This window comes from Prionailurus bengalensis, chromosome D2 (genome assembly GCF_016509475.1).
Source record: "Prionailurus bengalensis isolate Pbe53 chromosome D2, Fcat_Pben_1.1_paternal_pri, whole genome shotgun sequence".
Classification (NCBI taxonomy): Eukaryota; Metazoa; Chordata; class Mammalia; order Carnivora; family Felidae; genus Prionailurus; species Prionailurus bengalensis.
In genome coordinates, this window is record NC_057351.1 from 86,117,849 (window position 1) to 86,257,736 (window position 139,888).

Below are 139,888 nucleotides of genomic sequence, written 5' to 3' on the forward strand. Positions count from 1 at the left end.
CGGCGGCACCCGGGCGTGGAGGTGACCCAGCCAGCCAGCCCAGGTGACAGGGCGTTTTGGGGGCGGGGGTGCTGAGCAGAGAGGAGACCGGCCGTCAGAGTCGGGGGCCGCCGGACCAAAGGGATCCAGAAGCCGCAGACGCAGCCTTGGCCGTCACACCCCAGCACAGCAGACAGTGACGTTACCATCCCTGGGCTTTACCCGCTTCAGGGAACAGTCTGGTGACGAAGGAAAAGTGTCCTGGCCCACGAGGTCGTCACTGAAAGGGTCCTGCGGCCAGGAAGGGGGCCGTTCCTGGAACCCATTTCCCACACCAAGAAAAAAGAGAAATTTCCTCGAAACTCTGGGAACGTGCCAGAGTGTTCGACAAGGAGCCCGAGCACGGACGGGGCTCGTGTGCAGCGATTCTGGACGGCAGACCGGGTCTGCCAGAGAAGTGTCAGCACGGCCGTCCTGAAGCTCCCTCCTTATGGTCCTCTCGGCCATCGAAGGGGAAAGCAGTTCTGACAGGAAGTTCCATCCCGAGAACCTGGCATTCTCCCGGTGCAAGGGGATTTTTTTTTTTTTTAAGCTAAACCAGAGGAGGGAGCCGGTCTCTGCACGTTGGGCCCAACAGCTCCCTCGGATGATCTGACAGAGTCCTCTTTCCATCAGCTGATTTCTCTTGGCTCCGAATTCTCCAGGAAACTCCGGGCAGCACACGCTGCACCTTCCTTCAAAGCGAAGCCGCCTCGGGGTAATTATCAAACGGGCGTTGTTGTCAGAACCTTGACAAATGACACTTTACGTCATGACGCACTCGCGACTGCCCTAAAGAACAAAATACCGTGGGGCCGAAGACGGTAAGACAAACACCGTGTTTGCACAGAGCAGTTCCTGAAGCGGCTTCCCTGCCAGTGCGCCCCGGCCTCCGGGGCTCACCTCCCACCAGCCACTCGTGGGCAGTTCTAGGGAAACAAAATGCAGCTGTCTGCAGGTGACCCCAACTTGGATCGGGTCGGCGTGTCCGGAATTCACCCCCACAAACAACACGAGCCCTGAGCATGCTTGAGTCTCTAAGACATCTTCTTCCCTGATTTAAGTCCCTTTCTTTTCTTTTTTTTTTTTAATTTTTTTTTCAACGTTTATTTATTTTTGGGACAGAGAGAAACAGAGCACGAACGGGCGAGGGGCAGAGAGAGAGAGGGAGACACAGAAACGGAAACAGGCTCCAGGCTCTGAGCCATCAGCCCAGAGCCTGACGTGGGGCTCGAACTCCCGGACCGCGAGATCGTGACCTGGCTGAAGTCGGGCGCTTAACCGACTACGCCACCCAGGCGCCCCAAAGTCCCTTTCTTTTCTTTGGAGAGAGAATTTTTTTTCCTCTTGATGTTTATTTCTTTATTTTGAGGGAGGGAAGGGGCAGAGAGAAAGGAAGAGAGAGAATCCCAAGCAGGCTCTGAGCTGCCAGCACAAAGCCCGACTCGGGGCTTGAACCCGCCAACCGTGAGATCACGTCCTGGGCTGAAATCAAGAGTCGGACAGGTAACCGGCTGAGCCTCCCAGGCGCCCCTGATTTAAGTCCCTTCTGTTGCCAAATTGAAAAGCATTCATGAGATCCTATTTGTTTAATGTTCAATCAACACATTTTCAAAAAAGCAACCTGTGAAAATACGATTTCAAGTCTTTCTTGTCCCAAAGTGTCACCCTGGCTTCACTCTGAGCAGCCGTGTGAGGCACCATTTCAATCTGGTCTCATTTCCCCTGAATCTGAAATAGGGCGACCCTCCTCCACACCATGACGCTCTGCAGGGAAGGAGTCACAGGGGAGGCGAGTCAGAGCCTGGGCGGGGCACTGGCCAGAAGCAAGGGCCTTCCAGAAACGCTGTCACCGGCCGGCAGTAGGCCCTTCCAGCCTGGGCACACCGGGCGGTGCCTCCCGAGCTAGGGTGGGGGGTGTTCTAGGCAAGGGGCTGGAGCCCCACGGCTGGCCCGGCATCAGAACCCCCGGACCCAGGCAGCCGGAGAGGGGGATGCTGTGTGTAGGGGTCACCTCCAGCTTCCTGAGCTCCTGGCCCTCCGCCTGCCCTTCCGGGACCTTCCCGGCTGGTGTCTGCCCCCAGCTAAGAGCATGGACCTCCCTTGTGAACAGCTCGCGTCAGCATATGCTTCCTGGCTGAGGTGACACTAGCACCCAGCCCTGAGCTGTGGTCATAGCTGGGAGCTCACACTGGACCTCAGGCCCGCCTACTGGGCTGTCACCTGAGGCTGAGGCTCTGACGAACAGACAACGTTGCTGTCCCCAGACCCCGAGTGGGGGACCCACGGCCAGCCCTGGCCTGAAAAGGACATGAAAACACAGCCCGGTGAACCCGACTGGTCCCCGGCAGGTGGCCCAGGGACACAGGGGCGGGGGGGAGCCCTGAGAAGAACCCACGGCTCTGCCCCCTCGCTCCAGGGGTGGCCACGCCGGACCCGGCCGCCGGCACGTCACGCTGGGGAGGGGCACCAGGGAGAGAGTGAGGACGCAGCGCTGAGCCGGACCCCCACGCCAGGCCCCGGTCCTGGGCACCTGCCCTGGGCATAGGGAAGGATCCACCAGAACACGTGGACAAGGACTTTGTAACCTGCCAAGAAGTAAATAAACGTTGGGGTTATCACATCACCCTCATCACATCACCCGTGTTCGTGACTGCAAAGCGCGTCTGAGCAGAGCACGTCAGGACACCAGAGCTCGTTAAACACGCCAAGTGATTCCACACCATTTTGCTGACCTTCGCATTAATTCTTGCCTTTTCTCTCCTCATTAAATCCTATTCCTGGAGCTGTTATTAGCTCCCCAGCCTCTCCCCTGATTAAATAATGACCCAGGATCACTCCCGTCAGTGTTTCCCATTTTCATTACACCAGCGGCCCGAGGCACCCCCACTTTGGAGGCGTCTGCGTTTGGTGCCGTTGCTGCTGATGAGCTGGGCCTCGCTCAGTCACCCCCATTAGTGCGCACGGAGTGTGCCTCTCACACCAATTACTGAAAGCTTGGGCTTTTTGGGGGAGGGGGGAAATTCACTTTTACAAATAATTAGGCGGGGATCTGATCTTCCCTGCAGAGAAAGGACAGTGATGGTTCCCACTCTATCTGCCAAATTCCTGTCTTGAAGTTTGAGGGAGAAGGAGCCATTCTTTCTGACAGCAGACAGGAGGTCCCCCTCCCGGTGCCTTCTTTTGATCTGGGTGGAGGCCACCTCGTCGGCCTGTGGGCGAGCATCCAAAGGAGCCTCTGACACCAGCATCGGCCCCCACACAGCCCCCCGCCCACAGCGCCCCTCAAGGACTCACTGGCTCGTGCTGGGAACGCGGGACTTGATTCCTTGCGGGGCGAGTACTGCCTTGCAGGGCTTGGAAGTGGCTTTGGAGTTCCAGGTGGGTCAAGAGCAAAAAAATAAGCAAACCACCTCAAACAAAGGACTCAGACAGACTGTCTCTCCCACGTTGACAGGCAAATGACCAATCAGCACATGAAAAGATGCCCAGTGTCACTGACCCTCAGGGAACCGGCAGATCAAAGCCACGCTGAGACCCAGCACGTTCCTTAGGTGGCCTATTATCTTTTTAAGTTTTGTTTATTTAAGTCATCTCTACACCCCAAACAGGGCTGGAACTCACAACCCAGGGATGAAGCGTCACCGGTTCCTCCGACTGAGCCGGGCGGGCGCCCCTAAGTTGACGATTATTAAAACAACGACAACCAGAAAACACGTGTTGGTGAGGATGTGGAGAGATTGGAACCTTGTGCACTGACGTGGGAACGTCAAACGGTGTAGCCATGTGGACAGCGGTGTGGCGGGTCCTCAAGATTAAACACAGAATCACCGCACCATCAGGCGATCCCACTTCCGGGAGCCCCCCCCCCCGAACTGAAAGCGGGGCCTCAGACAGACACCCCCGTGTCCACAGCAGCAGATTCACAGGAGCCCGCAGGTGGAAGGGACCCGAGTGTCCACCGTGGACGAGCGGGTAAACGCAGCGGTCCGTCCACACGGCACGACGTCCCCCGGCCTCGCGGGAGGGAGACGCCTGCCACGCACGCGCGGAGGAGCCCCGAGGTCGCGATGCCCGGTGACAGAAGCCGGACGCAAAAGGACAGGCCCGGTGTGACCCCACCCTCTCGAGGTCCCCGGAGCCGTCATGTTCACAGAGGGCAGACAGACAGAGGGGGCAGGGGAGGGGACGGGGACCTGGTGTCTGATGGGGACAGACCTTCCAGGATGGGAGAGTTCTGGGGATGGAGGGTGGGGGTGGCTGCCCGCGGGGCGATAACATGCAGATTTCACATTATGTATATTTTAAATAAAAATACGTATAATAAGCAAAAAGCAAAGTAAAAATAAAATGTACCAAAACAAAAAAGGTCAAGGCAGGTCCCTTGGTCAACCCTGGACAGAGCACAGCAGGACTAGTCAGATGAGGTAAATGTATGGGCTCGGGAACCATGGGGGGCACCCGCCCCCGCCGCCCCCACCACAGCCCACACAGTCGGGGGAGAGGCAGCCTGGGGGCACCCGTCATGGCCATCTCTGCCCGAACCCTCTAAGCCCTGAAAGTACTTTATAAGCTGACTAGAGGCAAGAATGAATATTGCTTTACGTTCGAACAATAATAAACTAAAATTTTAAGTTGATTATATTGAACCTGCCCCATGTTTATGATCCCAAGACATTTTGAGATCGCAGCCAAACGGACTGACAGATTTTGGGTCCCTTCGTGCTGCAGAGCAGACCCGGAGCCCCGAACCCCAGGCTGGGCCTGCTTTGCCCCTTTACACAAGAGGGGGTGCGTGTTTCGTGGTCCCCTTCCTTCCGGGGAGGAGCTTCTGCACCCAGCCTGGGAACTAAGGGGGACCCCACTTGGACTCCTGAACTAAGAACGTTTATCACAAACAATGTAACGAATAGACTGAGGGGCGCCTGGGGGACTCAGTGGGTTAGGCCTCTGACTTCGGTCCAGGTCACGATCTCACAGTTCACGAGTTCGAGCCCCACGTCAGGCTCTGTGTTGATAGCTCGGAGCCCGGAGCCTGCTTCGGATTCAGCGTCTGTGTGTCTCTCTTTCTGACCCTTCCCCACTCACACTCTGTCTCTCTCAAAAATAAATAAACATTAAACTTTTTCAAAAAAAAGAATAGACCGATACCAGCAAGTAGCCTTCTGGGCGGCCTTTGGTTCTGAGTCCTGGCAGGCGGGTCGACTTCCCGGTACTTGGCCGCAGAGCAAAGCCACTGCCACAGTGAGGCGAGGGGGAGAAATGACTCAAGGTTTCTTGGGAAGCTGAGGACAAACGGGGATATCAGTCACACACATTCATATGATAATTGCACTGAGTTTTGTCCTAAACCTACATTCGTGGACATGAAAAGACTTAAGGGGAGCAGGGGAGGACATTGGAGAAAGGATGAACTCGCCAACAGGAAGGCAGTGGTCATGCTGTGGCCATCTGACCTCTGGCTGGCCCTTCAAGGTAGCCCAGTTCTCCCAGCATGCACAGCGATGGCCTGCCCCCACATCCTGGGACTCTCCAGCATGCACAGCAGTGACCTGTCCCCCACATCCCTGGACTCTCCCACCATGCACAGCGGTGGCCTGCCCATCTCTTGGGATTCTCCCAGCATGCACAGCAGTGGCCTGTCCTCTCCATCCTGAGATTCCCCCAGCATCCACAGTGGTGGCCTGCCCCCTCTCTTGGGACTCTCCCAGCATGCACAGCAGAGGCCTGCCCTCTCCATCCTGGGATTCTCCCAGCATGCACAGTGGTGACCTGTCCCCCTATCCTGGGATTCTCCCAGCATGCACAGCAGTGACCTGTGCCCCCACATCCTGGGACTCTCCCAGCATGCACAGCGATGGCCTGCCCCCACATCCTGGGACTCTCCCAGCAGGCACAGCAGAGGTTGTACCCTCCCTGGAGGTGGCTATACAGGCCAATTGCCACAGAGGCTCCTTACTTTTCTGCAAAGACGGGGCGAGCCGTAGGCCTGCTGACAGAGCGTGCCACACAAAACTATAGCCACGTGCAGATATGACATCGAAATTCAAATTGGTTCAGGTCAGATAAAACTTCAAATTCGGTTCTTCGGCCACACCAGCCACATTTCAAAAGTTTCATAGCACCATGCGGCTAATGGCCACCATATTGGAGACTGCAAACCTAGAACATTCCATCTTGGCGGGACGTTCTGTTCGCAGAGTCCCCTTAGGGGTAAAACTCCGATTCTGACCTCAGGGCTGCGCTCCCCCAGTCTGGGTGGTGAGGCCACCCAGAGGATCAACTGTTTCACACCCAGTCAGTGGCCCTGAAGCAGCGAGCAAGTCCTGAAGCAGGAGGAGGAACTCAAGAGGACTCCCCTTCCTGCCACATGCCCGGTGGGTGTTTCTGGAATATCTGTCGAGGCCTAAGCAGCCGATGGAGCCACAGCCACGCTGGTGTCCCCGGAAAATGGAGGGCAGGTGGCTCAGGAGAGTGGCGTTGTGGCCCTGCCGGGGAGCACCTCAGAGCCACAAGTCCACGTTTACTAATTAAAGGCGCAGCATCACCCATTTAGGGCGTGGGGTCGACTTTACACCTCCTAAAGCCTCCTCACAGCTTTGGTTACTGTGCCAGAATGTGATCTCCGTTGAAATTTTTCTTTTTGCATTCTATTAAAAGTGTTAATAAGCTATATTTAAGACCCAACCGTGCAATTATGTCGAGCAGACTAAATAAATCAACACTGGCTCTGACTCTGTTCAAGGGAAGAAATTGAACTGCTACCAATTTAACAAATATTTTAAAAGTCAGAGCTGATGAACATTTGCCTTCTGTCCAAAATAAGCATATTTGATTTATGATGATAAACACGTGAGGCCACTACCTGCAAAGCCCTGTGCTGGGGGGTGAGGAAGGCAAGTGGGGGGTGCCATGCTAGACCTGGGGCGGACGTGGGGGCACAGGAGGGTGAAGCAGGGCAAAAGAAAAGCATTTGAGGGGCCCAGGTTTCTCTGACACACGCAAGAGCTCACCTGAGAGCAGCATTTAAAACACGGCCCCCTGGGCGCCTGGGTGGCTCAGTCGGTTAAGCGCCCGACTTCGGCTCAGGTCACGATCTCACAGTCTGTGGGTTCGAGCCCCGTGTCGGGCTCTGTGCTGACGGCTCAGAGCCTGGAGCCTGCTTCGGATTCTGGGTCTCCCTCTCTCTCTGCCCCTCCCATGCTTATGCACGTGTGCTCGCTCCCTCTCTCAAAAACAAACAGTAAAAAAAAATAAATTAATAAAGTTCAGAAATTCAAAGAAAGTTTTAAAAAATGTTGAGCACGAAACGAGCCCCAAATTCAAGAGAAATGAATCTTCAGGCCTAACGGTAGAATTTTCTGGGAAACCTATTTGAAATCCATGTATTTAGCGTATCAGATAATTGGGAGATGTTAGAGAAAGGTAGTGAAAATGAACGAATCGTCACTTCGTGGTCTCCCCAGGAACCCCGCCGACGGCACGGAGTGCTCTCGAGCCTCGCATGTCCGTGGCACCAGAGGTTCAGTCCTGCAGCCACAGGCTCACCACTCCTCACCTGCCACATGCAAACTAGGGAGCCGGGTGGGCTGGCCGGAGAGCAGCTCGCAGGGAGCAGGGTGCACGCAGGGACTGTTCCCGCCCGGCACAGCGTCCCGACACCTCCTGTGCGCCCTTAACCGGGGACACTTGGGGGCCCCAGGGTTCGCAGGCAGGGGCTTACTTAGGGGGTCTCCCACACTGACCACAGTGGAAGGGGGAAGCACGGACCCAGCCCGGCCCTCAGGTTGTTCACGGTCTGGAGGAAAACAAGACCGTAGTTGTCCAAACGTCTTCCCCGAAGCCCAGCGTCTCCACCTGGGGCCCCCTGACCCCCACCCTCAAGCTGACCCCTGGGGAGCCTCAGAGGCCGTGTCCCTCATCTGTGGACGTGAGCCCCCCAGGTCTTCTCCAGCCCTTCGTGCAGACTGCCGTGGCCCTGGCCGTGAGAATCTCATCAACCAGGAAGGAGGTGAACAGGCCACCAGTCCCTCATGCAGCTCACCGACAAGAAGCCCACCAGCCCACACAAAGGATTACACGGGTCCAGTCCCGGGAGCTTAGGTGGTGGGCCATCCCTGCGGGGGACCTTTATCCTGAGCAAAGGATGGCCCAGGCGTGGCGGGACATGGTGACAGACAGCCCTAGCAACTGGTTGGAAAGCAGGGCTTGGCCCCTAGTGGTTCCAGTGATGCCCTCGGGCCTGGGCCCCTGGCTGCTCTGAGAAGAGGTCCTGAGGGCCTGTCCCAACCATAACCCCCTGCCCCTGACCCTTCCTGCCCCCCGCCCACCTCCCATCCCCCACTTCACCCCTGACCCCCTCCCCCTCCTGCTACCTGGACCACTCCCCCCCCCTCACTGACCATCCCTTCCAACTGCTCCCGGACCCCGTCTCTGTCCAGGAAGACCTGGGCCGAGGGTAAGAACAAGGAGCCCAAGGCTGGGCCCAGTTTGGCGGCAGCGAGGCTCTGACCCCCCCTCCAGGTGAAAGCAGAGCAGCACGAGGCCCGACCCCCCAACCACGTGTCTCCCCAGAAGGACATTCCTCACCGGCTACCCCTGCCTGTTCCTTCAGGGTCTCCTCTGTCCTGGAAAGGGGTTTCGTTCCCTCCAGGGCTGCAAATCTAACTGAAACTCCAACCGAATGCAATTTTTCCTAGAAAATGGTGTTTGGACGGTCCCCAGGACCACCCCGCCCAGAGCTCCTCGTTCACAGGGATGTGGCCGGGCCCCTGCGGCAATGCTGCAAACCTGGGGGCACAGCATGTTTTCTCTCTCTGGGGGGCAGCCCCAGCCTCGATGACAGATGTGAGGCTTTGTCTCTTATCCTGGGCTGTTGGCTTGACCCCGACCCCGGTCCTCCAGACCTGCACGGCCGCCTCCCACATCCGGCGGCTGCTTCGTCCTGCAGCACTGGGCCGTCTGGCCGTCTGCAGAGGTTCTGTGGCTGGTTCCACCTGGGCCCTCGGTTCATGGCACTGTCCCCTCCCCACCCAGCCCTAGGCTCAGTGACAGGTGATCCCCCCCCCCCCCGGGGTGACTTTGCAGACTCAGGAAAGGAGGTGGCAAAACCTTCAGGGAGGGGTTGCTGTCCAGGAGCAGGGGTGCGGGGGCCCCCTCATGCCGGGCTCTGGGCTGGGGTCCTGGCCCCGCCCCTGAGGGTGGCGCTGAGGGAGCTAGAAGTGGGTCCCCTGCCTGTGGCGGGGAGGCCTGGTGCTCCCTGCTCCCCTCTTTCTTCTTTGTGGTCCCCGAGGCTGGAGAAGGAGGGGCCTGCAGACCCCGCCACATCCTGCCTCCCCACTGACCCGCCCTCCCCTGGAGGGGGCGGGGTTCAGCCTGGAGTGGGGAAGGGGGCCGGCAGGTCTCATCAGCATCCCGTTTTCCCTGTGACGATGTTGGGAAAGACACTTCCTACCCCGCCTGGTGCCATCACTTCACCTATGAGGGGATCACAGGAGTCCTCCTAAAAAAGTGTGTTTGAAAGGATACACATGTGGCCCCAGATGTAGAACTCTAGAATGATCTAGACTAGGTATGTTTAATTTTTAACATTACGCTTGGTGGTTTTAGGTCACATGCGGTTTGATATGCAAGCATTTATTTTGCTGAACTTGCATGTGTGGCTGCGTCCTTAATAAACAGCCTGGCCTTGATGTTATGCTGAGACCGAATCCTGGCCAGGACCCCCAGGCCACCACACTGGCTTCACGGGCCACTGGGCCTGGAGCTTGATTTCCAAGGAAGTCAACAACATGCCCCCCAGGGCGTCCCTGCAGCGTGTCCCTTCCCCGCCTTCCCCGCTGCTTCGGGGACTCAAGGAGGGCAGAGGACTCTTCCCAGGGGAGGGGTCTCCAGTGCAGAGCTGGGCTCCGAGCGCACAGGCACTGAGCTGGTGTTTGAGCTCCGAATCCCACCATCGCTCGTTCGCAAGGGGGTCACAGAGCCCCCAGGGACGGCCCCACGTCTGTTCCGCCCAGTGGACCCCTCTGGGGCGAGGAGAAGCCTCGGCTGGAAGGACAGCCCACGAGGACATGGATGTGAGCAGCCCTGAGGGAGACAGAGGGGTGGCCGCAAGTGGGGCTGGCGCTCCGCTGGGGAAACCGTCCAGGAAGCTGGAGGCCCTTCACTCCCGGCCACCTCGGAGGGTGGCGATGCCCCTCCCCGGTCCTCCACACCCTCCCACCATCCCAAGGCCCCCCTGCTGAGGCCAGATGGAGGGTGTGAAATGTCACAAGTGGACACCACGCAGAGGTGCCCCCCCCATCCTCCCTGGAGACCAGCTCAGCACGGGGGGGTGGGCACCCTGGGCCCAGCCAGCCCTGCTTCCGTGCTTGGGCCCCGTGAGACGGTCAGCAACTCCTTTCCCGGCCCGCTGGCAGGGAGCCTTGCGCACGGACGGCGCTGGCCAGGGCACGCCTGCAGGCCAGCCACAGGGCTGGCGCTCGCCCCGTGACACTGCCTGTACACTTCTGGCCTCCAGAACTCTGAGAGATTCCATTTCTGTTGCTTTAAGCCTCCAAGTTTGCGTAATTAATTATTAGAGTAGCCACAGGACAGCAATGCACAAACCCATCTCCTTTTTCTGCCTCTTTGTATGTTTTTGGATGCAAGTCCCTTCTCAAATGTTTCTTTTGCACGTATTTTCTAGCAGTCTGTGACTTATCTTTTTCTTCTCCCAAGGCGCTTTTCACAGAGCACTGGTTTTTTAATTGTTATGAAATCCAACGTACACATTTTTTCTTCCCAGGTTGTGCCTTTGGTGCTGCATCTAAAACCTCACCTGTGGGGGTACCTGGCTGGCCCAGTCAGTGGCGCATGTGACTCTTGGTGGGGTTGTGAGTTCAAGCCCCACATTGAGTATAAAAATAAAAAACTCCCCACCAACCCAAAGTCACCCACATTTTCTATGTCATTTTCTACAAGTTTTATAGTTTTGCATTTTACATTTAATTCTGTGACCCACTTTCATTTCACTTTCGGGGAGGTGTAAGGTCTGGGTCTAGATTCGCTATTTTGCACGTGGACGCCCAGCGGTTCCAACACCATCTGTTGAAGACGCCATCTTTGCTCCACTGCGTTACCTTCTCTCCTTTGTCGGATATCAGTCGACTGTACTTATGTGGGTCTTCCTCTGATCCACTGACCCATCTGTCTATGTTCCACCAACCCCACGCCATCTTGATTACTGTGACTTTACCGTGAGTCTTCAGGGCGGGTAGTATCAGTCCTACAACCTTGTTCTCCTTCAGTGTTGCGTGGGCGATTCTGGGCCTTTGTCTCCTCTCCATATAAGCGTTAGCAGCAGGTTTTCGATATCCACAAAATAACTTGCTGGGATTTTGATTGGGATTCTGCTGAATGTCTTCATCAACTTGGGAAGAACCGCCATCCTGACGATATTGAGCCTTCCCATCCATGAACATGGGATTCCTCTCCATCCATTTAGTTCTTGTTTGAGTTGACTCATCAGTTTTGTTGTTTTCCTCATATAGATCTTGTACATATTTTGTTAGATTTGTACCTAAGTGCTTCTTTTCTTTTTTCTTTTCTTTTCTTTTTTCTTTCTTTCTTTCTTTCTTCCTTCCTTTCTTTTTTTTTTTTTTTGTGCTAATGTAAATAGTGTATGTCTTTAATCTCAAATACTACTTGTTCACTGAATGGACAACAATGGACTTTTGTACTTAACCTTGTATCCTGCAACGTTCCCAAAATGTCTGATTAGTTCCATGAGTTTTGTGTCAATTATTTTGGATTCTCTACATAGACAATCTTGCCATCTGTGAACAAAGACAATTGTGTTTCTTCCTTCCCAAACTGTATGCCTTTGTCTCCTTTTCTTGACTTACTGCAACCTCAAAGACTCCCAGTATCATGTCAAAAGGGGGTGGTGAGGGGGGACATCCTTGCTTCTTCCTGACCTGGGGAAAGCATCAAGTTTCTCACAATTGTTGTCACGCAGATGTCCTTTATCAAGCTGGGAAGTTCCACTTATTACACATTTACTGTTATACTAAAAGTCCTTGTCTTTTAAACTGATTTAAAAGTTATTTTCCAGAGTTAGTGGTGGAACAATCTTCAGCAAGCATCGCTCCCCAGTTCTTGCCCTGAAGATGCCCCCTTTCCTATCAATCTGCTCCAGACTTGCCTCACTCCAGGCAGGCCCCACAGCTCTGGCCTTAGAGGACCCCCCTAGGCCACTCCATCCACCCAGGTCCCTCGCCAATGCCGTGATCACTGCCCCCAAACCTCGGTGCTCCTCTACCCCCCATCCCCCCTCACCCCCGCACCCGTGCACCCCCAGTGCCCCGACTCCAGTCCCCTCTGCCACTTGAGCCTTTCCTTTCATCTGGAAAAGTCACCAGGCCATTGAGGAAACAATTTGGATTTACTCAAACCAACTTTTATTTAAAGGAAAAACTGCCTTTTAAAAGTAGATTTTTTAAATAAGTTCTGTACTATCTGCTAGGCGTTGTAATACTTCACTAGGCTTATGCTATTTTGGGGGCCCCTTCAACTACAACTAAGGACCTGTGTCCGGCCAGGACTCAGGGCCAGCTCTGCCCTAAGGGAGCCCCACGTTCACCAGGGGTCTCAGGAGGCAATGGAAGGTGGGCCTCCTGGCAGCCCCTGTAGTTCTTTGGGGTCCCCGGAACACCCCCATCCCAGATTCCCCTGACCTGCTTCCTTCCGGTGTGGCTGGCATTCATGTAGATGGCAGGTTGGCACCAGCCTATGTCTCTGGCAGGGGATCTGGGGTCCTCGGACACTTGGCCTCTGTCTTCATTGTTTTATGGCCTCCCCTCATATTTTCTCCACCCCAGATTTGGAGGAGTCCTTCTCCCTTTTACTGGGGACTATTATTTAGAAACCAAAATTCAGGCACAGAGATGCCATTCAGGAGTCTTTGCTTCCGGGTCATTCTGTGGACAGAGCCAGGGAATGTGTGTGTGTATGTGTGTGTGTGTAAGACCACAGGCTTAATGATATAATTTGATTTACAGGATTCCATTTAACTTCTTTGGTTTATATTTGTATCTCTCATATCAAAAACCTTCATTGTTATCATCACCCCCAAATGGCTCATTTGCTTTGTCCCGTGGGGAGGGGCTGAGTTCCCGCTGTTCTCCCTGCAGGGGGGTCAGGAGCAGGGCTGATGTCCCAGCCACATGGGAAGGGGCCAGCCAGCACTACTGGCTTCTGGGGGGTTGGGGCAGACCATCCCCAGTGGCCCTCCAGGAAGACATTCCCTGCCCGTGGTTTGCCCTGGTGGCCTGGGCCAGACCGGGTCTCTGGGCAGACAATGCCGCCTGTCTCAGAACTGGGCCCGGTTCAGTTCCAACCTTCTCAGCCTCAGCCCCAGGCTTCAGACCAGGCAAGACAGCTCGTGCCTTCTCCTCTTGGAGTCTAGGCTTGATTTTTAAAATTCAAGTAAGAATAAAGGGTGTCTTTCCTCTTAAAAGGCCTTTCCTTTGAGAATGTGGATCACATTTATCAAAACATCAAATGACAAACACTTTACCAGACATTGGCCACGGGGCCAGCCAGAGGTCTCTGAGCAGAGGCTGTATTTCAAGAGCCACACCCTTGAAACCAGTGGCCAGAGGACGAGCTATGTCTCCCAAAAGGCCAGCCACAAGCCCTGTCCACAGAGACCCATGACGAAGGAGGAGCTGATGGTGGGGGCACAGAGCAGCTCTCAGAGATGCACAGATGACCTGTCCTCACCTCCACCAGGGCCAAGGTCCAAGGATTCTAGAACAACTCTGGTTTGCACTCATCTGCTGGTCGTCTCTCCTCCAGCTCCGAGGCGGAGACAAAGGGCTCTGCGTTGGATGGTGCCCCACCATCGCCCCAAGGTTCCCGGGGGTCCCCATAAACACACACGTCCGCCCGGTGCTGGGAGCTCGGGGCATGAACTGCAAAGGGCTTCCCATTTCGAGTGACAACCACCTCCCTGGAGCCCCCCTGGCGGGTTCCCCGCAGCGCCCTCCTGCTTGTCCCAGCTTTGCCAGCAGAGGGCAGCAGCTGCGAGGGAACGGGGGCTGGGCCAGGCTCGCCCGCCCGTGACAGCTACCGCCAGGACAGCTGGCCCCCCTGACACCCTAGCCCATCCTCCTTGGTCTTCCATTCAGACTCCCACCCTGACGGGGAGGGCTGGCCCAGAATGTGATTTCCCAGCTCTCCAAAGCTCAGTGATAAAAACAGGTCACATACATGTAGACACATGTGACAACACAGAGCTTTCGTCCCTCTAGTGTCCTCCTAATCCCTGGTGGCAGGCAGAGCTGGGACGGTGGCTCCTATCTCAGGGATGAAGAGACAAACTCAGGCTGGGAACCGGGTGCGGTCCTGAGGCTGGGGGAGCAGAGGGGGGATTTGGAACCTTGTGACGGGGGTCTGAGTGCACCTGCTCGCACAGAGCCCTCTGGCCACCAAGCCCCCAAAACAGGAACCGCCTGGGGCACGCGTTCACCCCAACTGTGTGACCCGAGGAGCTGCCATAACACATATGCCCCCCCCCCCCCACGTGCATGACCACACACTGGGACGTGTTTTTACAGCTCGGACCTGAACCCCCTCCCGTGAACTAGCAGGGGTCAGTCTTGGGTCGGGGGGACGGGCACCTTCTTGCATTTTGCGTTTGTGTTGACTCTGGAACACTCCACGTGTTTGACTTTTTCGACGTGAGACCCACAACACGCCCCTGCCATGATCCGCTCCGTTTGGCACGGTCCGGTGGCTTGTCTGCCACCGACCCTCCGTAGGCCCAGGGTGCTCACAACAAAGGGCTCGTCAAAACAGACCTGAGCTGACGACAGGACAAAGGACAAAGGCGCACATTCTGAGCGAGGTTCTGGGGTGGGGGGCCCTTCCTTCCTGTCGCTGCAGCATCTAAAAGTCATCGGATCAATCAAGCTGACACCTCCTCCCACGGGAGGTAAGAGACTCACGCTGTCAAGGAGGCTTTGAAGCACAAAGATCTTTTTTCAATGTACAGAATCCCTAAGTTACTAAGATAAATGGGGGAAGATTTGACATTTATTGCGCATAATTTAAATTCAAATCGGCTCCCAGTAAAGGAAAATTACAAGATATTCTGAACAATGTGCCTTCAGTTCTGATCCTTTCGCTGACGTGAGAGTGCTAAACTGCTTTGGAGCTGCCTTAATTTTTATAATTTAGAGAAAAAAAACATATTGTGGAATATCGTGAGACGAACGTTTTTATTTTTGAAATGCAGTTATACCCATCTGTGAATTATTTCTTAAAAAAAAACCAACTTAAATCGGGCAAGTATTTTCCCACTTTTAAATACCTGATTTAGGGGGCGACTGGGTGGCTCAGTGGGTTAAGCGTCCGACTTTGGCTCAGGTCATGATCTCGCGGTCCATGAGTTCAAGCCCCACGTTCGGCTCTGTACTGACAGCTGGGAGCCTGGACCCTGCTCTGGATTCTGTGTCTCCCTCTCTCTCTGCCCCTCCCCTGCTTGCTCTCTCTCTCAAAAAAAAAAAAATAATAAATAAGCATTTTAAAAAATATTTTGAACACCTGACTTAGAGGCACCTGGGTGGCTGAGTCAGTTGGGCACCTGACTCTTGATCTCAGCTCGGGTCTTGATCTCAGGGTCATGAGTTTCAGACCCACGTTGGGTCTCCATGTGGAGCCTACTTTAAAGGAAAAAAAAAAAAGAAAAGAGAGAAAGAAACTTCAAATGATCCAAAAAAACCAAGAAATGCATAGGTGTGGGTGAATGTTGATTTAGAAAGGAAAGATCTTCCCCAAGGGTGTGTGTGGGTTTCCTCCAGGCACCGGCACAGAGATGTGGGGTCTGGTCACCTGGAGGCCCGCGCTGTCACTCTGTTGCCGCAAGAACGCAAAGGGCACAGAAGTCCGAGTGGTGGGAAGTCCCTCTGCCGCCTCTGAGCCTGGATGGAGGCATGGCGGGGCCACACGGGACCTGTGGGTAGCACCGGGTCGGGGGGGACCCCGCTCCCCGCTCACCTCCTCCCTCTCCCACATCAGAAATGAGGCGAGGTGGCCGCAGGAGCAGAAGTGAGTCCCCGGAGCCCAGGAGGACGTGCTGGGTGGCACCATGGCCGTGAGAGTCAGTGGCCCATCGCACGGCCTCACAGGGAGGTTGGTGGGTCGGGTACCTAGGACTAGAGATGAGCTGCTCAGATCCCCCCCAGGATTGCTCCCTAGGGCCCGGCAGACACACCCACCCTATTCCCATCATCTCTTCCCAAGGGCCACCTCTCAAGAATCTCCTGCACTTCAGCCCCAACTCAGGACCTTGGCCTTGGCTTCGCAGAGACCCTGACCTGCCCCCGCCTCCCCTGTCTATAGCACTGTTGCTCACTATATTCAGGTCCAAAGGTGTCAGCCTGACAGCAAAAGGGGCGAGTGTAAGCAGCCCGGGCTGGCTCGGTGCAGCTGGGAAGGAGAAATGAGCCGGCTGCTCTCAGAGATCTGTGTCACGGAGCACGATATGGCAGAAAGAGGGACAGGGACATCCTAGGGAACCACCAGAAACATCTGTGCTCCGCTGTCAACCCTCACGGGAACACCAATCGGCCCCCAGTAGAGCTTAGGGCCTGGGTGGGGCCGCCGGGACTGGAGTGCCCTTCACAGTGACCACCGGCCCCAGTTTGGTCATAGGGACTGTGTGCCTGATGCTCTGTGTCACGGGCAGCCTGCGACCGGTCGGAGGCCGGGGACTTGGTGTGAGCCCTTGGGAGGGGCCCCTGGCCTCCCACAGCACCTCTGTGACGGGGCCAGTTTCCACCAGCAGTCCAAATCCCAAGGTGCTCGGGTCCGAGGTCTCTGAGGAGGACAGACCTCTGGGCGAGGCTCCGACACAGCTCAGAACAGGGCCCGGTGACACAGTGCGGTGGTCAAGCAGCCCTAATGTCAGCCGGGGGCCCCATTCCCTCGGGGGTCTTGTTACATTTGGCCCAGTCCCCAGTTCCAAGACTGGCAGCCGAGAGGCCCTGTGACTACAGAGTCAGGCCCTCCCGGGTGAGCTTGAGGGTGGGCCTTGAGGAGCCCGGGGCGCAGGGTCCCCTGGCACACCGTCCTCCCGCCACCCGCTGTCCCCATCCAGAAGGCCAGGCCAGTGTCATGCAGGAGGCTCCAGCCTCATCCAGGCCCTGAGAGTCCCCTTCGCCTCCCCACACTTGTCACTGCCCCCAGAGACACAAACAGCATCCTTGGAGGGTACGTGGCACCAGCTGTTAGGGGAAGGTGCCACCGACTGACGACAACGCACGGCTCTCTCCAACGACTTTCTCAATCTAGGCTCCTAACATAGCGATTCTCAAGGTGGACAACCTCTCCACTGGACATGGCTGAAACTCGGGCAGGGTGAAGTCCCTTGTGCTCTGCAGACTTTCTAAATCATGTTGGGGGACCCGAGAGCTGCCCACAGAGAGTTCTAGAAGGTTCCCGGCCACTGGTACAAGGCCCGTGGCTGCTGTGACACACTGGGGCTGGCTGGGGTGGGGGCTCGTGGCCACAGTCCCGCACCCACCCGCCTGCTCCGATTGGAGCCTGAGCGCCGCACACGTGCCATCACCATCAGGGAGACCACAGACTCGGGGCGCAGGGGGCCGGGAGGAGGACGGGCGAGCGAAGGAAACAGCAAGCCTGAGCACTGGTCACTGCCCGCAGGCGCTTGCGATCGGGACACACTGGCAGCGCCGGAGACGGGAGATGGGTTCTGGCAGGTGCTGCCCGTGGGAGCGCGGTCGGTCCCCCCACCTCCCCGAGTGGTGGCTTCGAAAACACCTTCCGCACAGACAAGCCTGTCGTGTTGGCACGTGCTCACCTTTGTGTCACGATGATGTGACACAAATACAAGTGGCGGCGTCACGGGTGAGAATCGCTCACCCCTGCCACTCGCACGCGTCCGCGTGACCCAGCGTTTGAGCAAAACGCCTGGGCTCGCAGGCTCGAGGCACCGCAGGAGGGGCAGTGGGTGGTAGTTTCCTTTTGCGGCCACAACAAATTGCCACGAACCACCTGGTGGCTCCCACCTCTGGAGGCTGAGAGTCCCTCCCCCACACAAACTCCCTTCTCCCCACCCCCCCCCCCCACCCCCGCAAAGCTGGAGGCTCTCCGAGGAATACAACTACTTCCAAGGCCTTTCGAGCAGCTGAAGTCAGTTCCCGGTGGTTGATTGTAGGACGAAGGTCCCATTTTCTTGCGGGCTCCGAGCCGGGACTGGTCTTTGCTCCCACAGGCTGCTTGCATTCCTTCTAGCACTTTCCACGCGGCCCCTGCCAGCAAGGCAGGTCAAGTCCTCACACACTCGGAAGCCCACTCTATTCCCTGCTCTATCGCTCTGCCTCCAGCTGGAGCCAAGCCCTCTGCTGTTTCTGCAGCGTTCATGTGATTGATCGGACCCACACGGGTAATCTCGGATGACCTTCCTGTGGCAAAGTCTGTAACATTAATTACATCCGCAAAGTCCCTTTTGCCCCATCATGTAACGTAGTCCTTTGTTTTTTTCCTTCCTTCCCTTCCGTCATCACCTGGAGAAAAATCCAGGGAAGAGTCAAGAAAAACGGTGGGATATAGCTCAATGCCTTGCCGAGCTGCTGTAGTGATGGGGGCGTCAGGTCATAGGGTCAGGGATGTGTCTAGCGGCTTTATTCATAATTTCCCAGACTTGGAAGCAAGTAAGATATCTTTGGGTAGGTGAGTGGGCAAATACATTGCGGTCCCTCCGGACCATGGGCCACTATTAGCGGTATAAAGAAGTTATTTATGAAGCCATGGAAACACATGGGGAACCTTAAATGCATGCTACCTAAGTGAAAAAAGCCAATCGTAAAACATTCTGGAAAAGGTAAACTATGGAAACAGTAAAAGGAACAGTGGTTGCAGGGATGGGGGCGGGGGGAAATCGGCAGAGCCCAGAGGATTTTTAGGGCAGTGAACCTACTCTGCACAATAGTGTCACGGTGGATATAGGTCGTTACACATCTGCCCAAGCCCAGGAACACACAACATGAAGAGTGAACCCTTAAGGACTTTGGGTAATAATGACATGCCAGTGCAGGGTCATCGTTGGGAAAATACGCACCATTCCTTCCGATGCACGATGGTGACAGTGGGGGTGTCGTGCAGGTGCTGGGGCAGGGGACACATGGAAAGTCTCTGGACCTTCCTTTCAATATTATTTGTAAACCCAAACAAACTGCCCTCCAAAATTAAATATCTTATTTTTATTTATTTACTTTTTATTTATTTTTTGAGAGAGAGAGAGAGAGAGAGAGAGAGAGAACGCAAGTGCTGGAGAGGAGCAGAGAGAGAATCTTAAGCAGGCTCCATGTTCAGTTCAGCCCAACGAGGGGCTGGATCCCACGAGACCCTGAGATCATGACCTGAGTCGAAATCAAGAGTCAGACACTCGACTGACTGAGCCATCCGGGCGCCCCAAGTCTTTTAAAAAAAAGAATCAGACATGCGATTCCAGCCACTGTGCTCGGACAACGACAGAGCTGCGTGTGGCGCCTGGCATCGAATGGTAGGATGAACAGCCCCTGGGACACACACACACATGGGGGCTTCCCATGGCCACTCCCTCCAGCCCGGCTGGCCGCCCTGAGCAGCCCAGGGAGACCAGAACACCCTGCACTTGAACAAGTCTCTAAATCTGATGCAATTTAGACCGGAAGACTGTGCTCCCTGCCAACAGGGCAGGTCTGTGATAACTCTGAGCTAGCCACTAAAGCTGAACTTGAAAACGATCCACAGTCAATGTTGTAAATGGTATTTAGTCGCGGAAATCTAAATAAATCAAAGAAATTTAAAAAAAATAAATGTATTCGGGTAAGAACAGTTAACAGGTAACTTCCTCTGTGATTTCTTGCAAACTTTTGAGACATATAGTCTTCTTTAGACTTGGTGGAATATTAGATATATATTAAACTAGACTAAAGATCAATTTATTGGTGCATAACTCACGCAAAATAAACTGGACCCACTTGCAGTGCACAGTGGACACGGAGTTCCCGGGGCTCGCGCTGCGTCTGAGGACTGTGATCAGCAGTCCCGCGGGTAGGCGGGCGGGGAATAAGTGCGCAGGTGCGGTGCGCCCCAGGTGCAGCTCCCAGGTGCTCCGCCCACCGGCCGCAGAGCGCGACCTCCATTGGCTGCTCCGCCCGAGGACCGAACTCCCATTGGCCGAGGTGGATCCGACTCGCGCCGGGGGCGACGGCAGCTTGGGGCCCTTCGCGTGACCCGGCGAGAGAGGAGTGAGGCTAGTGGCGGCCTAGCGGCTGGTCTTCAGGGACGCGCCGGCCCCGGCACCCGCCCCACCGCCCTGGAGCGCCCCGCTCCGATTCAGGGCGGGGCCCAGCCCCGGCCGGGGTGCGTGGTGGGCCCCGAGGCGGCTCGCGCAAGCGCAGTAGGCGCGCCCCATAGCCCCCGGCAGCCCTCGCGGCCGCACGCCCCGCCCCGCCCCTCCCCAGCGGGGGAGCCTCCCGGCGGCCCCGCCCCCACCCGGGCCCGCGGAGGAGGCGGTGAAGGATGACGTCATCCAGCGGGGCGACGGGCATTGGGCGCCATTTTGAAAAGGGAAAAAAAAAAAATCCCTCCCCGGCGGCCGCGGCGGCGGCGGCGGCGGCGGCGGCGGCCGGGCTGAGGTGCTCGGCAGGCAGCGGCGCGGCGGCCGCCTCCTTCGTGCGCCGCCGCCTCGGCGCCCGCCCGCCCGCCCGCCGGCAGGCCGGCCATGGCAGGTGAGGGGCGCGCGCGGGGCGGGGCGGGGCGGGCGCGGGGCTCCGGGCGGGGGTCCTGGGCGGGGGCGCGGGGCGGGAGCGGGCCCCTGACGCGCCCGGTGTGTCCGCAGGAGCCGGAGGCGGCGGCTGCCCCGCGGGCGGCAATGACTTGCAGTGGTGCTTCTCGCAGGTCAAGGGGGCCATCGACGAGGACGTGGCGGAAGGTAAGGCCGCGCACCTGGCGCGGGGGCGGGCGCGGCTCCTTGGGGGCAGCCGCGTCTCCGGCCCCGGGGACCCCGTTCTGGCGGCCGCGCCGGGCCGGGGGCGCCGAGGGCACCGCTCGGAGCGCGGAGGTCCGGCCCCCGGACAGGGAGGCGGCCCCGAGGGGTTATGTAAGGAAGCCAAGGTCACAGAGCCTCGCGAGGACTCGGGTCTCCGGGGTGGCGTGTGGGTGCCTCCCGGCGCCGGGGGCTGCGGAGGTGCCTGCGGGAGCCGGGTCGCGGCAGCGGCTGGGACGCGGCGCTGGGAGGGTCGGGAGGCCGCCGCTCGGGAGCCACCTGCGCGGGCACCACCTGGGCGAGCCGTGGTGCCTCGTTTTCTTCGTCTTGGAAACCGGTCGGCTGGGCTGCCTGATCCTCGCGGTCGTTCTGTAAGGTTCTAGCGTCGTGGGCTCGTCGCCGGTTCCTTTGCTCCGGCGGTGTCCTAAAGCCCCCTGCGTTCTGCGTGGTTGTTTCCTGCATCGAAGCCTGAGATGAGCCGGGGGGCACAGCGCTCGGGTGGCGGGCGGCGGGCCGCGAGCGCTGCACGGCTCCCGCCCCCGCCCCCCACCACGCCGCCCGGGCTCTTCCAGTAGGGACGGCCGTTCTTTCCCGGACGTGATGTGTGGGGACTCGGAAACTGGACATCCCAGGTTTACAGGCTTCGTTTTAGGGGACGTCGTGAACCTTTCGTCTGGTGGGGTGGCAAGGCCTTGTCTTTGCCTGAAATACACCCCCCTTGCCCCAAGCGTGTGTGCGGTCGCGTGTGTGCTCGCGCGTGTGCTCACCTGTCCCGATCTTGGGCCCCTCCCACGACCCTCTGCTCCTTCTCCCCTCCCTGGTGGTGTGACACCGGGAGATGTGTGGCCCCGAGACTGACAGAGTCCAGACTGTTAGGCAAAACTGCACTCGAAGAAATTGGTGAAGATGTGTACGATTTGAGGATGGAAAGTTGGTGGTTTTATGGAACTTAAATAACTCACCGGTTGTGCCTTTTATATTCACTTAAGATATATTTTTATTTTACTTGGGCCAAGTGGGTGACAGTTAAACTTAAAATTTTTTAGCAGGAGCAAAGCAAAACGTGTTTGTTTTGGGGGGGGGGGAGCCTAATGCCTGTTTTAATTTCTGATTTTCCTTTTCTGAAGAAGTTCTGACAAACGGAATGAGTTTGTCAAATTCCGACTGAAATGGTGTCTTTTAAGTGTGACGTTACACTTTGAGAATGGTGGCCTTAAAAAACTTGGCAGAGGGGCGCCTGGGTGGCGCAGTCAGTTAAGCGTCCGACTTGGGCCAGGTCACGATCTCGCGGTCTGTGAGTTCGAGCCCCGCGTCAGGCTCTGGGCTGATGGCTCGGAGCCTGGAGCCTGTTTCCGATTCTGTGTCTCCCTCTCTCTCTGCTCCTCCCCCCTTCATGCTCTGTCTCTCTCTGTCCCAAAATAAATAAAAAACGTTGAAAAAAAATTTTTTTAATAAAAAAAAAAAAACTTCGCAGAGATAATTTTGCTGGTTGAACGGAATCGGGACTTTTTTGCAGTTTTAAATCCCTACTTTAAAATTTGGAACGTACCTGGAAGTTTTGCGTGGCACGTTATCTTTTTCTGGTGAGATTTCTTTGTGGTAATCACTCGGGAATTTTTCGGTCCGCGTAGGTGTTGGGAGCTTTTTCCTGTGACCCACACAAGCTTTGGCCGGGTAATCGGTCAGCGCGAACACTCTTAGAAGTCTCCTTTCTGTCGCAGAGTGGGGACGGTGTCTGTCGAATTGTATCCCTTGCGCACAGTCCGTGGTGTAGGAAACGGCATGGCTTCCAGCTAGTGGTTGTGCAGCGCGAAGAACCGAGCTTGTTGTGTCCGGACTCAACCAGCACGAAGAAGGTGCCGAGAGGAGGTCACTGAGGACGGGTAATTTGCAGGAGGCCGTCGTGCGCGGAGGCTTGGGTTCGAGAACTCCAGGGCGGTAACCTTTATGCGTTGAGATTTGTGGCTCGCGCCGTTTGTCCTGGTCCGGGCTCTACCTGGAAGCGCCTCCGTGACCCTGCACTTGTGCATCTTTGGTTGAGGTGGATGGAGGCCGGGGCCTCGCCTCACTTGCGTGAGAAGGTTCGGGGCTAAACACTCGAGTGAGTACGGGGGAGAGAGGCTTTTGCCTTCCATTTCGCTTTTTTTTTTTTTTTCTTCAACGTTTATTTATTTTTGGGACAGAGAGAGACAGAGCACGAATGGGGGAGGAGCAGAGAGAGAGGGAGACACAGAATCGGAAACAGGCTCCAGGCCCCGAGCCATCAGCCCAGAGCCCGACGCGGGGCTCGAACTCGTGGACCGTGAGATCGTGACCTGGCTGAAGTCGGACGCTCAACCGACTGAGCCACCCAGGCGCCCCTTAACACTTTATTTTTTAATTTTTTTTTCAACGTTTATTTATTTTTGGGACAGAGAGAGACAGAGCATGAACGGGGGAGGGGCAGAGAGAGAGGGAGACACAGAATCGGACGCAGGCTCCAGGCCCCGAGCCATCAGCCCAGAGCCCGACGCGGGGCTCGAACTCACGGACCGCGAGATGGTGACCTGAGCTGAAGTCGGACGCTTTAACCGACTGAGCCACCCAGGCTTTTTTTAAAGATTATCTTTAGGTAGTCTTCACACCCGCTGAGGGGCTTGAACTCCAAACTGCGAGATCAGGAGTAGCCTGCTGCGCCAAGTAAGCCAGCCGGGCGCCCGTCTTGGTTTTTCAAACTAGTCGTGTGTGGGACTCGAGTCACCACCCCTGAAGAAAGTATCGTACTGTGTACAATGCAGCGGCTTTTTCTTTTCAAAGCATGGGGTTCTGCTCACGCGCTCAGCTCCCGGGAGCAGGAGTAGAGCTGGGCTCGAAAGGAAATTGGCAGTTCTCCTACTGGTGACAGGATGTGGGAGTGACAGTCACTGCTCCTTCCCCTGCAGCAAGCTGACGTCTTGCAGGGAAGCCGTCACCCCCTGCGGTGGAATTCTCGAACTTTAGGCCCAGATGAGCGGGAGTCAAAGAAGTAAAACCCAGGGGGAGTTGCCAGAGGAAGGGAGAAGAGACTGCAAAGCTTGATGCTCTAGGCAGTGGCTGCTGTGCGGAAGCTGTTGGGTATTTGTCACGTTTCCGCGTGTGGTGTTTGGTCACCATGGCCCAGTCCCTGGGCCCTACAGCCCCTCTTGCACGACCTCACTGGACGGATGCCTTTGGCAGATGTCACGCGACATCACGGTCGTTGGCCGGCCCGTCTCCTCAAGCTCGAAGGCCGGCTGGCCCCACACACGCCCCTCGTGGAGGACCCGGTCTGCGGTGACGACAGCTACCAGACATCGAACGCCGGTCACGCACGTTCCTGAGACTGCGCCGAGCTCCCTGGGTCCGCGAGTCCAGTCTCCACACCGCCCTTGTTCTTCCCGGTTTCGGATGCAGAAGCCAAGGCACGGGGAGGAGGGGGGCACCGACCTTGGTCAGCAGCCACCGTGACCGCAGCCAGGGTTTGAAGCCAGGCCGACTGGCTCCAGAGCCCACACACGCAGGGCTGCTTCGGTGACCATTAGTGGCGGTGCCGATGCAGTCCTCGAGTGGGGTGTGGCTGCCAGCCTCGGGATTGCTCCTCCTAGAGCTCAGGGGAGAGCTCTCTGGCAGGAATTGTAGGGAATTGCTTCTGAAAGCAAATGAAAACGAGATGCCTTTAAAGGAGGCGCCTGTCAAAATGTCGGAAGCTTAGTAACCTTGGTTAGAAAACGGCCATTAAAGAATAGATGTCACAGAGATGATACGCTGGTCAGTGACTGAAGCACCTGCGCACCCAGCCAACGATGTGGTCATTTTGCCTGCCAGGTCACCTCGACGGGATTGGAGCTGCCTTCTTGCAGGGAAGGTTTGGGTCTTGCTGCCTTTGCCTGTTGCTTTTCTAGACAGACGGGGGGAGGGCTGGAGGGGGGCTTTGTGATGAACTGTTATCTGGTGTTATGTGTAGCTTTTTTCATCATGGGTGATTTTACAGGTTTTCTTAACATTTATTTTTTGAGAGACAGCATGAGCAGGGGAGGGGCAGAGAGAGAGGGAGACACAGAATCTGAAGCAGGCTCCAGGCTCCGAGCTGTCAGCACAGAGCCCGACGCGGGGCTCGAACTCACGGACCGTGAGATCATGACCTGAGCCGAAGTCGGGCGCTTAACTCACTGAGCCACCCAGTGCCCCTCACGTGTCTTGCCTTTTTACTTGATGATTTTGTTTTAATCCATGATCTGGTCTGTGGTCTTGAATTGGACGTTAATCTTTTTCTGAAAAAATAATATTAAAAAATACTAAAAGATTTATCTTTAACTCAAGTCTGGGGAGTTACATAAATCTTGTGGGTATTTGGGTGGTGTGGTAGGGCCTTTCTAAAGGTGTTTATGTGGCTATATTGTGAGACAGAAAGAAACCTTTAAGTTGGGGAAGGGAAACAAAAATTAAGGGCACTAGAACATCAGTATAAGATGTTAGTGTGTTTTCTTGAATATAAGATACATCTGATTTCAAAGATGTTAACTTGTGGTAAACTGCTCCCTGGAATCAGTGAAATCCAGTATTTGTGAATGCACAACGTTTCAGTTATATTCATTATTTTTAGAGTATTGTGGGTTTTGTTTTTCCTATGTGCAGAAAATGAGCATTAAGTATATCTATGTCATTGAGAAAGGCCTTCAGGAAAGCACCTTCTGGGGGAAAGCCATCAAACAAGAAAACGATCTAGTAGCATTCTTGCTGTTTAATTTAGTAGAGAGCTTCATGGGGAGATTCTGCTATTAGGAAATCAGATGTGTGTGGTTTTCTTAAAATTAAGGCATTTAATATGTTTATGAGTACAGCTACATTGTAATGCTTCTTAAATCAGGCTGCATGTTCAGGAAGCTGGACTGATCTTAGTTATAATCAGATAGATGTAAGTGCATAAGATTTACAGTAATATGAAATCATACGCCTCGATTTTTTTATTCCTTGATTTTAAAAGTCTTGTTTTGATGAGTTCTGGGTTTAGCTCACGTCTGCCATTTGTCAGGTGTGAAGGCACTTTCTGAACCTCAGCTCCCTTGTCTAGAAATTACAGGAGAAGGTTTTTGTCAAAGTCAAACGGTATGCAGTGCTTTTGTTACCTGTAAAGTGTTGCTTGAATGTTAAGTACGACTGTTAATTAACTCATTTATTTTAAGGTCTTTGGGTTGGTTGTAGCTAAATTTAGACATAAAATAATAACAGTTTCTTGTTTTTTCCTGACCTCTCCCCCATCTGTTCATCCACCCTGGATCCCTTCGGTTGGGTCTAACCTGGGTTTTTCCATTATTATTCAGTCCTCCTTTCTTGATCGTATTTTTTTTTTAAGTTTATTTATTTATTTTGAGACAGAGAGCACAGGCAGGGGAGGGGCAGAGAGAGGGGGATATAGGATCTGAAGCAGGCTCTGTGCTGACAGCAGAGAGCGTGACGTGGGGCTCGAAGTCACGAACCGCAAGATCATGATCTGAGACGAAGTCAGATGCTTAACCGACTGAGCCACCCAGGCATATTTCTTGTTTATGTTCTGTGTCCCTTGCTGAGGTTTCTTGCCCAGCTTAGGATATACTTTCTGTTTCCTGTCTACTTTCACACCCTACCAATCCTTACCACATTCCACTTTCTTTATGAATCACAGCTCAACCACTTTTTTTTTTGTAGAATTTATTTTTTATTTAGTGAGAGAGAACAAGCATGAGCAGGGGAGGGGCAGAGAGAGAGAATCCCAAGTTGGCTCTGCACTGTCAGTGCAGACCCCAACATGGGGCTCGAACTCACAAACTGCGAGAACATGACCTGAGCTGAAATCAAGAGTCAGACGCTTAAGTGACTGAGCCGTCCAGGTGCCCACCTGCTCAGCCACCCTAACACCTGGTATTGTGTCTTAGGATGTGACCTTTCTTTTTACTTAGCATGTAGTGGTGTTTGGCATTTAGCAGTGTCCTCTTGTTCTCCGGTTTTATCATGTGTTGGGCTTGTCTCTCCAACTTGTGACTCGGTGTGGAAAGGCATTGGTACAAATCCCTTTTCAGCCCTCCTACTAGCTTTGTGTTTACTTACCTTCTTTCTGGCTTTTCATCTGTAAAACAGAGGTGGTATACCCTGTGGCCATTACAATTTGTTAGGAAGATTCCACATAAATGCGGGGAAAGCTCTGGCAAACAAGCACACAGTAACTAATAACTGTGGAAACGTTCTCTTACGAGACACTCCTGCAAAGGAGAGTAAGTTGCTCCATATTGCCCCAGGGAGCCCATGTAAGAAGGGTGTTGGAGGGCTGGCTTTGGGCTGTCTTCATCTGACACTTGACCAGTGCCCTGGAGGGCTGCTTCTGCTGCTGCATATTGGAGTAGAGAAACCCACTTCCTGCCTCGAGAAGCCCTGTGTTGAGACAGACTAGCCCTCACACCATCCCGAGAGCAGAGCCGGGACGGGGATGGGGACGTGCCGGAAGTGCCCAGTGGTCCTTGGGTGGGGAGTGACGGGGAAGAAGTCGGGGGGTGTTGGGGGGGGGGCGGGAGGGCGGTGGAGAGGAGATTGGAGAGAGCCTGGTGCCTTCTGGGAAACCTGAGCACTTGTCCAGGGGCAGAATGGGAGGGCCAAAGATTGCTGGATAGCAGCCTCAAGCACCGTGCTGAGAACTTGGAATTGTATTTTGAAGTGATCGTGATCACAAGCCTTTAAGACTGTAAGCTGAAGAGTGACATCAGCTTTACCTTTTTTAGGAAGGTCACTCTGGCCTTGGGAGAATGGTTGGTGATGGGGTAAGAACAGAGGCCAGTAGGAAGTTGCTGCGATAATAAAGGCTGGAAACGTGGGCTTACTCTAAATCAGAGGTCTGCAAATTTGTTTTTTGCAAAGGGCCAAAAAGTAAATATTTTGGACTTTGCAGGCCCGTCTGCTCCTGCTGCAACCACTGAGCCCAGTCTGTCTGCCTGTGTAGCTGGAAAGTAACTGCAGACCCCACAGAACAAGGGGGTAAGGTGGTGGGCCAACATCTCTGTTGAAGCAGCGGAGGCTGGACTTCATGTGAACCTCAGGTTGTAGTTTGTCAGCCTCTGTGCTAACATCAGTGGTCCTCAGTCTTTGGTCCCAGGGAGATCAGAGAGCTTTTCTTTGTGTGGGTTTATGTGTCAGTACTTACCAAATTTGAATTAAAACAGAAGAACTTAAAATACTTAGTTCACTTTAAAATGGTAATGATCTATTACATGTGAGCATAACATTTTTAATGAAAAACAACTTTCTTAAAAGAAACAAGATTTAGTGAGAAGAGTGGCCTCTAAGTATAGGGGTTAAAACAGGACTGCTGGATTTTCAGATTCTCTGCTTCTGTGTTCAATCTGTTGAAATTGTTTTGTGGAAATACAGGAAGAAAATGTGGCCTCACACTTGAAATTAGAAAAGGAAAGAATGACTTAACAGCCTTTCCATGTAATTCTGGATATTCTCTAATACTGTGGCAGAACTGGACACGTGATGATTTCTTCAAGTTCAGTTGTGCTTTGGAACCTGAAACCATATCATTGAACTTGTATTTCCTGTTACATTAAAATCCCTTACTCCTACCTTGTACTTTGAGTGGCTCTCTCACTCCGTGTGTGATTTGGTAACATCATGTCTTGGCCGTTTGGACCAGTTATACCAAATACTGGTACACTGGGTTATTCAGACCTTCAAAATGTCAATACATTTCATTATAAAAGATCAAAGAAAATCACATTTGTTAATGTCACAACTGATCTCCTTAGAAAAGTCTTGAAGCGGGAAGCTGTCACAGTGATGTGAATATTAACATTGGCAGCAAATGCTGTCGGTTGTTCTCTGTGAAATGAGAGGCTCCCTTTGTTCATTTTCAGGAGACTTTCCTGAAAAACCATAGTTGGTGAGTTGTTCTTTCAGATAAAAACGGCGTTCCGTCAAATAAGTGCCTAGTTCGGCCTGCAACAGTCAGCCATGCATGTGCTTCTTGAGACGGTCACTGTGCTTGGAGATGCAGCAGACGTGATTTTTGCGTAGTGCCCACTTCGCCACAGAGAATAGCGAAAGGACTCCTACCGGAGGGTTGGGATTGGGCAAAATTAGTTTGATCAAGGTTGTTCCCAACCTGTGGGACTAGCTTGCTGGCTCTCACGTGCGTGTGTGAGCCGAGCGGCTCTCTCCGTACGGCGTGGCTCCGCAGCCGCGATGCACATGGAGGCACCGACAGTTTCAATCACCGTGGCTTTGGTTCATCCACGCAGGTGTCACAAAACCAGTTCTGTGCTCGGGGACCCCTGGGATCCACAGACCACGCCTTGAGAACTGCTGCTTTAAAGTAAGGTGTTAGCAGCAGGAATGGCGGGGCACGTGTCGAGAACTGCCCTTGCTCATCTTCACTGGATTTTATTGTTTTTGGCTCAAAATGCAAAAGCAGAACGTTCATTTTTTAAAGAAAATCAAATGATACGGATGTGTAAAGAGTAAAAGTGAAGTTTCCTCCTACTCTGCACCGCTGTCCAGGAATCCTCCCCGGAGGTAACTACCCTTAACAGTGTGTGTGTTTTTAGACCATTTCCAATGCCTTTATCTATTATTTTCTACTTTAAAACTTAGTTTACGTATAGGCAGTTTTTCGTTTCGTTTTGTACAAAATGCGGATCCTGTCATAAATACTGTTTTGCAGTTTTTTGGCTGTCACTGGTGTGCAATTGAAGGTCTTACGCTGACCCAGCTCGTGCTGAGCCGTGTATGTGCTTGAGCTCATTTGACCCTTGCAGCAGCCCCTTGAGATCTAAGTGCTACTGTTGCCTTTGTTTTATAAATGAGAAAATTGACTCTCAGGGAAGTTGGTTCGCTTTGCCCCAGGTCCCAGAGCTAGTGGGTGCTAGAGTCAGGATTCAGAGCCCATACTCAGTATTTTTAACCATGCCGCCTCGCGGTATAGCTCTGTTTGGTCCCTTCTGATGACTGCACACCATCTCGTCACACAGATTCTCTTGTTTATTGAACTAGTCTCGTTGGTGGTCTCCGTGTTCGCTGTTTACTGCTAAAGATGCGACAGCACATTGTCTGGGCCCCCACCTGCCTGGGCGAGCATTTCTGTGGCTGGATTCCTAGGAACGGGCACACTGGGGAAGGCTCCTTGTTTACGTTTTGAGGCCGCCAAAGCACTCTCCGAAAGATGCATCTTATACCTCCCCCCAGACTTCTCCTTCCTCCTTTCATGCTGAGAACATCAGTCTTTTTAATGTCAGCTATTTTTTAAAAACTGTGTTTTAGAGAGTGTGCGTATGCATATGTGAGCGGGAGAGAGGGAGACGGAGAAAGAGAAGCTCAGGCAGGCTCCGTGCCCGGTGCGAGCCCGAAGCTCGACCCAACCCCATAACCATGACATCGTGACCTGAGCCAAAATCAAGAGTCGGATACTGAACCAAATGAGCCACCCAGGCGTTCCTGATGTTAGCTATTTTAATGGCAAATCTAATTTGCATCTCCTTACCAGTTATGCAATTAAGATTTTTTTTTAAATGTTTCATTTTTGAGAGCATGAGTTGGTGGGGGGGGGGGGGTGGGCAGAAGATCCAGAGAGGGCTCTGAGCTGACAATAGCGAGACTAGAACTTACGAACTGTGAGATGACCTGAGCCAAAGCCACCCAGGCAGTTGAGATTTAGGTTGGGTTTAGGGTTAGGGTTGCAGTTGAGATTTTTTTTTACTGGTGATTTCTGTTTCTCCTGTGAGTCATTAGATCACATTATTCATCCATGTTTCTACTGAGGTCTTTGAAAATCAATTTTTTTTTAAGTTTTTTTTTTTTTTAATGTTTATTTTTGAGAGAGACAGAGCATGAGCCGGGCAGGGGCAGAGAGGGAGGGAGACACAGAATCAGAAGCAGGTTCCAGGCTCTGAGCTGTCAGCACACAGCCCGACCCGGGGCTCGAACTCATGGACTGTGAGATCATAACCTGAGCCGAAGTCAGACGCCCAACTGACTGAGCCACCCAGGCTCCATGAAAATCAATTTTTAAAAGCTCTTTATACGTTATGAATATTAATCTCTAAATATTTATTGTAAACATTGATTTTTTTAATGTTTAAAATTTTGTTTATCCATTTTGAGAGAGAAAGTGCAATCAGGGGAGGAACAGAGAGAGAGGGGGAGAGAGAATCCCAAGCAGGCTCCATGCTGTCAGTGCAGAGCCAGACACAGGGCTCATACCCATGAACCGCGAGACGATCTGAGCTGAAACTAAGAGCTGGGTGCTTAACCAGTCAAGCCACCCAGATGCCCCAAACCTTGAATTTTAATTCTTCTGTCCCCCCAGTTCGTATACGTTCTACCTCGAGTTCATTTAAGGATGCTGACATTTGTCTTTTACAAGGGGGATTTTTTTTGCTTTTGGAAATTAAGGAAAGTCAGACCTGTGTGTGGGTCAGTCTCGGTTTAGGAGAGGAATGGTAAGTGGGACAGGAAGAGTGACTCATAAATTGAACTTGAATAGAAGCTGGAGTCCAGAGCCCAGCTGCAGGGACAACCTTGAAAACAGAAATCCCGATAAGGTTTTTGGACTTGCTCAGAGCGTGGGACAGAGTTTAGTCTATTTCATCTACACCTTCGTCGATCAGAAAACCACAACTAGGGGCGCCCGGGTGGCTCAGTCCGTTAAGCATCCAGCTCTTGATTTCTGCTTCAATCATAACCTCACGGTCCGCGGGATCAGGCCCAGCGTCCGGCTCTTCCTGGGTGTGGAGGTGCCTGAGATTCTCTTTCTCTCTGCCCCTCCCCTGTGCTCTCTCAAAATAAACATTTAAGAAATAAATAAAAGGAGTAAGGAAAAGAATTAAAGTAGTGATGAGGTTTTACTTTTGCTTTACATTTCTAGAAAGATTATCCCCACACTCATACTTTGGAGGGCAGTGTGGCACGTACATCTGTTAAAGCTGGGTTGCGACCCCCATGATTCTACTTGCGGGAGTCCCACAGGAGTGTGCCAGCACTGCGGGACCAGGTGTTTATAGAATTGTGCATCGCAGCGGTCAAACATCCGGGAAAACTGAAATGCCCCAAAGTAGTGAAGGGATTAAAAGCATCCTGGTACACCCATATTGTGGATTAAAGGGGTCTGTGCCCGTTGGAAAGCGGTCTGTGACCCAGGAGATTAAAAACAGCCACCGGCAGAACAGCGCTCCCCTATAAAAACGGAGTGTGGTTGTAAATAACCTGGGTGTGGACCTTGCCACCCCCACCGTTCAGAGTGGGTGCCTGCGGAGAGTGAGGGTTTGGATCGGCACTGAAGAAGGATGTCTGCTTTTATGCTGGACGCTTCTGTACGGTTGTGTTTCGCACCAAGGAAGGGTGCCTTGTGTTTTGTAACGATAGACCAGGAAAAGACTAGCTTTCTACGAACTGAACACAGGAGAGTTTCCCTTGCTGCTGCTTGTGATTGGGGCCGCCTCCGGCTGTTTGCAAGCTCCCTAAACATTGTTGCTAGCTTTTCATTTTCTCCCAGTATCTCCAACGACAAAACATAGCCATAAAAGTATACCGGTTAAAAAGCAGGAGTTTCCTTAATTAGATTTAAAACAAGGCAAAATGGTAACTCAGCGAATAATCATTGAAAGGGGGGGCTTCAGTGCCTTATGTGCATCAGTGCATTTATAATCATACCTAACTTCATAAATTGTCAGGGGCTACATCCGGCTTTGTTTCTGTGGGGTAACTATGTACCTGCACGTTCTAAAGAAGTGTCACGATGTCATGATTTTTTTGGCACACCTTTCGTACAGGAGAAATATTTTAATTCTTCAGACTAAACTGTTTGCCACCTCACATTTTGATAAACTCTAAGTGGCTTTTAAACAAGATAATAATCTAGCTGTATGTTATTAACATGATACATTAACAATACTCATGTTTTCAATACTTGATCTTATTTGTTCCAGAGTTTTTTAAGAAGTAAAAGTTACAGTTCAAGTTGAAGTTCTTTTTTGTAACTCTCAGTTCCATTTCTTTTTTTTTTTTAATTTTTTTTTAATGTTTATTTATTTTTGACAGAGAGAGAGGGAGACAGCATGAGTGGGGAAGGAGCCGTGAGAGAGAGGGAGGCACAGAATCCGATGCAGGCTCCAGGCTCTGAGCTGTCAGCGCAGAACCCGACACGGGGCTCGAACTCAGGAACCGCGAGATCGTGATCTGAGCCGAAGTCGGATGCTCAGCCGACTGAGCCACCCAGGCGCCCCTCTCAGTTCCATTTCTTTTTTTTTAATTTTTTTTTCAACGTTTATTTATTTTTGGGACAGAGAGAGACAGAGCATGAACGGGGGAGGGGCAGAGAGAGAGGGAGACACAGAATCGGAAACAGGCTCCAGGCTCCGAGCCATCAGCCCAGAGCCCGATGCGGGGCTCAAACTCACGCGAGATCACGCGAGATCTCGCGAGATCGTAAACTCACGGACCGCGAGATCGTGACCTGGCTGAAGTCGGACGCTTGACCGACTGCGCCACCCAGGCGCCCCTCTCAGTTCCATTTCTAACCCCTCCTCTCTGCTGCCTGGTGAACCAGGGAGACCCCAGCCCGGCCTGTCCCAGAGGAGTTGCCAAAGGTTCTCGGTCTTGTCCCGGAAGGAAGGAATTCAAGGACAGACTGAGCAGACGACACCAGCGGGAAAGTCGATGATGAAAAGGGGTGCACTGTCCCCGTGACAGGCAGCAGCTCCAGGGAGAGACGGGGGGCTCTGTGCCTTGGGGCTTGGGCTTCTAACTTTTATGCACAGTTGTTAACCAGGGGGAGAAATATTCATCACTGGGGGCTGTGGTTCCTTGGAAACAGGTTCATGCCTTTTCCTCCTTGGTTGGTCAGGGGTCCGGTCATGGCACCCACCGTCTTGGGCCTGTCTGATTTGGTCCAGCTTCTTGTGGAACCTTCCAGGACAGGCCTCCCACCTTCCCGTTGCTGGGCTCCAGGTACGCTGTTAGAACCTAACTAACTGCCTAGTCTCCTGCCCTCACCAGTGGCAGCTTCTGCCGCGACGCGACGTATAGACTGTCCCTGCTCACCTTCTTCAACTTCTCTTCAGGCAGATGAATGTGTCCACTTTGCCCCAACTGCTGGTGCTGTCTCTCTGCCTCTCACACCCTCATGATCTCAGGGAGTGTTTAGAAGTCACATCTCTTGGTTTTGACTTCATGGTACCAAAGGTCTGTCCCTTGCTGAAGTCATCGGAAAAGTCAGATAGTCTTGATAGGAGTCGTAGTTACCAGAAACGTTCTTACTCTGCTTTGCCAGAGCCCCGGTTAAGTTCAGGGATGTAGTCAATTTCAATAGGCAATTCAAGAGAACCAGAACATTCCCTTTCCCATCCTGTTCACTTCATGGTCACTGAGGAACCGGGGAGCTCGGTAGGATTGTGCGCTCTTTAAAGTGCGTTGGGGGAAGGTGTGTGCACAGGTAAAATAGTCCTATAAATTGTCGCTTTAGGAATCCACCCACAGTTACCTTTGGGTTGCTGGCCATGAGGGCCGCCTGGAGAGGGTTCACACCACCGCCTCGAGAACTGGCTCTGAGTCGGGGGGGGGGGGGTAGTCTTTTCGATTCATTTGATCCTACAGAAAAATACAGAACATTTGGGCTAATGTGGATTTGGGCTTTTTTTGTTTTTGAGGTCTAGGCATTTTTTTTTTTAATTGAAATCTGTATTAGATTCCTGTGTTCTGTCCTGTTGATGTTTCTTTAATCCCATCACCTGTTTGACCCGTCCCTCCCTGTGCCACCTCCCCTCTGGTAATCGTGAGTTCTCTATAGTTAAGAATCTGTTTCTTGGTTTGCCTCTCTCTATTTCTGGTTCTTAAACTCTGTCTGAGTGAGATTATATGATATTTGTCTTTCTGACTGACCTCACCTAGCATTATACTCTCTAGCTCTATGCAGGTTGTTGCACATGGCAAGATTTCATTTTTTTTTTATGCTGAATAATATTCCCTTGTGTACACACACCACATTATCCATTCATCTGTTGGTGGGTGCTTGGGCTGTTTCCATAATTTGGTTATTATAAATAATGCTGCAATAAACGTAGGGGTGCATATATCCCTTTGAATTAGTGTGGGGTTTTTTGTTTTATTTTGTTTTGTTTTTGCATTTTGGGTTTAAATATCCAGTGATGTGATTGCTGGATTGTAGGGTATTTCTATTTAAAAAAAAATTTTTTTTTAAGTTTATTTATTTTGAGAGAGAGCAAGCAGGGGAGGGGCAAAGAGAGAGGAAGAAAGAGAACCCCAAGCAAGCTCCATGCTGTCAGCACAGAGCCCCACGCAGGGCTCAGTCCCACAAATTGTGAGATCATGACCTGGGCTGAAACCAAGAGTACGATGCTCAATGGACTGAACCACCCAGGTGCCCCCCCCCTTTTATAATGTTCCCCATTTTTTAATTGGATTGTTTGTTTTTTGGGGTGTTGAGTTGTATAAGTTCTCTATTTGGGGTACAAACCCCTTATCAGATACATCGTCTGTAATTCTTTAAGTTTATTTTGAGAGACAGAGATAGCATGCACACACGTATGATAAGGGCAGAGAGTGGGAATCCCAAGCAGGCTCTGCACAGGGCTCCTGGGTGGCTCAGACTCCTGATTTTGGCTCAGGCCACGATCTCACAGTTCATGAGATTGAGCCCAAAAACTTTTATTTTGATGTAATCCCAGTAGGGTTTTTTTTTTCCTTTGTTTTCCCTTGCCTCAGGAGACACATCTAGATAAATACCACTACTGATCATGTCACAGACATTACTGCCTGTACTGTCTTCTAGGATTTTTATGGTTTCAGTTTTTCACATTCAGGCCTTTAATCCATTTTGACTTTATTTTTGTATGGTGTAAGAAAGTGGTCCACTTTCGTTCTTTGCCATGTAGCTGCCTGTTTTCCCAACACCATTTGTTGAAGAGACTGTCTTTTTCCCACTGCGTATTCATTCCTCCTCTGTCGAGGATTAATTGACCATATAATTGTGGGTTTGTGTCTGGGTTTTCTGTTCTGTTCCATTGATCTATGTGTCTGTTTTTATGCCAGTTCCATACTGTTTCGATTACTGCCTCTTTGTAATTTAACTTGAAGTCTGGGATTGTGATCCCTCCGGTTTTGTCTTTCTCTCTTTGGCTATATTCAGGGTCTTCTGTGGTACACATTTTAGGGCTGTTTGTTCTAGCTCTGAAAAATGCTGTTGGTATTTTGGTAGGAATTGCATTGAACATGTAGATTGCTTTGGGTAGTGTAGACATTTTATCAATGTTTGATTTTCCAACCCATGAGCATGGAATGTCTTTCCGTTTCTTTGTGCTGTCTTTGATTTCTTTCATCAGTGTTTTACAGTTTTCAGAGTACAGTCTTTCACCTTATTAGATTTATTCCTAGGTATCTTATTGTTTTTGATGCAATTGTAAATGGGATTGTTTTCTTAATTTCTCTTTCTGCTGCTTCATTATTAGTGTGTATGGGGCTGCAACAGATTCTGTACCTTGACTTTTGTAGCCTGTGACTTTACTGAATCCATTTATCAGTTGTAGTTTTTTGGTGGATTCTTTAGGATTTTTTATATATAGTGTTATCCTGTCATCTGCAAATAGTGACAGTTTTACTTCATTCTTACTAGTTTGGATGCCTTTTATTTCTTTATGTTGTCCGATTGCTGTGCCTAGGACTTCAGTAAGTACCCTGTTGACTAAAAGTGGTGAGAGTGGACATTCTTGAGAAGCTGGATTTTTTTCTTCATTGTGGTAAGCTATACATAGTTGAGTATTGATCGTTTTTACCGTTTGTAAGCATACAGTTCTGTGGCATCGATTACGTCCACAGTGTGGTGTGACCATCACTGCCATCTATATCCAAAACTTTTTAATTGTCCCAAAGAAAAACTGTGTCCATATGAAATAACAGTTCCCCCCAGCCCCCAATAATCTCTACTCTGCTTTCTGTTTCTGTGAAAATTCATATGCCTGTTGTAGGGACCCCATGTAAGTGGAATTATACAACACTTGTTCGTCTGTATCTGGTTTATTTCACTATGCATAATGTTTTTAATTTGTTAAGGTCTATCTGCCTTGTAGCACTTATCAGAATTTTTTTTTTAAGTCTTTATTTTTTTTAGAGTGGTTTTAGGGTCACTGTAACATTAAGGGGAAGCCACAAAGATTTTCCATATAACCCCCTGCTCTCCCCGTCCCCCACACGCTCCCCCATTATCAACACCCCCCACCAGATGGTGCATTTGTTACAATGAAAGAACGAGAACACTGACACGTTATTGCCCCAAGTCCCATTATCAACCTGCTCTGTGTTACTGTTCTGTCTTGGTGTCACACGTTCCGTGGGTTTGGGCAAATATATAATGGTACACGTCCATCATTATGGTATCACACAGTCATTTCTCAGCCCAACAAATCTGTGTTCTGCCTGCTCATCTCTGCTCACCCCTGGCAACCACTGATCTTTTGACTGTCTCCATGGTTTTACCTTTTCCAGGATCTCGTATACTTAGGATCCCATAGTGTGCAGCCTTTTCATGCTGGCTCCTTGCACTTCATTACATGTATTTAAGGTTCTTTAATGCCTTTCAGGACTGGATGGTTCATTTCATTTTAGGACTGAACAATATTCCATGGTCTGCATGGACCAGTTTATCCGTTCAATGACTAAAGAACATCTTGGTTGTTTCCATGTGTTAAGAATGATGAATAAAGTTGCTGTAAACATTTATGTGCAGGTTTTTGTGTGGACGTAAGTTCTCACCTCCTTTGGGTAAGTACCACAGAGCACAACTGCTGAATCGTATGGGAAGAGAATGTTGGGTTTTCTAAGAAATGACCAGGCTTTCACGCAAAGCGCCTGCACCATTGTGCATCCCCACGGCTGCAAAGGAGACTTCCTGTGACTCGCCGTCCTCGCCAGAATCTGGTGTCGTCCGCCATTTCCACTTTTGCCCCTCTAATAGGTGTGTATGTAGCGGGGTCCTGTTGTCATTTGCATTTCCCTGAGGAGGTGATGGGGAGCATCTTTTCCGGTGCTTCTTTGCCGTCTGAAGATCTTGTGTTAGGGTTTTTGCCCATTTTGTGATTGGGTTTTCTTACTGTCGGTTTGAAGAGTTCTTGTATTTTGGGTAGCAGTCCTTTATCCGCTGTGTCTTTTGCCAATATTTTCTACCGGTACGTGGCTGGTCTTCTCATTCTCTTGAATATATCAGAATTTTATTCCATTAAAAAAAATTTTTTTTAATGTTTATTTTTGACAGAGAGAGAGACAGAGCATGAGTGGGGGAGGGGCCGAAAGAGAGGGAGACCCAGAATCCAAAGCAGGCTCCAGGCTCTGAGCTGTCAGCACAGAGCCTGACGCGGGGCTCGAACTCACAGACCACGAGACCATGACTGAGCCGAAGTCAGACACTCAGCCAAGCGGCTGAGCCACCCAGGTGCCCCAAATTTTATTCCATTTTATGGTAGAATTAAATGTGGATTTTTTGAAGCAGGAAATCATACATTTCTAATCTATCGTTTTAATCATTGAGTGCACTCTTAAAATGTTTATTCTCAAAGAATAAATACATTCCTGAAAAGCTACTTAGAAATTGAATTTATACGCACTGAACGAACTTACTGGTCAAAAATAACTTACACTTTTTCTAAAATCACAAACTGGGGATGAGTAATTATTGTTTGCTTATTTAAAGTGTGATAAAACTTTGACTTGTGGGGCTCCTGGGTGGCTCAGTCAGTTAAGCATCCGACTCTTGATTTTGGCTCAGGTCACGACCTCAGGGTTCATGGGGTCACCCTGTGTCGGGCTCAGTGCTGACGGTGCAGAGCCTGCTTGGGATTCTCTCTGCCCTTCCCCCGTATGCACGTGCTCTCTTGCTCGCTCTCTCTCTCTCAAAATAAATAAGCTTAAAAAAAAAAACAAAACAACTTTGACTTGTTTTATCAGTTACCTGGTAAACTCACTTATTTGATAATCTTGCCTATTTGGGGATTTCTCTGAGAAACACCTGTGAGTTTTTTCACATGTATTTAAGTCTAACTGAACTGTTTATTTGGTATAAGGAACAGTCTCAAGGCTGTGTGTGTTCCTAACAGATAGTAATAAAAAATCACATATAAGAGGGTGCCTGGCTGCCTCTGTTGGTGGAGCACGTGACTCTTGATCTCAGGGTTGTGAGTTCAAGCCCCACGGGGCATAGAGCTTACTTTACGGGGGGAGAAAAGGTGGCATACAAGGAGAGAAATGATAGCAGCCTGTTTTTCTAATACGACAGACTAGATTAGGTCATTTCCCAAATTTAGAGAGAGAGTCTTCCCCTTTTGGGACCAATTTCTCAGATGAGTGGCCCCTTTTACGTAGACGACAAAAATGCTCGTCTCTGTCCTCTTGCCAGTGTGAGTGTGAAATACCAAGGACCGGTTGTGCGGCCGCCTGTCTGGGCTTGCAGCAGGAGGGCAGTTTGGCTGATGCATAGCGAGTGACCAGGGTTAGCAGGTGAACTCTCAGCTCTTCCTTTTGCTTCTTGGTGCATCCATTCTGCAGGTGCGCACCCACGCTTCAGATGCGCCGTGAGCAGAAGCACTGCTCTGCGACCCACGTGGTCCTGAGACGTAGCAAGGAAGTTGTCAAGGTGCTTCCCTGGGCAATGGAACCTTGGGCTGTGGTGTGAAGGACAGATAGATGACAGGGTTGGGGGGGGGTGGGAGGAGCTGTCCTGGCAGAGTAGAGAGCCTGGAGGAGGGCTTGAAACAGCAAGAATTATAACCAGTTTGAGAAACCAAGGCCTCGGTCATCAGACCATAGAAGGCAAAGGGGAGAACAGAGCGAGGATTGTGATCTTTATCGTAAGGGCAGTGAGAATCATCGTAAGGGCAAGATGTTCAGTTGGAGAGTGCGTAGCTTTAATTTTCTTCTAAACAGTCTAGTGCGTGCTTTGATGATTGTGCCAGGGTGCTGTTACTGGTCTTGGCTCAGACTTCTGCTGTGGCAGAACTTAATTACCAGCACTTAATTACTCAGAGTCACTAGGTAGGCGATACAGCATAGAGCGTCCCTGGAAATTGTTCAGGTGACTTAACATGTCTGCAGAAAAGGGTAATGTATGCTGTCAGATAGCCTTTGGGATAAAAACTTGTCATTTTTTAGGATGGGGTGGAGGAGGTAGCATGGAATACTCCGTATGAGTCAGATTCTCCTTGAAGAGTTTGGTTAAATCTCTGCTGGGCTTTAACGACAGAAGTGAAACGTGGTTTCCTAAGTCTTGAAGTCTACCGGAATTGATCTGACAAGACTTTTGATTGGGGAATGATGTGCACACACTGAATTTCCTGATCTCCTGCTGCCTTCACCTAACGTACATGCTTGTGAGAAGTAGCCAAAAAGAAACAGAGGCTCCTTCAGTTTAAATGAAACGGGATTAGGGGCGCCTGGGTGGCTCAGTCAGTTGAGTGTCCAGCTTCAGCTCAGGTCATGATCTCACAGTCTGTGAGTTCGAGCCCCGCGTCAGGCTCTGTGCTGACAGCTCAGAGCCTGGAGTCTGCTTTGGATTCTGTGTCTCCTCTCTCTCTGCCCCTTACCCCCCCCTCAAAAATAAGCATTAAAAAGTTAAGAAATAATAATAGACTTACTGAGATACAATTCACTTGACATAAAACTCATACTTTCAAAGACTATAGTTGGGTATTTTTTAGTATGTTCACTGACTTGTGCAGCCGTCACCACTGTCTAATTCTAGAACATTTTCATCACCCCCTGAAGAAACCCATCAGCAAGTACTGTTCATCCCTTCCTCCCCTACCTCCTGGCAACCACTAGCCTACTTTCTGTTTCTGTGGATTTCCCTATTCTGGACGTTGCATATAACTGAAATCATATAATAGGTCTGGCTTTGTGTCTGGCTTTTTCCATGTAGTGTAATGTTTTCAAGTTTCATCCATCTAGCAGGTGTCAGTATTTCATTCTTTGTTTGGCTGAATGATACTCCATTGGGTGAATATGGACCACATTTTGTTTTTGAGCTCATTTCATGAATAGTTTGGATTATTTCCAGTATTTGGCTGAATTTAAATAATGTTGCTATGAATATTCTTGAAAAAGTTTTAACGTAGACCTGTGTTTCCAGTTTTGTCAGCCGTGATACCTAAGAGTTGGATCGACAGTCGTGTGCTAACTTTACGTTGACCTTTTTGAGGAGATGCCAAACCGTTTTGCGAAGTGGTTGCATCATGTTACAGTCCCACTAGCAGTGTTATGAGGGTTTCGGTTTGTCTGCATCCTCCCCAACAGTTCTTGTTTTTGTTTTTACCTGAGCCATCCTTCTGTATGGGTGCAGTGCTGTCCCATTGTGCTTCCGTTTCCCTAGCGACAGGTGATATGGAGCATCTTTTCCTGTGCTTATTCCACATTTGTGTATTCTCTTTGGGAAAAAAAAATGTCTGTTCAAGCCCTTTGCCCATTTTTTAGTTGGTTTTGTTTTTTGGTTTTTGGTTTTTATCTATTGGGTTATTTATATATTCCAGAGACTAGAGTCTTACCTGATACATGATTTGCAAATATTTCCTCTCATTCTGTGCATTGTCTTTTCACTGTCAGTGCCCTTAGATGCACAAGAATTCTTAATTTAGATGATGTCCAATTTATCTGGGTTTTTTTTTCTTTTGTCTGCAGTGCTTTTGGTATCTTCTAAGAAACCATTGCCTAATCGAGATCATGAAAATGTGCTCCTGTGTTCTGAGAGTTTTATAGATTTAGTTCTTATATTCAGGTCTTTGGCCCATTTTGCATTAATTTGGTATATGGTGTTAGATATGGGTCCAGTGTCTTAATTTTGCATGTGGATATTGAGTTGTCTCCATACAGAAAATACTGGGTTTTTTCCCACCTTGAGTTGTCTTGGCACCTGTGTTGAAAATGAATTGGCCATAGATGTGAGGGTATCTTTCTAGACTCTGAATTCTATTCCCTTGGTCTGTATGTCCGTCTTTACGCCAGTACCGCACTGTCTTAATTATTGTACTTTTGCAGTGCGTTTTGAGATCAAGAAGTGTGAGCCCTTCAGCTTTGTTCTTTTTAAAAATCGTTTTGGCTCTTCTGGGAGCCTTGCAGTGCCATATGCATTTTAAGAGTTAGCTTGTCAGTTTCCGCTGGGGGCGGGGGCATGGGGGAGACTGCTGGGAGTTTATAGGGGTGTTGCCTGGGTTCTGTAGATCCATCTGAAGAATACTGCCGTCTTCTCGCTCAGTCTTCTAATCCATGAATGAAATCGTAACAGTTTTTAGGTTTTCTTTAATTTCTTGGAACAGTATTTTGCAGCTTGTAGCTTGTAAATCTTGCAATTCTTTAAGTTTATTCCTAAGTACCTTATTACTTTTGATGATACTATAAAGTGAATCATTTCCTTACGTCATTTTTTTTTTTTTTTTTTTTTTTAAATTTTTTTTTTTTTTTTCAACGTTTATTTATTTTTGGGACAGAGAGAGACAGAGCATGAACGGGGGAGGGGCAGAGAGAGAGGGAGACACAGAATCGGAAACAGGCTCCAGGCTCTGAGCCATCAGCCCAGAGCCCGACGCGGGGCTCGAACTCACGGACCGCGAGATCGTGACCTGGCTGAAGTCGGACGCTTAACCGACTGCGCCACCCAGGCGCCCCATTTTTTGACTGTTCATTGCTAGAGTAGAGAAGTACAGTCGATCTTTGTTTTTGTATCCCCTACCCTTGCTGCACTGATACTTATTTATCAGCTGATTTATTTACCCATTTATCAGCTCTGATAGTTTTGTGTAGATTCCTTAGTACTTTCTATGGACAAGATAATGTCTCCTGGGAGCAGAGGAAGCTTGACTTTATTCCTCGTTAATCTGGATGCCTTTTGTTTTCCTTGCCTAATTACCCTGGCTGGAGACTTCAGGAGAAAGCTTACTGGAAAGGTCAGCACGAACACCTTTTCTTGTTCCTGCTCTTATGGGAGGAAGCATCCACATTTTCACCATTGAGTATGATGTTAGCTGTGGATTTTTTTTTTTTTTTTTGTAGGTGCTCTTTATCAAGTTGAAGAAGGTCCCTTCTATTCTTAGTGTATTGAGTGCTTTTATTATGATCAGGTCTTGGATTATCCTTGTCAAATGCTTTGCGCAGGAGATAAGCATGCAGTTTTTGTTAGAATAGTTAATTCTATTAAAATGGTGTATCCATGTTGGTTCATTTTCATAAGGTAGATCATCCTCGTGTTCCTAAGATACGGTTTACTTTTCCTGTTATTAAAATAGTATTTATTGTAGGAGTAGAGAAATTGAATTTCAGTTGTCCCTTCTGACTTTTCCAGTTTAGATAACTTGCCACAAACTTTTTTAGCGATTGACTAGAAGATGATATTCAGATTTTTCTGTTTTGTCACATTTTATCCAGTCTACTCATAATTGGGAGGAACCTAATTTGGGGTGCTCTTAAGATTATAGTGTCTCGGGCGCCTGGGTGGCGCAGTCGGTTAAGCGTCCGACTTCAGCCAGGTCACGATCTCGCGGCCCGTGAGTTCGAGCCCCGCGTCAGGCTCTGGGCTGATGGCTCAGAGCCTGGAGCCCGCTTCCGATTCTGTGTCTCCCTCTCTCTCTGCCCCTCCCCCGTTCATGCTCTGTCTCTCTCTGTCCCAAAAATAAATAAATGTTGAAAAAAAAATTAAAAAAAAAAAGATTATAGTGTCTCTAGTTTAGAACCTTACTATATCTCTTACAGGGGGGTTTCCATTTTTTATATTCACTGCCAGTTCGTGTCTGCTTTCTGAAAGAAAACTTTTGCCTTTGGTGACTGCTTTAAAAAGACATAGCTAGAAATGTAACATATGTACACACATGCACATTCATTCGTGTCTGCCCGTAAGAGATTTTCCATTCTTTAGTATAAACACGGAAGGTTTCAGAGTGCTCTTTGTCTTTGGAGAGTAGATGGTACTCCTCAATCTGAATATACAGTAAAGTGTTCTTCAGGATTTTTGAGTGTGATTTTCAAAAGGCCTCTTTGTCATAGGGGTTAACGTTCTTACTGTCGGAGTTCCTACAGTGTGAATGCACACCACCCACTCAGACCAGTGCTCCAGAGGGCGGGAGCTAAACGATGTGGCCAGTGCCCCAGATACCCCTCTTCTGAGTTCATAGATGGGGCAGAGAATGGGTTTGGTAATGGTGACAAAGGACCTGGTGAGTTGAAACAGGTGAACTTGCTGAGTGGTGGAAGCACACACTCCTCAAAGTGAGCTCCAGAGAGAATCAGGAGAGGCAGTGAGGACAGAGCACTGTCCAGCTTTGCTTTAAGGGGACAGAAATTGCAGCAGTGGCCGGTGTGGAATGTGGAGGTCAGCTTTTTTTTTTTTTTTTTTTTTTTTATAAATATGATAGACTTCAGCATTTCTGTTTGAAATTAGGACTAATCTGTTAGAGGAGAGAAAACTGATGGGGCTCCAGAGAGCGGGAATATTGTCATCGGAGCAGAGTCCTCGAGGAGACTAGGTGGGACGGACCCTCTCTTGGTGGTGGAACAATCTGCTCTGGGCACTTGTGGGTTTTATTTATTTATTTTTTTATGTTTATTTTTGAGAGAGGGAGAGAGAGACAAAGTGTGAGTGGGGAAGGGGCAGAGAGAGAGGGAGACACAGAATCCGAAGCAGGCTCCAGGGTCTGAGCTGTCAGCCCAGAGCCCAACATGGGGCTCGAACCCACGGACCGCGAGATCATGACCTGAGCCAAAGTTAGCCGTTCATCCCACTGGGCCACCCAGTTGTCCCTGGACACTTGGGTTTCTAAGAGGAATAAGCAGAATCCTCAGCAGAGAGGGAGGCGGGTGACTGGCAAGCCAGAGCTGGGGCATGGGACCAGGTGTGGAGAGGTGGTCGCCAGGTGGTCGGGGGCCTGTGGAGGTCTGTCCATGTGAGTGGCACGCGGGGGCCTGCCAGCACTGGACCCACGGATGAGGATCCGGGAGAAGGTGGACACCTGTAACCGGGACGCAGGGGAGACATGGTGCAGTTGGCTGGCTGCAGGGTCCCAGGCGCCAGGGAGCGCAGCCCGCTCAGGAGAGCACTTTGCGGGTACCTCGGGCGCTCCTACCCCTGGAGGGACTTAACGTCATGGATTAGATTCACCTGGCTTTGAACTTGATATAAATAGGATCCAACAGTAAGTACTCCTTAGTATTTTCTTCCTGAGACTAATCCACTTTGCTAGGTGTAGCTGTAATCCGTGCGCTCTCATTGCCACGGGAGGCACCGCGGGAGCGCTCCGCCGTGGAGGCATCTTCCTACGTTACTGGATGTCTGAATTGTCTGTTCTGTGAAGGTGCCGCTGGTAAGGCCGTGGTAACACCACAGCTGTGTGGTGCCGGCGGCCGTGTGCCTGGAGCGGGGTCTCTGGGTCGCGGGATGGCGGCTGCCTGGCTTTGGTGGACAGCGCCCAGCAGTCTTCCAAGGGCTTGTGCGCTTTGTGTCCCGCACGCGGCCCGTGAGAGTTCCTGTCGTTCCCGTCTTTGTGACTCTTGGAGCAGCGATTTGGGTGTGTGTGTAATGGTTTTCACCCGTCTTCCTGATGGGCGAAGGGGACGAACACCGCTTGAGATGCTTCCCGGCCCAGGACCAGCTTTGATGACATCTTAAGGAAAGCAGATGCTTGTCTTTAATGGTGACCACTTCCCGGGACTGTGTTTCACACGGTCCTGCTCACAAGGGGGTATCAGGGCGGGGACAGTGGTCTCTGGAGGAGCGTGCACAACTCTGGGTCTCCCCTGCATCCTGCTCGCTGGCCGGGAGGTGGTGGTGAAATAATCCTCTGCGTCTTTAACCACCGGGAGAGAGGAGAGAAAAAACCGAACCGCTGCAAACCGTACCTCCCTTCTAATTGCTGTGGTTTCGTTTTCTGTGGCAGTGACTCAGCAGTTTTAGGTGGTGAGTTCTGAGTAAGTGCTGCTTAATTTGGTGAGCACACAAGCCGTGATAGTTGGGTGTTGATCGGGTTTGAGGCACGGTGGTGATGTTATTCGTGCCTTTGGGAAGACTCTCCGTCCGCTCTGTGGACACAACTCTGAGCAGCGGAGGCAGGGAGCGGGCCGCTGGGGGGGCCGTCTCAGTCGTTCAGCCTGAGACGACAGACTAGGGCAGCGGCAGGAAAGGTTGACAGAAGGAGAGGAGATGACGTGTTCTTCCTTGTTGGTGTTTTGAAAAACTTAAAAGTTCCGGGAAGTGCAAGAATCGTCTAGCAAACCCCTGTATACTCGCGCGCACCCCCGAACCCACCGCTAGAGCCGTCTTTCCCGACCCGTCCGCTGGACCCCGGGGCCTGACACCGTGTCACCCCTCGCTCACTCTTAGCCCCCTCGTCTCTCGCAGCCCCCGTTCTCACTCCTGCCGGAACCCAGACCTGGTCTAACCCTCTGCCTGCGCCGCGTGGCTGCGGAAGCGCCACCGGGTGGGCTTGTTCAGAGTCCCTTCCTCCACTCAGATGTCAGGGGCAGGGACACTGCGTGTGCTGTGTCCCCAGGGCAGTGCGTGGCTTACGGTAGTCACTCGCTAGGCTTGCTGGTTTTTAAAAACAAGCTGCTGACCTCAGATCTCACGTGGGCACTGGCACAGAGACCATCCCGCGTTCTGTAGTGTGGCCTCACGCCCGAGAACGCTTCCTTCACACGCCCCGCACCTCGCCCGCACCCCCTCCCTTCCGCTCTCAGCAGATGAATCTTCTCTCATACCTCGTGGAAAAAAGCTGTGGTCTGACGAGACCGCCTCCAGAGCCCAGCTCCGCCCTGCCTCCTGTGCCACGCGCTCCCTGACCCCGCCCGTCTGCTCACCCTGCTCCCCTGGGCCCGGGCTCCCCCTGTGCTGCGCCAGGCGCCGGGGCACACGAACGTGGCTTCGCTTCCCCGTCTTCTAAAACTTCGTCGCATGCTCTCCCTCTGGGCCCCTCTCCCCGCTCCGCATTTCTTGTTCCTGCTTCTTCCTTGTGTCACCATAATGTGCAGCGCCTCTTTCCTCGACACCTGCCGGGAAGTATCCTTAGCAGCCCCTGAATAACGTCTTCACTGCTGACTTTTGACTTCCTGGCTTTGAAGAGGGAGTCCTGACTTCCCGACGGTACCTGATGAGGGTGCTTTTTCACTAGCATCGCCTTCCACCCACGTGCACTCCCCCACCTTCCCTGGGGAAGAAAAAAAGGAGAGAGCCGAGGGAATTCTCTTACACGTTTTGGTTCCCTCAGAATCAGGCAAATCCTGCTCATTGCTGAATTAAAGTACATATGCGTTTTCTCTTTCGTACCGATATATTTTTTCCTAGAGCTAACGATCGCCTAATTTTTTCACATGCTTGCTTCTTTGTCTTCAGTGCAGTTTAAGCAGACATGGTCAGACACACAGCAGTGACGTTCCCAGACACGGCACAGGTGACCGCTAGCCCTTCTCTTCCCAGGACGTCTCCTGGCCAGCCTCCTCCGGCCGGGACTGCTGCTCTCCGGGGTCCTTGACTCCTACCTCGGCACTGTCCTCACCATTGTGGGCATGTCAGTTCCCCCCATCTTCTTTGCCCTTGGTTTATTCCCATTTTGCCAAACATCTTCCAGTAGTTTTCTGAGAAAGGCGTTTTTACTCTTTGCGTGTTTGAAAACATCTTTACTCCTCCCTGAAACCCGATTGAACATTTGACTGGGTGTAGAATTATGGGTTGAAAGTTACGTTTTCTCAGAATTTTGAGGGTGGTTGGTATTCCATCCACCATTTTCCTGTCTGGTTCCTTTTGTCTGTGATCTGTTTTCTCTGGGGAATTTTAGCATTTCCCTTTTATCCTGGGTGTTTTAGTTTTCAGGGTGAGGCACCTTGGGCTAGGGGTTTTTTTAGGCTTGGCGCTCACCAGACCTTGTCAGGAGACTCTTGACTTCGTCCTTTGATATTTTTTTTTTTTCTTTCACTCCCTTCTCTCTGTCGTCTTTCTGGAGCTTAACTGGCTAATGAGCCACCTAACCTGATCCTGTGATGGTGATTGTCCTTTTCTTTGTCTTCGTGCTCCAGGCTTTGGAAGAGGTGTTGAGCTTTAAAATTGTTATTCGCGTTTGAATTTCAAAACACACTTGCTGGTTCTCCTTTCTCGAGGTAGCACGCAGCTCATCCTCTAACCTCTAACCCCCATTCTCTAACCTCTAACCTCATCCTCTAGGGACCCTGCCGGACGTAGGGCCACCCTGCTGCCCCCCGATTAGTGGCTGGGGCTGCCAGTGTGGGTGAGCTGCATACAGCATCCAGCGCCCACTTCTCTCCATCACGGGGCTGATGGGAGCCCCGCTTCATAGGTGTGGGAGGTTCACTGGCTAAATGCAGGGCTGTGCTCAGTTAGAATACCACCTGGCACCTCGCAGGCACTCAGCTGGCATTGGTGATGTCACTCCTGTTAGCAGGCATTAACTGTTAACTCCCCGAGGACGTAAAGTGTCGTTTCCTTGAGGTTTTGTTGGTTTTGTTGAAGCGCTGTCCCCCTTTCCCCCAGCCCCCTTGTTTTGGCCACTTTCTCCCCCGTCTGCAGGTCCCGAGCCGTCGGTTCATGTTTAATCTGGAGCCGCTTGCAGAGCCAGCAGCTAGTCCTGTGCGAGGTGGGCTTTCCAGCCGGAGGGCTTCCTGGGGCTGATCTTTCTCTTGAGCCCTGTGGGCGTTTGAAGCTTCAGGACTTTGTCCCTTGATTTGTCACTTTGGAGAGGAGGCCCAGGGAGGGTGGGGACTTTACTCCTGGCAGCTAGCGTTTGGAGATCAGGAAGGGGGCGGGAGTCACCACCTGACGGGATGGGCACAAGCTTGGGGACCCAGCGGTTCAGTACAAGACCTTCTGCCATCTCTGTGCCCAGGGTCCGGTGTGGAGCCTGGCTGAGGCTCTCAGCACATTGGGACCTTGGCCTCCTGTGCACACTTAGACCGTCCCCACCAAAGTGTAAGAGACTCGTCAATACAGAGAACAAACTGAGCGTTGCTAGAAAGGTGTTGGGTGGGTGGAGGATGGGCTAAATGGGTGATGGGCATTGAGGAGTGCACTTGTTGGGATGAGCACTGGGCGCCATATGTAAGTGATGAATCACTAAATTCTACTGAGACCATTATTACACTACGTGTTCACTAACTTGGATCTAAAAAACAAAAAAAAAAAAAAAAGACTGTCGGGGTGCCTGGGCGGCTCAGTCAGTTAAGCGTCCCACTTCGGCTCGGGTCGTGATCTCACAGCTCATGAGTTGGAGCCCCGCGGCAGGCTCTGTGCTGACAGCTTGGAGTCTAGAGCCTGCTTCCGATCCTGTGTCTCCCTTTCTCTCTGCCTCTCCCCCTGCTTGCGCTCTGTCTCTCTCCCTCTCTGGAAAAAAAAGGAAAAGAAAAAAAAAAAGACTGTCACCACCACGCCTGCCACCCCTCGCCATCATCTGTCTGTCAGAGCCTGCTCACCACCATTGCCTTGTGGACGGACGCCTTTCCAGTTCCTCTCTGGCCCCTTAGTGGCAGCGGGAGAGATGTAAGCGTGTTGCAGACAGAGAGTCCGAGGTGGGCTCTTCGGGGCTGCGAAGCATGTGTCATAGTTTCCGAGTTTGATCTGAACATTTACTAAGTAAGTTCTGCATCGGCCAGATGACCCCCTCCTGGCAAAGTGCCTCCGTGCGGACTGTGCCAGTGCGCGGGGTCCTTGCTGCGGCCGTGTGGAGCCGCGGCGCCACAGAGGTGGCCAGCAGGTGCTAGCGTTGCCCGTATGACACTGAGCCATCGTGCGGGGCATGACAGGTTTAAGGGCGCCGCTCGGTGCCCTTAGTGCCGTGTTTATGCTTTTAGCATCACACCAGTTCTGTAAAGTAACAGCCATCACATTAGATTCATGTTGGTAGTTTAAATGTTATTGGTTTTGTAATCTTCTTGGTGTTTAGTTTGTATATTTATATACGTTTTGATTTTAGAGCTCTTCTAAACTCTGCAGACAGCATTTTCTAAATTTAGATTCATGCATATTTACGTAGCTTAATGAAAGTCATTTCTCACCAGTGGCAGTCATGGGAGTTTCTCTTTTAAAAGATTCAGTCCATTTTAATTAAGTTTAAAAATCACTGACAGAGCTAGAATACCATTAATTATATAATATTGTACACCCCCTGGGTATGAATGACAGAGATTTAGTGCCATTTAGTCCAATACAGAATATTTTAATTTCATTTAAGCAAATTGGGTTATTTTGAGTAATTTAATTTAAAAAGTGGCACTTCTAACAAGCCTAATTCTTTTCCAGATCTAACTGGTTTTGTTTTTGTTTTTGTTTTGTTTTTGTTTTTGTTTTTTTAAAGGAAAGCAAGAAATCCCAGGCAGAAAATTCAGTGTGTGTTTAAAAGTCAGCGCACAGGGGTTCTGGGTGGTTCAATGGGTTGAGCTTGATCTCAGCTCAGGTCTTGATCTTGGGGTCTTGAGTTTGAGCCCCACATTGGGCTCCTGGGGTGGAGCCTCTTTAGAAACAGTAGAGTGAGAGCTCGTTTCCCAGGAAGTCCTATAATAACTACTATCTAACTAAAATGTTTGCTCACACCTTTAAGATTTGTATTGCATTATGACAACCTCAGGGGGAGGGTCTGTTTTTTTTTTTTATTGTTTTATTTTGTACTTTTTAAAATTTACATCCAAATTAGTTAGCATGTAGTGCAACAATGATTTCAGGAGTAGATTCCTTAGCTCCCCGTACCCATTTAGCCCATTCCCCCTCCCACAGCCCCTCCAGTAACCCTCTGTTTGTTCTCCATATTTAAGAGTCTCTTATGTTTTGTCCCCCTCCCTGTTATTATATTGTTTTTGCTTCCCTTCCCTTATGTTCATCTGTTTTGTCTCTTAAAGTCCTCATATGAGTGAAGTTGTATGATTTTTGTCTTTCTCTAACTTCACTTAGCATAATACCCTCCAGTTCCATCCACATAGTTGCAAATGGCAAGATTTCATTATTTTTTGATTGTTGCGTAATACTCCATTGTATGTGTATACCACATCTTCTTTATCCATTTATCCATCGATGGACATTTGGGCTCTTTCCATATTTTGGCTATTGTTGATAGCGCTGCTATAAACATGGGGGTGCCTGTGTCCCTTCGAAACAGCACACCTGTATCCTGTGGATAAATGCCTAGTAGTGCAATTGCTGGGTCAAAGGGTAGTTCTATTTTTAGTTTTTTGAAGAATCCATAATGTTTTCCAGAGTGGCTGCACCAGCTTGCACTGCCACCAACAGTGCAAAAGAGGTCCTCTTTCTCCGCGTCTTCACCAACATCTGTTGTTGCCTGCGTTGTTAATGTTAGCCATTCTGACAGGTGTGAGGTGGTATCTCATTGTGGTTTTGATTTGCATTTCCCTGATGATGAGTGATGTTGAACTTTTTTTCATGTGTTGGTTGGCCATCTGGATGTCTTCCTTGGAGAAGTGTCTGTTCATGTCTTTTGCCCATGTCTTCACTGGATTATTTGTTTTTTGGGTGTGAGTTTAATAAGTTCTTTATAGACTTTGGTTGTGCAGCAGTATTTGGGTTTAAGCCCCTTGGCCTCGGCGGAGCTGTAGCCCCGCAGGTGGAGAGCACACACTCATCTGCCAGGCACACAGGCCTTTCGTGTTGGTGCCCCAGCAGCGGGGGGAGGTTCTGATCCAGCCCTTCCAGCCCTTCCACGGAGCCTCTGGAGAGGAGATTGTCTGGGGCAGGTGAAGAGTCCCGGTGGTAGAGGAGCAGGCTGACAGTGGCCTGTGCAGGACCAAAGCCGTCTTTGTCCTGATTCAGTCTGCACTCAGCACCCCTGGGCTGAAGACAACCAGGTTTTCTATTTTTTTGCTCCAGGAGTCCATTTCATGAGTTGAGATCTGTTGTTTCTAGGCCTTAGCCTTAGGTACCTAAGGACTTTCCCAGCACTTGGCTTTGTTCTTTGTACCCTTTGCCTGTAGTGAGCTGATGACCAAGATCCTTGTCAGAAATTCCGTACCCAACCGGCAGTGTCTGACTAGATAATGATGGCGTCATTCTTGTCATTATCGATGCTAGTGACTGTATCCAGTCGGTGAAATAGAGTTTGTGCTGTTTGTAGGGATATTGTGTACAGAAGGCAGCAAAAGTTACTGCAAAGAATATTAAAAACATTCTGTCAATATCATGTAAGAATCAGATTTACTTTAAAAGTTCATATTAGGCATGCATTATAAAATTAGAGCCAGTCTTCTAGGACCAGTTCTTTTCTGTTTTTCTTTTCAAAATTAATTTTCTAAATTTTTACTCTATATCCTTCTCTCAAGACATCACAGTCTAGATAAATCCTGGTGCCCTAGGGACCAGGTGTTCAATCCGTTGAGCAAAACCCATAAGCCCATATGTGTTCTTGGGCTCTGGGCACCAGAATCAGAATTGGGTGCTTGGTAATTACAAGTTTCCCATGAAAATTTTGCTTTATCCAATAGGGAGAAAGTTGTATATGTTTTTATTTTTCTTTTGAACCTTTACTGATTTTTGGTATTGATTATGCCTCCTTTCAAAATCATAATCTGATAAATTGCTTCTGTATTTTATTGACAGCTGACATCATCTCAACTGTTGAATTTAATTACTCTGGAGATCTGCTTGCAACGGGAGACAAGGGCGGCAGAGTCGTTATTTTTCAGCGGGAACAAGAGGTCAGTAATTCACTGTACACAAACCAAATGAATTGCAGCCTTTCTCACGTCACTGGGAAGGAAAGCAGCACAGCACGTTCTCAGTCTCTAAGTTCACTTGGATTCGGTTACATCACATTAACCATATAGAATCTTCTTATCTCAGGGCTGAGCAAGATCTGTGTTTCAGCTCACTGACGTCCACCCTCTGAGCTCCGAATTAGTCCCTTGTGCCCTTACGTTCGGGGAGGAGAGTCCTCACCCTACCCACAGGCTGTCGTGAGGACCAGATGAAGGATTGGGTGGTGGGGTTCTGCATTCGTTTGCTTTTATCCTGTAATTAATTCAAGTGACTGTCGGTGAAAACCACTTCACGAGCCAGTGGAGGTGGCGGCTCCCAGCCGTGCTGTCCAGCAGTAAGTATGCTCTGAACGGCTCCTGCGGCACTAGCCGCGGGGAAGGTTCTGTGTGTGTTGGGGGGCCGTGAATTCTGTGTCCCTCCTCAGAGGTGAGCAGCAGTCTTGCACCCCCCGAGGCCCCACCATCAGTGCTGGGAGGAAGGAGTCGTCACTGGGGCCTGAAGGACCCCACAGGTGAATCTCAATCACGAGCACTGCCTTTTCGGTCACTCCCGCTTTGCGGGGGGAAAGGGCAGAGAAACCCATGTTTTTCAGTTATGAGTAAGAGGAGAATGGGAGGCAGAACCAGGCCTTGCAGCCCCCCCCCCCTTTTATTTCTGCGGAGCCTCGTCAGAGCTCATGATGAGTTCTGATGAAGGAAGCAAGATGGCCTGGTGCCCTGCTCGTCTGCTGTGCACACGGTCCGGGGCAGAACCACCGGGAAGCCAGGCTTGGGTTTGTGGAAAGCCATCTGTCTTTTCTCTTGACAGAGTCACACACAGGCCCTCGTCTGTGTCCAGGCAGGTCAGTGTGCGGTTACTTTCTCATCTGCAGATTCTGGTGTCTACGTTTTTGTGGCAAAACTGGTGTGGCAGCTAGTGGGCCCTGGAATCTAGCAGATCTGTGAGGCAGTGAATGCTGGCCCTGCCACCAGAGAGGAGGCACGTAGGGGCATCTGTAGGAGAGGGAGCCCTGGGTGCCCCAGTCAGTGGAGGATGGCTTCTATAAGTGAGGCGAGGTGTGCCCGCATCTCATTGGAATATACATGTTGCAGCTCTAATTTTGCTATGTCTGTATAGATTACAAAATTTTTTGTCATATTTTTTAAATGTTTATTTATTGTTGAGAGAGAGACAGAGCGTGAGCAGGGGAAGAGCAGGGGTGGGGGTGGGGACACAGAATCCGAAGCAAGCTCCAGGCTCCGAGCTGTCAGCACAGAGCCCGACGTGGGGATCGAACTCACAGACCGTGAGATCATGACCTGAGCAGATGTCAGACACTTACCCAACTGAGCCAGGTGCCCCTAAAAAATATTTTTTTAATGTTTATTTTTGAGAGCGAGTGTGAGTGGGGGAGGGGCAGAGAGAAAGGGAGACACAGAATCAGAATCAGGCTCCAGGCTCTAAACTGTCTGCACAGAGCCCCACGTGGGGCTCAAACTCATGAACCGTGAGATCATGACCTGAGCCAAAGTTGGACGCTTACCCGACTGAGCCACCCCATGTGTCCCAATTAAAAAATTTTTTTTAATCTTATTTTTTCTGATTTGGAATGGTGAGAATTCTTGTGAATAATATTTACTGTCATTAGTCTTTGAAAATCTTCACAGATGATTCGGCAAGTTCATAGTCTTGCATTCTTTCCCCAGAGGTAGATTAGGACATGGCACTCCTTAAGTAGAACTGTGTACCTGATCCTTTTCGGCAGAAGTAAAAGTAGTTGGTGGTGTTTATTACTTTTAGCAGAAGGATTATTTTTAGTGGATTGCTGAGCCATAGCTGTCCTAAATGTAAGAATTGACCTCAGCTCCTTAAGGTTTGCCATTTTAATGATATCCTTATAGAAAACTTTCCTCATTTTTGTGGGTCATCATTGAAATCTAAAAACTGTCTACTTCAACTGTGAAATAGATTGTGGTAAAACTCAAGCATCTTGTTACAAAATATGTTAACGCTTTTGAGAACCTGTAGTATAAAGTGTTTAGTTAAGATGGATTAAATCATTATTAATAAAGTGCAGCAGCAGATTTATACAGCAAACAGGTGGTCAGAGTTGTTTAAGTTTGATAAACCCAACCACCTGCAACTCACTAATCCCTGGGCGATGTGTTTCCCCATCCTTTTCTCGATACTTTGGTTAGCATAAAAAGAGCTTTCATGTTCCATCTGCTTTTAAAATATTTTAGTGGTTGCTGTATGTAACCCTCACTGTAGACTTGGATTTTTCCAGCGCTGTCCGTTAAACGGCCCAGCCGTTTCTGCAGAGCCGCGGAGCCCGGGGGCTGCGGGGACACAGCAGGGCCCTGCCCGATGGCGGGGGGGGGGGTGGGGGGGGGTGCGGCATGAGTGTCAGGCTGAGCGATCGGGGAGATAGGGAGCCCTCCAGATATCCGGGGGTAGGGAGCACGGTTCGAAGTATTGATCTTGGAGCTTTTTCCCCTCTCAGCAGCAGAGCCCTGTTTCGGGAAGCCCGGTGTGGCAGTCTCCAGGGAGCAGAGCTTGGGGACGTGGCTGTGCAGCCCTCGTCCTCAGAGCACAGCTTTGCACCTGACCGCGCGAACTGCTGTGTTTGCGTCGAGTCCGCTGACGCCGGCGCTCGGCACGTCTGCCAACAAGATAGGCCTCCTGCCGCCTGCGGATCACAGCTCCCAGCAGCTCGGGCCGTCGGCCTGGGCTCCGGCTCTGCCCCCTCCTCCAGGCCCTCGCTGTCTCCTCTGTTCTGCCTCTCCTAGGACAGGACGGGGCGTGGAGACCGCTCACTGCCCCTCGGGGTCTCAGCCTATTGCGGGGGCGGGCGGGGGGGGGGGGGGTCTGGTCGGGCAGTTACAGCAGGAAGACGGCCCAGCAGTGTCAGGAGCATCCATTCTGGTTCTTGCACACGGTGGCCCGGGAAGGAGAGCAGCGCTTGGGTGCGGGCACCTCATAGATTGGTTCAGATTCTGCTGTTTCTCGAAGTGGATTATGGTCCTGAGCCCTGGGACTGAGGACTCTACAGATTTTTCTTTCCTAAATCGTCCCATTTCATTTTTCTCGTCAGCAAGTTAGAAGCATCTGCTGGCAAATGCTGCTTTTCTCGTGGACGTTAGCCCACCGAGCACAGCGCACGCGTGGAGGCCACGTGCTAGATCCCAGGGTCCGTGTGTGGCTTCTGGGAGTGTGCAGCAGTGGAGAGATCAAGACAGCTTTGGGGGTGTTTCCTCATAATGCTTGATCTTAGCTCAGATATAAAGAAATCTAGACAGGGGCGCCTGGGTGGCGCAGTCGGTTAAGCGTCCGACTTCAGCCAGGTCACGATCTCGCGGTCCGTGAGTTCGAGCCCCGCGTCAGGCTCTGGGCTGATGGCTCAGAGCCTGGAGCCTGCTTCCGATTCTGTGTCTCCCTCTCTCTCTGCCCCTCCCCCGTTCATGCTCTGTCTCTCTCTGTCCCAAAAATAAATAAATGTTGAAAAAAAAAAAATTAAAAAAAAAAAAAAAAGAAATCTAGACATAAAGCTCCCTCTGTTTCATTCAGTTTCTCTGACACGCTTCCTAAAGTGTTAAAAAATGTAAGACTAAAGATGCTGATTAAATAGCAAGAATTAAACAAAATTTTAAAATTAAAAAAAATTAAAACAATTATATTAATTACGTATTCTTACTGTTTTATAGAAAATGTCATTTGAGACATACAGAAGATTTTAGGTATTAATATAAGTATATTATGAACCCACCCCCCAGGTTCTACTCTTTCGTAAAAGAAAACCAAGCCCTTGGCAGGTGGGTGAGGCTCCCGTGTACCCTCCCCGTGCCGTCTTCCAGCTTCATCCCCAAGTCTTACCTTACTCTCCCTCGGCCTTCCCAGAGTTGGTTATGACTTTGAAGACGGCCTGTATTTTTCCGAGCGTGTGTTTATACTTCTACTGCAACATGTAGAATTGTTTTATGTGTGTTAAAAATCCACATAACAGCTATCCTCTACCGGTGGTGGTCACCGCATAAGTGCCATTCGATGGCCCTCTTCCCGGTGGGCACGAGTGCGGTCTGGGCCGGCTGCCCCAGGGCCCAGGGGGTGCACTCACCTGCTGTGGGCCCTCGGCCTCTCTCCAGAAGTGCACGCACGGCAGGGCCTGCTCACGTTTGCGGAACCCTGGCTCACGTGCACCTGGAGCGCGTGCCTAGGACAGAGACGGAAGGTCTGGGAAATCTCTGTTACTTGTTTTTTCCACGTAAATTAATTTGGAGTGTCATCTGTTTAATAATTTTTGACCTGGGATTTTGTTTAACTTTTTAAAAATGTGTGTGGTCATTTTATAGTCATATTGGTAGTACGGAGTTTTTCTTTGCACTGTGCTTTGTTCATTAAAACAGCCTCCTGTTTCCTTGCAGAATAAAAGCCGCCCTCACTCTAGGGGAGAATATAATGTTTACAGTACCTTTCAAAGTCATGAACCAGAGTTTGACTATTTGAAAAGTCTAGAAATTGAGGAAAAAATCAATAAAATTAGGTGGTTACCACAACAGAATGCTGCTCATTTTCTACTCTCTACAAATGGTAAGAGCTTTTTTGTTTTTGTAACTGGTTATTTGATGTAGGATTTTATTTTTAATTTTCTGGGTATAGGTTCCTTTTTTACTTTAACCCATTCTAGAAAATGTTTCTGTTTAAACTTTGGGGAGAGGGTCAATTATTAGCTAGGCAGCAGGTGGTAGGCTGAGGACTTAAAGAACACAGAGGTGAGCACGCACACGCTCCCCATATGGCGCTGCCCTGCGGCACACACCCCCCTTCTTTACTTACTGTGCCAACAGAATGTCCAGGTTTATCCGTAACCGGAAGCTAAGGTTCAGAGGCTCGTAGCTTAGAAATCCACATAGAACCACACAGTTTTCTGATGTAATACTCGACTAACAGTGGTGCGTGCTAAGGTTTTTCTTTTAATACGGAGGCTAAGATTTTTATTTTCAGATAAAACTATTAAATTATGGAAAATAAGCGAGCGGGACAAAAGAGCAGAAGGTTACAACTTGAAAGATGAAGACGGACGGCTTCGAGACCCATTCCGAATTACGGCGCTGAGGGTATGCGCTGCGTCTCCTCACACTACTCGGTTCTCTTGCTAGTTAATCGGGGACAGTGCGTGCATCTGCATAGAGGAGAGCGCTGAGTGGGGCCCCTGTGGGGTCCGCCTTTTCCGGCCCGTGGAGGCTATCTGCGATCACAGTCGCCGCCATTTGTATGTGTTACGGTCGGGTTTCCTTGTGCGTCACGTAAGCAGGAAGTCACACGGCGTCTTCAGAAAGCACGATGACACTAAAGAGACTCAGATCTAACTCCACAACAAATCTCTCTAAGCGTGTCGACCCCCTTCACTGCAAAGGTCCTGAGTGGCGCGTGGGTCGTGGTGACGTCCACGTGGGATTCGGAACGTTGCCCTGGGTGGAGCCGCGTGGGCCGCAGACGCTGGCTTTCACGGAGTTCCCTGGGTTAGCTGGGGCATGTTCTCAGGTTTCCGAATCATCACTTCTTTTTCTAACTGTGAAATTAAAAAAAATCCTTCCCTCCCTTTTTTGCTGACCCTGAGCCCAGTATGAAGTGACCGTCACTTCTGGTACCTAGATTTTTTTTTTTTACTTTTTAACGTCTATGACGTTGAGTAAAACTAACTGAACAGGCTCTCAGGGTCTTGTAATTGGCCCCCCGGTGCGCGCCCTGGCCGGCGCGTACAGCGAGATGGGATGTGGCGAAGGCAGTGGGGCGTTAGTTCGGAGGCCTGTCCTAAAACCGCTGCCTGGTACACGGGAAAATTGTCGGCTGGCTGGTTTCTTTTCTAATGAGGTTTAAAAACTTTGCTGAATACTGTTCACCAAGTGAAGACCTAGTTAGTGCATACGTTCCAGGTTAGTAGGAAGGTGTGACAGGGAAGGACACCGTCCCGCAGAGACCCTTCCCCGCACCACACCCCACCGCAGTGACGCTGGGCGCGCACAGCATGCTGGGATGGCGGGCACACGGGTCAGAGCCACAGCCCGGCAGCGGAGGCGGCGCTCCCCATGGTTCAGGAAACAGCAGCGTGCGGCTGAGTAGCATTGCCCAGGAGGAGAGCGGGCTGGGTCAGCTTCTTCCAAGGCTCTCGGGTCCCAAGTGTTGCCGTGTGTCCAGGGGCTGATTCCGAGAAGTGACGTAATATACTCGGGTGGAGTTTATAAAACTGATTTGAACCAAGATGTGTCGATCTGAACATTGGTGATTTCTGCTGCCCCGGTTACCGCTTTCACATCCACGTGGCAGCGAGAAACCACTCGGAGTGACGGTGGCACTGGTGTCAGCTGCCAACACCTGAAGCGCCTCTAAGTGGGATGGGCTGGAGAAGGCATTGGGCGCCCTGCTCTGGCCTCCTGTCGGTCCCCGGCCGCCCTCACGGCCTCCCGCCCGCCCGCCGGCTGGCACACTCTCCCCGCTGCTGGAAACCTGCTTCCCCCTGAGCGCACCGCACGCTCACGTGCCTCTACCGTAAAAACCATAGGTCTTATTTGGGTAAATAAAAACCAGTGCTGGTTTTATTCAGAGGCTCTTTTATGTGTTCAGCCCAAATAAAATTGGTCTAATTGGTGGCCAGAGTGCGATTTCCTCAGAAACTGCTTTTGTTAATCCCAGTGGGGTTTAAGACATCACAGGCTGTAAATAGACTGGTCTTTGTGAGTTTAAGCCCATATTTGATTTCTTAACTGCCTCTCTAATAGCTAAAAATAGAGTATTTGTCTAAACTTAGCTGAGTGGGAGTCAAATACTGCTTTTTTTTTTTTTTTAACGTTTATTCATTTTTGATAGAGCATGAGTGGGGGAAGGGGGGAGTACACAGAATTGAAAGCAGGCTCCAGGCTCTGAGCTGTCATCACAGAGCCCGACGCGGGGCTCGAACTCATGGGCTGTGAGATCATGACCTGAGCTGAAGTTGGATGCTTAACTGACTGAGCCACCCAGGCACCCCAAATACTGCTCTATTTAAATTTTGTTTTCCTCTTAAATTATTTTAGCGCCAAAAAAGGAATTTAATTAGGAGGAAGAGGCTTTCAGGCCTGGCATTAAAGTTGCCACGTGTCTTGATCAGTTAAAAGACTGGTTGAGGGCTGTGGCCACCCTCCCTGTGCCCCGCAGGGCAGAGAGGCCAGCGTGTGGTCGGCACCTGTCTGACTGAGGTGCAGGAAGCAGTGTTGATGAATGTTTCTCCAGGCAGTTTGCAGACTTTTGGTCAGAGAAGACGAAACGAGAGGTGCTCCCTTTGGCTTTTAATCAGAAAAATAACGAGTTACTACTGTTCATTTTTTATTGTGATTTTAAAGCTTCTGCCTTCTTTTCCATTGGATGTCAGTGATGTTGGGACTTTGTTCTTTTTCTCACGCGTGGACACGATGACGCACGATGGCGCCCCTGCCGCTCGTGTGGGCATGTGTGTGTTTGGGCCGGCCCCGTCCCTCCCGCTTTGCCTGGCTGACTCCACGTCTCCATGGTGGCATAGGTGTCCTGTCCCCTGACCACAGCGCACAGCACAGAGATGGGGTTTTTGTGCCCCCTTTTTAAAAGTTTCTTGTTGAAGCATAATCTGTGTACCAAAAACTGCCTCTGCCGTATAAGTGAACGGCTCCATGGGTATTTCCAGGCTGACTTGCCCGCGGAGCCAGCAGCAGATCAGGCGTGGTACCTCAGCTCCCTGGGGGGCCCCCGTGCGCTCTCCTGTCCCCGCACCCCCTCCGAGGTGCGTGGCATCTGCACCGAGCAGACCAGCTGTGTAGTGTCCCTTTTAAAGGCAGTGGCTGCAAGGGAGAGAAAGGGATGGGGGTTCTTGACGGAGTCTCCCATGGAGACTTTGCTGTCCTTGTGGCTGCGGGGACACACGGGAAGGAGAAGCCAAGCATTAGGCATCGGTGCGCTGGAAGCACTTTGTCAGGTGCCAGTTCAGTGTGCCCTTCGACGAACGTGACCGGCCCTGGCGGTGGCCGCAGGGAGGGACAGGACCCCATTTGTAGCCTGTTTTCATAGCTCTGGTAATTGCTTATTTGGGGTATTGTCTGTACGAAACCGTTAGCTCACTGTGAACTCGGATTTGTTCCTTTTTGTTTTCTGCTGTCTTGAAGTGTTGTAATTTTATGCTGCGGTGATCTTTGTTTTGAATTCCTGTCTCCTTCCGTTTTTAGGTTCCAATATTGAAGCCCATGGATCTTATGGTAGAAGCAAGTCCACGACGAATTTTTGCCAATGCTCATACATACCATATAAATTCCATTTCAGTAAATAGTGATCATGAAACGTATCTTTCTGCAGATGACCTGAGAATTAACCTATGGCATTTAGAAATCACAGATAGGAGCTTCAGTATCCTTCGTCAGATGGCGGTCTCGGCATTTTTCCACGTTTGTCCTTCAGAGACGTGGCTCTCCGTGCGCGTCTCTTCCTGCGTCTGAGTCTCCTCTACTACGCGCTCGCTGCCCGGTAGCCCGTGGTGGAGGTTCCCTGGGATTCGGAGCATCCCTAAAAATGGAAACTACTTTCTGCCTCTGGGGAGGGTTCTCTATGTAATGAGAATGACCAAGTCTGTTGCCCCCGGGTTAATGAGAGGCTGTTTCAAATAGCGTCTGTTGGCGGCTCCGTTGTTGCCTGCCCGCCCCCCCCCCCCGCCCCCAAATCTGCTAGTAGATGACAGACTGGAAAACACTGGCTGTGGTTCGAGTGATGTTTAATCATCCAACCCAAGAAGTGACACGTAAGAATTGTGTCTTAAAAGATTTGTTTAAGGAGTATTCAAAAGAGTGGTGCAGTGGCACTGTTACGAAGGTGAAAGTCTGCCAATTATTGGTTAGGCAAGTTCTTGATTTCTCCAGAAATGAGAGTCCTGTCACATGTGCACGTCAGGGGGCTTCAGTCAGGATTTCCCATGTTCTGGAGCGATGTCGGGCCGGCCGGAGCGGGACGGGCGTCCGCAGGGTCGCCTGGGCTGCGTGTGACGCCTCCACTCAGGACAGTCCACGAAATCAAGCGTATATACCTTTCAGATTCGAGCATGTCACCGTGATTTTTATTATCTGTTGTCCTTTTACTTGATTCGGTTATTTCCTGACCGTGGTAACTCGTTTCCCGAAGAGCGTGCGGGTCTGGCCGCGGGAGGAGGCCTGAGCGAGGGGCCGCTGTGGCCGCCGCACTTTCTGTGTCTCTTCCTCTGCAACCTTGCAAAACGTCCCAGCTTAGGAGGCTCATGCCTGTGGTCCCTGCCTTCTCTTTATTCTCCCTAAATTGTTCTCTTTTAAATCAGTGTTTCTCCCATTAGTACATGACTGTTTGGAACAAACTTCCAGTAAGCGGAGAAGTTCTTCCCCCTCCGTCGTTCCAGACAGCCATGGTAGGTGGCGGTGTGCACGCCTGCAGCCTTTTCCCGGCAGCGCACGGACGCGTGTGTTCGGAAGCGCTGGGCTCATCCTCTGCTTGGTGGTAGTGACGTGACGTTCCAAGCGCTCGGGAATGTCAGCGGCCGAGTTCAGCTCTGGGACCTTAATTAGCATCGAGTCCCTCAGGCCGTCCAGGCCTTTCTCCTCCTCCGGAAACCTGCACTCCTGGGGGGCCGCCTGGGGCTTTGCAAAACCCCAAAGCCAGTGGGCACGGAGCCGCGTGCACGGGGCCTGGTGCACGACAGTGAGCCTCTGCCGTCGGCCTCGTTTTTTCCACCGCGTCCTGACCGCCTTTTTCGTATCCGTGAGACTCCAGGTGTGTAACTGCAGGGTTTGGAGCTCTTGAGGGTTTGCGGCTCCGCGCCGTGCTCTGTGTGCCCCTCGAGCCCGAGGACTGGCGCCGGGGCGCAGGCCGTGTGTGGTACCACTTCCGTGCGGGCTTTGGGACGGGCGCCCCCGCCCCCTCGGCGTGCTTGTTTTCAGCAGAGCATTGGATCTTCTGAAAAATAACTTTTCACGTTAGTGAAACCAAACAGACCATTTTTAATTTCCTCGATTATAGGTGAGTTAAAGTATTTGCTGTTGATTTGCCGTCCATTAGTGTGAAGTTTTTTTGGTGTCCCTTGTCATTTTTCTCCTGTCGGAAGCTCCTGTTTTTCCTTCATGATTGGCGAGCGCTCTCAATTCATAAACGATTTGTGTACGCACTCACAGTTTTCGTCGCCTTTATAAAATTTTGTCTCCCCATTGTGTTCCGAACGCCCTTCCTTGTGACCTAGATTTTGAGACACATACGCTTTGACATACTTTTTTGCATCTGTTAACACTATCTTATTTTTCCTAACACGATTACTTTAAAAATACCTTTGATTCATTCACACGAGACCTCCGGCAGCGAATTGTGCTCTTTCCGGACACTCAGCCCCCGCCCTGTGCCCTTGGACCTCTGCGCCCGTCCGCTCGCCGACGGCCGGCCCTCCTCTCACCCTGGTCAACGTTGCAGATCACGCCCTGTGCGTGAGGGGAGCGCGGCTCGCTCTGTTCGGGTGCCTCCCCACCTGCCTGGGCGGTTTCCTCACGGGCTGGCACGGACTCCAGCTCCTTGAACTTAACCGGGAACTCCGCCCTGGCGCTTGGCGCCGGGGTGCCCTGTGAGCTTCCCTGGACTCCCAGCAGCCCCTGGGCGTGGCCCAGGTCTCCACCCTACGTAGCAGTGCACAGGGTCGGCTGCAGGGCTGTAGTCCCTCCAGGATCGCTGCCCACACTGGGTGCTGTCCAGTGACACGCTGTGGTGTCACCTAGTTGTCAGTGGAAGGGTTCATCTGGCCCCCGTCGTTCCATCCCGGCCCGGAGCCAGATTCCACTCTCCTCTTGTGTTTTTCAGTTAAGTGATTTCCGTATTTGGCGAGCTATGCTGTTCTAACTACTTAGAACGAGCTCTTGATGGCAGATGAAAAGATTCCTAGAAAAGCAGAATCTTGGAATTTGGCAGGTCTCGTGTGTGTGTGTGTGTGTGTGACGTATGGATAGAAGTATGGGATTTTCGCATGGGTCTCACACCATCAAGCACCTATGATCTTGCCCTGAACGTCTTGTGGAACGTTAGTGGCAGCAGTGGTCCGGGCCTGCTGAGCCGCGGCCCTGTGGTCTGAGCGGCGCTTAGGTGACACAGGCCCTCTTCCCGGCGTGTTCCCCGGCACGCCGTCTGTGTGGTCACCTCCTTTACCTGGCCACTCTTAACGCTCACGGTGGGTTTTTCCCGCCTGCCGTTCGCATGGACGTGGTCGAAGCTGCCGAGCACCTGCCTTAACCGTGTGCCTCCAGACATCGTGGACATCAAGCCCGTAAACATGGAGGAGCTGACAGAGGTGATCACCGCGGCCGAGTTCCACCCGCACCAGTGCAACGTGTTCGTCTACAGCAGCAGCAAAGGGACCATCAGGCTGTGCGACATGCGCTCCTCAGCCCTGTGCGACAGACACTCTAAGTGTAAGTGCCTGGAGGGCTCAGCTTGCCTCGTCTAAATCCGCCTGTTCTCCAGGCGCAAGACCGTCTCCAGAGACTTAGGGTTCCTTCCGTTCCGCTCCCACCCGCGCAGGCTTAGGACCTGCTGTCGATCACCAGTCCCGGGGGGCTCTCGCGTGGGCCGTTGCTGGCGCCACGTGGACGCTGAGGGCAGGGTCCCGTAGACTTTCCGTTAGATGTGCCTCGGAGGGGCGGCCTGTAGTGGTACTCCCGTCACAGTCTCAGGGCTACGTCTGAGGGCTCCCGGGCCGGGGCCGGCCGAGAACCGTGTGTTGCCTCCACCTCCGTGCGCTAGGACCTCGTGCAGCTGCTAGAGCACATTTCGCTCGTGGTCGTTCTCGGCTGTCGCGATGGGCTCTGTTCACAAGTGAGCTTTGCTGCCCTGGAAGGCACTTCCCTCAGGTGACGCTCTAGCACTTTAATCCGCTGAGCCTTGAAGTTTCTTCTAGGTGAGGAGAGTTTTATCTTGTTTTCAGTTTTAGCCATAAAGAGTAGGCCCGGCTTTATAGAAGAGCAGAAGCATGTGTGTGTCCTCCCTTGTGTCCCATGGTGGGGACTGGACTGCACAGCAAGCTTTGCCGGCGCGTCCCCAGAGCCCGCGAGGGTGCCTCGATTCCCGTGTCCTGGGACGCGCTCTCCTTCGGGGGAGTCAGTCCATTGACCGTTCTGTTTGCGGTGGCTCCCCTGCCGAGCACGGCCACACAGCAGCGCCTCACGTCAGATGTGCTTGCCGACTGGTTCACGGGAACCTTTTTGCCTTATTCTCTTTTTTCTGAGGCTAAAGTGTGTTTTCAAGAATTCTGTCCTCTTTATAGGAGTCCTGCAGTGAAGAGTCAGCTTCGTATGATGTTGACCTGTGTCTCTCAAGATTAATGGTCTTTTTTTCTTTTTTTAGTTTATTTAAGTGATCTCTAGACCTAATGTGGGACTTGAACTCATAACCCCAAGATCAAGAGTCGCACACTGTTACCGACTGAGCCAGCCAGGCGCCCCTCACCATGACATTCTTGAAGAGACCATTTTGCAAAGATGCCAGGAGTAGTTCTTGTCGGCAGTTTCTCTGAGGAAGCACTCGGCATTGCCAGTAGCTAGCTTGCTTAAAATTCATTCCACGTGCAGAGCCAAGAAACATACAGGTTCCCGTGTTTAAAAAGAAACAAAAGGCTAAAGCGGCTTAAAGTGAAGTGCAGAGACCCTCACTCGAAGCTTCCTGAGCCGAGGGTGTGATGGCACCCTGGGGGACTGGGGGGCTCACGGAGCCTCTGGGGCCGCTGTGGCCGCGCAGGTAGGGGGCTGTTGAGTTTCTGCTGAAACCGCAAAACCTGTAGGAGAAAGGAATGTCTGCCGAGGAAGCATCTGGAATCTTTCTGAAAGTAATTGGGTCTTGTTAATGGAACTTGGCTCCCAGACAGCAGAGACTGACACGGGCTTTGGCGGGTGGGACCATCCGGAGGTTACAGTCTGGACCCAGGGTGCCCAGGCGGCGCCACCTCTGTCTCCCTGTGACACGGGACAGGGCTGCTTGGGCACCCGGGTGTGTGTGGTCGCGACCTGTGGTTAGCATGGCGGTTCTTGACCGCAGTCCACGCCGGCATGTCGGGGGCGGATTCCCCAGGCCGCAGCCCTGGGCCTCAGCCGTGGGCGTGCTGCTCCCGGGTCTGGGCGGGATCGGGGGGTTTCTGATGCTGTCCCCTGTCAGTGACTGGCCCCGGGCCACCTCCTCGAAGTCTCTGAAGCACAGAAGGTGAAGGCCAGAAAACTCACAGACTGGAAAGGTCAGGAGCTTGAGTGGCGTGCGGGCTGTGCCCCCCTCTGGGGTCCCCGGGAAGGGCCCGGAGCCCGGAGCATGGTTCGTCCTCCGGCTTTTAAACAGAAGCCGAACACGTTGTGTTTTCCAGTTTTTGAAGAACCCGAAGATCCCAGCAGCAGGTCCTTCTTCTCCGAAATCATCTCCTCCATCTCCGACGTGAGGTTCAGTCACAGCGGCCGGTACATGATGACCCGAGACTACCTGTCGGTGAAGGTGTGGGACCTCAACATGGAGAGCCGGCCCGTCGAGACCCACCAGGTGAGGCCGCCGCACCGGGGCGGCGCCGCGTCTGCCCGCATGCCCGCGGCGCCGTCTAACCTTCCTGTGGTTTCGTTCAGGTGCACGAGTACCTGCGCAGCAAGCTGTGCTCTCTGTACGAGAACGACTGCATCTTCGACAAGTTCGAGTGCTGCTGGGGCGGCTCGGACAGGTGAGGCCGCGGGCAGGCCCGCACGGGAGGCGGGGGGCGCCGGCGCCGGGGGTGCCGAGCCGTGCTTTGAGGGCTGGTTCTCAGGCTCCCGACGGTTTGTTTTTATTTACTTAATGTTTTGTTCTGAGAGCGAGCGAGCGAGCGTGAGCATGCGCACACACGGGGGAGGGGGCAGAGAGAGAGTCCCAGGCAGCCTCCGCGCTGTCGGCACGGAGCCCGACGTGGGGCTCGATCCCACAAACCCTGAGATCGTGATCTGAACCGAAAGCCGGAGTCGGATGCTTAATGGACCGAGCCACCCAGGTGCCTCCCCCCTCCAACCCCAGCCCGCTGCCCCCACCAGACGGTTTCCGTGGAGAGAAGGTGCTCAGGAGCAAGTTCTCCCCGTGCTTGTGGTGCTTACAGTACCTGTGGTACTAAGGTTCTCTGGGGCTGTTTTTTAAATGCTTTTAAAGTAACGTGTCATGTCTTGCTGCCAAGAGGACTGTGACGGAAGGGACTGGGGCGGCGGTTTCCCCCTCAGCATGTGACCGTCCGCATTCCAGTGGCCTTTCCTGCGGGAGAGGAGCGGGGAGCGCCCTCCCGGCTCACTGCTGGCGGCGCTCCGGCGGCAGGGCCTGGTGGCCTCTGCAGTGTGGTAGTTCTGGTGCCTCGGGAATGTGTCTTGTGCCCGTTCGTCAGAGAGGACGACGCCAGTAGTGCCGAGGATCATGTCATTGCCGTCAAACGACACGTTGCGTTTGTGGTGCTGGGAAGGGCCGGTCCCACGTGACCGAAGGAAACTGCACAGCAGCCAGGATGAAGCGGGGGTTGGAAGTAGAAGGTCAAGGGAACCCTGGGTGCCGGGCTGGCCCGCGGGCATCCGGTCCCAGGACCCAGGTCTTCACAGCTGAGGTCTGGTGCAGTTACAGCCTGGGGCCCACGCACTGCACAGTGATGGGAGACCCTCGAGGGTTCTGGAAGAGGCATCATCCATCTACATTCAGAGTCCCAAGGGACATCTGTCTGAGACTTTGAGCATAAAAGTCCCCTGAGATTTGTAACCATCAGCCTGTCCCCCCTCACGGGATGTGGAGTATGTGTACTGGCGGCCTGATCTGGAAAAGCTACTGCGGGCCTGGGTGCTACGTAGCAGGCCGGGCTCTGGGCATCAGGAGGAACAGACCTTTTCGGGCCTAGGCTTTTACCTGATTTACGTGCCGACCCTCCACCTCTTGGTGTTTTGTGGATGCTGCTGGAGACACGAGTCCCCCAGGGCAGACTCCGGGCTCCAGACCCCTGGCCTTGCAGGGTAGCATGAGCTCCGTGCAGGCACCGGTTTTCCAAGGCTCCCGCGCCGCACAGGAGTGACACAAGGGGCCCAGGCCGGGCCGCACAAGCAGCGGGGTTGGTGTCACATCCAGTGTGACTGGGCTTCTCAGAAAATGGTGAGCCCGCCTGCCCATGGACGCTGCGGAGCCCAGACTCGGGGCCCAGGGAGAGAGCACTCGAGAATCACATTCTTGGCACGGCCACGAAGACGCGGAGGGGCACCCCGCACCCATGGTGGATTGCCTCTCCTGGTACACCCAGGGCTCGAGATTTCCCCAGATGTATAGGTAAAAACTACCAAGTACGTGAAGGAAAGCTACTGTGAACAAGTCCGAAACAGCAGCAAAACTGAACCTCTGCGGATTCAGATACTGGAACTATAAGCTGCAGAGTATAAGGTAAGAGGGCTGAAAATGTTTCCAGACTGAAGGAAGGAACCAAAACCTGAGCAGGGAACCGTGAGCAAAACCACTAGAAATGACCCGAGAGATTTATAAACGGAGCAAACAGAACTTCTGGGAAGGAACTACTCAGTGGTTGAAAATGACCATGGGTTCAGTAGGAGATCCCAGGCAGTTAGAGAACAGGAGAAGCCGTTGTCTGGGGCCCAGCGCGGAGCTCCAGGGGTAGGATCTGCAGAAGGGCACGAGCATGGAGGCTGGGGGAGGGGCACCCGGTGAAACACGTGTTAGAGGCGTGCCCAGGAGTAGAGAACTATGGAGAAGTGATGTCCGATGCGATGATGGCCAGGAACTTCCTGTAGACTTGAGGAACAGGTTCAGGAAGCACAGAATTCCATGTCTGTGTCCTATGAAATCCCAGGGCACCGCAGGCAGAGAGAGGTTAAAAGCAGCCATGGGGAAAAAAGACGCGCTACCTGGAGAAGGGACAGTCAGGCTGGGAGCGGCCTTCTCAGCACAGCAGGTACACGGGATGGTGTGACGCAGCGTGTTGTCCTTCCTTGTGACCGCAGTCACTGCCCGCCGAGATAAATGATCGGTCGCTCAGAACAGTGTGCAGTAAAGCGCATTCAGATGGGGGACGGTTCACCCTGACCAGAAGCTTACAGGATAGATCTCAGGGGTGTACTTCCAGGAAAGGACGTGACCCCAGAAGGCGGCTCTGAGAGCTCAGGCAGGCGCACGGCCACCACCAGCCCTGGCCCTGTGAGCAGAGCTGAGGAATATTGACTCTGAGCTCTGCTGATGTAAGCTGGTTGCCTGTGGGGACAGGTTACAGCTGTCCCTCAGCCATCTAGTACACGAGCTGGGTGTGACTGAGAGACGGGGCCAGAGCCCTGAAGGAGCAGCACCCACATGGAAGAGACCGAAGGACTTCTGGTACAAGCCCCAGCCCCAGACAGTGAAGAAAAACTTAGGGAACTTCACCCACTTTAACGTTGTGAACTTGTTTTGTATCAAAACGCGACAGTGAAAACCCATGAAAGCAGATATGGCTAGCCAAGAGCGGAGTGTCCAGAACCAGTGAAAGAATCGGAGAGTGAGAGCTCACAAGCGGGAACGAACAGAAACGGAAAGAAGACGAGAGCGCTGGGTGTCAGTAGTCGGCACGTTAAAGGGACAAGGACACCTTCTCACAGCCTTTACAACGGTGGGCTGAGGGCGGAGCCCGACGGCCTTGACCCTGGCCCTCCTTTTGAGACTGGCAGCGGCCCACATGGGTCAGGCACCTGGTGCGTGTGCAGGCAAGAAACATGCCGAGAAACCGGAGCTAGCAAACCCCTGAGGGGCCCCTGAGTTCGCCATCGGGTGAGCGGACAGGAACACTGTTGTCTGTCTGTGACGTTTGCCACTAAAAACGAGTGAAAACCGATGAATTAAAACTACACATATCACATGGGTGATCTCACAAGGATAGTAAGCAAAGAAAGCATACTGTGGAAGAATACGTATGATTTGATGATTTCCGTGTTCTCCAGAACACGCAAGAAGGTATTGATTTTAAGAATACATAACTACTCCAAACGGAAACACTTACAGGAATGCTACTCCTCTTCTGTAATGGTTCCCAGCAGGGGCTCCGGGTGGGAGATCTGTCTGTCTAGAGAGGTACACAGTGGGATTTGACCATGTTAGCAGTGGCTTATGGGTAGGAGGATAGTCGTGTTTTTCTTTATGCCTTTTGGTATATCGGGAATACTGAAAACTGCCTTCAAATTACCGGTTCCCAGGAATACTCAGGGGCTTCCCAGTAAGGTTTCCCTGTTCTCCCGCCCTTGCAGCGCTCCCCCACCTTCTTGCAGGAAGCGTCTCCCGTGGGATGGTGTGACGTGGGGGGGGCACCCACACCCTGCCCGAGACCGTGCTGTCCCGTGACACCTCTTGGCTGTGCTCAGGTTGTCTGGCAAAAATGGACATAGCCACTTACCCCTGAGTCCACTCGGCCACCTGGGGAACAGGAGGACATCTGTCCAGGTGCTCAGGAGGGTTGTCACTCACGTGGTCTGGGTAGTGGGCACACCCACCTCCCCTGCAGGCTTGTGGGTCAGACATTTTAAAGAAATACCGAATCTGTATCAGAGTTGGTCTGCTTTCATTTCTGCCGCATGCCAGTTCTCATCGGTGTCGAGGACAAAACCGCATCCTCCTGAAGAGCTCTTCCTGGTCTCCGTTCCAAGGAATCGCGGCAGACACGCTTGACTTTGAGCAGCGTGGACGGAAGGGCTGCGTCAGCACACTCCCGGCCCAGCCTTCCTTGGACGTGGTCTTGGACACGAGGCTGACCTGGGGAGCGCCCTGGTCTGAGCGGCGCTGGGCCTCTCCCGAGCGCCGCGTGCTCCTGGGCTTAGACCGCGCAGGCTGAGTACGGGTAGTGGAAGGAGCCCTTCTCTGGCCGTCCTGTTTTCCGGGTGCGGCTTTAGATGAGGTGAGGCAGACACTGAGGGATTTGCCTGTGTCGGGGTCAGCCGCTAGCCGTGTCCGAGCCGGGAGACCGCGGGGTCCTCGGAAGAGACTGGGGAGCCACGGGGACCGGGCCGGGTCTGCGGGATCCGCGGGGCGAGGTCTGAACACCCTCCTCATCTGGAGCAGGGCTCGTTCTAAAGCCACGGGCGAAATCCTGGCCACGCTTGTCAGCCATTTTTCTCAGTTTTGTTAAAAAACGGACCAGCAGTTTCTACCAGTATAGCAGGAACATTTTTGACTTCAGAGACCACGGAGGCCTTAGGTATTAATCCCGGAGAGAGAAGAATGTGGGCAGAGCCGCAGCATCTGAGATTCACCCCGAGGTCTTCCCCTTTGTACGCCTGTCGCTTCGCGTGAACGAGCTTCTTGGCGTTAAATGAATTAAAAAGTATTCTTTGATGAGGTGTGTGTGCAGGGACACTGATAGGTCTAGTGTCTACTGAACACAAGTCAGTTTTGTATCACTGACAAAGTGCAGATGTTTGAGACTTGAAAATACCCCGTTGTCCGTAGCTGGGACAGGTGGCCGTGTCGGGTTTTTTTTCCTTTTCTCTTAAAAACGCAGTAACGTGGGGTGTTGGCTGGCTCGGTCGGAGGAGCGTGAGACTCTTGATCTGAGAGTCGTGAACTCAAACCCCACTCCGGGTGAGGAGCTCACTTCAAACAGAACACATCAATGTAATCAAGTGTGGCTGTTTCTTTTCTATTCTGTAACATTTCTTGTCGCGGACGTGATTACGTACGTGAAGTTCAGTAGGCGATTTTCACTGTTTTTCTCTGCCAACCGTTATTTTCACGTCTTGCTTCTGAAACGATCTTGTCAGGTAGGGGAGGGGTGAGGGCAGGTGACCCTCGCCGGGCGTCCAGGGCGCTGGGCCCCCACGTGTGGTAAGGTATCCGTGCCTCGTGCCTGACCAGCACTGCTCTCTCTCGTTGTGCACAGCGCCATCATGACCGGTTCCTACAACAACTTCTTCCGAATGTTCGATCGAAATACACGGAGGGATGTCACGCTGGAAGCTTCCAGGGAGAACAGCAAGCCCCGAGCCAGCTTAAAGCCTCGGAAAGTGTGTACAGGCGGGAAGAGAAAGAAGGACGAGATCAGTGTGGACAGTCTGGACTTCAACAAGAAGATTCTGCACACGGCCTGGCACCCAGCGGAGAACATCATCGCCGTGGCCGCTACCAACAACCTGTACATCTTCCAGGACAAGGTCAACTAGGGAGGCCGGCGCGGGGACTGAGCCTGGCCATTGCCCCAGAGGAGGGACGCCGTCGTCCTCTCCGCGAGGAGCAGTGTGGGCCCCGCTCCCCTCGCGGGCTGGAGGGGCTGCCCGCCTGCGGGGCAAGCCGTGGGCGCCGCTCACGCCCGAAACCTGCCCGGCGCCGCATCGGCGGGCCGTGCTCGATAAAGGCCATTACTCACAATAAATGTATTTATTTAAGTCTGAGCCTTCCTTTCCAGTTTATAGACCAAAAAGTTAACACCGGGAGAAAAGTCTCTCCACGAGCCCCCCCTCCCCCGCCCCCCTCCCTTCACTCTGGGGGACCGCTCCCCACCCGCAGTCCCCTGAGGCCTGGTGGCCCGGCCACGGGCTGGATTCGGCGAGCAGGCTCCGGCCGCTCTCCTCACCCACGCACCTGTGTCTGCCGCCACACCCTCCGGTGTGGCCAGTGAATAAAAGTGACACATTCCGAGAAGTGTTTTTAAGTCTAAGACAAGTATCGGCTTTTTATTTGCTTTCATTGCATATAACGGAATTACGCTCTGGAACGGTTTCGAACCCTCGTCCTTCACTGGCAGGGGGGTGGCACGTGCAGTACCTCAAACTCGGACCTGCCCGGCCCCGAACTTGTGTTCGTTTTCTTTCGTTTCTGTAGAGGTCGGCCAGGTGACGCGCCAGGGGAGGCTGGGGGAGCCCCTCAGAAAGCATTCGAGGGTAGACCGGTGCTGCCGTGCCCACCACACCGGTGTCCAGTGAGCCGCCCCGCCCACGCCGGGGAATGTGACGAGTCCCGGGGGTGGTCCCTTTAGAAGGCGCCGAAACCCTATGCATGCGGGGTCTCAGGGTGCGTTTCGAGCCAGCAGAACGAACAGTTTTAATTCCCACGTGCTGCCACCGCTGCCTGGCTGTATTTTGAAAGTAGGATCTTTGACGCCAGAAATCAGGATTTCCCAGGACAGAAACTATAGAGGGGGGATTGGAACTTACTGGGATTTCACACACGGGCCCAAACCGCAGCATCCTCTGTGCGCCGGGGCGCCGGGTGCACACGCCGCTGTTGAGGGCGTGAGAGCGAATGTTTTGTTAATGAACGTTCTGTTCGTTACCCTGATTTAACGTAACAGCTCCGCTTTAGTTCCCATTCAGTTAGAAGTGGAGAGTTTAAAACAATTCTTACTTGTACATGCGTCGTGGCACAAGTTCCAGACCTGAGACCCAGAGCAGAGTTCTCCAAGTGTTCGTCCGCCACGGTCCTTCGCAAAAAAAAAGCAGTTCTAACAGAATTGTATATATTTGTTCAACTATTTTGACCAAAAAGTTTAATAAATTTTAAATGTTTAACTGGATTTGCATTGTGTGTTCAGACGGCTTTTCCCATTGAGTAGAAATTGAGCCTCTGCGTCGCGGGGGACCCAGCAGAGGGGAAACGCCGGGGCGCGGACCCCGGTGGCGCCCTCTCCGACTCCGGGGTTCCCCGCTTGCTCTCAGGAGCTGGGACCTGTGCGGGATGCACGCTCGAGAGGCGGGCATGTCTCCCCTGCACTGCTTCCTCCTCGACGTGCATTTCCAGGTGAGCCTTTTGTCCCCCCGACGAGGGAAAATCCCTAGTTTTCAGACTTCATTTATTTCGCTCATTTATGTTCTTCATGAAATACGTATTTTCTAAAACGTTCCCCTTTTCTCGTTTACAAATCCAGAAATTGTCTCTGTTCCTCAAAGTCAGTTGTGTGAATTGTTTTCATTCTCAGGGTCCCGTGCTGCTGTTTTCCTAGAAGTTTTCGTGCTCTCCGCAGGCCAGTGACCTGGGTCGGGATGGATAATCTTTATTCATGAGAAATGGAGCTTCTGAAAGTCAGTGTGAGACTCGGCCTGGTTGTCCTGTGTCTGCAGATCACTGGCACTGGTGACGGGACAGCAAGACAAATGCCACGTTTCCACCTGCTGTCCTGAGGAGCTGAGCGGCCCCGCTTCCCCGAACCAGAGGCCCATCCCCAGAGCATCCCTGGTCAGCGCGAGTGGACCGCTCTGACCAGGCTGAGCCGGGCTCTGTTGCTACGTTGCTTTAAGGAGGAAATGTCTGCAAGTCTTGCTCAAGGGGGTCGAGCAGTTTTTTTCTCCCAAACGTGTGCCGTGTCCATAGACCAGCAGCCATTGGCCTCTCCGGGGGAGTGTCCGGGACAGGGTCAGAGCAGTGGGAGCCCCGAGTGAGCAGCTCCCTGGCTCTGCAGGAGAAGGGACAGCAGGTGTCTGTTGTCCGGAGGATGCTGCTCTGCACGGAACCCAGGTCTGAGGCGGGGCCTGGCCCTGGGATCGTGTCGGGGATGTTGAGCGGGGATGGAACGCGCACTTCCGTTAGGACAGGGCTCGGGTGCTCTGCCGGGAGAGTGGAGGGCTTCGGGGAAAGTCTCGTATGAGCCGGTGGGATACCTGACCGGGACCCCGGTCCTTCGGTGTCCGGCGCAGAGAGGGCAGTACTTGTGCCCCGTGGGGGGTCTCCACGCGGCAAGTGCTCGGGGCCAAGTACGGGTGGGGCAGCCCCTGCCCCCACACGCACACCCAGGGCTGTCTCAGGGAGGAGTGGGGTATGGCGCGTGGGCGCTCACCCTGACGGTGGCGGCCCCGTCTTTCTAGGTGCTTGCTGCACACGGGCCCTGCGAACTGGCGGCAGGGGACAGGTGGCCGCCCTGTGGCACGCGGTCACAGGTGGCGGGCTCAGGCGTGTGCGCACTGCCCCTGGGCCCACCCCGCACCCCCGCAGGGCTGGTGACGGCGGGTGAGCGCAGCACACAGGGAACTTTCACACCCGAGCGTGGCCTTGACCTAGGAGCTGTGGCCCTGAGAGAAGGGACTCCCCGGCAGGAGAACGTGCGGAGGGGTCATCTGGGCCCGGGGCTTGTTGGAGTCGTCGGCACCTCATCTGACAGTGCATCCCTCCACTTGGGGTGTGCGCGAAGGTGGGGTCCCACCATTCAGGGTCTAGGGCGGGCAGCGGCCCCAGCGGGTGGGAGGCTGGGTGGCCGCCATCCAGGATCACCTGGCCTGTCCTTCCTGTCCTGCTTCATGCAGCACGGTCCCCGGAACACGGGCCTGCCAGCCGCCAGGATGCCAGCGCTGGGCTAGGACAGCTGCTGTCGACCTCGACCCCCGCGCAGTTGAGGACGTCGTGAGCAACAAACCTGGGATTCCTCTGATAACCAGAGTGTCCGGTAAGTCACGGGAGACCAGTCCGTTCAGAGTGGGCTTTGCAGGTGTGCTCGGTGGGGACAGACCTTCCCAGGCTGCGGATGAACCTCTTAGGCTCTGCAGCCTTTTACCGACACCCTCGGGGCACCACTGACGCTTCTCGCGGGCTCCGCTCCTGGGCCCAGACGTCGCCCGGAGACTGGGAGCCTCGCACACGTGCAGGGGGTGACGTTGAGCATCTCGCGTGCCCGGATGTCTTCTTCGGAGAAATAACCCGTCGTGTTTTCTATCTAACCCGACTGGTGTTACTTAGAGTGTCGGTTCCGCGTCACAGATCTTGGCTCCCGTGTGCTTGGTTTCTGCTCCGTGTTGGCGGCTCCCGTCGGTGTGCACAAGGTTTTTAGTGCAGCCCCACTGGTTTATTTTTGCTTCTGTTGCTTTTGCGAATGGTGTCAAATCCAAAAACCTGTCGCCAAGACCAACGTCAGGGAGCTCACGGCCTGTTTTTGTCTGGCTTCTGGTTTCTGGTCCTAAATCCATTGTTGAGATTTAAGATCTTATTTTTAAATCATCTCTACACCCGGCGTGGGGCTCGAACTCACAACCGTGAGACAGTCAGGCCCCCTGCATCACGTTGTCCGCGGCGGCCCGGGGCGAGTCCTGCCGGCGCTGTCTGCTGGACACGCGGCCCTTTCTCCGGGGTGCGCTGGCGGCCGACCTCGCAGGCGGACGGCCCGTGTGGGGGTTCACCCCGGCTGCAAGGCGTCTTCACGACGCCTTGGTCTCTGTGACCACCGTGGGGGGGGGGGGGGGGGTAGTGGGGCTGTCCCCCACGCCCACTCTGCGGCGTCCGTGGGTCCCGCGGGTGCCTGACCGGGACCCGCAACTCGCAGACCCGTATTTTCCTCCCACCTGTTTGCTGCCGGCGTGGACGAGGGCGCCTGCCCGTCACCGCGCCACCATGCTTGTTTCTTGTCCCGCTTTGGGCCACTGGCACTTCCTTCACCTTGTCTCCCGTGTCCTTTGCCTGTGCCGGCTTCTGAGCCCACTCTCCGGTGTGTGTGTGTTCCGGACCCCACTGCCCCAGAGCCCACTTCTCCCTCGAGCCGTGCTTCACCCCCGTGGCCATTTCAGTTCAGCTCGGGTCATGACCTCACGGCCTCACTTTACCTGTGGCCTGAGGGACCGGATCCGGACCCACCAGCTCGGACCCGCCAGCTGGCAGTGCTCACCGGAGGCCCCGAGCTCGGCTGGAGCTGGGAGACCCCTCCCCCGCATCTATTAGACCTTGAGTTCCATTCACTCTCCGGCCCGCCCTCTTCCTCCGGATCCGTGTCCTCCTCGTTCGCAGCTCCCAACACCTGCCCCACCGCCAGCGTGGCCTCAGGAATCGTCCCATTTCCTGGTTTGCATTCGATTTTGAATCATCTCGGAAACGTTTCCGATGATTGATTTTGGCTTCGCGAGGCACCATGGAGGTGCTGAGTCCGTCCCAGAAAAGGCCTGCACCTTCCTTCCCCTCCACCCCCCCCCATACCTGCTGCCCCCACCTGCTCCTCTGGTGTGGTCACGGGTTTCTTCATAAGGAGCAGGGGCCTCCTTGGCTCATTTTTGCACGAATGATAGCACACCATCGGTTACGCTCTTTTTTCAAATACGTCTTTATTTTGTTCATCAGCCTGCAGTTTGGGCCGTAGTGGGTCCAGCTCTGAACAGGGTCGCCTGGGGCAGCTCGCCCGATGCCCGAGGGCCCGTGTGGTGTCCAAGCCGATCGCCCACACGGCTGGCGCACCCTCTGCGGGGGGGCCTCTCCCGAGACGCGCTGCTAGAAACGGACTTTTACAGGGTGATCCTCAGGGAGGATTCCTAGAACGGGTCGTAGGTCACAGCAACGCGCAGGTGGTTGTCAAGGTGCTGATGGGTTTCCTCCCCGCCCCGCCCCCAAGTGCCCCACCCAGTCTGCAGGTGTCTGGACCAGAAAACTCAGTTAAAAGTGGCAACTGCAGGCTTCTCTCTTTAGACCCAAGACTGTTGGCAGCACGTTAAGTCACCCAGACGCGTAAACTCACTCTTCAGCGAGTAAAGTGAACAGTAACAAGGGCTATTAGCAAAAGCTGTTACTGTGTGCTGCTATCACACCAGAAAGGGAGGACAAGAGAGAGACACCTGCCAATACACACACTCTGGGGAGGGGCCTCCAGAAAGCCCGGTCTCATTCCCGGTGTCACTCAGGGGAAAGCACTTTCCTGACCGCCCTCGGGGGCCTCCAGCCAGATTTGCCCAGGGCTCAGCTAGTGCCACCAAGAGCGGGGCAAAAGTGATGACCCAGAGGGCGACAGGGGAGTCAGCCGTGCTCAAGGGGCACCAACCCTGGAGACGCAGGACCCCGCTCAGCCACGCTGAGTGCAGCCCCCTGGATCAGGCCATTGGCCGCTCGGGACAGAAGCCGCAGAGGGACCAGCCCGTTTCTCCTGACAGACGGGCACCCCCTGCTGTCTGTCACGGGAGTTCGCTCGGCCGGAGCATTTCCACGTGACCGAACCTATCTTCCAGAAGTCGAGCGCCGGGAAGGTTTCCGACCCCGTTCAAGCAGCAGCAATTTCTGCAAATGAGATGGCTGTGAGCTGCTGTACCTGAGGTAATCGTTTAAATATCAACGGAAATTTTAAAAACTCAAAATGTTATTTATTTTTAACACAACAGAACGTAGTGTACGGGTGCAGAACAGATACAGGAGGATCTGTACGGTGCGTCCGAGAGGCCGCCGCCATGCCGTAGGAAAGGTAAAGGGGACAAGGGGACGTACGCCTGGTTCACCCACAAAGCTTTTAGAACACTTTTAAACCACGTGACTACAGTCATCTCGAGGATTTGGCAAAGATTTATTTTTTCTCTATTTCCAGTCTTTTGAAGTAGACACAGGTTTGCTTAGGATGGAGCAGATTCTAAGACACACGAAACCCCAACACCACGGGGAGGAGCAGATCCAGCAATCCAGAGTGAGTGGAGAGGAGGACACGGACAGGGTCCCTGGGCAGGAGGCGAGCGTCCAAGGTGGCCACCCAGACGGAAGTCCCCCCCCACCCCCGCAGGGACGCACGGCTTCGTGTCCCAACAGTACAGCGGAACCTGCATTTGTTCCGGGATTCTACGGCGTGATAAAGAACTCTGCGTTAAGAGAGTTAAATGTCTTTAGGAGACAACCTGCATCCACTTGAATGTAGTCTTTCCTATAATAGTGCGAATATAAGGCCACAATATTTACTCGGGATAAACCCCTCATGTAGTCATTTTAATAAACGTTCATTCTTTGCAAATATAAAGTATTTTAACTGAATAACTGGTTACAGATAATCTGCCAGAATACTACATACATCGTATCTAGCATGTTAAAATTATTTACTTACTTATAATATCCAAAGAGAATTTACTACCAAATTATTACAGCAGATGTTAACCAACACGACATGCGCACTAACTGATCCCACGGATACGATTACGGGTTAGCCTGGTTCTTCTCTCTTTTCTTTCATCTCACTAAAGGCGGAAACGCAGCGTTTACAGAACCAAGTGGTGCAGCTTCCTGGGGTCGGGACAGGCCTCCGTCGGTGCTGCCGCGGCCCCCACGGCGATCCGGCCGCGGGGAAAAGCCGGGCTCTGATTCTTCATCAGAAGGTGCTGGTGGAGGTGGTCAGACGCCTTCCGATGTAGATCCTTCAGAGAGAGCAACGAGCAGTGAGGCGGGCGCACCGCTCACGGCCTGGCAGGGGCAGCGGATGCAAGGGGACAGCCTATTTGCCACCCAGTCCTAAGAACTTTGTGAGGAGCATCTGCAACCTTATCAAACGCGTAGTGATTTGTCATAGTATTTTGTAATCGCGTTTAGAGATCCAGCTGTGTTCTAAGTACAGAGGAGGCCACAAAGCAAGCAGAGATGCTCTCACGACACAACGGCCATGGCGCTTCTTTCGAAGCGGACCCGGCGGCTTCGCCGTGGGTTCGCGTCCGCCAGCCTCACCAGGGTGGTCCCCGAGCAACAAAGCGCTGCCCTCAGGCGGTCCAGGCCGGGGGCGAGAGCGGGGCCCGGACAGCAGCACGCGGGTCAGGCTCGGACTGACCGAGAGGGGGGCAGAAATAAAGGGGCCGGCGGGCCCAGCAGAAGAGCTCAGGCGCGAGCCCACCCATCCTCAGGGGAGCCGCCTCGGGGGGACCAGAGACGGACTTAGTCCCGAGGGCCAGCAAGCTCTGCCCGTTGGGCGCCAGCTGCAGACATCAGCCCTGAAATGGAGGCCCAGACCAGGCGTTTAAGCAGCGGCCATCTGACTCGCTAGCTGTGGAGAACAGTCCAGAGCTGGACTCGGGGGAAGCTCTGGCCAGAACACAGCCGTGCCGGAGACCGAGCCCCGGGCAGCGAGGGGGACGGGGTCCGGCCCCTGGGGAAGCCACTTCCCAGGCGGAAGTAGGGTCTGAGCCTCGGAAGGGAGGGCGGGGCGGGCAGCTCTGCCCTCCCCCCCCCCCCAACCTCCACGGCTGCTGGGCCGGCCAGAAAGCTCCCACCTGCCCCCAAACTTGGAAGGGCCCGAGGCTCGGGTTCCCCGTCCACGGGGCTCAGGAAGCCGAGGGTGCTGTGCGTCAGCGGCTCGGTCATCCTGGCTTCCTCTCCCCGGACCCGAGCCCTCCGGCCAGGGGGTGCCGGCCTCAATCAGAAGCCCATCTTGACCACGCGGACCGTCCCACAAGCTACAACCGCAGCGGGATGAGGCGCGCCCGGGCTCGTGAGACCACCACCCACCCGCACAGAGGCTGGGACCACACCGGGCAAGCGGCACCAGACGACAGGGGGCGCGAAGGCCCGTTTCCCTGGCTCTGCCAAGCCAGGCCGCCACACGCCTGCGCGTGGGAGGCATGGCCCGGGACGACACAGGACACGGGGCCATCCGTGCTGACGAGCCAGACGCCACGAAAGCACCGGGCGGGACGAGCCTCTGCTGTCAGGGCTCAGTCGGGGGGCCATCCCCGCGGTGGGGCCGGGAGGTGAGGCAGGGGCACCTCCAGGGTCTCAGACCAGGGTCCGAGTCCCGTGCCTGGCCACACGCAGGTCGCGTGAGCTGACTGGGACCCGGTTCCCCGGGGGCAGCCTCGCGCGGCCTCACTCACCCCAGCCCGATGGCCAGCAGGTGCGAGAGCAGCAGGGACGGGAGAAAGACCTTCAGGAACTCCGCCGAGAAGAGGCCCCCCTTCTTCATCACGCTCGTGTTCCGCATGCTGAGCGTGGCCGTGCGCTTCGGGTGCTTGAAGAGGAGCTCCCTGGGGGGACACACGCGAGTTGAGCGGCCGCGCTCCGGGTCCACCGAGACCCCCGCGACACCGAGGACACTCACTTGGGGGGGATGTTCTCCGGCCGACTGGACCAGTCCCATATCCAGTCGGAGTTTTTCTTCAAGATGCTCTCGACTTCTTTCCTCCTCTCGATATAATCTTCCTCGGACTGCGACAGAGTCGACATGAACAGTGTGTCAGCCCCTCACGGCCCCGCCACGGAATGCCGCCGTCCACCCACGCGCCGTCACGCAGGCCGGGCTTGGAGGCCCACGGCCGGGTGGTGGGTGGACGGCAGGTTGGGGGGCTCGCTTCTGGGACAGACGCCGAGGCTGCAAACACTGTCCCAAGGAAGCCACGTGAAGTGAGGACAGAGGACAAAGGGGCCGCACAAAGATGCCGACCACGGGGCTGGTTGTGAGACAAGCAAATAAAAACCATCTAAAACCCAAAACAAGCTCTGAAGGGCACAGCGCCCCTTGATCAAGTTTAAAAGAACGATTTTGTGTTCAGTGGGAGTGAAAAACCCAAAAACATACCTGCACCTGTGATTTCAAGCTACATCTTAAAATCCGTAAGACAAGACACTGATCACAGGGGACTAGAGAGCAGGACCACAGAGAGTTTTCTTTTTTGCATTTCAGAAGCTCTACTTGGGGCACCTGGGGGGGCTCAGTTGGCTAAGCGTAAAGCTCTTGATTTTGGCTCAGGTCATGATCTCACGGTTCGGTTCGTGAATTTGAGCCCTGAGTCGGACTCCCTGCTGACAGTGTGGAGCCTGTTTGGGATTCTCTCTCTCTCTCTCTCTCTCTCTCTCTCTCTCTCTCTTAGCCCCTCCCTGGCATGCTCCCTCTCATCAAAATAAATAAAACTTAAAAAAAATAAAAATAAAACCTCTGTCTATACCTTAGTATATCCTGTAATTCCTCCTTTAAAATCTGAAAAACCACTAAAAACTTTGGAAATACTGTAGAATGCATCAGCAAAACAAACCAGCTGCCTGGGGGCACCGTCAGGATTCCCCGGGGGACCAGGGACAGTCCTGGAAGAGCCTAGGTGGGAGGGAGGCCCTGAGGGGAGACCCCACAGGATCAAGTGACTCAGTGGTACTTCCAAGACCTTGCTTCCTAAGAGACTTTGAAATAAATATGGGAAAGGAAGTCAATTGTTCGTGTTTTGTAATTACCGAGAACACCCAAAGAAAACACTTCCTGGAGGGGCGCCTGGGTGGCTCCGTCGGTTATGCATCCGACTGCGGCTCAGGTCATGATCTCGTGGTTCGAGAATTCAAGTCCTGTGTCAGGCTCTGTGCTGTCAGCTCGGAGCCTGGAGCCCGCTTTGGATTCTGCGTCTCCCTCTCTCTGCCCCCTCCCTGCTCATGCTGTCTCTCCCTCTCTCAAAAAGAAGATAAAACGTTAAAAAAAAACAAAACACTTTCTGCGCATTCCAACATACGCAGGTGCAGCACAGGAGAGGGAGTGGGGGGTTGGGGGGGACTGGAGAAGCCCCACAGCACGAGGGCCTGACGCTCTCAGACTGGAGCCCCCACGACACAACCGAAGCACCTGGCGAGTAAGACCCATTAACTACTTGAGCAAATGTTAAAAAAGTGAGCTCAGACGGAAGTAACTGGCCTGTGTGCTCCTCCCATGAATTATGCCAACAACAGTCAGCACGGCCTAAGGCATCGTTTCTGGAAGGGTCTACAGCATCCATTGAGGAAGGGGTGTCAGCGTCACGATGGTAGGGGGCCACAAAAGGCTCTGTGGATAACGCCGGGCTCTCCCAAAGAGCGGACCCTGGCACACGCGCTCACCATCCGACGACAGCCAAGGCCACCCGCTCCCCGGCTCCCAGCCACCCTTCCAACTGGCCACACAGGCCCCTGTCCAGGCTGCAGGCCCAGGACAACCCACCTCCCTCCCGCGTGTCCTCAGGACAGCACGGGAGGGCAGCAGAGGCCCCCTACCTGACCTGAGCCGCACTTCTCTGGCCCGCTGGGTGTGAGGCCCGAGCGGTGGCTGTCGCTGCCCCCACCCCTGGCTTTACAAAAAGGCAAGAGACCCCCTAAGAACACCAGAGCCTCCCCTCCTCAGCTCCACTGGACAGGCTTACCATACAAACGTCAAAACGGCACCCGGCGCGCAGCCCGCTCCGGCCTACCTGAGAGCTGTTCTTTTCTCCCACGCTGTGGGCGTCTATCTCCGAAGCTCGGTTCGTATCTTGCGGAGTCTGTGAGCGAGGCGGGCTTGGTAGTGACGCACGCGAGAATGGGGAAAGAGCGAGGCGGGCACGTTATTCCCGTCCCGACAAACGAAGCACCCGGCGGCCCGGGGCCACCTCCCGAGACAGGAAGCGCTGGCACCAGGCCAGCGCCAGACCGTGCGGCCTCCTCGTCAGTGGAGCGGCGCAGGCAGCGGGGAGCCAGGCCCGGGGGTGGACCCGACGCGGCCCGCAGGCTCGCTCTGCGTGGCTTGGTGCTCTGCTACAGGCCTGCGAGCACCTGAGCTTTGGTTTCTGACCAGGCTACGCTGCCCCAACTCACCGGCAGTGCTGACGCCCAGCAGCTCGTGGTGACCCAGATGACAAAGCCGGGACCCACGGGGAGCAGAGGCCGGGGGACCAGGTGTGGACCCCTTTACTGTGGTCCCTCCACGGACCAGGCCCCATCCCTCCTGCCAGAGGGCGAGGGTCCCTCTAAGGAGGGACGGAGAGGGGGAGGGCCGCTCCTGAACGTGCGCCGAGCTCAGGTTCAAGCAGCACTTACCACCGTGACCGCTCGAGCACTGGGCCGTCAGCACCGGATGCGCGTGCGTACTTACACCCACCTGTCACAGTGAGAACTCTTGGAGCTACTCCGTCCAGATTCGTGCTGGGCGTCCAGCAGGATTTTTTCCAGGTCGCCGTTATAAATGGAAGCAGAGGCTGGAATGCTGCTCCCATTCCCATTATTGCTGAAATGCAATTCCACCCAGGAGCCTGCCGGAGACAAAAAAGGACACAGCTTGGATTTTCTACCTACGGTGGAGGCAGCCACCCTCCCAGCCCTGACTCTTGGGACACGCAGCCATCTCCTTGAAGCTACAAATACCCGCCCGGTGGCACCTGCACAGGTGTCCGGTGACCTGCTGGGCCAGCAGGGACCACCGACTGGGATGCTTTCAACTCAGTTTTCAGAAAAGGGTATCAACAGCATCTGAAGAGATTTCAATTGTTTTGAAGGTTTAAACTCTCTCGCGTGCTTATTTCCACACCAGCTGCACATTCTGGCCCTGACGCCTCCCGACACTGGCTCCTGACCGCTGCTCTATGCTCCCGTCTGTCAGAAGCCGGATGAACGTGTCTAGGACGAAGGTAATTTCTCACTAAACGTGATTAACCAGAGCAAAGCATCCCATGGATTCAAGCTACCCAAGCTGTTACCAGAAGGAAGTCTACATCCTTAAACTTACTAAAAATTGACATCCGTTACATACATCCCAAGCTGCTTCTAGCCAGATTTTGTGGCTTCAGAGAGCTGTCTCAGCACCGGACCCTCCGCACCGAATACCCCCGGCAGCCACAGCCTGCAGGGCAAGGCACTACCTTCTGCCAGGCTTGCTCTCCCACGGGCCCACCGGCTGAGTTCCTGGGATAAACTCAGTCCAATCTAAACCCCTGCACGGGCTGTGGGCAAAGGACCAGATGGAGCCCCCACCCCCAGAGGGAGCCTGCCTGTCGGAAGAGGCGTCTCCACGGACACGGCGTCCACCCTGCAGCCTCGTGCTGGGCAGGGACAGGCTGGGGCGGGGCTGTGGGTGGTGCACGTGCACGTCTGGGGAATCAAGCAGGCGGGAGAGCTCGAGAACAGTCCCGGCCCATCCCACAACGGGGGACGTGACCCCCAGTCGTCCTGAGCGCACTGCAAGCAGCGGGCTCGGCGCAGGCTTGGGGGGGGGGGGGGGGCGCCGGGCCAGGGCCCAATGGCACCACCTGGGGGCTGGACGCGGGGGCCACTAAGTGCTGGTGGACACGTGCACGTGCTTGGGCCCGCCGCTGCGGCTGCGCCACAGGCTGGGGGTTCTGTTGGATCCGTGGCCCGTTCGGGTGGGGGACGGCAGCCATCGGTGCTTCCGGAACTGCCCATCGCTCACGGAGTCCCCGCTCTCGCGTCCATCGGATGCAGACCTACGAGCGGACGGCTGGCGAGGAGCGCGTGCGCCATCAGGGTTATCGGGAGACACCTGCCCCGACACAGCTGCGCCAACACGCAGTCCTCCCGAGAAAGCAGAGCATCTGCTGCTGCCCGCTTGGCGCAGCCAGTCTTCCCAGGTGGCCCTTCTGTGATGGCGTCGTCTCACGTGGTTTTACATTTCTCGGATTTCTTTTTTTTTAACATTTATTTTTGAGAGACAGAGACAGAGCATGAGCAGGGGAGGGGCAGAGAGGGAGACACAGAATCCGAAGCGGGCTCTCTGAGCTGTCAGCACAGAGCCCGACACCGGGCTCGAACTCACAGACCGTGAGATGGTGACCTCAGCTGAAGTCGGACACTCAACTGACTGAGCCACCCAGGTGCCCCCGCTTTTTTTTTTTTAAGCGTTTATTCTGAGAGAGCACGAGCACGCGCAGGGGAGAAGCAGAGAGGAGGAGACAGAGAATCCCCAGCAGGCTCCACGCTATAGGCACAGAGGCCAACGTGGGGCTGGAACTCACGAATCGTGAGATCATGACCTGAGCCAAAATCAAGCGTCGGCTGATGTTCAACCGGCAGAGCCACCCAGGAGCCCGTGTTTCTCTCATCTCTAACGAAATCGGCCGGATTTTCACGTTCGCCGGCCACGGATGACACCCTTTTACATCGGCTGTTCAAAAATCTCTTCCTCTGCCTGTAAGAGTTCCACATTCAAGACACAAGCCTTTCTTATCGGAACGTGTGACAAGGAACTTCCCTGTGGCTTGCCTTCTTGCGCTAACGTCTTGTTCTGACGGATACAAGTTTTTTATCTTAATTCAGCCAAATAGTCAATCTCTTCCTACTCTGAGGTCCTGAAGATCTGTGTCCTGGGGACTGTCGTGCAGACGTGGGTTTCCTGAGCCTGGCTGGAATCTGTGCACACGCTCAGTCTGGTGCAGACATTCAGCCGCCCGCGCTCCCCACTGCCGGGCTGCCTCCTGTCAGAGATCAAGCTGGCAATGTGCACAGGTCTGTTTCCGAGCCCGACAGGCTCTCTATTCTGTGTCACGGGTCCGTGTATCTCAGGCGCCAGCTACTTGTCAAGGCTGCCCCGGCAGCACGCGGAGGACGGGGGCTGGGACAGGGTGGAGGCAGGCTGCAAAAGACAACGTGCGGGTACCAGAAAGACACCGGGGGCCGTGTCATACCTCCTCTAACTGCACTACGAGGACCATCGCCCCACGTGGCCCCACACCGTGCAGTCGGGGGGACGGTGGACCGGAGGCACCAGCAGACGGCCAGCCGTCCGGCCAGCTGGCATCTCTGAGTCCTAGCCTACCCTCAGTAAGCTGCTTGTACCACAGGTCACATTCATCAGAAAAAAGCAAATCAAAGACGCTGCCACAAAGCTCACAGCCTCCCAGTCTGCTAACACGATCGTCACACACGTTTCCCAGTGACTGTCTCCAGCTGCAGGAGCGCATCATGAATGCACAAGCCAGCGTCCGGCTAGGAGCCCAGGCCACGGGCCACCACGTGTCAGCAGAAGCTACAGTGACTTCAGAGCATCCTACACACCTCCCATCCCAAGACCGCACATCTGACGTTTCCATCTGGGCTGCCGACCGGGTTTCCAAGAGCTCTGGTGCCTGAGTCTAAGGGGTGTGGGGTCTCTTCATGATGTCACTTCCAACTTGGAATGTGTTGGGGGGGGGGTCTCCAATTGGCTGTCCGATGACTCATTTCCAGTGTGACCCCCTGGAGCCAGCGAGGCCCCACACGGTCCGCCTCACAAGACTGCCTGCGGCTGACAGCGGCTGCAAACAGGGCATCCAGGCTGCTCGCGCTTCTGCCCGCAGACGACAAATGCAGGGGCTCCTACAAGACCTGCCCCGGGTCCAGTCCTTCCCTAGAACTCACAGGACCTAGGAAAACACCTTACTTACCCGCTTATTACAAAGGACACAACTCAGGGACAGCCAAGTACATACACACACACACACACACACACACACACACACACACACACACACAGGACAGGGTACGAGGACCAGGGGCGGGGGGGGGGGGGAGCTCCTGCACCTCAGCATGTGCGCCAGTGAAACTCCCTGAAGCTCGTCGTATGAAGGTTTCCTAACCAACCTCCAGCCACTCCTGTCCCCGGAAGGGGGCAGGCGCTGAGAGCCTGCCCTCTAGTCTCAGGTTTGTCTCTCCCCTCACTCCCCCATGCAAAGGCCACTTAGGTCCCTGCTAAGTCACCTCATTAGCAGACTCCGTGTGTCCCAACAGGGCTCCTCAATACACTACTGTCACTCAAGAAATCCCAAGGGCTTTTGGAGCTCAGTGCCAAGATGCAAGGAAAAAGACCCCAAACATATGCTTTCTTAAACAGATATTACTGGGCTGCCTGGCTGGCTCAGCCTGAAGAGCGTGTGGCTTGATCTTGGGGTCACAAGTTCAAACCCCATGTTGGGTACAGAGATTACTTAAAAATAAAATCTTAAAAAATAATAAAAATAAAAAATAAACGGAGACAAAACTGACATGTAACACTATTAAATGTAAGTGTATATCTATTTTTTTGTTACATTACAAGGATCAACTCAAGACCCAATGAGACCAGCCCATGCTTTTTAAAATCATGTCATAAAAAAAAATCCTAAGCATCCCGAGGGAAAAAAAAAAAATCCCATTCTGGATTCTCTACAGCAAAAGCTTTGGGTCCAAAAGCTGTTTTCCAAGAATGATTTACTAGGAAGAGAGTTTTATTATTAACCTGCGCAACTGGGCAGGAAGCACACTTCCTGGCAAGGGAAAACCGGGCTTGCTATCCGCCCACCCACGTCACGCACCCGCTAAGGTCCCTCATCTTTTCCAGCAGGAAAGATGGGGATAACGTGTCTTCACCACCTCAGAAAGCTTCCTCAATCACAAACAACAAACCAAGTCACCAGCCACAGTTAGCCCTCACGAGGAAACAGGCGGGGGTGCTGCTGGTCCAAGGCAGGCCCCCCACTCCCCGCCACATATGCTCCACACTAACGGGGACACAGCCCAGCTCACACCTCGGAACAAGCCAGAGATGAAGCACCAGCCACACCTCCTGCCTCCACTGTGCCATGTGACAGCCCACAGGGAACCCCCAGCACATCCCGTTTCCCTCCGGCCCTGATCTGGGCAGCAGGTCTCAGCCCTAGAGACGGAGAGGCCGTGTTCTCTCCCGCTCTCCAGAAGCCTCGCTGGCGCTCTGCAAACTCCGAGCTGGAATGCGGAGGCAGAACCCCAGCATGGATGTATTTTGGAAAAGCTGTAACAGGATTTGGGCAGCCAGGGTTGAGAAGGACTGGTCAGGGGGGTGGCAGGCGTCCTAATAACCTGTGAGACGGCAGGACAGACAGAAAACAGAACCAAGGACGTTTGAGAAGGCGCACCTCCCAGAGGGAGAGCGGCCACTAAGCCTCGAGGAACTCGCTCCCTCCTCAGAGGGCTTCCTCCCTGGGAAAACTGCACGTTCTAAAAACTTCTGTAAGCACAGCCATTTTTGTGAGTGAGTAAACAGAACAGTAAGTAAATAAATGCATGCACGCCTCTCAAGTTAGGTGGGCAGAATGAGAGACTTGATTTGACCTAGGACTCCTGAAAACTCGGGATCCTGTCTGCACTGTCCCCCCGGGCTCCCAGCAGCCCCCGGGTCACTTCACCGGGAGCCTGACTCTTCCTATACTTGTGCTCACCTGCCTGATTTTCTGCCCCGCCTCGGGCCTCTCAGTGACCATCTGTGAGTTGGGCGAGAACCTACACGTCTGAAACCTGCACTCTCAAACCTGCACAATTCCGGGGCGCCTGGGTGGCTCAGTCGGTTGAGCGTCCGACTTCGGCCCAGGTCATGATCTCGCCGTCCGTGGGTTCGAGCCCCGCATCAGGCTCTGTGCTGACAGCTCGGAGCCTGGAGCCTGTTTCAGGTTCTGTGTCTCCCTCTCTCTCTGACCCTCCCCTGTTCATGCTCTGTCTGTCTCAAAAACAAATAAACGTTAAAAAAAATTTTTTTTTTTAATTAAAAAAAACTGCACAATTCTACTAGAATTTCCATGCCAAAGAAACCCCATTTTTCTCTTCGGACACCTCTGCCCAGAGCGGGCTGGCTGTGACAGCAGCGTCATCTGACTGGCTGCAGGAAGCAAGTGGGGGGGAGCATCTCAGAGCAAACTGGTGAGCACCTTACTAAACCCATGCACTCGTCAACAGTCGGCCTGGGATTCAGGGGTCCTCGTGGGAAGTCAGCCATGCCACCGCCTCCCATCCTACTACCCACCGCCCTCCCGCACGGTAGCACTTGCACATCTAAGTGGGGACAAGAAAGGCAGATCGGGATCTTGCTGAAACTAGAATGGACCAGGGGGCACCAGGGAACAACCAATCAGCTCTCAAGGAAAGCGCTGCCTCTGTCTGTAGGGCGGGCTGAAGGAGGCTGGCTCCGCTCGCTCGGGCTCAGAGAGAAACAAGAGGTCATCAGCCCAGAACCCAGAGGGGCACGCGCCGCCTCAGACGGGAGCCGTGCCCGGATTCACATTTCCCAGGGCAGCCGGGCAGCACCACGTGATGTGACGCAAGTAACCCCACCCACACCCGGCAGATAGTGAGCGAGTGCCCAGCAGCACGTACACGCAAGAGAACCGCCCAAAGAGTCCTAAACGTGAATTTCCACTCAGTGTGTAAACATCTTTTTATAGAATAAGCAAAACAGAAAAACAAAGCTTTTAACTCAGAAGCTGGCAATTTTGCACTGCCAATGACTCAGCACTTTGGGGTCAGTCGACGGAGGGCCATCTGAGCCCCCTTGGAACACTCAGAACAAGGCCCATAAGAAAGACACACGATGTTGCAAAGTAAGTAGCTTGACAATGAGAAAAAGGATGATCCCAAGGCAGAGAATTTATAACTTACAGGAGAAAAGGCAGAGAACCTTTAAACCCTTAATCCCTTTGTCGATTTCAAAGAACTAGTCAATGTCGAATTTTAAAGAGATTACAGGATTTTAAAAATGGCTTGCAGTTTTTAAGTGCACGTTACACGTGGTATTAGACTCAGTCTCGCCTAGTCAGATCCTGTTGTAAGGGACAAGAATTAGCTCACCAGATTTCTCTGAACGTGAGGATTTCGACAATCTTAACGAAGCTTAAACATTCATTCTCGAAGGTTTGAACAGCCCTCCCCAAAGCTTATTTACAGGCTCACTCAGATTAGTGAACTTTCGCTTCAGAGAACACAAAGGTCAGGGCCACCGGGTTTCTCCTGGGCCCCCAGGGGCCCAGAGAACAAGGGCTGCACCGCAGCTCTACTGAGGCAAGACCCAGGAGGCGGCTCTCAAGGCTGCCTTTCACTTAGCTGTGTGGGTGGGCAATGCCCAGCAACCCTGGGAGCCCTGGCTCCCCAAAATGCAAAAGGACAGTCAGTGGAGACCCAGAAACAACAGGCACACCAGCAAGGCTGGAGGCACGTGTCTGCCCCGGAGCACTGCCTGGTCTGGAACCGCGTGCTGGCCGGGAACAGTGATTTTTTTTGTCCCACAAATCAATCCTGAGCTTTGGTTTGCAATGAACCTTCTAGTACAAATGGAACCCCAACTTAAAAAGCAAAAAACACTTACATGCTTATACCATTTATTAAGCTGTTTATCTTACACTAAGAAGAGTGGCCGGTGGACCTGAGCCCTGTATCAACAGTAACCCCTTCGTCCTCTCCTGCCTCCCGAGTAAGTCCCAACAGTCACCACGGGCAGAACTAGTAATGCCTTAAGTCTAAAGCCCACAATCCAACTAGAACCACCTTGGGCATCTGCTCGCTAAAATCAACGCCGGAGTAGGGAATACGTGATAAAACGCGCCTTTACCAAGCTATGCGGACTCAGGGAGCTGTGACTTCAGGGCGGGATTCCCAGTCGCCTGAGCGGTGTTTAAGCTTGTTAGGGGTATCCAATCTGTCCCCTGTCCCGCCAGTGCCCCGCCAGCCCCCCGTCCTGGCCCCGCCAGTCCCGAGCCGCCCCCAGCCCCTGCCCCGCCAATCCCCGGCCCCGCCAGCCTCCGGCCGTCCTCTGCCCCGCCAGTCCCCCGCCACCCCTGGCCTCGTCCCCGGCCCCGCCAGCCCCCGGCCGCCCTCGGCCCGCCAGTCCTCCGCCAGCTCCCTGTCCCGGCCCCGCCAGTCCCCGGCCGCCGCCGGCCTCTGCCCCACCAATCCCCCGCCAGCCCCCTGTCCCGGCCCCGCCAGTCCCCGGCCGCCGCCGGCCTCTGCCCCACCAATCCCCCGCCAGCCCCCTGTCCCGGCCCCGCCAGTCCCCGGCCGCCGCCGGCCTCTGCCCCACCAATCCCCCGCCAGCCCCCTGTCCCGGCCCCGCCAGTCCCCGGCCGCCCCCGGCCGCTGCCCCACCAATCCCCCGCCAGCCCCCTGTCCCGGCCCCGCCAGTCCCCGGCCCCGCCAGCCCCCGGCCGTCCTCTGCCCCGCCAGCCCCCCGCCACCCCCGGCTCCTTCCCCGCCAGTCCCCGGCCCCGTCAGCCCCCCGCCAGCCCCGGCCCCTTCCCCGCCAGGCCCCACCACCCCCGGCCCCTGCCCCGCCAGCCCCCCGCCACCCCCGGCCCCTTCCCCGCCAGTCCCCTGCCGCCCGTCCCCCGCCGCCCTCTGTCCTGGCCCCGCCAGTCCCCCGCCCCAGCCCCGCCAGCCCCCGGTCGCCCCCTGAACTACCCCAACCCGCGCCCGGCCCTGCCAGCCCCGCACCCACCAGTCCCCGGCGCGGGTCGTGCCCGGCTCCCACGGCCTCACCCTGCAAGTTCTCCTCCTGCAGTCCGGGAGTCCCGCTCTGAGACATGGCGCCTAAGCGACGGCGCTGCGACCGCGAGTCGGGGTCGGGGCCGGGTGGGCGCCGGACGCTCCGAGGAGAGCGGGCAGGGGACCGATACTCGTGTGCGAGGCCCAGCAGAGCGCGTAGCCTCGACCCCGGACCCCGACCAACTGACGCGCGCCGGCCGACGCACAACAGATAAGCGCCGGATAAGCCGCGGCGACGCCAATTGGCCGCGGGGAGGGGCCTGCGCGTGCGCGAGAACGCGGGACGCGTGCGGCGCGTGCGACGCGTGCGCGGGGCGGGTTGCGGCCGCGCCTAAGCAGCTCAGCGCGCGTGCGCGGAACGGGTACTGAAGGGCGGGGCGCGCGCGCGTGAGGCGGGGGTTCCGAGGCCCGGGACACGCGTGCGCAGGCGCGGCGAGGGACGGGACTGACGCTGCGTGGTGGTCGCGGGCGGGGCGCCGGCTGGGAAACCGCGATCCCCTCTGCTAAGACCCGCCACCGAGGGATCTGCGGGAAGGCAGATGCGCTGGTCACCACCGTCGGGGCGGAGCTGGCCCGCCCTCACCTGAACGACCACCCACACCCAGACCCTCACCTGCAGAGACCCTCACCTGCAGAGACCCCCACATCCGACCCTCCCCCGAGCCGTCAGTCAGAAAGCCAGGCTGCCACAAGTGACACTTCTAGGAAGTCGAACCAGTAACTGTAGCAACTGGTCCAGGAGGCCGCACAGCAACCCCTGTAACGATGACCCGGAAGGGCCAGCACCTGATCAGTCACCGAGGGCCTCCCCACTTCCTGTCCCTGCCTCCGACTCAGGACTCACCAGGGCAAGCCCGAGTGCTCCCCAGCCATCGACGGCGACCCCGGCCCTGGTTCTCCACGTCTGCGCCCCACAGGGCACACCAGAGCCACCCCGTCCACGGTGAGGCCTGTCACTCCCTTCCGCACCTTTGGGGCTCTGCCACACGTGCGTGCCTGGGAGCTACAGCGCCCTCGGGGGACCCAGCCCTCTGCTCCCATCCCTGCGACTTCATTCCGTTCTAGAGAAGGGTGCTCCCGCGAGGAGCGCAAGTCCTCCTGGCTTCCCCTTCAGTCTAGCTATTCTCATTTATCCAACAGGCATTTCCCACGCGCGGTCCCTGTCCCAGCGGCGCCAGTGCGGGACAGCGTCCCCGCGGAGACACAAATGGCAAAGCCCCTCACACCGTGTTCGCGCCCCACACCGGTGGTGCTGCGGCCCCCGCTCCGGCCCCCACCCAGCGGGCCTCGCCCTGGCTCGCTCGGCGCTCCCTGCTCTCTCCTGGCGACGGGGTGTAGCTTCCGGACTGCAGGGCTCGCACATCTTGTTGGATCCCTAAATAGTCGTGCGTTTAATGTTACTATCATTGCCATCGAATTTCATCTGACTGCTTATTACTAGAATAGAAATAGAACTATATGGGGACGCCTGGGTGGCTCAGTCAGTTCCGACTCGTGATTTCGGATCAGGTCATGGTCTCACCGGTCGTGGTTTCGAGCCCTTCATTGGGCTCTGTGGGGACAGTGTGGAGCCTGCTTGGGACTCTCTCCCCCTCTGTCTCTCTGCCCCTCCCCCATTCTCGCTCTTTTTCCTCTCTCTCCTCCCCCTCCCCCCACTCTCTCTCTGTCTCAAAATAAATAAACATAACAAAAAAGAAAGGGGGTCGGTTAGGCATCCGACTTCGCCTGAGGTCATGATCTCAGGGTTCGTGGGTTCGGGCCCGGTCCGCTCTGTGCTGACAGCTGGGAACCTGGAGCCTGCTTGGGATTCTGTCTCCCTCTCTCTCCGCCCCTCCCCCACTCGTGGTCTGTCCCTCTTGCCCTCCAAAATAAATATAAATAAATAAATTAATATAAATAAAAATAAAATAAATAACTTTTTAAGAAAGAAATGATATAACAGTGTTTGTGTGTGGGCACATCCTGCGATGTCACCCACACACACAGATTTTATGAGCCTTCTGAACTCTCTCCAGGCGATTACAACCCGGTGTTCCCTGTCCGCGGGGGACCTCCCACAGAGGGCAAGGGCCACACTTGGAGGACCCCTTTCCGCCCCCACGTGTGAGCAGCCTGAGGCCGACCTGTAAACTGTCCCTGCGAAGGTCCTAGCAGACATGGGGGCGGCCTGCCCGGGGAGCCTGAGGAGCCCCGAAGCAGAGACGCAGGGCGGGGGTCCAAGGACAGCCCAGCAGGAAAGGGAAAGGGACTCAGCGACTCGAAGATCTGCGGCCCGAGCCCTGCTCTCCCCCTCCCTGCACAGACAGCAGGGCTGTTTTTCAGGCAGTGGTCATCAAACTTCTATGCTCCCATTTCCCCTGTAAGAACTTTGACAAATTCAGGGCGCCTGGGGGCTCAGTGGGCGAAGTGTCTGACTCTCGATTTCGGCTCAGGTCACGATCTCACAGTTCTGAGGTGGCCTAGGGCCCTGTGCGGACAGCGCGGAGCCTGTCTGGGATCCTCTCTCTCTCTCTCTCTCTCTCTGTCCCTCCCCCCTGCCTCTCAAAATAAAAGAAACTTAAAAAAATAATAAAGAATTTTGAAAAATTCACCTTCCACACGCCACATAGACGTTTAAGTTCTGCATCATAAATGTACACAGTTGCCAAGGATATTGTTTCTGACATACCGTGATCATTCTTGTTTTAATCAAAGTTTTCCTACATTTCTATATTTCTTAAGTTCCTTTAATGTTTATATTATTTTAGAGAGCGCACACACGAGCAAGGGAGGGGCAGAGAGAGAGAGAGAGAGAGAGAATAAAGCAGGCTCCGTGGTGCCAGCACAGAGCCCGACGCGGGGCTCGGTCCCAGGAACCATGAGATCGCGACCTGAGCCACAGTCGGACGCTCAATTGACCGAGCCACCCAGGCGCCCCTCATAATGCTTCTAAATGTATACGCGAAAGTCAAAGTTGTTTTACCAACGAGAAATGGGTTTATTTGGGAATAACAAAATTGGGATTGGGGACAAATCCAATAGGCGAAACCACAGGCAATTCCAGCAAACAAAAGAGAGGAATGCTTTTTAACGGAGAAGAAGGAGAGGCTGGGAGGGTTGTTGTGAAGGAAAGTCCACGGGAGGAAAGGGGAGGTCAGGGTGATGAGGGTCTCGGCGGGGGTGGCCCATCTCTGGCAGGAGGCGCATGGTGTGGGGCTCTGACACTTGTTCCTGTGACGGCCGCTGAGCGGGGTCTCCCCTCACTGCCCCCCTTCTAGCCTCCCAGTCCGCTTCAGTGAGGCCCCCGCATTGATTTTCCCATGTGCACTGGCGGCTGAGTACCAAAGCCCTTGGAGAGTCTCGCGTCCAGTTAAAATGCACGTTAATAGTTTTCCTTCTTTAATGGGAAATTTTGCATCTTTCATTTTTTCTTCTTGAACCTATATTTCAATGTCGTTTTCTTCTTGTACATTTCTCCTAATGTAATACCTTTTTATTTTCAAGGATTTGTATTGATTACCTTATCATGTCTCTCAAATGGCTATAGGTGCACATTTAAAGGATTAAAAAATATTTCCTAAGGTCCTAAGCTCTTTAAAAACGTCTCCTCAGGGGCGCCTGGACAGCTCAGTTGGTTAAGTGTCCAACTCTCGATTTCAGCTCAGGTCATGATCTCAGGGTTCGTGAGTTCGAGCCCTGAGTCGGGCTCTGTGCTGACAGTGCGGAGCCTGCTTGGGATTCTCTCTCTCTGCCCCTCTCCTGCTCGCTCTCTCTCTCTCTCTCTCTCTCTCTCAAAAATAAAAAACTTTAAAAGAAATGTCTTATCACTGTTTTTTTTTAAAGATTATTTTTAATGGTTATTTATTTTTGAGAGAGAGAGAGAGAGAGAGAGAGAGAGTGCAAGCAGGGGAGGGACAAAGAGAGAGAGTAAGAGAGAGAGGATCCCAAGCAGGCTCCATGCCTACAGCAGAGCCCAACGCAGGGCTCCAACACACAAACTGTGAGATCATGACCTGAGCCGGAGCCAAGAGTCAAACACTTAACCTACTGAGACACCCAGGCGCCCCACCCAGCTTGATTTTATAATCTTAAAGTTACCAGAAACCTGTACTCAGATTTTTCTTTCATGAGTCTCCCTGGAGATGAAGCACGTTTACAGGACGCTCTAACAGACGAAGCATCTGAGTAAAAGTGTGACCATCCGTCATTGATGGAAGGCTTTGAAACAGCCGTGGTGGCAGAGCCGATTGGAGCACGTGACGATGCAATTAAGGACATTTGGTTATTTCTGTGCCATACAACACATCAAGATGATCACCTTCCGGGACATCGGATTTCTGGAGCTCTTGTACAATTCTTGGAACACTTGTTTTAATAATGTACCTGCATAACTAAGGTCGCAGAGGCTCTAACATCACCTGTCTGCTAATGCCTCCGTGTGTTTTCACATACCTAATACGCTTTATTACTTTAATTTCTCAAAGAACCCTTGAAATGTTCCAGGAGGTCTCTGGGAGATTTCAGTTCGCTTGGGGTCAAAATACTTCATTTTATTTTATCTTTAAACTGTAGTGAGTTGTAACTTCGCTTATTTATCTCTATTAAGTAAGCTCTCTGCCCAACGTGGGGCTCAGACTCACAACCCTGAGATGAAGAATCCCACACACCTCAGGCTGGACCAGCCAGGAGCCCCCAAAAGGCTTTATTTTAGAATTTGAGTTTAGGAAGTATTTCCCAGAAAACAATACGGAAAGTTTCAAACACTTGATTCAACAGGATCCCAGGTCACCATGAACCCATGTCAGGTGCTCATCACATCACAGTGACAAATAAAACGTCAAAGCCAAATGCAAGGTGTGTACCTTGTTGTGAGCAAAACGTAGCTCTTTTAAATATTGACTCCGTTTTGGCAGAACAGAATCTTTTGTGTGGGGGGAGGGGGATAACTTTAAAGGTAAAGAAAAACCTCCCTTTATAATTTTTCATCAACAGCAGAACGATAGCTCAAGAAAACTTTGGGGTTTTTTGTTTTTTGTGCGAAGACAATGTTGCACCAGTGTTAATTCTGACACTGAAGCTCATTTACTTACTTAAACTTCCCTTCAGTTGAGGAGCCCCTGGGGGGCTCAGTCAGTTAAGCACCCACTCTGGCTCAGGTCACGATCTTGCGGTTCTCAAGTTCGAGCCCGGTGTCGGGCTCTCTGCTGTCAGCTCAGAGACTGGAGCCTGCTTCGGATTCTGTGTGCCCCTCTCTCTGCACTGCTCCCCCTCAAAATTAAATACACATTTAAAAAAAAGTTGTCTTCGTTTGAGCCACTTACCGACCCCGCGTGAACTCCTCTCCAAAGATGCCGTTTTTCCACAAACTTTTCACAACCTCACTATTTACGTGCAGATACTGTCTTAAAAGTTTTTCCCCCCAAACAACCAGCTTCACTTAGGGCACAACCACGTTCTTCTCCCTAAACAACAAACACGTTCCACTCCTCCTACCTTTTTTTTCTTTCTTCCTGACAAATTTTTCAAGAAAGAACGGGTACTTGTTTGACTTCTGGCCAACACACGCAGGAGAAAAGTCTTCTATCTAGTGCTGATAGTTCTAAAGACGTGTCTGTTTCAATGAAACTAACAGTCCTAAATTAGCTTTAGGACCAAGTAGTTCCCAGATCAGGTGAACTTGGAAAGCTCTGTTAGTTTCTGTCTGAGCTTTGGTGGGGGGGGCAGTTTTCAAATACCTCCTTTTATTTGTTTGCCCTGAGGATCTGTTCAAGCTTTCTATTTCCTCCTGATTGAGTTTTGGAAGAGTGTGGGTGTTTAGGAATTTGTCCATTTCTTCCAGGTTGTCCAATTTGTTGGCATATAAGTTTTCATAGTATTCCCTGATAATTGTTTGTATCTCTGAGGGATTGGTTGTAATAATTCCATTTTCATTCATGATTTTATCTATTTGGGTCATCTCCCTTTTCTTTTTGAGAAGCCTGGCTAGAGGTTTGTCAATTTTGTTTATTTTTTCAAAAAACCAGCGAAGAAATTGAATCAGTTATCAAAAATCTCCCAACAAATGAGAGTCCAGGACCAGATGGCTTCCCAGGGGAGTTCTACCAGACGTTTAAAGCAGAGATAATACCTATCCTTCTCAAGCTATTCCAAGAACTAGAAAGGGAAGGAAAACTTCCAGACTCATTCTATGAAGCCAGTATTACTTTGATTCCTAAACCAGACAGAGACCCAGTAAAAAAAGAGAACTACAGGCCAATATCCCTGATGAAAATGGATGCAAAAATTCTCAATAAGATACTAGCAAATCGAATTCAACAGCATATAAAAAGAATTATTCACATGATCAAGTGGGATTCATTCCCGGGATGCAGGGCTGGTTCAACATTTGCAAATCAATCAACGTGATACATCACATTAATAAAAGAAAAGATAAGAACCATATGATCCTGTCAATCGATGCAGAAAAGGCCTTTGACAAAATTCAGCACCCTTTCTTAACAAAAACCCTTCAGAAAGTCAGGATAGAAGGAACATACTTAAAGATCATAAAAGCCATTTATGAAAAGCCCACAGCTAACATCATCCTCAATGGGGAAAAACAGAGCTTTTTCCCTGAGATCAGGAACACGACAGGGATGCCCACTCTCACCTCTGTTGTTTAACATAGTGCTGGAAGTTCTAGCATCAGCAATCAGACAACAAAAGGAAATCAAAGGCATCAAAATTGGCAAAGATGAAGTCAAGCTTTCACTTTTTGCAGATGACATGATACTATACATGGAAAATCCAATAGACTCCACCAAAAGTCTACTAGAAATGATACATGAATTCAGCAAAGTCGCAGGATACAAAATCAATGTACAGAAATCAGTTGCATTCTTATACACTAACAATGAAGCAACAGAAAGACAAATAAAGAAACTGATCCCATTCACAATTGCACCAAGAAGCATAAAATACCTAGGAATAAATCTAACCAAAGATGTAAAGGATCTGTATGCTGAAAACTATAGAAAGCTTATGAAGGTAATTGAAGAAGATATAAAGAAATGGAAAGACATTCCCTGCTCATGGATTGGCAAAATAAATATTGTCAAAATGTCAATACTACGCAAAGCTATCTACACACTCAATGCAATCCCAATCAAAATTGTTTGCCCTGAGGAGACACTGTTCCCTAGGTTTGCGCATTTCTTTTCTTTCTTTCTTTCTTTCTTTTTCTTTCTTTCTTTCTTTCTTTCTTTCTTTCTTTCTTTCTTTCTTCTTTTATCTTCTTAACCATTTAAAAAAATATATAACTTATCGTCAAGTTGGCTAACACACAGCGTGTACAATGTGCTCTTGGTTTTGGGGGTAGATTCCCGCGGTTCATCGCTTACCTAGGACACCCTTACCTAGGAAGGACACCTAGGCACCTTCTCCCAACAAGGTGCCCTCCTCCATGCCCATCCCCCATTTTCCCCTCTCTCCCATCCCCCCATCCCCCCTCAGTTTTTTCTCTGCATTTAAGAGTCTCTTGGGTCTGCCTTCCTCTCTGTTTTGCTCCCCCTTCCCTTCTCCCACCGAGGTTTGCATTTCAGAGAATGGCTCTCGGTCAGGGAGGAGCCAGAGGCAGGACGTTTGTGTCACAAAGCAGACAGAGCATCTTAGGGGGAGGCCAGGTGCATCTCTGTTCCCCGGGGCCTTTCAGCAGATGGCTGTTTAAAAAGGCCTCGTCCTTTTTTCCTTCAGTCTCAGGTGATTCTGGTCTGTGTTCACATCTCAAACGTTTATAATTTTAAGGGACAGAGAAAGAATGTAAAAACATTTTTTTTCCCTAGAGTTGTAGAGTAATTGCTATTTAAAATGTCGGGGTACCTGGGTGGCTCAGTCGGTTAAGCGTCCGACTGAGTCGGTTAAGCGTTCGAGCCTCGCGTCGGGCTCTGTGCTGACAGCTCGGAGCCTGGAGCCGCTTCGGATTCTGTGTCTCCCTCCCTGTCTGCCCCTCCCCCGCTCAAGCTCTTTCTCTCTCTCTAAATAAACATCTCTTTAAATAAACATTTAAAACAATTTTTTAAGGGGCGCCTGGGTGGCGCAGTCGGTTAAGCGTCCGACTTCAGCCAGGTCACGATCTCGCGGTCCGGGAGTTCGAGCCCCGCGTCAGGCTCTGGGCTGATGGCTCAGAGCCTGGAGCCTGTGTCTCCCTTTCTCTCTGCTCCTCCCCCGCTTGTGCACTCTCTTTCTAAAAACCAAACAAACATTAAAAAGCAAAAAAAAAGGGGCACCTGGGTGGCTTAGTTGGTTAAGTGTCCGACTTCAGCTCAGGTCACAATCTCGCGGTCCGTGAGTTCGAGCCCCGCGTCAGGCTCTGGGCTGATGGCTCAGAGCCTGGAGCCCGCTTCCGATTCTGTGTCTCCCTCTCTCTCTGCCCCTCCCCCGTTCATGCTCTGTCTCTCTCTGTCCCAAAAATAAATAAACGTTGAAAAAAAAATTAAAAAAAACAACAACAATTTTTTAAAAAGCAAGAATAACTCAGTGAAGCATATGTGACTTAAAACACACACGCTCGCCAAAAACAAACTTAGTAGGTAGAAAGGGGCAAAGTCCTTGGTTTATGAGCAGTATGTGGAACACCTTTCTTCATTTTCCTCAGCTGCTCACCCCTGAATCCCAGCCCCTTGTCTGGAGAAATGTGGGATCGGAGCCTCCTGGCCTGCCAGGGCGGTGGGACAGGGGTGTCGCCTCTTGTGGCGTTCCCTTCCCGCACCGCCGAGCAGGGTGGCTCGTAGCTGCCCGGTTCCTGCGTGTTTTCAAGGTCGGTGCTCCGGCCTTTCCAGCAATTCCACGCACCCTCCAAGTTCCTTCCGGAATTCCCCTTTCCACTTGCGTCAGCCAGGGCTGGCTTCTGCTGGCTGCAACTGAGAGCCTTCCAGGTAGAGGAAGTTCTCCAGAAACCCGCAGGAAACCCCGCTCTTGTCTGTGAAACACTAGCGCGTCCCCTTATGTCGCCGACGAGACCGCCATCAGCCCCACTCTCGAGATGGGAGAAAAATCACAGGCAAGGACAAAGGAAAACCGTTAAATGCCAAAAAGGAAGACACAGAACTGTCACGACGGATCCCCCTCGTGGGCACCCCAGGAAAGTCCCGTGGGGGCGGGACCTTTTGCCTTTTCGGCTCATGACGGGTGTTGAACCGGGGCTCGCATTTGGTGGGTGTTAGGTTCGACTTTGCTAATTAAATCAATGGATTAACCAAGAATAACAAAATTCAAGACAATGCACGGAGAAAGTCCGAACAAATAAGAATTCGGTAAAATACGTGCTGTAGGGTAAGCTTAGGAAAATCGGTGTTTCTGGGGGCGGCTCCTGGGGGACTCAGTGGGTTGAGCATCAGACTCTTGGTTTCGGCTCAACTCACATTTCACAGTTCTTAGGTTCAAGCCCTGAGCGGAGCGTGCTTGGGATTCTCTCTCTCCCTCTCTCTCTGCCCCTCGCCTGCTCGCTCTCTCTCTCTCTCTCCAAATAAATAAATAAACTTAGGGGCACCTGGGTGGCTCAGTTAGCTAAGCGTCCAACTCTTGGTTTCTGCTCAGGTCATGACCTGATCTCACGGTTGGGGCTCACGTCGGGCTCTGCTCTGAGTGTGGCGCCTGCTTGGGGTTCTCTCTCTCTCTGTCCCTCCCCCACTCGCGCTCTCTCTGTCTCTCTCAAAATAAATAAATAAACGTTAAAAATAATCGGTGTGTTTGTTAAATATTAGCAGTAGCCAGTTTGGAAATGGAAGACTTCTCACTCATAGGAGCAGCAAGGACAAAATACCTAAGAATAAATTTCATAAGAATTGCTCACGACACAGAGAAACGTTTACCGTTTAGCAGGGAGGTGCAAGAAGACGTGACTCATCCCGTAAGGGCGACACTGATGGGGGCTTCTGGTCTGCAGAGTCGGTGGCCTCGTCTCGGCCCCTGACCAACCCTCGCGGCCACCGGGGCACGTGGACAGCACTGACGACCTTCTGTTTTACCGGACAGGGAACATGTTACCGAACTTTGCTTGGAACGACTCACACAGGAGGAAGGTACCAGCGTTCCGGACGCAGGCAGGGGACCAGCATTCGGAACAGTAAGTGGTCCCAGTAAAGCTCGAGGACACAAACATCCCAGTGGTGAGTGGACCAAGCCGCGCCTCCAAGAGACGGAGCTCGAATGGCGCCTAAACCAAGAAGAGGCTTCAGGGAATCGAGTTGAAGTGAGCGCCCCTCCCCCAGTGCAGTGACTGTGCCCCACCGGCTCCCCCCGTTCCAGCAGCCCCTCGTGGTACCCCCACTGCCCCTCCTTTCCTTGGCCACCGATCACTGCCCGCATGAGCCCCCCTATCCTCAGCCCGTCTCCCTGCAGGGTCCCCACCTGAGCGGCCGCTGGGCCCCGTCCACGCAGTTGGGAGGGAGTGCCCGAGAGCTTTTGTTGCAAGCTCACGTCCCCTCCCCGCTGCAGGTGGACGTGGGGCCTGGGAGCCCGCCTCCCACCCGGCCCCACGCCCAGGGCGTCCTTCCCCATCACAGCCCTCAGAGCTGGGCACTGCTGCGGGCCGGGCTCCAGGGAAAGAGGCTGAGCCAGACAGGGACGGGCAGGCCATCCTACCAGGCCGCTGGAGCTCTGGGGGACAGAGGTGAGTCACCCGGGAAAGGCAGGCGGGAGGCCGGAGGCCTCTGAGTCAGCAGCACAGCACAGGGGACCCCACGAGAGACGCTTGGCGGTTCCCAAAGCTTCCAGAGACCCCGAAGGAGCATCTGGAGGGGGCAGTCCGCTGGGAGGGCCTCCCCCCAGGCAGTGCGCACACGGCTTTCCTGGGCCACGGCTGCGTTGGGGGAGGGCCACGCTGGGCACAATATCCCGAAGGCCAAGGCGGGTGTGTCTGTAGGATCTGGGGGTGACCAGGAAAGCCCTGGGCTTGGTTCCCCCGGGGCAGGAAAAGTTGTCCTGGGGAAAAGATTAATACGAGGCATCTGTTTCCCCAGCGGCCTGGGGGCAGCCCGTGACCTCTGTGTATCTCGGGGCCGCTGAGGGACAGAGGGCTGACCTGACCTGACCGGTCTGTTTCCTCCCTCCTCCAGCAGAACACAGACTCTTCCGAGAGTTCCCGGGAGAGTCCGTGCCGTGCGGGCTATTTTTGGGAGTCGGCGTGACGAAACGCTTAGAACTGTAAACAGCGTGCCGTCGTCACTCTCTGTCCCCAGTCCGCACTTGCTCCACGTCCCTGGCGGTCTAGGAGCAGAGGCTCCTTCCAAAGGAAAGGGCGTTATTTGGTAAGAGCCCGGCCGGCACCTGCCTGGCAACGTCCAAAGCAGGAAGGAGTTCCTGGAGCAGACACCGTCCCGCCAAGGGCGGCCTCCGGAGGGCTGGGCGGGCTCTGTTTGTTTGCTCCCGGACGGTGAGGCGACAGTTCAGCTGTTCCTTCGGGGAGAGACGGCCGAGCGCCAACTGTGCAGCAGCCAGCGAGGGGCGCGGGAGCCACGCGCGGGGCAAACACGGTCACGCGGCCCCGGCACGTGGTGGCCACGGGGGAGGCCGGAGGGGCGCACGCGTGGGGCGGCAGCCGCGCTGAGAGGCTCAGGCTTCAGGCCCGGGAGCTCGGAACTTGAACGTGCCCGTGACCCAGGGCCGCCCTCGGCCCAGCTTCTCTGTGAGGGGCACCCCCGGGTCCGGCGGCCGCTCGGGCGGGCAGTGCCGGGCGCTGCACTGGTGGGACAGGCCGCAGGGCCCCCGGGCAGCGGGGGGACGTGGAAGGCTCCCCCATTTTACAAGGAGACACGCAGGTGCCGTGACGAGCTGGCTCTCGGCGAATGTCGGCTCCCCAAGAAGACAGGGCCAGTGACGAGCCCGGGGGGTGGGGGGGGGGGCCAGTGGTAACTAAGGCGGTGCCGGTGGCTTTGTCCCTCCACGGAAGCCCCCCAACCACACACACACAGCCACAACCAGAGTGGCAGAGTTCTGAGCCCTTAGCCCTGAGACATGGCCCCCAGAGCCCGGGCCCTGTCCCCCCGCATCCAGGAGAACAGGGGGGAGCTTTCTGGGATAGCCCGGGGTGGGGGGCCAAGGCTGGGCTCGGCAGGGAAGGCCGTGACCTGCCCGACAGAGGGAGAGGGACCAGCCAAAGCTGTGGGGATGCGCTGGCTCAGGTGGCTGCAGATGGGGAGGTCACGCTCTCTGCCACGTGTGGGACGGAGAAGAGGAGCCGCCGAGCGGGTGTCTGTGGGATGACGGCAGGTGCAGCTGGGCGCAGACCTGGGGACCACAGCGGCTGGTCCGGGACTGACCGCCGGGGAGCGGCCTGCCGGGGAAGGGTGCGAGGACGGGAGCCCGCGGGCCCGGGATGGAACGGGGCTGCACATGGGGGGGGGCACCCAGGATGCCTGCAAGGGCCACCTTCTTGAGCTCAAGGCCGGGCACAGCCCCTTAGAAGGATAATGATTAGCCGCCAGTGGTTTACATCTTTGTCCAGACGCTTTCCCGGGACTGGGATGGGTGGAGCTGGTCGGAAAAGACGCCGCCTGCCCTCGGGAGCCAGGGCCACCTGCGCGGGAGCACTGACGGCGTCACTCCAGACACAAATGAACGCTGGGCTCAGACAATCTCTGAAGTTTCTCCCGAGCCCGCCTCGGGCTCTCCGCCTCACCCGGGACACCCCGGTGCCCCGCGCCTGCTGGGGGTCAACGACCCGGGGTCCTTCTCTCCTGCTCCCTCCTGCTGGCTCGGGAGGTGACCAGCTGGTGACGGACGTGCACGTGTCCGTGTTGGCTGTGCCCCTCCTTCCGTGTCCACCTCCCCGGTCAAGAGTTTTATGTTTCCTTCTTTGGTTTTCCCTTCGTGCCTCCAACCACTTCAAGCCCACTGCCGGGCAGCCCAGAGTCTAGGAATTAAATCGAGCGCCCAGCCCCCACTCAAGGCCGTGAGAGCACCGTCCACACCGGCCCGTCCACGGCCACACCGGCCACACTGTCCCGTCCACGGCCACACCATCCATCCCGTCCCGTCCACAGACACACCGGCCACGGCCACGCTGGCCACGCTGGCCATGGCCACGCCGTCCACGGACGCCCCCTTGGCACCGCCCTCACTGCCCCACCTGTGCCCAGCTGGAGCCAGCGTGCCCCTTGGGTGCCGTCCCTCCTCGTCCGGCGTCATTTTTGCTCCTTAACCTTATCCCTCAAAGGAAAGAAAAGAAGAGCCGCCGGTGAGGGCTTCCCATCCTGTGCACACACACCACTCAGAGTTTCTGTCCTTTCTTCCGACGGCCTGCCTCCTCCGGACGTCCCTGGACCGGTCTCTGCATGTTCCCAACGCCCGCCATCCCGCCAGGTGCGTGGCCCCATCACTCTCGTCCACAGCACCCGGATCTCCTCCCGAGCCCCCCGAGCATCAGCGGCTGGAGAGAAGGTGACCCCGGTCCTCCCGGGGAATCCCTCCTGGGTGTGTCGGTCTGTGCTCCTCCTCGGGGAGGGAGCCGGCCGCTGGCCCACGGAGCTTGCTGGCCGACATCCTCTGTCCCCGCCACCCAGGGGCCCTCCGTGTCCCCCGGGACCCTGTTGTGGTGCCTTGCAGGAAATGCGGTCGGCCACACAGGCTGCCGGGCGGCCCGCCTGCCTGGAGGCAGCACGCAGTCGGTGGCCCCGGGGGGAAGCTGGCTGGAGGATTGCCCCTCATGGGACTTTCTGCCCCTCATGGGACGGCTCCAAGGGCTGGACACCTGCCTGAAGGCGATGAAGGGAAACAGACAGACGAGGGCATCCCTAGGCCAGCCCCCTCTTTCCCCCCATCAGCTGCAGGTGGTGGTAATCCCGTTACGCCCCCAGAGCTCTGGGACCGGACCCTCGCTGGGAACTGGGGACACGACGCGCGCTGGTGAGGAGGGAGGGCGGGGCCGGGGCCGTCCGGAGCGCTTGGGCTGCTAAGGGCCAGCCTGTCCCACGGGACGGATCCTGCCTTGGGGGGTCGGACACTGGCTTTTTGAAGAGGTGCGTGGGCGCCACCTTCCCCGCGTGGCCTCCTGGACGAGGTGCGGGGATCCTGACCGGCCTCCCCCTGGCTCAGGCCTCCCGTGAGGCATCCCATTAGCCGGAGATGGTCTTGTGCAGCCTCTTTTGTGTTTCAAATATCTAAGAGACCAAGTCAAGGTGTCTGGGACGCTGTCACTGTCGTGACTCCCGAGGGCCGCGGTGCAGGTGGTCACAGGGGACATACCTGCCCGTGTCACCTGCGTCCACGTGACGTCCGTGGGAAGGTGCCCGCTGGAGTCTCCTGGCAGCACAGGTGAGGCGGGAGGAGCCCTCCCACACGCGGGTAACCCGCTCACTGATCACTAAGATGTGTCCTTCTGACCCCGGCACGGATGTGTCGTATGACGACTGTCTTCCTACAATCGGTCTGGAGGTGGAGCGAAGACAAGCGTGGACAGGCCGTGGACAGGCCGTGGACAGGCTCGTCCCTGCTGAGCGCGCCTGCCTGCCCGTCCCCTGGCTCTCGGCCTCCCCCAGCTGCCCAGGACGCAGGAAACTGAGTGCGCCCCAAGGGGAAGCCGTGGGCCGGAAGGTGGGGGGCAGATTGGAATCTGGGAGGCGGGGGGACCAGCATACGACACAAGGACGTCGGCGGTCCGTGGGCGCGAACTCCCGGTACCCACAGCCGATAGGACGCCTCACACAGTGTCCACTACACGAGCTCCCGGGTGAAAGAGGCCAGGACCGCGGCCGTGCGGTCCTGGGGCAGGGCCGGCCGGGGACGCTCCGGGGAGGTGGTCGCGTTTTGTGTCCTGATGGGGTCTGCGTCACACGGATGGACCCCACGGGCAGAACTCACCAGCCGGTCTGGAGGTGAAGTCTGGCCAGACGCGCCCTCCGGGGCGACCTCTGCAGGATCTCAACCCCCCTGGGCACCCAGGTCCCGGCGGAGCTGCCCCAGGCCGGCCTCGTGACCCCGGCCCGGACTCCGTCGCCTCCGGACTTTTGCCACCATGCCGTGCCGGAGCCCCTGCGCGCAAGCCCCTCGGCGAGCGTTAGCCCCTCGGGTGAACCCCTCCCCGGGTTTGCTGTTCGGGGAGACGCGGCTTTGGGCAGGATCCCGCGTTCTCGTCACTTGCTGCAAACAAAACCCTTCCTCCTCCCGTTCTCTGGCCTGGTTGTGTCTTTTGTGTCCTCGACGCCCCAAGAGGGACCCCGGTCTCGGTGACAGCCGTGGCCTCGTGGGGGTGGGTCGCCCTTGAGTGGAGCGTACACAGCGTTTACGTGCAGCGTGGGAAGTGCACACGGTGCACAGGTGGGTGCGGGGCGCCACGAGCTGGCTCGGAGAGGGGTCCAGAGCTGGCTGAGCAGGCGTTCGGGGGCTCAGGGCCGGGGGTGCCTCCTCGGTGGACGTGCGTGCACGCGTACAGGCGTGGCAGGTGGCAGGTGGCAGGTGCTCCCTGGTGATTGCAGACTGAACCGAGTGAAAGGCACACACCTGCACACGACCACAGAAGGGAGGCGTCTCGGTCAGCCCGGGCACCGTAACAAATCATCGCAGACCAGGCGGGGTCCGAACAACTTGCTTCCCGGAGCTCTGGAGGCTGGAAGTCCAGTCGGGTCCTGGCGGGAGCCCCCTGCTGGCTGCAGAGGGCTGACTTCTCCCGGAGTCCGGAGTCCCGAGCACTGGAGAGACGGGATGCTTATGCGGGGGAGGGGGGGGGGAGACTCTAATCCCATCATGGGCCCCACCCTCGTGACCTCATCTACCTCTAATGACCTCCCCAAAGCCCCACCCCCTAATGCCATCACCAGGGGAGGTATGGTTTCAATATACGAATTCGGGACGGTGGTGACGTGAGCTTCCTTCCGAAACAAGATGCTGGAAGGGTAGGCTTGGCCTTGTAACAACGGGACAACACACACAGCGTGCGTGCGGCTGCCTTTCCGTGAGACGGTTGAGCTCCAGTCTGTGGGTGAGGAATCTGTCGCGCTAGGGAGGTAAACGTCTCAGTGGCCAAGAGGGAACAGCAGAGCAGGAGTTTGAACCTCGGTCACGTGCTCCCGAGCTTACGCTTGTAACCATCAAGCCAGTGTGGCAGCGCCTGCCGAATAGGACCCAGGGACCGTGGAGGGGACGGTCAGCAGTGACCTCAGAGAGGATACTGGCAGGGGCAAGGTTGTGACAAGCATGTCTGGGCTACTGTGGACTCTACTGGTTACCCGACTTCCATCCAGAGTGTGCGTGTCTTCCCAAGAAACCTGATCCAGAAGCAATGCCCACATTTATGAGAAACTGAATGCAATTAAGCGTGGCTTCATTCATTCATTCATCTGCCCATCCGTCTTTCTATTCCTTCCTCCTTCCTCCCATCCCTCCATCCTTCCATCCTCCATTGATCTATCTATCCATCCACCCTTCCGTGTCTCCAACCTTCCGAAGTTCCTTGAGGAAGTAACATGAAGTTGAGTCAGAAACAGGAGAAAACGTGTTTCTCTCAACACATTCAATGGTCCCGAGGCACAGAAAGCAGGAGGATTTGAGGAAAAGAAACCTGTTCATCATGAAGCAGAATAAGCAAACAGAAGAGGGGCTGAAGACAAGTCGGGAGAAAGAGGAAGAAGGCAGGTTGTGGAGGGTCTCGTGGCCACCTGAAGCATTTCGGACCCGACCTGAGGATGATGAGATCCTTTCGATGCTGGCTGAAGACTTACAGCAGGGGATGGGCAGGATCAGACTGGTGTTTTTGGAAGGTCTTACCCATGGATGAAGGTGGTGTCCGGTGGGAATGGAGAAAAAGGAGGCAGGCTTTCGTCATGGTCCTTGCGTGCGCCTGTACGCTTGTGGTCACCTTTCCATGCTGCGGTCACCTATCCGCTCATGGGCACCTACGGAGCCCACCATGCGACAGGCACGGCTCTGGGCTCTGGGGAGATGACACCAGGCAGAGCGAGGAGTATGGTCTGTACCCTTGCGAATTCTACGTTCTGGTGGGAGAGATACACAAAACAGGCACCCGAAAGAGCACGCCATCTCAGAGGTCAGTTCGTATGACGGAGACGAAGTGTAGCAATGACGCAGACTGGGCGCAGACTGGGGAAAGGGTGCTGCCGTCCCGCCTGGGCCATGTAAGGCAGGCTGCTGGGGTGACATCTTCACAGAGTCTTGAAGGGAGTGAGGGAGGAGCATCCTGGAAGGGGAACAGGCAACGCAGCGGCCCAGGGCACTGGGCAACCAGCAGGGATCCCATGTGACGGGGGCGCAGAGACGGGCGGAGGGGGGCAGGAGACCGGGCCAGGGAGCCCGGCCAGCTGGAGGCCACCGGGTGGGGCTCCGGCAGCGGCTGGAGTGAACCGCCCACGTTTTAGGGCATCTCTCCGGCTGCTGTTGGGGCGAGGCCGGGAGCAGGTGTAGCACTGGGGGGACGGCAAGGATCCGGGATGCTGGCCCGGTCCCGGGTGGGGCGGGGGTGGGGGTGCCGAAACGGTGGAACTTTCCGTCTGAAGGTATAGTCGCGTTGAGACAGAGTGGCAGCTGTCGTTGCTGGATTCGGCACGGAGTGAGAAGAGAAAGGATCCGGAAGACGGTGCACCCGTGGTCCCCACAGAGGACCGAACGTGCCGGGCCCAGAAAGACCGCAGAAGAAACAGGCTGGGAGGAGCCGCGTGGCATCAGCGTTGGCGGGGGGAGTTTGAGACCCACTCCTTCCAGGGCAGGGGGGATGGGAGGGGGTGAGGAGGTTTGATTAGGGACGGGCAGGGTCTGACTGAGAAGGACTCGGGGCACGTGGGTGCCCAGAAGGGAGCCCGCAGTCCATCGTGGCCGTGTTACTCACTTTGTCTTTGCCTTGGTGGGCGTCCGGGAGGTATGGCCATTGAGCTCACCCTCCAACCCTTTCCACCGTGTGGCTCCGTTATGCCAGTAAGTGCCGGATGGGGTGATTGTAACCTCATCACACCGACAGCGTGTCCTCATGCAGGGCCTCCGCGTTTGCTGTTCTCTGCTCGGAATGCTCCCTCTCCAGATACCTGCATGGCTCCCTCTCTCCAATTGACCTTATTAGGTCATCTGACCTCCTTATATGTTATAGAAAGCTTCTCTCCCTGCTGCTGTTGCTGGAATATTCTAACCTCTTTTACCCTGCATTTATTTTCTCCAAAACAGTTATACCTGACATCTTAAAAAGGTCTCACCGTCTCTCCCCATGAAATAGTTCTGTGAGGACAGAGGCTACAACAACGTCCGGGGTCCAGCGGCCCCTGCACCATGAATGCTGGACTGGGCAGATGTCTAGGTTTTTCACCCAGAACGGGGACTCATGGCGATGTGGGGGTGGGGCCGCCAGGACCGTCAAAGTGAGTGATTCTTTTCACTGTCATCTGTGGGGTATTTTTTGAGATTTAAAATTTTTTATTTTTTTATTTTTTTATTTCAAACTTTATATTATTTTTTTAATTTTATTTTTTATTTTTAAAATTTTACCTCCAAATTAGTTAGCACATAGTGCAACAATGATTTCAGGAGTAGATTCCTTAGTGCCCCTCCCCCATTTAGCCCATCCCCCGTCCCACAACCCCTCCCATAACCCTCAGTTTGTTCTCCATATTTATGAGTCTCTTACGTTTGTCCCCCTCCCTGTTTTTATATTATTTTTATTTCCCTTCCCTTACATTAATCGTTTTTGTCTCTTAAAGTCCTCATATGAGTGAAGTCATATGATTTTTGTCTTTCTCTGACTGATTTCACTTAGCATAACACCCTCCAGTTCCATCCACGTAGTTGCAGATGGCAAGATTTCATTCTTTTTGATTGCCGAGTAATACTCCATTGTATATATAAACCACATCTTCTTTATCCATCCATCCACAGATGGACGTTTGGGCTCTTTCCATATTTTGGTTATTGTCAATGGTGCTGCTATAAACATGGGGTGCCTGTGTCCCTTCGAAACAGCACACCTGTATCCGGTGGATAAATGCCTAGTTGTGCAATTGCTGGGTCATAGGGCGGTTCTATTTTTAGTTTTTTGAGGAGCCTCCATCCTGTTTTCCAGAATGCCTGCACCAGCTTGCATTCCCATAAAAATGTTTATTTTTAAGTGAACTCTATACCCAATGTGGGGCTCGAACTCACAACCTCGAGATCAAGAGTCCCGCGCTCCCTCGGCTGAGCCAGCCCGGTGCCCCCCATCTCTGTTAATTACGGTGAAAGACACCGAAGAGTGGGTCATCCAGGGCCGCCGAGATGTGGTCTTGGAATGGGCCCAAGAACGCGTGCGCGGCTCTTCTGTCACGCCGGCCGCCGCGTGGACAGCGGTAGTCGTGGCCTGCCCAGCGCTTTCCCCCGCTCTGGTTTTCCTCGGGAAACGCCGTCTGCTCTTGGCCCGAGGGGCCCAGGTGTGCTTCTGGGTGCTGTCCCGGGACCGTGGGAAAGAGGAGTGGTTCTCGGGGTTGATTTGCTCCTGTATTTCTAGGGCCGTGATGCGTCTTTTTGCATCTTTTTCTTCTTTTTTTTTTAATTATTTTTTTAATGTTTACCTATTTTTGAGAGAGAGAGAGAGGGAGCATGAGCAGGGGAGGGGCAGAGAGAAAGGGAGACACAGAATCCAAAGCAGGCTCCAGGCTCTGAGCTCTCGGCGCGGAGCCCGACGCAGGGCTCGAACTCACAGAGCTTTGAGATCGTGACCTGAGCCAAAGTCAGACGCTCAACTGACTGAGCCACCCAGGCGCCCCAGCGTCTTTTTCTTCTAACGTAAGCATTTCAAGTTGTACGTTTCCCCTCAGGAGTGTTTTAGTCACATGCACAAATTTTGCTTTCTAGTGTTTTCATTATCACTCAGGTTACAATAGTTTCTAGCTTCATTGTGATTTCTTTTTTGATCCACACATTATTTAGAAGTGTGTTGTTTACATTTTTTTAAATGTTTATTTATTCTTGAGAGAGACAGAGACGGAATGCGAATGGGTTGGGGCAGAGAGAGGGGGAGGCACAGAAACAGAAGCGGGCTCCAGGCTCCGAGCCGTCAGCACAGAGCCCGACGCGGGGCCCGAACCCACGGACCGCGAGATCGTGACTTGAGCTGAAGTCAGATGCTTAACTGACCGAGCTCCCCAGGTGCCCCTTGATCTTACTTTTTACCTAGTCTCACAATCTCTTTCAGCCGGAGTAGGCAGTGCATTTACAGTTGTTGTACTCCTGACGTGCCTGGACTCCACCGTCTCCGAACTGGGTTTTTCTTCATTTTCTCTTGGTTCCTTCGTTCCTCTTTCTTTCTTTCCTGCCTGCTCTTTGTGCAGAACTCCAGAAGTTGGATCTAGAGAATAGGATATGCCTTTCAGTGATCAACACCGTATCAAAGATGGCATATTATTTCAGAAAGAAAAAGGTAAGCAGCTTAGCACTGTATTCTGTCCCTTGCCAGGTCCCCATCTCTTGTGCTCTCCTGTCACAGACTATGATTCAGCTAAGCTCCCCACAGACGTGAGGTCTTTTAGATTTCCTCCATATGCAGCTACACCATCCACAAATAATCCGGGTTTTCCCTTCACCTTCCAATTCATATACATTCTGGTTGTTGTTTGCGTCGCATCATGATGATGTCTGGGACCCCAAGTGCGGCGTAGAATGGAAATTATGATTGTGGGCCTCTATGACCTCTTCCTGGTCTTAGGGAAAATTCTATCAATTACGACGACCTATCCTTCCGCCAGGAGGATCTGTTTTCCTTTTTTTAGAAGAAACCCTTCACCAGGTTTAAGAAGTTCCTCTCGGTTCCAGGTTTGCTTAGATTATTTTTAAGGTTTATTTATTTTTTTTTATTTTTGAGAGAGACAGAGCATGAGCAGGGGAGGGGCAGAGAGAGGGGGAGACACAGAATCCGAAGCGGGCTCCGGGCTCCGAGCTGTCAGCACACGGCCCCATGCGGGGCTCAAAGCCACAAACCAGGAGATCATGACCTGAGCCGAAGTCGACGCTCAACCGACTGAGCCCCCAGGTTTGCCCAGATTTAAAAAAAAAATTATGAATCAACGTTGAATTTTATCTGCTTATTTTTCCTGCGTTTATTTCCCCATCCACGTTTACTAATGTTAAGATTGATGAGGTTTTTTTCCTCATTCTTATCAGGTTTTGCTCTTCTCATGAAACAAGTTGGGGACTGTTACCCCTTTTTCTATCATCCGGAGGAGTTTGTATAACATTTTTCTTCTGTTCCCTGCGCATGTGGTGAAAACTGCCAATAAAGCCATCTGTGCTTAGAGTTCTGTTTGGGGGGGATTTTTTCACGACGGATTCAATGTCTTTAAAAATCACTTTTTTTCTGAGTTAGTTTTGCTACATTTCTAGGAATTGGTGCATTTCATTTCAAATTTATTGGCACAGGATTGACATACTCATATGATTTTAATTTCTGAAGGATTTCATAAATTTGTCAGAGGCTTATGAATTGTGCGGGTATTTTCAGAGAAGTCCTCGTGGCTAGTTTGCGTCTCTGCGGTATGTTTTCCTCATTTCCTCACGCTCTGCCTCGTATTTATTCGCTTCTCTGTTTATTTCACTGGGGTCTGGTTTGCCACTTCCCTGGGTTCCGGACGCTCAGCTCCTTCTTGTCAGCTGTTTTCCCTGCTGTGTACGCTCAGGCATGAAAACACTAAGTACACTTCAGTCCATTCCACGAGCCTGATATTTAGCTTTTTCACCATTGCTTCTTGAAAAGCGTTTTCTAGGGGCGCCTGGGTGGCGCAGTCGGTTAAGCGTCCGACTTCAGCCAGGTCACGATCTCGCGGTCCGTGAGTTCCAGCCCCGCGTCGGGCTCTGGGCTGATGGCTCAGAGCCTGGAGCCTGTCTCCGATTCTGTGTCTCCCTCTCTCTCTGCCCCTCCCCCGTTCATGCTCTGTCTCTCTCTGTCCCCCAAAAAATAAATAAACGTTGAAAAAAAAAAAAAAGAAAAGCGTTTTCTAATTGTTATCACGGTTTGTCCCTTGACCAAAATGAGTTATTTAGCAATGCGTTTATTAATTTCCAAACATATGGCCATTTTCTAGTTATCTTTTGTTATTGATTTCCAGATTTAATGGCATTATGGTCAGAGAATCTGCTGTGTATGATTTTAATGCCCGAAAAAATGTTTTTTTTAATCTATCCAAGTTTTTTTCTTTTTTAATTTATTTAAATTCAAGTTCATTAACATACCGTGTAGTATTGGCTTCAGGAGTAGAGCCCAGTGATTCATCTCTTACATATGACACCCAGGGCTCATCCCAACAAGTGTCCTCCTTAATGCCCATCACCCATCTAGCCCATCCCCCCCCTTCCCCTCCAGCAACCCTCAGTTTGTTCTCTGTGTTTAAGAGTCTCTTATGGTTTGCCTCTCTCTCTGTTTTTCTCTTATTTTTTCCTTCTCTTCCCCTATGTTCACCTGTTTTGTCTCTCAAATTCCACATGTGAGTGAAATCATGTATTTGTCTTTCTCTGACTGACTTATTTCGCTTAGCATAATACACTCTAGTTCCATCCACATTGTTGCAAATGGCAAGATTTCATTCTTTTTGATTGCTCAGCAGTATTCCATTGTGTGTGTGTGTGTGTGTGTGTGTGTGTGCGCACATATATACCACATCTTCTTTTTCCATTCATTTGTTGATGGACATTTGGACTCTTTCCATACTTTGGCTATGGTTGATAGTGCTGCTATAAACATTGGGATGTATGTGCCCCTTCAAATCAGCATTTTTGTATCCTTTGGGTAAATACCTAACAATGCAATTGCTGGGTCACAGGGTCAAAAAATTTTTAATTTTTTGAGGAACCTCCATACTGTTTTCCAGAATGGCTGCACCAGCTTGCATTCCAACTAGCAGTGCAGAAAGATTCTCCTTTCTTCACACCCTTGCCAACATCTGGTGTTGCCTGGCTTGTTAACCTTAGCCATTCTGATAGGTGTGAGGTGGCATCTCATTGTGATTTTGATTTGTATTTCCCTGAGGATGAGTGATGTTGAGCATTTTTTCGTGTGTCTGTTAGCCATCTGGATGTCATCTTTGGAAAAGTGTCTGCGTCTTTTGCCCATTGCTTCACTGGATTATTCATTTTTTGAGTGTTGAGTTGGTAAGTTCTTTACAGATTTTGGACACTAACCCTTTATCCGATATGTCATTTGCAAATGTCTTCTCCCATTCCGTAGGCTGTCTTTTAGTTTTGTTTATTGTTTCCTTTACTGTGCAGAAGCTTTTTATCCTGATCAAGTCCCAATAGTTCATTTTTGCTTTTGTTTCCTTCGCTTCCGGAGACATGTTGAGTAAGAAGCTGCTACGGCCAAGGTCAAAGAGGTTTTGCCTGCTTTCTCCTCGAGGATTTTGATGGCTTCCTGTCTTACATTGAGGTCTTTCATCCATTTTGAATTTATTTTTGTGTCTGGTGTAAGAAAGTGGTCCAGGTTGATTCGTCTGCATGTCGCTGTCCAGTTTTCCCAGCACCACTTGCTGAAGAGACTGTCTTTTTTCCACTGGATATTCATTCCTGCTTTGTCGAAGATTCGTTGGCCATACGTCCGTGGGCCCATTTCTGGGTTCTCTGTTCTGTTCCATCAATCTATGTGTCTGTTTTTGTGCCAGTACCATACTGTCTTGATGATTACAACTTTGTAGTATAGCTTGAAGTCTGGGATTGTGACGCCTCCTGCTTTGGTTTTCTTTTTCAAGAATGCTCTGGCTATTTGGGGTCTTTTCTGCTTCCATACAAATTTTAGAATTGTTTGTATTAGTCTGTGAAACATGCTGGTGTTATTTTGACAGGGATTGCATTGAACGTGTAGATTGCTTTAGGCAGTATAGACATTTTAACAATATTTATTCTTCCGATCCACGAGCATGGAATGTTTTCCCATTTCTTTGTATCTTCTTCAATTTCTTTCATAAGCTTTCTACAGTTTTTAGCGCACATATCTTTTACCTCTTTGGTTAGGTGTATTCCTAGGTATTTTATGGCTTTTGGTGCAATTGTAAATGGGACCAACTCCTTGATTTCTCTTTCTGCTGCTTCATTATTGGTGTATGAAAATGCCACAGGTTTCTGTACGTTGATTTTATATCTGACAACTGTACTGAATTCATGTATTAGTTCTAGCAGGTTTTTGTGTGGAGTCTTTTGGGTTTTCCACATAGAGTATCATGTCATGTATGAAGAGTGAAATTTTGACTTCTTCTTTGCCAATTTGGATGTCCTGTATTTCATTTTGTTGTCTGGTTGCTGAGGCTAGGACTTCCGACACTATGTGGAACCACAGTGGTGAGTGTGGGCCTCCCCGTCTTGTTCCTGACCTCAGGGGGAAAACTCTCCGTTTTTCCCCATTGAGGATGATATTAGCTGTGGGTCTTTCGTATATGGCCTTTATGATGTTGAGGCGTGTTCCTTCTATCCCTACTTTCTTGAGGGTTTTTATCAAGAAAAGAGGTTGTATTTTGTCAATGTGCTTGGAAACTTTTTGAGACTTGCGCAGAACTACTTGGGCTTGAAAATATTGCACGTTGTTGAATATAGTCTTGTATATATGCCTGTTAGATCCAGTTGGTGATGAGGTTCAATTTTTTTGTATACTTACGGCTCAGTTTTCTGGTTAGTAATTATTGAGACGGAATCTTTTCTTCCACTCTGGCTATGTATTTTTCTATTTCTCCTTATACTTCTGTCAAGTTTTGTTTTATAGACTTTAAACCCAAGTTATTATATGCCTACACATTTACAATTCATATATCTTCCTGATGAATTGAACACCTTATTATAAGCAAACATCTTTATTTCTAGTAATTCACTTTGCCATAAAGTCTATTGTATCAGATATTAATATGGCGACACCAGTGTTGGGGTTGGTATTGGGGTTGGTGTTGGGGGTGGTGTTGGGGTGGTGTTGTGGGTGGTGTTGGGGTTGGTGTTGGTGTTGGTGTTGGGGTTGTGTTGGGGGTGGTGTTGGGGTTGGGGTTGGGGTTGTGTTGTGGGTGGTGTTGGGGTTGGTGTTGGGGGTGGTGTTGGGGGTGGTGTTACGGGTGGTGTTGGGGTTGTGTTGGGAGTAGTGTTTGGGGTGGTGTTGGGGTTGGTGTTGGGGCGGTGTTGGGGTAGTGTTGGGGATGGTGTTGGGGTTGGTGTTGGGGTGGTGTTGGTGTTGGTGTTGGGGGTGGTGTTGGGGTTGGTGTTAGGGTTGTGTTGGGGGTGGTGTTAGGGTGGTGTGTGGGTGGTGTTGGGGGTGGTGTTGGCGTGGTGTTGTGGGTGGTGTTGGGGTTGGTGTTGGGGCGGTGTTGGGGTTGGTGTTGGGGGTGGTGTTGGGGTTGGTGTTAGGGTTGTGTTGGGGGTGGTGTGTGGGTGGTGTGTGGGTGGGGTTGGGGTTGGTGTTGGGGTGGTGTTGTGGGTGGTGTTGGGGTTGGTGTTGGGGTGGTGTTGGGGGTGGTGTTGGGGTGGTGTTGGGGGTGGTGTTGGGGTGGTGTTGGGGGTGGTGTTGTGGGTGGTGTTGGGGTTGGTGTTGGGGGTGGTGTTGGGGTTGGTTTTGGGTGTGGTGTTGGGGTTGTGTTGGGAGTAGTGTTTGGGGTGGTGTTGGGGTGGTGTTGGGGCGGTGTTGGGGTAGTGTTGGGGATGGTGTTGGGGTTGGTGTTGGGGGTGGTGTTGGGGCGGTGTTGGTGTTGGTGTTGGGGGTGGTGTTGGGGTTGTTGTTAGGGTTGTCTTGGGGGTGGTGTGTGGGTGGTGTGTGGGTGGTGTTGGGGGTGGTGTTGGGGTGGTGTTGTGGGTGGTGTTGGGGTTGATGTTGGGGTTGGTGTTGGGGGTGGTGTTGGGGTTGGTGTTGGGTGTGGTGTTGGGGTTGTGTTGGGGGTAGTGTTTGGGGTGGTGTTGGGGCGGTGTTGGGGCGGTGTTGGCGATGGTGTTGGTGGTGGTGTTGGGGTTGGTGTTGGGTGTGGTGTTGGGGTTGTGTTGGGGGTAGTGTTTGGGGTGGTGTTGGGGCAGTGTTGGGGGTGGTGTTGGTGATGTTATTGGGGGTGGTGTTGGGGTGGTTTAGGGTTGGTGTTGGGGTTGGTGTTAGGGTTGTGTTGGGGGTGGTGTTGGGGGTGGTGTTGGGGTGGTGTTGTGGGTGGTGTTGGGGTTGTTTTGGGGGTGGTGTTGGGATGGTGCTGAGGTTGTGTTGGGGGTAGTGTTTAGGGTCGTGTTGGGGGTGGTGTTGGGGTGGTGTTTGGGGTGGGGTTGACAGGGTGTGCTTTTTCCTCATCCATTCACTTTCAAGTCACCTCTGTTTTTACATTTTTGGATGTGTCTTTGTTCCTAAATAACTTCCCACATTCTAAGTTCAGTTGATTGCTTCCTTCTGATGCCTCTCATCTACAGAAAGTCTGCTGTCTACAAATTCCGGTATTTTTCCTTCTCTGAGACTATTTTATTTCACTTTCTGTCTTAGTCCATTCAGGCTACGGTAATAAAGTAGCACAGACTGGGGGGCTCGTAAACAACAGAAATTCACGTCTCACAGTTCTGCAGGCTGCAAGTCCAAGAGCGAGGTGCCAGCAGAGTCAGTGTCCCCTGAGGGCCCACTCCCTGCTCCACGGATGGTGACCTTGCTGTGTCCTTCCAGGGTGGAGGGGCAAGAAGGGCCTGTGCTGTGTCTTTTACTAGGGCGCTAATTCCACCACCAGGGCTCTGCCTCGTGACCTAATCCCCTTCTAAAGTCCCCACCTCCAACCACCATCACACTGGGCGGGGGGGGGGGGGGGGTGTAAGATTTCAGCATATGGACTTGGGGGGCACACACATATTCAGTCCACAGCAGTTTCATTCTTGAAGGATATTCTCTGTGCACATAGAATTCTGACAGGCTTTGTTCCCAGCATTTAACAATGCTGTTCCACATCCTCTATCCTCCATGTTTTCTGCAGTAATTCATATTATTTCCTTGTACACGATGTATCATTTTTCCTGGGCTGCTTTCAGGATTGTTTTCTTTGTCTTGGTTACCATATTGGGCAAGTTTTCAGCCATTATTTCTTCAAATATTTTTTTCTTTTTTTTTAATTTATTAAAAAATTTTTTTAATGTTTTTATTAATTTTTGAGACAGAGAGAGACAGGGCATGAGCAGGGGAGGGGCAGAGAGAGAATGAGACACAGAATCCAAAGCAGGCTCCAGGCTCTGAGCTGTCCGCACAGAGCCCAACGTGGGGTTCGAACTCACGGACCATGAGACCGTGACCTGAGCCGAAGTCGGACGCTTAACCGACTGAGCCACCCAGGCGCCCCTTCAAATATTTTTTTTCTTAACCACACCTTCCTCTTTTTCTAGGAGTTTGAGAACACAAATGTGAGACGTTTCAATATCGTGCCACAGGTCCCTGAGTCTCTGTTCATTTGTTTTTGAACCCCTTTTCCCTCTCTGTAATACAAAGTGGGTCATTTCTATTGCTCTGTCTTCAAGTTCACTTCCTCTTTCCTCTGCCATCCTCGTTCCACCACCGAGTCTCTCTAGTGGGCTTTTTGTTTTGGTTATTATATGTTTTACTTCTAAAATTTCCATATCATTCTTCTTTATATTTTCTATTTCTTGGCTTTCCACTTTCTCAAGAGTGTTTACTCTTACTGGCCAGAGCATTCCTGTAATACTTGCTTTGTCACCGAATCCCAATGTCTGTTTTTTCGGCACTGGTGACTGTCATCTCTTCACATTCCTGTTGACATGTTCATGGTTCTTTGTTCGCCAGGCAATTCTGGATTGTATCTTGTACGTATTGAATATTATGTTATGAGACTCTGGTACTTGTTCAATTATGGAGAATGTTGATAAGTGTCATTGTACGAGGCATGTAACACAGTTGAATTCATGTTGAATGTTCCATCTGACCTGCGCAGTACTGTGTGGGTCTGTCCCTTGGGTGCACCACCCAGCGGGACCAGGGCAGCAGCCTGGCCCTTTGTGCACTCTCACAGTCTATGGTTGGCTGCTCAGGTTCGGATGTGTGCCTTTGCAGCCCAGGGGTGTTTCCAGGAGATCACACACAACTTTCTTCTATCACTTTTCTTAGTAACCCCCTTTCTGCGGTCTCCTCATAGTTATCAACTTCCTGGAGCATCTCTTTTTGGGCATTTTCCCAGAAAGCTTTGTTATATACTTCTGATTACTGCACCTGCATCTTGGGCCACATGGGGGAAGAGGAGGAGGACAGAAAGCAACAGTGATTTGCCCAGCCTTTTGGGAGCAGAGTCCCCCAGTTAGAGAGGAAGATGCTCCCCTCCCGCCAAGGTGTTAGGCCCCTGCAGCCCCTGGAGTTGCTGCCACCACCATTGGGTTTTGTGGGGTTGGCGCACGAGGGAATGAAGAAAGGAAAAAATTAGAGGGAGGATGTACTCCCCCCTCGGTAAGCATTAGGGAAACCCTTTCCTATTTCTTCTTCTTCTTTTTTTATTAGCTTATAACTGCATATTTATTACACTAGAAAATAGTTTTCAAAATTTCATTTAAGTCCTAGTTAGTTAACATATGGTGGAATAATGGTTTCAGGAGGATTCAGTGATTCATCACTCACATATAATACCCAGTGTTCATCCTAATAAGTGCCCTCCTTAATGCCCATCACCCATCTAGCCCATCCCCCCTCCCACCTCCCCTCCAGCAACTCTCAGTTTGTTCCATTTAAGAATCTCTTATGGTTTGCCTCCTCTCTGTTTTTCTCTTATTTTTCCTTCCTTTCTCCTATGTTCATCTGCTGTGTTTCTCAAATTCCACATATGAGTGAAATCATATGTTACCTGTCTTTCTCTGCTGACTTATTTCACTTAGCATAATACTTTCTAGTTCCATCCACATTGTTGTAAATGGCAAGATTTCATTCTTTTTGATTGCCGAGTAATATTCCATCGTATATATAAACCACATCTTCTTTATCCATTCTTTTTTTTTAAACATTTATTTATTTTTGAGACAGAGAGAGACAAAGCATGAACAGGGGAGGGGCAGAGAGAGAGGGAGACACAGAATCGGAAACAGGCTCCAGGCTCTGAGCTGTCAGCACAGAGCCCGACGCGGGGCTCGAACTCACAGACCGCAAGATTGTGACCTGAGCTGAAGTCGGCCACTTTACCGACTGAGCCACCCAGGTGCCCCTTCTTTATCCATTCTTGAGTTGATGGATATTTGCACTCTTTTCCATAATTTGGCTATTGTCAATAGTGCCATTACAAACATCTGAAGGGGCATTTTTCGAATCAGCTTTGAATCAATTTCGAATCAGCATTTTGTATCCTTTGGATAAATACCTAGTAGTGCAATGGCTGGGTTGTAGGGTAGTTCTATTTTTAAGTTTTTGAGGAAACTCCATACTGTTTTCCAGAGTGGCCGCACCAGTTTGCATTCCAACTAGCAGTGCAGAAAGATTCTCCTTTCTTCACACCCTTGCCAACATCTGTTGTTTCCTGAGTTATTTTCACCATTCTGACAGGTGTGAGGTGGTATCTCATCGTGATTTTGATTTGTATTTCCCTGAGGATGAGTAATGTTGAGCATCTTTTAATGTTTCTGTTAGCCATCTGGATGTCTTCTTTGGAAAAGTGTCTGTTCATGTCTTTTGCCCATTTCTTCACTGGATTATTCATTTTTTGGGTGTTGAGTTTGATAAGTTCTTTATAGATTTTGGATACTAACCCTTTATCCGATATTCTTTGCATATATCTTCTCCCATTGCATCAGTTGCCTTTTAGTTTTGCCCTTAACTATTTCTTGAACTAGAATTGGAAGGCGTCTCTCAGAATGCTCTCTGTTCAGCCCATGCCCACTTCCAGGTTGGGGCTGGATTTAATCCAGGCTGGGAAGTAACAGAAACTCACAGCCGGGTGATGGTGCTCCAAATTCTTGTCTCTCCCCCCAATCTACCTGCTACCATTTACCTTCCAGAATTCTTAAATAGCTACTCCATGGTTTCTGTTCAGATTTTATGGCTGCATTTAGGACAGAAATGGGGGGGGCAGTGTGCTCACTCCATTTTATCTAGAACCAGAACTCTCTGTTCATGAGTGTTTTTCCAACCCTATCTGAGTTTCCAATTTTTATTTTGAGACAGAGAGAGAAAGAGTGAGAGACACACACACACACAGAGAATCTCAAGCAGGCCCCACGCTCATTGTGGCTCAATGCAGGGCTCCTGATTGACCCTGGGATCATTACCTGAGCTGAGATCAAGAGTCGGATGCTTAACCGACTGAGCCATCCAGGCACTCCTATGTTTTGTTCTGTTTTTAATTTGCTGCTAGAGACACTGAACTGGCACAATATTCTTTTTAAGTTTATTTATTTATTTTTGAGAGAGAGAACAGGGGAGGGGCAGAGAGAGAGGAAGAGAGAATCCCAAGCAGGCTCCACGCTGTCAGTGCAGAGCCGACGTGGGGCTTGATGTCACAAACTACAAGATCATGACCTGAGTCAAAACCAAGAGTTGGATGCTTAACCAATGAGCCACCCAGCTGCCTCTGAACTGGTACAATTTGATGATGTAAACGGTTGTTATGCTTTATACAATCTTCATATCCATGCTTACCTTTTGTTTTGAAAAACATTCAAATATATAGAGAAGTTGTGATCATAGTGACTGTACTCATGCTGTTCCCTTATCCAGGACTGCTCATTTCATGGTGGCGCCACTACCAGTGGTGGGAACAGCCACTCCAAGGCTTCCCCCGGATTCAGGCGCCAGCCCTGACAATGTCTGCCTTAATGCCTCGGGGAGGGGAGAGCCTTTATGCCATGCTGGGGGAAACAGCAGGTGTGTGGGAGGGATGCGCATGATAAATCCCCTCCATCTTGCCTGTCTCCCTCAGCCTTTAGATGAGAAGCCCCCTAAGGGCCTATTCGACCCATCTGACCAAAATAGCAAACTCTAAATTTAGTGAGCAGAAGCAGACTTGAGTCACTATCCTAGAAGTCACCGCCCTCACACGACGGTCAGACCTGAATCAGTTCACAGACACCACATCCTTTTAATTAAGGACAGGTTGGGTGTCCCTGGGGAAGGATCCTGTGCTAACACCGTGAGTATTCGCGGAGTTTCCTCCCGGCCTTTCAGAAAAGGACCTGTAGCCACACTCCCCAGATCGTGCACAAGGGAAAGGAAAACACTAGACCTTTAGGGGATCATTGCACACTGAGCCTGAACCCGCACTCATCAGGACAGAGGCCTCACCAGAAACCAGCCCCTGCCAGCACCCAGATCTTGGGCTTCCAGCTCCAGAACAACAAGAGAATACACGTGTTGTTAAAGCCCCCCAGTCTGTAGGATTTTGTTGTGGCCGCCTGAGCAGGCTGAGACGAGATTGTAACATGTAAATAGGCTGCCTGAGCAGGTGGCTGACCCCCTCACCTTCCCTCCACGCATCTTTAGATTTATGACCAGCTCCCTAAAACCCACTGACTGATGGCTGAGAAACGGAGCCTGCTGTGCACATGATTCTGTGTGCGGTGACGCTCTTGGCTGGGGCACTGCTGGAACGGGCCCCAATTGGGGGTGGGGGTGGTGACGGTGGGGGGGAGCCCACCCAGCGGGTGACTGCAAGCAGCATGTTTCGTTTTCCACTTTCCTTGGAAGGAGAGTGAGCTGACATATTCCCCTACGCTGATGATCAGGGACCGAGAAGGAACCACTTCGGAGGATGGGGTCAAGGGGGTCTGGATGGACCTTTTGGAGCGGGCTCAGGTGTGGGAATATCCGTGTTCCACACGCATGCCCGGCAGATGGGGAGACACCTGTTCCGCAGGTGGCAGCCAGCTGCTTCCCGTCGGCACACACCGCTCGCGGAAGGAGCCCCAGTCGTAGCGTGATGGCGATTCCACACGGGCTTGACCACCTCGCTCATCCCCAGCCCAGGCTACTGCCGCGCCTCCCGCTCAGTCTGAGACCAGCAGCTGAGACCAACCCAGAGCCACGCCACGCGCGCCCGTGATCCGCCAGCCCCCGTGGGACCTCATTGGAGTAAAGGCTCATCCTGGGGTAGTTTTTCCTTCCCTGCTCACCAGGTCTCCACCAGGAGCGCCATCCGGAGACTTACAGAGCGCGTTCTCTTTCACACTGAGCCACTCACCAAGGAAGGGCAGCCGGGGGCTGCCACGGTGGGACTTCCAAGTCGTACTCCGTGTCCATCATCCGGATGGCAGGGAATGTTGGAATGGGCCAGTTGAAGGTGCCCCAGGGTGTCCGGTGGTGGGAGAACAACTCTTCACGTGAGCTTCTGTGCTAGCAAACGTGTTCTTAGCCAACAATCCCCGGACGGTTCTGGGTTTCCTGCGGCCAAAGTGCCGGGGTCTGGGAGGAAGGGAGGAGGGGCATATGCACCTGTGAGGGTCACCGGGAATCATCCGCTTGCAAACACATTTGCTCTCACGCGCCGAACTTCGGGGTCTGCTGATTTCCAAGTCTGGGTGTGGGAGAAGGAATGTCCTTCCCAGGGGCCATCGTGCCCCGCGAGTCGGTTTTCAAACAATCCTTACCCTGCCCTGCCACACCTATCAGCCCAGGGAGCCCCTCCGGCAACTCTAAGAGGCGGGCACTTTTCGGGGGGGGGGCCCCCAGGCCCGGAGCCTGAAGAAGCGGGGGTGCTGGGACCCTGAGGCCAGCAGCCCCAGAGCCCGCGGCTTAACGATGGAATTGTGGGTCTGGTTCCGGAGCACGGAGAGGATTGTTCCACGCACGGCTCCAAAGAGCATTTCTCTCTCATCCGGGGCGTGGAAGGCAGCGTTTGGAGACGGAAGCCGGGAGTTAACGGCTAAAACACGCACGTGCAAGTCTTCCGGGCTGCGGGCTGCGCGGCGGCGGGGAGTGTGGGTGAGTGGCTCTGAGCGCGGACGCCCCCGGCAGCACGGGGTGGGTGGCGGTCAGTGCGGGCGCGGCCGAGGCGGGCCTCGCCCGCCCCCCCTCCGCCCTGCGCAGCACCCGGGTCATTTTCGGCAGCATCGTCGCCGGCTTTCCGTAGACGCAAACCCGCTCCCCGCCAGCCTGAGATGGCAGAGGAGGAAAAGAGGTGGGGTTGGGGTGTCGCGGGGCCGCGCCCGGCGGCGGCAGCGGGGAGTGTCGGGGGAGGGCCCTGGGTTTGGGGCGCCCGCCCGCCCGCCCGCGGTGACGCGCGCCCCCCGCCCGCCGCAGCGCCTCCGCAATGGCCGAGCCGGGCCGTCGGACGCCGCCCGGAGCCCGCCGCCCGCGGGGAGCCTCGGTGAGCAGCCGCCGGCCGCCCCCAGCCCCCCCCCGCCCGCCCGCCCGCCCGCCGCCCCGCCGGGCCTCTGCGCTGCGCCGGCGCCTGGCACCGTGCGTCCCGGGGGCCCCTGCGCCCTGCGCGGCGGGGTGGCGGTGGCCCCGCGCGCTCGTCCTGCCCCCCGCCCCGGGGGCGGCCGGCGGGTGGCGCGGGAGTGGCCCGGGGTGGGGTCCGGAGATGGCGGGGGGGGGTTAAGGAGGGGGGGGGCCCGGGGGAGGTTCGGGGTTGGCGGGGGGAGGGGGCAGAGTGACGTTCTGTTGGTCGGGGGGCCCGCGGCCGGGACGCCCCTGTCTGGAGCCAGGCTCCTCTCGGCTTCTCCAGGCGACCCCGCGGGCCACCTGTCTCAATCGCGCCCATTTCGCGGGAGCTCCCGGGAGCCGGCGGCAGGTGCACAGGCCTCTGTGCTGGCAGGGACGCCGGCCCGGGTGGGCGGCGCGCAGGTGCTCTCGTCCGGGTCCGCGCCACTTGGGCGTTTCCGCACCGCAGACTGAGCTGCCCCCACCCCCCTCGGTGTCTAGTGTTTTGCTTTCACGTGTTCCTGTTTCCGGGGGTGGCGGCAGGGCGGTCGGAGGCTCACGGTATCCGAAGCCTCGGAAGCCGCAGCGCGAAGGGCTCGCCTGGGGTCAGGAGTCGGAGGGGAGGCTCGGGCTCCACACCTTTCCTAGAAAACCCCTCCGGCCTGTCGCTTTGACCTTGTCTCTTGGAGAAGCAGGATTGTGGGCAGCGACTTCCTGCCGCACCTGAGGTTTTGGTTCAGCTTCACTTCCTGCAGAGGAGGGAGTGCGTGTTGTCTGCAAACACGGGGACCAGGGTGACCACTGGCAGGGCAGCCGGAAATCAGGCGCACCCTCTCTGCCTTGGGTGCCACCGAGGGAGCGGGGAGCTGGTGGGCACTTCTGGGGGGGTGCAGAGGGCTCTCCCCACCTTAGGGTGGGTGGAGGGGAGAAGGCACCAGGCGGTGTGTCTGCTGGGGTTTAGGATTAGAAGGAGGGACGCCCCCCGCCCCTTTCCTGCCTTTCTGAAAGCCGATCTGCATCCCTGAGTTAAGACTTGCTTTGGCCGCTGTCTGCAGTGTCCCCCTCCCCCTCCCCCCACATTAAGGGCTCACAGACCTGTTTACCTTCTTGTAAACTTCGGTAACAAGGAGTATTATGCCCCCTTTCGAAGCGTTTCCGGGACAGGTCAGCAGAACACTGACGTGCTTTCAGAAGCGAGAACCCTGGCCCAGCCCAGTGGATCTCGGGCTCCACTGGGGACCTGCTGTGGCGCTCACGCCCCATCCAGGGGCGGCCTGGGCAGCGGCTGCTCTGTGGGGTACAGAACAGCACCACCAACTGGCCGCAGCGGGTTGGGGTCCCGGCCACTAATGGGGAAGGGAGTACGCAGTCCTTACCACACCTGCTTTTTCCCAAAAAGACTATAGTTGGAAAGAAGGAGCTTTTATAGCGGTGCCTGTCAGTTGGGGGCTGATGAAGTTATGATTTCAAGTCCAAATAGGATTTTCAAGCAGGCTGATGCATCGTACATGCTGTTGTTTCGGAACTTCATGCGTGCTGAAAATATTTACACAGACGTGACTGGCATTTATTATCAGTACTGATGGTGGCCGCTGAGAACCGGGCCCACGGGGGGAGGGTGAAGGGATGGACTGGTAGCAGGGGGTCAGTGCAGATGCCCGGGGCCACTGCGTGTTCCTGCAGCCACCCTGTCCCACATGCCTGAAGCCCCAGGAACCAGTGCGCGGTGTCTGCCTTTCCCAGGGGCGGCTGGTGACATCATGACCAACGCGTTCCAGGATCTGGGCTTTCAGCACGAGCAGTTTGCTTTCATGATACAAGATCTAAGAGGTTGTGAACGATGGCATAGCAACAAAAAACTGTTATAAAAAAGAGGAAATAGTGAGGATAAAAAAAACCCTCACCTGTTACACAGCCTGCTCTATGCCAGGCTCTGTTCTGATTTCTGTGTGTTAAGGTATGTGGGCATGACTTTGAGAGAAGGGATGGGCGGCAGGAGGCCTGGGAGAGGCTGGAGGATGCCAGTGACCCACCTTGAGGAGGGTGGAGGGAACCAGGCTGGGGCCACATCCTCAAGGAACCTGCCAAGGACAAAATGACAGTATCACAAAGAATCATCGAGAAGTGAGGAGCCCGAGACCTGGAGAGGGGAAGGGTCTTGTCCTAAGTTAGCATCTGTGACTCTTAGTCCTGGCACATAAGGGCCCTCCCCTGGGCCCCGGATCGCACCCCATACCTGTGTCCCGGTCTCTGCCCTGCTCCCCCTGGGGATCTCCATGCCCCTCCTCCACGCTTCCCGCCGGGCTCGGCCTGGACCGCGGGTCGTCAGTGACGGTGCTGTGCCACGGTCCGGAGCAGAGTGATGAGGCCTTGTCCCCGGCCAGACTTCCTGCTGAAGGTTACCTGCCATGCCTTGCCCTCCTCCCTCCCCTCCGTGGCGAGCCCAGGCTGTGTCCCCAGAGTCCCCTCCCTCTGCGCTCTTCCCCGGGTAAGTGAGCCCAGGCCCTCAGCATCCGTGAGCGCGGAAGGATGTCAGGCTAGGAGGGCTCCCACCAGGCTTAACTTCCCTTTAACGACCCGGGGGCTGAGCGCCCATTCTGTCCTCTCTCTCTGGCTTGACGGTTCCTCTGTGGCTGAAATTTACATGGGTCATTACAATATTGGAGATAATTAGCAAAAATGGGCTTCACCAGCTTCACGTAGTTGGTCCTATCAACGGTCTTTCCTCTTGGGAAGCCTTATGGCCGTTTATTATTTTTTTAAATTTTTTAATGTTTATTTATTTTGGGGACAGAGAGAGACAGAGCATGAACAGGGGAGGGGCAGAGAATGAGACACAGAATCCGAAGCAGGCTCCAGGCTCTGAGCTGTCGGCACAGAGCCCGACGCGGGGTTCGAACTCACGGACCGCGAGATCATGACCTGAGCCGAAGTCGGACGCTTAACTGACTGAGCCACCCAGGCGCCCCTGGTCGTTTATTCTTAAGGTGGCTGTGTCTGTGCCTCTGGGGATCAATGTGTTGCGGGTTTCTGGGGTTGTTTTCGAGTCTATACTGTGTTACACACACCCTTTATATGGAATCTTTTGTATTATAAACAGGGAGTCTGCTGGTCTGCGGTTTCTAATCCAGGCTTTTCTGGGTTGGGCTCCTTGGTGTGAAAGTTCAGGGATGATACAGATGGTTCCAGGAGGAGAACGGGGCTGGGTTCTCTTGGCCCCAAAGCACATCTTTATGGGAGCATCCGGAGGCCCAAGGTTCTCTCCACTCAGTTTCTGGAGCTCAGGCTGCAGGGAGCAGCCAGAGGCCAGCAGAAGGCAGAAGGTTCCTTTTTTTTCTTTTTTTTTAAGAGAGTGAGCGAGTGGGGGAGAGGGGCACAGAGAGAGAGAGAGAGAGAGGGAGACAGACTCTTAAGCAAACCCCATGCTCAGCACAGAGTTTGAAGCAAGCAGGGCTTGATCCCACAACCCTGGGATCACGACCTGAGCCGAAATCAAGAGTTGGGTGCTCACCCAGACACCCCAGAGGGTAGAATGTTCTTGCCTGGCCCGGGGAGTGAGGAAGAAGTCTCGAGGCAGGACTCTCCCTGTGGCCAGCCCAGACTCCAGGGAGACCTCCTGTCCACCTGTCCTGGGCTGACCTCTGGGCTGGTTTCCCTCCAGATCTGGGCTGAGATCCTGGGGGCAAAATGAAGAAATGGAGGGAAGGACGCCAGGAGGCAAAGTCAAGCTGAGTCTCTTTTCCCTTCGAGCGACAAAGACCTTTCCTCCTGCGCTGTCCGCCCACATCTGAGCCCAGCGCGGCCATGCAGTCTGGGGAGAGGGCTGGACAGCAGAGGCCCACCTGGGGACTCAGGAGGATCCTCGTGAGGTGAAGCTGTGGCCTGGATACTGTGCCCAGGGTCCCCCGGGACCCCCTGCGTCACTCAGCGCTGTCCCTTCCTGGCCCCGCCTCATGGCCTGATGCCACCAGACTTTCCTGCCCACAAAACACGAAATCAGTCACCTTGTCTGGGAAAGGCACCGTGGCCCTCAGTTGGGGAGGTCGGTGAACAGGGACAGACGTGGTCTCTGCCCTCCGGGAGTGGTCAGCAGCCAGACGGATGTGCCTTAAGCCACTGTGAAAACACATACTGTTTCTGCTGTGACCAAAACCACCAAGGTGTTTCCCAGTTCCCCCAGAGCCCGTGACCTGTCCTCCCGCTGGCTGGGGGTCCAAGAGGCCGCTCAGGACACAGCCATCCGAGGGGAGGAGCGGGCCAGCCCTGGGGCCTGGAGGAAGCCAGTGAGGGTACAGTGGGGACCCGCGGGCCAGGAGCAGGCTGGGCAGGATGCTGTGGCCGGGGGCGCTTGCTGTGAGGCTGGGCTGCTAGGGCAGCTGGACCCTCCGAGCTGAGGGGCTTATCAACATGTGTGGAAGACAGAGGTCAGGTCCGTGGGTTTGTTCTGTTTTGTTTTCTTAAAGTGTATTCATTTTTGAGAGAGAGACACAGTGTGAGCAGGGGAGGGGCAGAGAGAGAGAGGGAGACACAGAATCCAAAGCGGGCTCCAGGCTCCGAGCTGTCAGCACAGAGCCCGACGCGGGGCTCGAACTCATGAACTGTGAGATCATGACCTGAGCCACCCGTGCACCCCTCTTCTGTTTCGTTTTTATAAATTGTGGTAAAATACACATCACATAAAATTGACCATCTCAGCCACGTTCAAGGGTGCGTTCAGGGGCGTTGAGCACACTCGCCTTGCTGTCGGGGTCACCACGGTCCATCTCCAGAACTTTGTCACCTTGCAGAACTGAACTCTGTCTGATGACATAGTAACCCCCCCGTCCCCCTCCCCTGCCCCTGCACTCACCCTTCTGCTTTCTGTCCCCACGAGTGTGACTCCTCTAGGTTCCTCTGGGGACCTCACGTAAGTGGAGTCGGACGGTGTTTGTCCTTTTGTGACTGGCTTGTTTCACTGAGAACAACGTCCTCATGGCTCATCCACGTTGTGGCACGTGGCCGGATTTCTCTCCTGGTCAAGGCTGGACAATATCCCATTGTGTGCGTGGACCACATTTTGTTCACCGTCGGTGGACGCTTGGATTGCTTCCAGGTTTTAGGTATTGTGGGTAACGCCGCCATGCACCCGCGTGTACAAGTATTCGAGGCCCTGCTTTCTGTTCTTTTGGGTGCACACCCAGAAGTGGGATGGCCGGACCACGTGGCAATTCTGTGTTTACATTTGAAGGAACCTGCGTACCCTTCTCCACGGCGGCTGCACTGGTTTGCGTTCCCACCAGCAGCGCATGAGGGTCTCGACTTCTCCACATCCTCGCCAACACCTGGTTTTCTTTTTCATTTATATATGGAGAGAGAGAGAGAGACAGAGAGAGAGAGGTGAGGCGGTGTCTGGTTGAAGTTTCGATTTGCGTTTCCCATTAGTGATATTAAGTATCTTTTTACGTGGTTATTTCTTAAACGCTTTATTTTAATTTTTTTTTTCAATGTTTTTTATTTATTTTTGGGACAGAGAGAGACAGAGCATGAACGGGGGAGGGGCAGAGAGAGAGGGAGACACAGAATCGGAAACAGGCTCCAGGCTCCGAGCCATCAGCCCAGAGCCTGACGCGGGGCTCGAACTCACGGACCGAGAGATCGTGACCTGGCTGAAGTCGGACGCTTAACCGACTGCGCCACCCAGGCGCCCCTTAAACGCCTTATTTTAAACTAGTTCCAGACCTACAGGAAAACTTCAAAAATGGCACGCGGCCCCGTTTACCCCTCATCCGGTTTCCCTAGCGTTGACGTCTTCCGCAACCATCCTGCGTCACCAAAACCGGGACGTCGATAGTGGTGCCGCAGTACGGACCTTATTCAGACCTCCCTACCCACCAACGTCCCTCTTCTGCCCTGGGGTCCCACCCCAGACCCCACGTTGCGTGTGGGTGTTGCGTCTGCCTGGTCTCCTCCAGCCGGTGACAAGTCCTCAGTCTTGCCTGTCTTCTTCCGACGTCGGTGCTTCCGCAGGCTACTGAGGAGCGACGTTGTAAAAATACCCAGAATCGGAGTTTTTCTCATGATCGGAACACGGTTATGTGTCTTTGGCAAGGAGCCCGCGGCCGCGCGGGCGTCCTCTCCTCCGCGTCCTGCATCCGAGTTGTCCGTGTCTGTGTCCCGCTCGCGGTGAGTCTGGCCTGGGTGTCCGGGGGCCGGGGTTTCTCCGCCGTGGCCGGGCGGTATCCTGGGGAGATACTTCGAGGCGTGCGGACTCTGCTTCTTAAATCCCCCCTCGCTAGCCTCGCCTCCTCCGCGTGTCTGTGCCTGACGGTCGTCACCGTGCCGTTGCCGCTGGGGGCCCTGGAGCTCCAGCCTCGGCTCACGTGGCTGGTTGGAACGCTCCTTTCGGGAAAAGCCGCGCCTTCTCCCCGTTCTTTACACAATGATTTTCGTTTGGGTGCGGACACGCGGACGACCGTTTCGTCCCCCGGGTCGGCGTCCCGCAGCCACAGGGCAGGCTGGTTTACCAGATGGCTCCAGCTGGTGGCCTAGGAGCACCTGTGTTCCTTCCACACGCCCCATCTTGTCTGTTCTGTGAGATTTTGATTACATTATCATTGTTATTTAGCACTTTCTTACCTTCTGGAACCACGGATGTTCCGGACTTGGCTGGTTCTGAAATCCTTCGTTCATGGTTTCTTTCATTGATTTTTTTCTTAATGTTTTCATTGTTTCCTTGCTTCTGTGTTGGTTTAAAAGTCTGGTCTCATTCTTTTGACTCTGGAAGGTAACTGATCTTTTTGCCTGCAGGCTTTGAGGATTTTACCTTAGTTTTGAAATCCAGATGTTTTGCTGGGCGCGTCTCAGGGTTCCCCAGTGAGCCCCTTGAAATGTGCAGATCAGGTCTCTTTCTGTGTGAGGAAGGTCTCCCTGAATCATAGCTCTGAATAGGAGGCCCGCAGAGCACGATCCCAGCCCAGGAGCACGTCCCCATCCCCCAAGCATGTCCCCATCCCGAGAACATGACCCTGTCCCACAAGCACATCCCCGTCCCAAGAGCACGACCCCAGCCCGGGAGCATGACCCTGTCCCGTGAGCACGTCCCCATCCCAGAGCATGACCCCATCCCGCGAGCATGTCCCTAGCCCAGGAGCACGGCCCTGGCCCCGGGGGAGCACAACCCCAGCCCAGGAGCACATCCCCGTCCCAAGAGCACGACCCCGGCCCAGGAGCACAACCCCGGCCCAGAGGAGCACGACCGCGGCCCAGGAGCACGTCCCTGTCCCAAGAGCATAACCCCATCCCGTGAGCACGTCCCCATCCAGAGAGCATGTCCCCAGCCCAGGAACACAACCGCGGCGCAGGAGCATGTCCCTGTCCCACGAGCACATCCCTGTCCCAAGAGCATGACCCCATCCCGGGAGCAGGTCCCCATCCCGCAAGCACGTCCCCGTCCCAAGAGCACGACCCCAGCCCAGCACCGCGGTCCCTGCTCTTATGGGCCCCGAACGCTTCATGAGCGCTCACTGCTGAGGTAATTCGGGTCTTTCTTGTATTTTCTTCTGAGTTAAGTCACTTAAGTCACTGAGTTTTCACTTATCTTCATTTCTGATCCATTTTAGTGTTTGGATTTCTAACTCAGGGTGGCTGTCCGTGCCCTCCAGGGCATAACTCTGTGTGGCTTTACAGGTTTCTTCTGCTTCGTGGCTGCTTTTGAACAAGAGAGACTTTGCATCAACTCTTGTGTAAAATTTCGTTCCTGATTTTCTGCACGGGGCATCTGCGGACTTGACTTGTATTCGTGTTTATGACATCGGGTGTTTGGGGGATTTTACAAGATCCCTAACCTAACGGCCCCCTTTCCCGCCAGCCTGGCGAAGTCCCCACGCTTCAGGGGGTTGTTTTGAGGAGAGGGTCTTGGCCTGAAAGACCCTACACTTCTCCTTTTTTCTTCTTTTCTCCTTCTCTGCTTGATTAAGAGTTTCTCTTTTTGCCTTTTTTCTACCCAGAAGCTCTGTGTTTGGAAGGCTGACCTCTTAGACCACGTGTGTCCTTCGTGACACGCTGGCCTCTGTTCACTGAGTTCGTCACTTTCAAGAGCTCAGCCGGCTTTCTCTCGGTCACTGGGGCCACCCTGCCCGGGGTTGGGGTCGGGGTCAGAGTCAGGGTCAGTCTCGGGTCAGGTGCAGGACCTGCCAGCCCCTCCCCGCCACCGGCCGGACTCCGTGGTGCCCACACGGGGAGGTGGCTCCCCCCGACCCCGTGTCCCCGACCCCTCCAGCCACACCATCCCATTTCCCCGCGGCCGGGCACAAGCGTGAGGGTCGGTGGTGCTGGGGTCGGTTGGCTTTTCCCTTTTTACTCGCGGTGACCTCACGGTTCGGGGACACTCTGTGTTCACGCAATGCCAAGCACGTGGCTTTGCAAAGAACGTTTGATGTGAATTTTTTGTGCAGTTTAGGGAGGAGATTTGGGGGAAATTCGTTCCCGTAACACAGCCTATGGGATTTTCTACGCGGGACCTTTTTTTAAATACATCTTTTCGTGGACGCGCCTTTTCGTCCTGTGAGGAGGTTCCTGGGAGCGGACGGAGGGCATCGTCGGGAAGGTGTACGAATTATTTTATGAGTGGCCACCAGAACGTTCCCCCAAAACGGCCACGCATTTGGTGCGAGAGTCCCGGTTGCTCCCGTCCTGGCCGCGTCTGTCGTTTGATCTGAGTCTTAGTCCGTTTCCCTAAAGACTGACACGGAGTCGCTGTGTTCACGCTTGTTGGCGGCCAGCACGTGAAGCGGGTTCACATCTTTGGCCTCTTCCACTGGTTTGTCTTCTCGAACGGTAGGTCCCAGTTCTGCGTGAGACACGACTTCCTTGCCTCTTCCTTGTCGTAGGAAGTTTTAAATTTTGACAAAGTCTGATGTATCCGTTTCTTCCTTTGTGGTTATTGTTCCCTGCGTCTCGTCCGGACCCTTGCCGGCCTCCCCCGCCACGGCCCCGTGGTCCCACGTTTTCTCCTGTGTCTTCCTGAGCGGAGCCCAGCAGTCTTGCATCGCGGCCTCGTGTTCGGATCCCAGGTGCCCGCCTTGCCCGCGTCCTGAGCATCCCCCAGGGGCCCCGGCTCTTGTCAGTGGGAAAGCCCCACAGAGCCGAGTGTTGGAGCTGAGTGCGGGGGGGAGCCCGTGGCTGTTGAGCCGGTCACGGTTTTCCAGGTTTTCAGGGGACAAACCTAGAAGGAATTCTAAGAGAAATGTATCATCGTTTTCTGATATTTTGTTTCTTTATTTTTCCTTTTCCTTTTATTTTTTTAAGTTTACCTGTTTATTTTGAGAGAGAGCGAGAGCGAGCGTGTGCAAACGTGAGCAGGGAAGGGGCAGGGAGAGAGGGAGAGAGAGAATCCCAAGCAGGTTCTGTGCCGTCAGCACAGAACCTGACTCGGGGTTCGAACCCACGAACCGTGAGATCACGACCTGAGCCGAGATCAAGCGTTGGACGCTTAACCGCCTGAGCCCCCCAGGCGACCCTCTCAGTGGCAGTATTTTTAAGGTGGTTTTTTAGTTCCTATTTCCCTTTAAAAATGGGTTCAGCAAGTGCATTTGTGTGTCCACATGCCCTCTCCCGTCTTAGGCGAAATGCAGCCGACCAGGACCCTGCCCCACTTTCTCTCAGTACTGCGCCTCGGTCCCTTCCTGTCACCCAACAGCCGCCCCCCTTCCTTTCCTGCAGGCGCGTGGTCATCCCCGGGTGGCAGCTCGTTCTCTGTTCGGTCTCTATCAGAAATCGCTCTACTCTGAAATGGCTCTGTGTGTTTTCCAGCGTGTCTTTGACTCGATCATTACGAAAGGGATTTCCAGACCAAAAGGAAACAAACAGGACTCTGTAATGGGCTGTAGGCCACTAAGTCCCCTCCGCAGGGCCCCGCGTGTTGTGACTTACCACTTAGCTTTGTTGTTTCGTTACTTTCCTCTGTGTTCCTTGAAAGATTGCAAAGCATCTCTCTCCTGACAAGATCAGCTTGTCTGGCCGAGGCTCCGCTTCGAGTGGAGACCCTGTTTTCGAGGCACAGCACTTGTTAGCGACCCCTGGGCTCTGACGGACGAGGAGCGGGTCCAAGGCCCTCACTGTGTGGGCGTTGCTGGGGTGCCTACGCTCGGTCCCCCGCTGTCCAGGCAGAGCCCCCCTCCCCCTCTTCTCGGTGGCGATGCCCGGGGCTCCCGGATGGCTGGTAGGAAGCCTCCGTAGAGACCCCTCGGAGAGACCACTGTTGGGGTGTGCACTCTGGGGACACGGCCACCGCCCTGGAGAGGACACCTGAGCTCCCACCGCCCCCGCCCGTGCCGACTCCCCATCCTGGGGTGGAGCCCAGCCCCGCAGCTGCTCCTGACAGCATGGGGGTCGGCAGGGAGCCTCGCAGCTAAGCTTTCCCCCAAGTCCCGACCCTCCTGCCCCCGAGCAGAATAGAACACGTGTTCTAAGCCAGTAAGTGTTGGGGCAGTTGGTTAACACCATCAGCGGGCAGGAGGACGGTGTTTCGTCACCTTGTGTGGAAAATGTTTTTGATGTTTCCTCTGCTTTCTTGCACTGACTGTTCCATTTCCATGTTGAGAGGAGATGGGGGGAGGGGGTGCTTGGAATGATGACATCGTCACTGCCATTCTGCCTCCACCTGAGAAGTACGTTTTTAAATTTCCACTTGATGGCTTTGGGGGTGTATTTGGGGTTGAACTGTGTTTTATTTTGTGTTGTTCTGTTTGCTACCCTTCTTCTCCCCCTTTCTTGCCTCATTTTGCACCGATTGAGGGGTTTCCCCCCTTCCCTCTAGATTTCGCAGAGTCTGTTTTCGGTTATTTTCACGATGACCGTAAAAGTAGCAGCGAAATCATCTCACTGGAGGTAACGCAAACCCAACTCTTCCCCGGAGAAGAAAAAGGAGCTTGAGAATTTTAACCGAGCTCGTCCTTGTTTGAAATTTTGTGTTTGTGTTGTTGGCATCTTGTTTGCATCCTGTTTCTCTCATAACACGCGGGAAGTTGTCAGTGTTTCACGGTCACTGACTTCAGCCTTCCCGTTGGACGTAACACGTCTGTCATTCTCCCTCTCTTCTTGCCTCTTGGGCTGTCCGATTGGAATCACGCTCCCGCCCGAGGCACACCCCGCGGGGGTTCCTTCATGTCCCCTCTTTGGTCCGAAAAGGTCTCTCTTTCAAGGATGGGGGTGGAACTATTTTCACGGGGGACAGACTTCTTGCTCGGCAGGTACTCTTAAGGCACGGTTAGCGCGTTACCCCGCCGTCCTCCGGCCCCCATCGCGCGCATGACAAGTCCGCGCCGCCCTCCTGCCTTCCGACCTGAGCTCGGCTCCCCGGGCAGATTGTCTCCATTTCTGTCGTCTTTGCTGTTTTTTCCCCTCAAGTGTCATTACAATGCGCCTAGATTTGGGCTTCCTTTGCGTCTTGACGTTTTCTTTCGTCAAACCCTGAGAATCCTGTTCCCCACGTCCTCAAATTCTGCTTCTCGGTTTTTCCCCTCATTTTTCCTTCCGGGAGAGCTTCTCGTTCACTCTGTGTCCCTCCTCCATGTGTTCTCTTTTTTGTGTCTTTGTGCTCACTGCTAGGTAATCTCTTCCGAATTGTCCCCCCGCTTCGCGGTTCTGCTGTCCGATCTGCCACCACGAGCGTCCACCAGGTGTCTGATTTCAGTTATTATATTTGTTTTTACAAAGTCCTCTCTTCTTATTCAGCTTTGGCATATCCCTTCTTACAGTTTTCTACTCCCTGAAGTTATTTTCAAGCTTGCGACTTATTTCCTTAAATAAACCTGGAGGGTTCTGTGCAGGCGTGTACGGGAGTTCTGCTGTTTGCTCAGTTTTGCTGTGAATCTAAATCTGCTCTAAAAAAAAAAATACGGTCTATTTAAAAAGCAGGGAGACTTGTTCTTTTGTGACCCGTGCTGGTTAAATGCAGTGCCTGAAGGTCCTGTCTCTTTGAACCTTTTGCTCATTTGCCTTGCTTCCTGGTTTCCTGGCTCCCTTAGCTGCGTGTTTGTCACTGTCCTCAAACATTTGCTCGTGGGGTTTCCCTGAGACCTTGGACGAACGCGCCCTTCTCTAGGGAGGGTCACGTCTGCCCTTGCCAGGCGGCTGGGGCACCCGGTAGGGACCATATCAGACCCAGCCGGACCTGGAGCCCTGGATGCCACTCAGACCATCTTCTGTGCAAGGACCATCCGTGGTCACCCCTTCTCGGTGAGGGGACTCCCTGCTGCGACCGTGGCCGTCTTCCCACAACCCCTTGGAGTCAGGCTGCGGTGTGGGTGGACATGTTCTAGCACGTCCCCCAGGGGCTCCACTGTGGGGCGGGCGACCAGCAAAAGGCCCCACTGGAGCAGGTACCAGGGGTCTCTCCTGCCTCCTTCACCGCAAGAGGCTAAGGAGCAGGGGTCCAAGTGCAGGGTGCGGGCCGACTTCTTAGGCAAAAGCTGCTTTGAGTCCTTCAGTGAGGCACTTCTCTCTCGGTTGGGGGGGGGGGGGGCACCTGGGATTTGTCCCCTCAGCATTTTGCTGTCTTAGGAGGAAGGTGAGTTAGTTCTGACCCAGCCTAGCCCACCACTCCCTGGGAAAGAGTTCTGGAATTCCTCTGCCCCCGTGGAGAATCAAGGAGGGTCTGCAGGTGTTGGCTTCTGTCCAGGTGGATCCGTTAGCAAAAAGCCACGGAAAGCAAGACTGTAAGCTCAAGGTCATATTGTTGGGGTTTCAAGTTCACTTTTGGAACGACCCCGGGGGGACCAGGGAGCTTCGCTCTACGAACTTGGAGGAGGATGTGGAGGGAGGAACCCACATCACGAAACGATTTCTAAGCCCAGTGCCTACGGCCAGTGTCAACCGTGGCTTGGAGAAGCCAGCGGGCTAGGGAAGCTTCGCTTAGGGTAAGGAGCGAGCCTGGGAAAGGCCCGGCCCCCCCTTCTCTTTCTCCCAACAACTTCTGTCTCCCAAGAATGTTAGAAATGGTCGTGTGCGTGTGGGAGAGCCACCACGTAGCTCCCTCGGTGGACAAGCTGAGCAAATAACTTCTGGATTGACGTCTCTCAAGTCACTCACTTGGAAGGCTCTGCCGAGGTTAGGAGCGTCGGCAGATGTGGGAGCAAACGAACGGTGATCTGATTGGGGCAGGCAGGTGTGGGGCAGGCGGGGCGCGGGGGTTGGGAGCAGATTCCTTCTCCAGTGGGAGCAGGTTAGCAAGGACCAAAGTGTCGTGCGCAGTGGACACGGCTGTGTCACTTGGGCCACCGGCCTAGGTCGCTAACTTGTCTTGAGAACCACCACTCAGAGCAATTGCTTTGAGAAACGTCGTGAATCAATTAAAATTTAGCATCTCTTTTCCGCCAACATTTGGGAGGAAATTAAAGCAGAGCAGGCCTTGCCAAAAAGCCTGTAGGCCACGGAGAGACCAAATTGGGAAGGAAGACGGCCGGGAAGCCGGGGGAGAGTCAGCGGCCTGCAAAGCAGCTCGTGGGGCCTGAGCGGCCGGTGCCGTGGCTTTAATTAATGCTCACTCTCACTCCCTGACTTTTTTTTCCATCTCGAATTCTGTCTGAACTTGGGAAGCTGGTCAGCAGGAGGTTAATGAGCGGCTGCCTTCCTCTCTGCAAGCGGGTCAACAGCCCGCGTCGTGAGACCCCTGGGCTGAAGGACCCAGTAATTGGCCTTCTCCCCCGGGGGCGTCCCAGCCCTCTGACACCCCCCTTCTCATTCAGGCAGCCGTGGCGGGACTGCAGGGCCCTTTCCCTCCCTGCCACCGCACGTCACTCGAGCCTGTGTTTTCTGTGAGGTGCTGCTGGTGATCCCTTGTCCCCCCGGCCAGCTTGCCAGTGGCCACCCAGGGCCTGTCTTCCAAAAGTCTGGCTCGAGAGCTGGAAATCTGACTCCAGTGTGGTCTCCTCGCTCCTGGCGGGACTCCACTCACCTCTCTGAGCCCAAGCTTCTCCCTGAGAGGTAGGGGTGCTGCTCGCGTGGGGCTCTGAGGCCCGGTGAGAGCTGAGGCGGCCGCAGGACACTGTCCTGCCCACACCCCTGCCCGCCCTGTGGGCACCAGTTTCTTCATCACCCTGTGAACACGGCCTCCTCTCCGCTGGTTGCAGAGAAAGCCTTTGAAACACTAATGCCTGGAGCCCCGACTGCCCCCGGGAGACCCCCCCTCCCCAATAGCAGGCCTCGCCGCCTGGAAAGGGGCCCCCCCAGAGTCCATGGGGCTTTGGGAAGAGCGGGTTCCCCAGAGCTCCTGCGCCCTTCCTGCTCTGCTCCCATGCACGTGTGGACACCCCTGTCCCCGTCACCGGGAGAGGCAGCGCTGTGCACTCTTGAAGAACAAAGGGCCCCCTTTTAGGACCGCGGACCTGGCCCCAGACGGTTCTGCCGACGGGTGCTCTCCGTGAGCTGCTCTGTAGGTTCCCCTTCCCTGCGCCCCCGCCGTTGGCTGCCTTTGAACAGAGGGGATGCCTTCGGCTCCTGTCCCGCCACCGGCCGCCCCAGGGCTTTGCCGCGGACACAGCCCCCCGGTTTCCACACCACGCCGCGCGTGTCGAAGCTGGAAGCCCGATTCTGGGCGCCTCCGCCACCGTGGGGTGTTTAGTTTCCTTAGGTGACAAAGGCGGCTGTGGGGGCGGGGGACACGGCCTCTCCAAGCCCAGAGTGACACCCGGACACCCCGTCTCCTCCTCCCAGGCCCTCGCTTCGGCACCAGAGACTCGCGAAGGCCGCGCACAATCTTCCTGGTGGACTTGTGTTTGCAGCTGGTTCCTGGACCCCGTGCTCAGTGGGCACAGGGGCTCCTTTCCCGCTGCCCCCGGGGTCTCCCTGCCTGAGGTTGACAGTTGGGCAGGTCTAGCTGCCATCCTCTGTGTGCAAGGCCACCATGCCGTGACACAAGTCCACCACCCACCGGCTGCACCGTGTGACCGTGACGGTGACCCCCCCGGACATAGAGTGACCCTCTGCTCCCACCTTCCACCCACCCTCGTCCTGCTCCACCGCCATTGAGGGTGCCGCACCCAGCTTCTTGGTGACAAATCCTCCCTGGTTGGTGACAGACCCCACCCTGGGGGTAGACCCCTCCCTGGTGACAGACCCCTCCCTGGTGCCACACCCTTCCCTGGGGAACAGACCCCACCTTGGTGACTGACCCCTCCCTGGTGACACTCCTCCCTGGTGACAGACCCCTCCCTGGTGC

At 53.5% G+C, this 139,888-nt stretch overlaps 4 protein-coding genes across 22 annotated transcripts in view; 3 read left to right on the forward strand and 1 right to left on the reverse strand.

Moving 5' to 3' along the window:
• Nucleotides 1–20,605: 20,605 nt before the first annotated feature.
• PPP2R2D (protein phosphatase 2 regulatory subunit Bdelta) lies at nt 20,606–73,338 on the forward strand. The gene is made up of 10 exons (XM_043597900.1): nt 20,606–20,801; nt 20,912–21,004; nt 52,656–52,753; nt 57,215–57,380; nt 57,795–57,907; nt 61,022–61,199; nt 64,091–64,255; nt 66,190–66,359; nt 66,440–66,531; nt 71,710–73,338. Exons 1-10 carry the CDS (start codon nt 20,795–20,797, stop codon nt 71,987–71,989), a joined length of 1,362 nt encoding a protein of 453 aa, XP_043453835.1. The 5' UTR covers nt 20,606–20,794; the 3' UTR covers nt 71,990–73,338.
• Nucleotides 73,339–73,499: 161 nt separating this feature from the next.
• On the forward strand, nt 73,500–78,492 carry LOC122492642. The gene is made up of 5 exons (XM_043596125.1): nt 73,500–73,562; nt 74,624–74,946; nt 75,059–75,198; nt 77,879–77,958; nt 78,079–78,492. Exons 1-5 carry the CDS (start codon nt 73,500–73,502, stop codon nt 78,391–78,393), a joined length of 921 nt encoding a protein of 306 aa, XP_043452060.1. The 3' UTR covers nt 78,394–78,492.
• Nucleotides 78,039–91,824, reverse strand: BNIP3 (BCL2 interacting protein 3). The gene is made up of 6 exons (XM_043597901.1): nt 91,464–91,824; nt 83,323–83,473; nt 82,658–82,742; nt 80,557–80,663; nt 80,333–80,482; nt 78,039–78,889 (listed from the first exon to the last, which is right to left on the reverse strand). Exons 1-6 carry the CDS (start codon nt 91,507–91,509, stop codon nt 78,844–78,846), a joined length of 585 nt encoding a protein of 194 aa, XP_043453836.1. The 5' UTR covers nt 91,510–91,824; the 3' UTR covers nt 78,039–78,843.
• Nucleotides 91,825–124,566: 32,742 nt separating this feature from the next.
• JAKMIP3 (Janus kinase and microtubule interacting protein 3) overlaps nt 124,567–139,888 on the forward strand; it is a 112,599-nt gene continuing 97,277 nt past the window's right edge. For all 19 annotated transcript variants that reach the window (XM_043597903.1, XM_043597906.1, XM_043597908.1 and 16 more), the window contains exon 1: nt 124,567–124,636. The gene's annotated coding sequence lies outside the window, so the exon portion shown is untranslated. The remainder of the gene's footprint in view (nt 124,637–139,888) is intronic.

Excerpts from the sequence above, each read along its gene's own strand:
- PPP2R2D (XM_043597900.1), top strand. Across the intron at positions 52,754-57,214 it reads TTTTTCAGCGGGAACAAGAG|AATAAAAGCCGCCCTCACTC; the intron begins GTCAGTAATTCA and ends GTTTCCTTGCAG. Across the intron at positions 57,381-57,794 it reads TTTTCTACTCTCTACAAATG|ATAAAACTATTAAATTATGG; the intron begins GTAAGAGCTTTT and ends TTTTATTTTCAG.
- LOC122492642 (XM_043596125.1), top strand. The coding sequence starts at position 73,500 with ATGCACGCTCGAGAGGCGGGCATGTCTCCCCTGCACTGCTTCCTCCTC. Across the intron at positions 73,563-74,623 it reads TCCTCGACGTGCATTTCCAG|GTGCTTGCTGCACACGGGCC; the intron begins GTGAGCCTTTTG and ends CCGTCTTTCTAG. Across the intron at positions 74,947-75,058 it reads CACTTGGGGTGTGCGCGAAG|CACGGTCCCCGGAACACGGG; the intron begins GTGGGGTCCCAC and ends TGCTTCATGCAG.
- BNIP3 (XM_043597901.1), bottom strand. The coding sequence starts at position 91,509 with ATGTCTCAGAGCGGGACTCCCGGACTGCAGGAGGAGAACTTGCAGG. Across the intron at positions 80,664-82,657 it reads GAGAAAAGAACAGCTCTCAG|TCCGAGGAAGATTATATCGA; the intron begins GTAGGCCGGAGC and ends ACTCTGTCGCAG. Across the intron at positions 80,483-80,556 it reads CCGGAGAACATCCCCCCCAA|GGAGCTCCTCTTCAAGCACC; the intron begins GTGAGTGTCCTC and ends GTGTCCCCCCAG.